General features: G+C 43.1%; 4 protein-coding genes across 7 annotated transcripts; 3 read left to right on the top strand and 1 right to left on the bottom strand.

Moving 5' to 3' along the window:
* The first annotated feature begins 1,080 nt into the window (after nt 1-1,080).
* jph3b (junctophilin 3b) lies at nt 1,081-54,636 on the top strand. The gene is made up of 6 exons (XM_052060855.1): nt 1,081-2,731; nt 25,481-25,967; nt 29,658-30,023; nt 43,627-43,751; nt 44,730-45,709; nt 51,080-54,636. Exons 1-6 carry the CDS (start codon nt 2,350-2,352, stop codon nt 51,158-51,160), a joined length of 2,421 nt encoding a protein of 806 aa, XP_051916815.1. The 5' UTR covers nt 1,081-2,349; the 3' UTR covers nt 51,161-54,636.
* On the top strand, nt 5,565-113,767 carry LOC127597714 (uncharacterized). Its single transcript, XM_052061007.1, has 2 exons — nt 5,565-9,433; nt 113,324-113,767. Exon 1 carries the CDS (start codon nt 8,017-8,019, stop codon nt 9,034-9,036), a length of 1,020 nt encoding a protein of 339 aa, XP_051916967.1. The 5' UTR covers nt 5,565-8,016; the 3' UTR covers nt 9,037-9,433; nt 113,324-113,767.
* On the top strand, nt 63,639-95,336 carry zcchc14 (zinc finger, CCHC domain containing 14). Of its 4 annotated transcripts, XM_052060828.1 has the most exons (14): nt 63,639-63,801; nt 64,291-64,816; nt 73,041-73,242; nt 79,038-79,108; nt 79,199-79,270; nt 79,425-79,492; nt 83,082-83,260; nt 85,846-85,888; nt 85,960-86,440; nt 86,776-86,873; nt 90,807-90,901; nt 91,108-91,260; nt 91,346-92,551; nt 93,844-95,336. In XM_052060828.1, exons 2-14 carry the CDS (start codon nt 64,322-64,324, stop codon nt 93,897-93,899), a joined length of 3,219 nt encoding a protein of 1,072 aa, XP_051916788.1. In that variant the 5' UTR covers nt 63,639-63,801; nt 64,291-64,321; the 3' UTR covers nt 93,900-95,336. The 4 variants fall into 4 exon arrangements, with proteins under 4 accessions (XP_051916788.1, XP_051916790.1, XP_051916789.1 ...); XM_052060830.1 differs by having other exon boundaries at nt 63,641-64,816; nt 91,111-91,260; nt 91,367-92,551; XM_052060829.1 differs by having other exon boundaries at nt 63,641-64,816; nt 91,367-92,551.
* Nucleotides 96,983-109,190, bottom strand: map1lc3b (microtubule-associated protein 1 light chain 3 beta). The gene is made up of 4 exons (XM_052061103.1): nt 108,902-109,190; nt 101,701-101,756; nt 100,084-100,190; nt 96,983-99,103 (listed from the first exon to the last, which is right to left on the bottom strand). The coding sequence occupies exons 1-4, from the start codon at nt 108,939-108,941 to the stop codon at nt 98,926-98,928; spliced, it is 381 nt and encodes a 126-aa protein (XP_051917063.1). The 5' UTR covers nt 108,942-109,190; the 3' UTR covers nt 96,983-98,925.
* Nucleotides 113,768-121,896: the final 8,129 nt, after the last annotated feature.

The raw sequence follows: 121,896 nt of genomic DNA, 5'->3' as shown, positions 1-121,896 counted from the left end.
GTTGTATTGCTCCATGTGTGTTAAAGATTCTATATTCTTGATTGCTTAAAATTACTGTAACATTTACCGGACAGTATAGTCATTCCCGTTAACTGGTGTATGCCATTTTATTAGCATTAAGCTAGCATACTTTTGTTAACCGAAATGACGGTGTTTTTTTGTATTGAAAATACGACTGAAAAAGTGGGGGTCGTCTTATATTCGGGGTCTAAACATTATACACATTCACGACGCTAGGTGGCGCCAGATATCATTAAAGCGAATGCTGAACTTGACTCCCCAGGCCAAAGTGAACCCCTGTCATAAAGATAAAAATAAAAATAGCGGTAGCACGAAGAAGAAAAATAAAAAATATAGGTAAGAAAGAAATGAGAAGAAAATAATAGAAGAGATAACAGAAAATGGAGAAACGTAGCGACCATCTGGAGAAAAGTGGGTCGAAGATTGGCCAGGTTAACCGGCAGCTGAGGAGAAGTTATGACGTAATTTACATTTAAAAAATCAGAAGCCATTCATTTAAGAATTTGATTGCACTTTTACATATTTAAATGTTCAGATATTAAGATTTGAATGAGGCAAAATAACATGCATAATCTTTTGTTTCAGATGTACTGTAATTATTTTCTGAATAAAAATTAATTTGGTGTTCAAAAAGTCTTTTAAAAAAAACTTGAGTCTTGAAAAAGAGGAGGCCGTCTTATAATCGCCCATCTTATATTTGGGCCAATACAGTACGATGGGGATTTTACATGCACACTAGGGGAGCAGTTAGCTGCACTTTGCAGAGCAACTGTTTGCTTGTTTCTGGCTTGGCAGTTTTACATTACGTGCACAAAAAAAAGCTTTGGAATCATGACGGTTTATGGTAGTGCAAAAATCATCGGCATTCTGAGGAAAGGCACAATAGGTAATTTGAGGTGTGATACAGGATGAAAAAACGGGTTGAAAAGCTACAAGTGAGTGAGGATTTGAGTGAGAGCGTGTTTCTCTTTAAAAGATGGAGCGGCCTTCTAAGCAGGAGGAGGAGGGAGTGAGTGGGGTTGGCTGCCTGCATTGGAACAGTCCTCTGTAATGAGCAGATTTTTTAGGGGGGAGAGAGAGAGAGAGAGAGAGAGAGTGAGAGAAGAAATCGTGGGAGCAAGAAAAGCAGGTTATGCGTCAGCCGCTTCTCCATGGGGAAACGTGGAGATGAGCAGGAGATGCCGAAGTGCATCGAGGAGAGCAAAAGCAGATGATATAGATGGATATTATCTCATCAAGCTGAAGGCAACCCACGCAGAGGATAAACCACTTATGGACGCAGTGGATTAAAGACCTGCAGACAGACTGAGGCAAGCCACAGGAGCAACACGGGCGGAGATATTCATTTATTCACTTATTTATCTTCTTTGTGTGTGTGTGTGTGTGTGTGTGTAAGTGTGTATGTGAGACTGCATTACTGCTTGCTGGCACTATATGGGCAGACCAGAAAAAAACAAAACGGCAAAGCACAATTAATTCATATTTGTTCCTGTACCCCCCCCCCCCCCCCTTCTTTCTAAGCATGTGTTTGCTCCCTGGCTCTACGTGTGTGTGAAGCCAAAAGTGAGCCCCAGATCGACTTAGTTGTGTGATGTAATGATGCTACGCTTTATCACCAAGAGCAGAGTTGAAGACAAACATCAATGTCCGAGGAATGAAGTGCTTTTTCGATCGATCCGACAGCAGGTCACCCGCACGTGCAGTTGGGGCCTCGGTCCTGATTGCGGAAGCCTAATCTTGGATGTTTGATGAGCTGCCGTTGGGGAAACTTCTGTGCTCCACACGCCACAGAGGAGGAAGAGAAGGAGGAGGAAGAGGAGGAGGCGGCTGAAAGCAGGAAAGGAGGCGAGTGCTGTGGATGGCGTAGGTCGGCCCGCGGCGGACCGCTGAAGCTTTCTCACGGTTTCATCTCCATCTGAGAGCGGATCATGGCAGCGATGGGACCACCATCCTCCTTTCCCACAGCTCTCAGGAGCCGGCAAGTTGCGAGTCGGTGCTCCGGAAAACCCAGTAGGAGGATGGTGTGAATTATCTGCCAGGAGATCCCTGACGCCCCTGTTCACGGCCACCTTGTTTCTTCTTCCTCAGTGTGGAAAGCTGATTGCATCTGAACACTGCAGGCTGTGTTGCACTGAGTGGGAGTTCTCTCCCTCCCACTCACTCCTCCCTCTTCTTCTCCTCCTCATCGGACCTCCAGCTCAAACCCCAGCTCCATGGACTGATCCCTATAGCACCAACCTGTCCTCGTTTCTTCTCCCTCTCTTTTCTTTTTGTTTTCTTTTTCTTTTTGTCGAGGCTTCGGGGGATTTGCCGAGACCTGTTTCATGCATGTCCACTGGAGGCAGATTCAACTTTGACGATGGGGGGTCATACTGCGGTGGGTGGGAGGAGGGCAAGGCGCACGGACACGGGATATGCACGGGTCCCAAGGGCCAGGGCGAGTACTGTGGCTCGTGGGCCCACGGCTTTGAGCTGTTGGGCGTCTACACTTGGCCCAGCGGGAACACTTACCAGGGCACCTGGGCGCAGGGCAAGAGACACGGCGTGGGCGTCGAGAACAAGGGTCGATGGGTCTACAAGGGGGAATGGACGCACGGCTTTAAGGGACGCTACGGCCTTCGGGAGAGCACCGGGATGAGCGGCAAATACGAGGGAACGTGGAACAATGGGCTGCAAGACGGATACGGCACTGAGACGTACTCTGATGGAGGTAAGATGGGGAGTACTTTGGGACTGGTTGCTTTGAATGTTTAGCGAAACACATTGAGAGAAAGGAATGCCTGTCAAAGGGAAAAATGGGGTCGAGTCACTGAAAGAGGATTGATTGCGGGTGACAGAGAGGTTCGAGATGTATAACGGCGGGAGGTTATCAAGAGGTCTTACTGGGGGACATCCAGTCCTGCTTGCGTCAAGTTGCTTGAGATCGCTCGTCTCTTCCGATAGTAATCGATCCCAATGTTGTTGACACAGAGGCCTTTTACACCATTTATAAAGTTAACAAGTCACAGCTTTGCTTTGATAAGAACTGATAAGAACGAGGGTGGGGTGATTCAAAGGCTATCAAAGCACTGACATGTGGCCTGCAACTTTATACAGCCAAGGTGTTTTCGAGGCTGAAAAAAATTTCCTTCCAGCACGACGCCCCGATGCTTTATGTGAAAATGCTGAACACGTGCATACGTACAAGTACATCACAACCAAAACAAAGACAGACCACAATACTCCTGTCGCATTTGTGTTTCCAGACTTGTTCAGTTGAGTGTACCCTGCCAATGTGTCCAACGGGGTCCCATTGGTTGCAATCAAATTAGATCTTTGTTGTTGTTGTTGTTGTTTTTTTTTTTGTTCATGCACTGGTCCTACTTGGAAAGTGGATTTTGTCCCACCTGACTTTGGGCTGAGTTGGGGTACACACCTCAGACTGTTTGCCACTCGATCAGAGGGCACTTGTAGACAATCACTCCATTAACAATGACGAATCTTCAATGAACTTTATGTTCATGTTTTTGCAATGTGGGAGGACGCCGAACATGCAAACTACCAACAGGAGCGCCCGTGTCACAATCAAGACCTCCAAGACGGTCTTCATGGCGTTTCGGTTGTTACGGGGGCTGGCATGCATATTACATGCAATTTTGCATGTCGCCGTGAACACTTTTGTAGTGTTTGCATAAAAAGCTTTTCAAAAACCTAAAAGAAAAACATACCTTTTTTTTTGTTGTTGTTGCCTAAATACTCTTTTTGTTCATAGTTTCATAGTTTACGCGCTGTGTAATTCAGGACGAAAAAAAATGTTGGGCTTCAAAATAAAAGTCTCAAGAAAGCAACTGTATTCATAAAATAAACCCCACTGAGGCTTCTCACTAAAGGACAGACCATTTTTTGAACATGTTCCCTCCCCTTTTTGGATGACCATTATTATCATTGTTTACATTTTAACCCAGGCAGTAGAATAACAAATGAACAGAATAATGGAGGTGTGCATGCAAAGTTGGTAACATGCCATACGGATGCGAACATGTTAGTGGTACTTTAAAAGAGTTTTGGGGTTTAAGTTTAAGTGAGTCAGCGACTGATACAAAGTGACACATTGTAGTGCACTTTGTTTCATCTACTCTAAACTTCATATTAAAATATGAAAATACTTAAGGGACCAAGTAGGCCAAGGATGGTGTCTTGGACTCAGGCCAGGCGGGCACGCACTTGCGGCAGTGGTGGGCAGGTTCAATCCATCAGTTATGATTCCGTCATTATTTCAGGCCAGCCCAGTCCATTGTCATAGTCTGTTGTCATTGGTTACAGCCAGTCAGCGTAAGGGGAGCGTCCTTATGATCAGACGCAGGCGATGCACCAGTTTTTATGCCGAGCGCACAGATGCATGTCTACCAAAATAGGCCCCTTAAACGCAACACAATTGCGCCTGATCATTTGACGTCATTGGTGTCATCAAATCCCTTTACCTATTCAAAGACACACACACACACACTCACACACGCAAACCCGCTGGCGTGTTTGCAACCAAGGCAAAATCGCTGACAGTAATATGCATGCAGTCTCGTTACATAAGTCTACTATGAAGAGCAGGCTGTTCCAGGACAATAGTGTTCCAGACCACACACAAACACATGCACACTTCATTAGGGGCGGTGCAATAATATCTAGAGACCAGATTAGTTTGAAGGGTTTCATCACGGCAAAGATGGCTTGACATCCAGCCAGACAGATGGGCTGGAGGAGACAATGTAAAGGATAGCCGGATGGACAGCTGTACAGTTGCATGAATCCGTTAGATGAACACATATGACATCAAGATGCCTGGCCGGATGATCGTCGTCATCAGAAGGTCTTTTTAATCAGGACGAGGGACTCGGGAGGTTGAGAAGAATATGAGGAGTGAGCAAAGTCATGCAAAGGGTGAGGATGTTTGAATCACTGGAATGCGCATCAACTTTTCCAGCTCTGGTTTTGTAGACAGCGCATGCGGAAATGCTGGTGTTGTGCAGGCGCGAGCCTCATTGAGCCTCTTTCCTGATTTGGCTGACAATCGTTCTAACTTGTGCCAAAAGCGAGAATTGAAAATAATTGTCTGCCTTTTGGACCAATTATGTAAGGTTTGCCTTTTTTTTGCATGATGTTATTTTATCATGGTTGATGAACGATGGCAATTCATGGCAGTTACTGTAAAGTGGGGCAAGAAAGGCATTTAAAACAGCAAATTGGTTTGGATTTCAAAAGTGAAAGGAATCAAACCGAATTGTTATGCTTTGAAATCAACCGAGGTACGTATCAAATCGTCTTTTATATTGGAGAAGTGCACACATTTACATGAAACGTTTTGGACTCTCCACAAAATGTGACTATGATCAGCCTTCTACGAAAACGATCATGTTATCAAACTAACACTAGGACCACAAAATGTATTACCTGGCGACAGTAATGAGCGGATTAGTGTCCCTGTTGTTGACACTCTTGGTAAACCGACAGTGGAGAGGTCTAGACGATAAGTAGGTTCAGACGTCAGCTCAGGCTCTCTCCTCTTCTTATTGAGCTTGAGCTTTCAACAGTACTTCCGGCTTCCTCCCATATTCATTAAACATGCAGGCTAATTTAATTAAAGACTTTAAATCATCCAGTGTATGTATATGCACTACGCGAGTGTGAATGGTCCTTTGTTTAGATTTGCCCTGCGATTGGCCAGCAAACAATTCAGGCTGTCGAAAATGGAAGGATGAATTGCTGTTATGTGCCCTCTGTTTTACATGCTTGCGTTTTGGGTTTGTGATCATCTCCATGAATTCCGTAGATAGTGGATTATTTCATTTCATAGGGATGTTCTGCAACTCTCAGAAGAAGCATTTTAGTCAGTCTTGTATAGCGGGGATGCAACTGTGGGTTTCAGTGGAACGCTGAACGTGGCCCTCTCATGCACCCATAATGATCCAGCCGCTGTCCACTGTAGTAACCGCTGTCCCTGACAGGGTTAATATCCGTTTCACAGGAAAAAAGTATACTTTCTGATTGTAATGCAATTTGAATAAGAATAAGACTGAAAAGAAAACCTTTACTCGTCTCCCAATGGAGAAATTCCCAATTTACAGCAGCAAAGTTATGAAAGGAAGAAAGTAGAAGAACATAAAGGATCGGAGCTGCTGTAAAGGCAGCCACTCTCGCGGCGCCATCTTGAAGTCTTAACAATATGAATGAATGACGTCACGTGAGTTGCTACGCATTGCCGAGCGGAAAGAAGGAGCAGCAACAGTAAAGTCAACATTTCTCTCGTGTGAAGCTTTCCCACATTTGAAAGTAAAGAACAGAGCGAAACGCGGTGGCAGCGCGTGTGTAGAAATTGGCGACGTGAAGAGGGGGCTGGACGAAACGCTAGCTCGTTAGCACGGAAGCTAACCGCGGACGTTAGCACGGAAGCTAAAAGTAAAAGTAAGCTAAAAGTCGCTACGCAGCTGGAACCCACGACCAGAGACCAACCAACCAAACGCCAGCGAGCGTGAGGGAGCCGGTAAACCCACTTGCCACGTTAGAAACACCCAGCAGCAAGCCTACTGGACACGTCACAAACTAGCATACAACCGGCTAGCAACGAGACCCGACAAAATGCCACCCAAACAGAAGCAAGACACAAAGCAGGAAGAGGATTCCCTGACCTTCACTCAAGTAAATGAATTACTCCAGCAACAAAAAGAACTTTTTACGGCGCTCTTGCAACAACAACAGGAAAATTTCAAAGGATTTGTCAAGATAGACTCAACAAACTCACGACTTGACACTTTTACCATGGAAGTCCAAGAAATAAAAACCAGCATCAACTTTACCCAAAAAGAGGTAGACGACATTAAAAAAAATCTAATCTGTCAAACTGGCCATTCCAAAGACATGCAAACGGAATTCTACAAAGTATGTGACGGCATGCTTGTATTAACGGACAAGGTGGACTACTTGGAAGGACAGTCAAGAAGAAACAACTTAGTAATTGATGGAATTGAGGAAAAACCGGGAGAAACGTGGACTCAAACAGAGGAAAAAGTTCAAAAAATCCTTAAGGAGAAACTGCTGATACAGGGGCAAATTGAGGTGGAGAGAGCTCACCGCACAGGAAGACAAGACCCTGGAAGACCTCGACCAAGGCCAGTTGTGGTGAAATTTCTAAGATACAAGGACAGATCAAGGATCCTACAAAAAACAAAATACTTAAAAGGCTCCAACATCTACGTTAACGAAGACTTTACAGATGCCGTATGACAAAAAAGAAAAGAGCTCCTCCCAAAATTAAAAGCTGCACGTGACAGAGGGGAAACTGCCTACTTAAGACATAACAAACTTATTGTCCACCCCCGCACCAGTACTCCAACACAACAGGCTCGAGTTCAACACCATCAAGCAGCATACTGAGAATTTTTCACCACCCGACAATAAAAACTCTGACCCTACTGAAGCAGGAAATTCACATACCAAAAAACATGGACTTCGAATCCTTTGATGACCCTTCCAACCCTTTGATGACTTCCAACCCTACTGACCACAAGACGTTTGACCCTGAGAACAACTTGGACCCGGACAATAACTTTTTCAAGACTGACCGACCGTGAGGCAGCCAGTGATGACCGGGAGGAAGCCAGCGACGACTGCAGGGAAGCCAGCGACCGTGAGGAAGCCTGGAGACAACCAGCCTGCGACCACCGTGAGGGAGCCAACGACGACCGCAAGGGAGCCAGAGACGACCGAGAGGAAACCAGCGACGACTGCAGGGGAGCCAGTGACCGCGAGGGAGCCGGGAGACGGCGAGCCAGCGCGCGTGAGAGAGCCGGGAGGCAGCCAGCCGGCGAGCGTGAGGGAGTCGGCGATGACCGCAAGGGAGCCAGTGACCACGAGGGACCCAGTGATGACGGCGAGAGAGCGAGCGACGACAGCGAGGGAACCAACGACGGCCGTGAGGGAGCCATCGACGACCGTGTGGGAGCGGGAAATTCACATCCCAAAAACATGAACTTCCAACCCTTTGAAGATATTGACTATAAGCCATTCGATCCCGAGAACAATTTGGACCCAGACAATAACTTCTTCAACAACAAACAAAGGGTAACAAACTCTGACTATTACCTGGATGAACAATTCAACACTAACATAAAATTGGAAAATGCACTTTCGGTAATACACTTAAACAGTAGAAGTCTCTATAAAAACTTCACAAAAATTAAAGAATACCTGACTAAATTCAATAAATTTAAAATAATTGCCATATCAGAAACTTGGCTTGATGAAGATAAAACAACTGAAATGGAAATAGAAGGTTATGAAATGTTTGCAACTAATAGAGAAAACAAAAAAGGAGGGGGGGTTGCAATATATGTAGACAAAGCACTTAAATGCAGTAAAATCGAGAGATTGACAAACACAATAGAATACCTAATGGAATGTCTAACCATTGAAATACACAATAAAAAGGCATCAAATATCATCATAAGTTGCATCTATAGGACACCAGGAACATGTATTGACACATTCAATAAAAAAAAAGATATGCTCAGTTACTACAACGATAAGAAAACACGAATAATATGTGGTGACTTTAACATTGACTTATTAAACCCAAATAGACACAAAAAAACAACTGACCTCATAAATACTATGTACAGCAACAGCTTTTTCCCAGTAATCCTGAAACCTAGCAGAATAACAGTTGACACGGCCACATTAATAGATAACATATTTATAAATAAGATTGATCATAAAATGGAAAGTGGACTTCTCATTAATGACATAAGTGACCACCTGCCTGTTTTTGCAGTTTTTCATAATTATTTCGATAGAAAAGCTAAATCAACAACTCGTATAACAGAAATAAGACTAAGAACCCAACGTTCAATCGATGCCTTTAAGCAAGACCTAGAAAAACAAAACTGGACCGAGGTCTACTCAAACGAAGACCCAAATACAGCGTTTGAAGTATTTCAGTCTACCATAATCTCCTTATATGATAATATATATATACAAAAAGTATAAAGACCCAAGTAAGCCATGGATAACGAAAGGCATAGAAAACGCATGTAAAAAGAAAAACAATTTATATAAATTGTTTTTAAAATTCAGAACTGAAGAAGCAGAAAAAAAATATAAGACCTATAAAAATAAACTAGTAAATATTATAAGAACCAGTAAAAGAGATCATTATCATGCACTATTAGAGCAGAATGAAGGTAACACACAAAAAATATGGAAAATACTTAACCAAGTAATCAGAAATAGTCCTAAAAAAATGGATTATCCAGAGTATTTTATCAAAGGCAAAAATACTATTTTGGAAAAAACTGCAGAAATAGCAACTTAATTTAATGAGTATTTTGTCAACATCGGCAGTAACCTAGCAAAACAAATTCCTGATCCAACAGACCTGTTTGAAGTGGATAGATACGTAGAAAAAAACTCCTCCACGATGTTCCTTACTGCAGTAAAACAAGAAGAAGTATCAAATATTATAAAAACTTTTAAAAATAAAAAGTCAAGTCTAGTCAAGTAGGACTAGATAAGTTTTTTTACTTCATCCTACTCCCTTGAACATAATAACTGTGTTGAATGAAGACTGATTTCTTTCTTTTTACTTTTTTATCTACCTTATTTTCTGTCAAATTATTACTGTATGTGTTTTATGTTCAATAAACAAACAAACAAACAAAACAACAAACATAATAACAAAGTAATACAACACAACACATAAGATGCAGACAGTCATTCAATGATCTTTTTTGCACTTTTCTGCATGCTCTTTGTTGTTTGAAGCAGTTATAGATGAAAGAGGAGAGGATCAACGTGTCCTTTTGCCAGTGGATCAGGAATGTCATTTTGAAAATGTGTACAAGTCTGCTACAAGCTAAGTTTTGAAAGCAAACAAGAAGCTGTAGCGTCTACTGACAAAAAAAGAGATTGGCTCACATCTCCTGTCCCATGTAAATCCACTTCAATTCCAAGCGGCGACTCCCAGTTCCACATCCGCATCGGCTGACGCTCCTTTCTTCTCATTGTCGGCTCCCCAAGCCGTGCATCCATCCAGCCGCAGACTGTTACGAGGCTCTCTCAAATTATGTCTGAGACACAGTTTAACTATGACAGTTTGTTCATTTATGTTGGCAATTTTTTCCTCATCCTAGGTATTTAGGAATTGTCTCCTGTTCAGTAGGGGAAATATTCATGATCAAACTGCGTCTCGGTCAGCTCATCTTGTAAGCAAATTTACTGCTGTTTTTTTTTTGTGGCAGAAATCTACAATCAATTGCACTTGTAGCTATGTAGGCTCACGTCGCAGGGGTCAGTTTCTACGCTCGTTTATGAGATGCTAAAGTATCGTTCCTGACATATTTCATACTTGTGTAGTATCCCCTTGACTGTCCATAGATGGAGCAATCGTTCTCTGTCTGTATCAGCTGGCAGTTCCACTCCCTCCTCCACTACATCTTGATATGAAGCAGCGCTAATGCCTTGTTGCTTTTTACACCTCTCCTACCTTTGTCCTCCTCCCACCTTTCTCTTTCCTCCCGCACCCCACTGCAATTCCACTGAGCTGCTAGATACAGTACGTTGGGTTCCCATAGCAACGCACACCGAATTGCAGCAGGTCAGTGTGTCACGAGAGACTCCATACCTTGCTGCTATTGGCCGCTCGGAGGGCTGTGCAAGGCTCTGATTGGCTGGCTTGGCCTTCCGGGCTAATGGTGTTTACTGAGATGAGGAGCTAAACTGACTGATTACAATCCACACACACACACACACACATGAGGAGGAGGAAGAGAGCAATAGAGAGGCAGATTATTTGTCACTGCTATGTAGCTGAAACAACCAGAGATTACAGTCGTCAGTTGTTGTGTCTGACAGCTTAAATACAGTGACACAGGCAGAGCAAATCACCATTCGCATCTATTCTTAAGACTCAAGAAGCAAAAATAAACAAAGCAAAACAAAATAATAATGCTCCTTGTACCATTAATGCAGATGTGAGTTCCCCAAGATGTTGGAGAAGGAAGGACAGTGCCTGTTGCTGGCCTGTGAGGCAAACGTTCCAGAGTGTCGTCTACCTTTCACTTTTGGCCGCCTGTTCACCACAACCCTGAACAGGATAAGCGGAAATGGGAACTAGAAAATGGATGGATGGGCTGCCAGTTGTTCAACATCGACATGTGACTTAATGTAACTCACTGTGGCACTCAAGGGATTATCCTCTTGCTCGGCCATTGGTCTTCATTGGTGGAAGTGTAAAGAAAATTAATTGAAAACAAATATTTAATAATTGATGAATGAAAAATTGATAATAAAATATTGATACAAAATATAATTTACAAAAAATAATAATAATGGAATCATTATTAAATAAGGCGGCCCGGTAGTCCAGTGGTTAGCACGTCGGCTTCACAGTGCAGAGGTACCGGGTTCGATTCCAGCTCCGGCCTCCCTGTGTGGAGTTTGCATGTTCTCCCCGGGCCTGCGTGGGTTTTCTCCGGGTGCTCCGGTTTCCTCCCACATTCCAAAAACGTGCGTGGCAGGCTGATTGAACAATCTAAATTGTCCCTAGGTGTGGGTGTTCGTCTATGTGTGCCCTGCGATTGGCTGGCAACCGATTCAGGGTGTCCCCCGCCTACTGCCCGGAGACGGCTGGGATGGGCTCCAGCACCCCCCGCGACCCTAGTGAGGATCAAGCGGTACGGAAGTTGTTGAATTATTAAATAATAAATGAATAAAGAATTGATTTCTACAAAGATTTAGGATTGACATGTTTATGAAAGAACATCCTCGATTAAATCCACCCAAATCGCGTTACGCCACCTGCACCACAACTGCCTGCTGGTCTGAATGCCAGCCTACTTTCTCCCCCCGACCAAATTGTCAGGCGCGCCGGGGGGCATGCGATAGGAAATGCCATTGGTCTGCCGCAATGCCCATCGAGGCCAAGTTCCCAAACACGATAAACTCGATTTGTCATGGCACAAAAATGAAGACGCGCCAGTGCGGCTGTGCACCAAAATCGGCCCCCCTTACGATCTCTCAAATGGTCTGGTAATGAATGCTCGGTAAATCTGCATCTCCTTTGACACCGCTGTCAATAAATTGACAAGCGGCACTGCCTCGCTGTGTCTTCATGCCTTTGTCATGCATCGCAACTCTGTGTGGTCGTGCCATCCGTTCGTCTCACTAGTTTCCCCTTTTGGGATCTCCGACTTGTTCAGATAGATTCTAATGATGTCAAGGTTGTTCACAGGCCCTGATATGAATTTGCATGCAAAAACTGACACGGAATGAAAGTTAAAGGGTACGCGACTTAAGCGGAATCCAGCAGAGCATGGAAAAGTTTTTGTGAATGGCTGCCAAACATTTAGGACTTAAAATGTGACAGGAAGGCTGCTGGCTGGCAAAAAGGGAGAATGTTTATAAATCATGTATGCAGTGGAATATTTGGAAAAGCTTTTTCTTTTTTCTTTTTTTATGAGGAAGAAAATGCAGTCAATGCATTTGTTGTTTTAAATCATGCACACCAACCATTTTTTGTGTGAACACAACACAAAGAGATGAAACGATTGTGTTTCAAACAAAGTTGGTTTCTTTTCACAAAGCATATGATGGATTATGTCTGCTGCATGCATTTGAGGTCTTTTGATTGGAGCTAGCAAGTCTTTGTGCAATGATGTTGAAGAACAATTGGTTTTTGCCGTTTGTCTGGAGAACCCCAAAATATGATGCCTTAAACACCAAGTTTTATGGGTGTCCTACTTGCTGAGCAGCAGAAACAACAAACAACTACTTACAGAACCGACGATGCGGACATCTTACTGTCCTACGGCGGACCCTTTCTGTGATTATTTTCAGAAATTGAATAATCTTCAAATGGAAATTTGAAAAACTGAGGGGGGTGGGCAAGCAAAATCCCTTGAACGGATGACGGCACCTCACAGTGATTTAATAATAATAATAATAATAATAATAATAATAATACATTTTATTTATAAGCGCCTTTCAAGACACCCAAGGACACTTTACAATAACAAAAAACACAAAACAATTCGGGTTGAGCAGCGGCAGCCAAAACGTGCCAGCGTTCACTCAACCCGAAGGTCAGAAAGAAACCGGGGAGAAAAAACCCACGCTCGAACTACCCACATTTTGAGGATAATTTGAGTGAGGCAAAAAAACTCCTGCACAAGCATATGACAGTTACAACAGGTCACAAGACATAAACAATGAAGACGGTGAATCAAGGGAATGTATGAGGGAGGGGGTAATGGTGGGGGACTAGCTTCCGTGCATATTTTCATCAGGGGAAGGTCGAGATAGCAGATGTTGTTTTGGTAGCAGGCTGCCCAAGAATTTAAGACAGCCTTGAGTGCGTGGCTTATGTCTCTTTAGGGGCGTCGATCAGCCAAATCCATGATTTCAGTCAGTAATTGAACACGAATTCCGGTTTTCTCCAAGTTGTTGTCCATCCTGACGCTCCAAACCCGCAACAGTTTGAGGTTGAGCACAGTCTGAGTCTGAGTGTTAGACATCCATCCACGTTATGCCATCCTTAGACCGGCAGCCTCGTCCAATAGAGCCGCTCCCGTCGGTTGAATTTTCGATAGATCAGGAAACTGCTCACACCAAACAGCAGCATACCTGTTATCGGAAGGCCGAAAATGTAAATGTCGTCCAAATCCTCAACGGACAGTGTTGACAGGCACACCATTCTCCGCTTCCTCCAAGGATATAGGGTGTACCCAGCAGCAAAAGTCCCCGAGGGGCAAGTAGGCTCCCCACTGCCTGCTCTTCTCATCGAGAAAATGTTGTCGATGGCATCGAGATACCAGCCAACCAATTCCATGTTTGTTTTTAGGAAGGGTGTGGGTGGCGTGGGGGACAGCGCAGAAAGCAAAAGCGTCCGCCTTCGTCGAGAGCCAAGCTAGAATTTATTTTGTAATAAATTTACAGAGGTCTCGCTCTGAACCCACTTTCAGTGTTCAATGACTCGACCGTAGTTGTACTTGGCTCTCTGCAAGCCCGTCTCGCCGACCTGCTGCAAATCGGTCTTGCTGCCTGCGTGGCCTGTTCTAGCTGTCTACCCGTTTGTGTTTACAAATTAGTTTGATGAGATTTTCCCCTCTTTCTACTCTCCTCTGTTCAGGTCAGGGGCCTGATCCTTTTGACAACACGATCAAAGTTATGGCTTGCAATAACTATGTACATTCTTGATCCATCTTTTGTCATTGCACATACTGTGCATTTACATGAGTCTCACACACACCATCCAAGATTGTAGACATTTGAGAGTGCAGTGTGTCTTCATATTGCCAAAGGGTCTTCCTTCCCTGCTGATTCTGCACAAAACAAAACAAACAAAAAAAAAAAACCCATATACTATATCATCATCACAATAATACACACATGCTTCTCTTTTGTAAGGCGAGTTTGGATGTTTGAAATGTGGATTAGTGGAGATGCCTGTCATACGAAAATTCACAAAATCTCTTTTGGATATGTGCCCAGGATTAGTTCTGATGAAGTAAGAATTGGACATACCATTGAGGGAGTTTGCCCAGAAAGCACTCATTGCGGGCTCTTTCCTGGATTATCAGAAAAAGGCGACGGATTAACATCGATTGATCAATGAGCATACATGCAAACATTCCAAATTAAACATTTGGGGAGTGATCGTTTTCCAACAGTCAAAACAATGCTTAACAAATTGCGTGACAAGCGTAATTTCAAAATTGAATAAATGCCCGTTTTTCAACTGCGTCCACCTGTGAAAATATCAAAAGACAGAAAACTCCAACATGTGCACAGTTTGAGCACGCTTTGCGCTAGACTTGCGCTGGGCACAATAATAGGACCCGTAGCGACACAGCACCGACTATTAAACCTGAAAACATCATAAACAGGATAGTGTAGTTATGGCTCAAACCACCCATTCTTCTCATTCATTTCTATTTGTTGCCCCACAAGTCCGACCACCTACGGGACCATCGAGAAGCACGTAGTTGCTCGTGAATTTCACCGCATTGTTGGTGTGGATGACTGCAGCTTGCAGCACATCAGTCAACGCATTGCGCTGCGGGCCTGGAGCGACTGGTTTGATTCCCAGTTGGGTGGAAGGCACTCGAATAAAACGTTATTATTAAGAGTGAAGACATTTCTGGTACAGATTTTTAGAAAGATATGGTGGGCTGGATTTGTCCCCCGAGCCTTGTGTTGAACACCTGTGCTCAGTAGCCTCGACTGACGGATGAGGCCAGTCTTGTTGTTGAGGGTCATTCCGGTTCCCCAAGTCTCCCACAGTGACACTTCTCCCAACATGCAGCTGCTGACATGGTGAAAAACACATGAATCTTTTATTGTGCAACTAGATTTCAAAGTATATTTTCATCTGTCTGTGCTCACTTTCATGATGTGTCCTTCAAAAAAATATGGAGGTGTACATCCGTTGCTCTGCAAAAAGTGTATTTTAAAAAGCCTTGCAACAGAACACCCAAAGCAATTCATGACATGTGCCTCACTTGTGTTCAGCGACAGTGAATGGGTTCATGTTTTTGTGAAGACGACAATTAGAAATTCAGCCGGGGCGTATGCCGCGTGAGCACATCGTTGAGCTTCTGTGTTGTTTCCACAGCTTTGATCTGCCCGCGTTAATGCTCTTCAATGCGGCCGCCTCGTGCTATAACCGCAGCCTGAATTAGAGGCTCATATAATTCAAGAGTCCTTGCTTCCTGTTGGTCCCCTGGCAAAATCTGCAAAATCGTTTTGGCATGTGTGTTGCAACTGTATGCGCAGGGATCTTTACGTAGCTCCATGCAGTCAATAATGAGACATGACAAAAGGCTAATCAGCTTTTGCATATCCGGTCATTGCCAGAGGTCACATTCTCATACAACTATTTGACCATGAAAAACTCTCCACCTCGATCTGTCTGATACTTCCACTCTAGAATTTGGATGTCTGTCAGTCACAGTTAATTGTTAAATCGCTCAGATTGGATTGGAGAAGACTGAAGAAGAACGAACAGCACCAACTCAACACTTGCTGTGCAGAGTCCATGTTTCAGCACCATGGAAAGAGACATGCAGCTTCATGTCCCGACGTGTTTTAGTCACCCAGGCATCGCACTGGAGGTTGGTTTCAGATTCTCCAAAAACTTTTGAGAAAATTTCTCAATATATATTTTCTACCAGGCATGGACTGGTTTTTAGAAAAAATGCTCATGGCACACTTTCAATAATCGTTGTGATTTGGATGAGAATTTGTGGCCCAAAAGAACTAAGACGGCTGCACTGTTATCCCCACAGTCGCAGATACAATTTTCCCCGAAGGAGATTGTTCCGTGTTCACATTTCGACATTTTTCCATTGCGCTATGCAATGCTGTTTTTTTCTCCTCCTTTCTGTATCGCAATTAGATAGCTTGTCCACAAATTACAGTGCAAACAGTAAAAGTGAAATGTTAATCTTGTTAATCTTCCACTTACAGACAAGTGTTTTCAATGTAATACACTGAATTTGTCGTCTTAACTTGAAACACTTGAGCTTACATCAGAACCTCACTCTCTAGCACACTGTTTTATTGACAACATGACTAAATGCAAGGTGACATTCTTATCCGTACACAGTGACATAAAGTCTTGCTGTTCTGATGGCACCGACACAAATATTTATTTTTGAAAGATGTGCTAAGGATTTTAAGGAAGAAAATGGCTCTTGCAGATTATATTTTCTTAATTTGTACCAATTATTTTGAGAAATGCGTCTATTGTTTTGCAAATTTCATTTCTGATATGAGAAACGTGCCAAAGCGACGACAAATGTAATAGGCTAGAAAGCACAAATCGGCACCATTCACTTTCAAATACACGTGTCACTTTTCAAAGCACAGAGATGATTCCCTGCTTCCTAGAAATTCAGTTTTGAGATTGTAATTGTTGGTTCAAAAGGAAGCTCAATTCAGAAGTTAGTCTGGTTGCGGATCACAAAGCCGTGCTGTCTGCTTAACAAATGAGATCTGAGAATAAACTAATCACCAACATGGCGGACCTCAGTGTTCTGTGTTTTAGACAATTATATATATAGTTGTGCTCATAGGTTTACATACCTCATTATGAAAAACAAAAGCTAGTAATCTGGAAAAAAAAAGAGGATGAGGATCGGTCTTATGCTTCTTCAGAGCTTGCAAATGAGCTGATCGTTTGAATCATGTGTGATGGAAAACAGGCAGGAAAGCAGCCCTTGAGGACCGGAGCTGGACTTGCATGCCCTCGAGGTATGGAAATTTATGAGCACTACTGTATATATTAACATTCACCATTAGTTGCCAGACATACTCATACATTTTGACATCCCTAAATTTATGAGCGCATCTAATTGCAATTGACTTTGTAGCCTGCGACTTACTTGATATATCATTTTGTTTTTCATAATACATAAAAGAATTCAGTCAATTATTTGTGCGGGGAATGAAAAAAAAAGACAACATTCAGATGCTACTCAGTTTAGCCTTGGTATTAGCCTTATCTTAGTTCTGAAACTGTCTTGTCAATCATCAATTCAGTGTTCAATGCCAATGAATTATAACTACGCCAGTCAAATTCAAGTTCGGACTTTAGCTGATATTTCAGGTGCAGGGGACTTTCTGCATTGTTGCTGCGCTCAACAATATAATCGTGTATTTCATTTAGTTCTGAGGAATTTGAGATGACAGCTGTGTCATTGCGGTTTAGCCAACCTATTTAATCGGGATATGAAAGGCGACCCCATTTGTTTGCATTACATGTTTTTGTGGTTTGTGTGTGGCAGTCTTATTTTGCTGGCTCATGCATTTATTTGAAGCCAGCCCAGTCTTTGTTGCCTTGACCAAGCTTTGCGGTGGATGTTTCATCAAATGCTAATCCCGTCACACTGTTCCATGGGTTTTTGTATGTACTTTGATCGATCTGTCATATGGTCATGCAGCTGTGTCCTGACATGATTACAAAGGCCACAGCAGATGTGCTAGCCAGATGCCTTTGACAAAGGCACTTTTCGATGTGTATGAGAGAGTTGAGAAGATGCTGGCCAAATGATAAGGGCAGGCTTTCAAAAACTAATATACCCAATAATATAATATAAATACTGCAAATAATATACCCATTTCTCACCGGGGTGACATTCCAGACGAGAGTGCTCTAGAGTGTAACCATATTTATTTAAAGCAAATACCTTTACCCATTCCACATGAACTAAATGCATTTAAAGTTATCAAAATATCACAGCAGGAATGGATCAGGACCCAAAGGCAGGGAGGCAGTAAGTGATTTTCAAAATAACAAAAAGGCAAAAAATGCATTTGGATCATCAAAAATACGAATTCGACAGATGTCCAAAATCCCAAGGTTCAAAGTAACATTACAAACACTAGATCGTGACTCGACTTGGCAAGGACTGAGCCAGCAAACCAACACCAACAGGATGTGAGAAGGAGCTCGAATCAACAAGAACTGAAAAGACGGATTGAACTAGATTCCGACAAACTGCTGAGACAACGAGGAATACATGGACAAGGTAGTTGATTGATTGCGACTTGTGGGTAGACAAGCACGTGTGGACACAATGATGGAAAGTATTGCGACGAAAAGGAAACGTTGACAATTCCCATTGTGGTTTACTGGAACACTGCAACATAAACCAAAACAGAAATGATCATGCAGTCAAAGGGCAAAGTATTTAACCGAAGCACATTATTTCATCGAACAAAAAGCCACAACATTAATTTGAACTCATCATGATAAACACCACAGCCGGCTGGCCTACTGAAATGACCATCGATGCCACTTTGACATACATATGAACATTAAGCACAGCAAAAAGAAAAAAAAACTCACATGCAATATTTTCTTGTTCTGTAAGAACGACAAATAATAAAATGGCACAAAGTGGTACAGAACTGTATTACACTGAAGAGGCATTCCATTTCTTTTGCTGTTGTCATGATCATAATGACTATATGAAGACATAAAAAAACCCAACAACTTAAAAACGTGATATAATGGGGGGAGGGGGGGGTGATGTGAACAATGAATCGTGACATATCGTAGTTTCCTGCACTGTATTTTTTTAAACAACCCTAGTGGCTGCATGTTGTTCTTGTGTGCCTTTATTCTATAACATAAGCAACAATGCTGATAAAAATGGCTTCATTCAGCACTTCAGTGACGCTCAAACTCACTAGGGAAATGGTTGTGTGTGTTTATGACGGAGAGAAGGAGCGTAGCTGCAGCCCTTATTTGGTCATGTAGTTTGGTTTAGTGCATTTGCCACAGAATGATTCACAGACCTGTTACATCACAGCTACGGCAGACGGAATGGATCACTTGTACTCTATGCAACACACTTCCGTTTGAAAAAGAGAGAGAGAGAGAGTTGTGTGTGTATGTGTTTGGTTGAAGGAGAGAGAGAATGATGGAAACACACACACACACACACAATTGCCCTACTTTTCAGCAACATTGAGATATATATGTCCTACCGTGGAGCAGTGAATGTGTTATGCAATATCAGTTGGTATGAAAGAACGGGAAGGCATTGGCTGATGGGAGCAGAGCGTCTCTCAGCTTATCACAGATAATATTCTTTTTATGATTTGGAGACAATATAAAGTGCATAGTAGAGTGCAGAGGCGACGTGCCATCATGGACAGCTGCACTTGGATCCCACCATAACGAGTTGTTTGGCTTTGTTTAGAATATGTATCCACCCATCATTCATTCTCTGAAGCGCTTGTCCTTACAAGGCTTGCGGGAGTGCTGTAGCCTATCCCAGCTGTCTTCGGGCAATAGGTGAGGTACACCCTGAAATAGTTGCCAGCCAGTTTCAGGGCATACATAGACAAACAACCATTCACATTCGCAATCACTCCTACAGAGAATTTTCTGTTATCAAGCTAAGATGTTTGGAATGTGGGAGGAACCAGATTACCCAGAGAAAATCTGCATAGGTACGGGGAGAATTATGAAACTGAATCCAATTTTTATGTGTGATGCAGAGCGGGAGTTTCATTGCAATAAAAACGTGTAAATAATAATACAATAAAGTTCACCTTCCTAGCATGTGTTTGTCGGACTTCCTCTTGCTTACCGGCCCAAGAATAGCCCCGAGTGATGGTCTAGTAGCCAAGACTGGCTTAGGGGCACAGACGTTAGTTTCCAACAATCTCAACAAATGACATTTCGTGGGTGTAAACAGCGCCATACTGCACATCTCTTTGTCATTTGATTGTTTCATATTAATGGCCCAGGAGTGTTTTCATACAAAAAGTTGGTAAATTCTGAAGTTACAAACGCAAGGGATAAATTATTTTGTGCAGCATTATAGGAATATATAAGGGTCAAGGACAAGGGTCACAGGCTTACTGGAGCCTATTCCAGCTGTCATCAGGCAGCAGGCTGCAGGCAGGATACACCCTGAACTGGTTGGGCATTGAAACAGCAATCATACAGACAGCCAATGAAAATGCTACAATAGCACATGGTCTTTTCAGAACAAAAATTACATTACATTACATTATTTGTCGGTCACAAAAGAGAACCAACCTGACACAGCTCTCTAAAAACTAACAATCTCTCTTTTGTATATATATTTTTTTCATTTAACCAAAGTAGCTATTTTGTGGAATGCTCAAGTTGTGTTGTATATCACTCCAACATTAAGAGTATAAAGAAATAATGGCATGATTTTGTTTGGTTGATAACATTTGAATCTTCAACTGGCTATCATGTCACAAAGTTGGTTTGAAGCATGTGTGTGAGTGACGTGTGTGTGTGTGTGTGTGTGTGTGCGTGTGCGTGTGCGTGTGCGTGTGTGTGTGTGTGTGTGTGTGTGTGTGTGTGTGTGTGTGCGTGCGTGCGTGTGTGCGTGTGCGTGTGTTGGTAATGGTTGATAAACTGATATTAAACCCTTAAACCGCACCTTCTATAGCAAGTCATATCGACTGTGTGGCTGAACAATTTATCGTTATCGTAGCTATATCGAGACATGAACATTCAAGATAGCCCAATATTTCAAAATCAACTACAGTATTACATTTTCTCAGCTCAAAACTGCTTTTGCGACTCGTTTTTTGTGCATGCTTTCACTTATTTGAAAAGTCCTCTCGATTTGTTATTCTTTTAAACAAAAGTATAATACATACTTGATGTGCACGGAAGGGACATGTCTTCAATATCAGGTATGAATTTGCCCAAAGGTAGAGGTTTTTACCCTACCATCCAATCGTGGCAATTGATTATGTCTTTGTATTTTCTTCTGTTTGCACTACGCAGTGAAACAGAAATGCCCAAATTGTACGGCTGTATCAGCTTGCTGTTTTCTCCTGTTCTTATTAGGGAATGCTTGTTGCACACTATTTTGAAGCTTCTACTCTGCAACTGGCGCTCCTTCAGGAGTTGGACCGGGTACATTTTTCCAAACGTAGTGGGAGAATGGGAGATTTTGGCAAGATTTATATATTTATTTAGTCATTTGCTGAGCTGCTAACATTTTCGACTGTTGGCCAAGGGAGCAAAATGTGCGTCCACATGAGGGTTCATTCAAGGTTGCAAATGCTCGCAAAGCATTCACCAAATGCTCTCCAACAGTTTTAATGTTTTTTTGTTGGTGTAAGGAAATTTTTGCGACAAGGAAAGTACAGGCAAACCTCGGAAAAATGTCTGCCGACCATGAGGCGAACATTTGCAACCTTGAATGAACCATGACGGGATTGCATGATTTGCCGCCTTCGAAAAGACTAGCACATGTTCGCTGCTCAGTGGCACAGGGGCTTTTAAGGCATGGTCGTATATTCACTCTCATACCCAGGCACTACTCCGAAAATGTGTGTTCAGAGGAATAGAGTATGCTCCGCTCCCATTCATTTCCTGCACATACCTTGAAAGACTAGCACGGTGCTTGAAATCAATGTGCCATTTCAGGTTTGCTGTTGATGTACCGGTAATTGAATTGAATTGGTATTTTGAATCTGAGCCGGAAAATCTTACACAAAAATATCAGCTTCTTTTTTCCACCTGCATCGTCACTGACTTTCTGATAAATGTTTGGAATATTAATACAAGAGGATACCTTATCATTTGCTCAATAAGGGGCTGGGTTTTGTGCATAGAAAACATGGCACACTTGAACAAAAAGGTACTGCTGTTCTAAAATGTTCATTGGCCAAAAATACACGACTTTCAGTTTACGTTCGCCCAAAATACAAAAGCGTCCATGAACTTTCGTGCATTTGAACTCGTTCAGGTACAACACTGCCCATGCATTTCATGTGCTCCTCTAAAGACTGAGGTCTTGGGTCAGGTCTTCATGTCATTTCCTTTGTGTCTGTATACACTGTATGAACAGTATATATTGTTTTCTAAAAGAAAGATACTGAACCATATCTGCAATTCCATATGTACAGCACCTGTGGCTAAAAAAACGAGGCATGTCGAGTGTTTCTGCCACTGAAATGGATGCCTGAAAATTTGCGGTCAGTGTGGCCAATGGGCAGGTTTGTTCGGATTCCCACATATTCACAGTCTCTTCTCTCTTCTTGCCTGCTTCCTGTCTTTGTATTGTCCGTCAATGGAGCCAAGTGCAGCGAATAGCGCGTTGGGCAATCTGCTATTTCCTTGACAATTAGGCCATGTTTTTTGTGATCGAACACAATAATTAACAGTAGATGGCACTTCAAAACTCAATAAGACCACCGTGGATCACATTTTTTTTTCATTGCTGTGAGTTAATGGTGTGCAAGGCCGTTTGAAAATTAAATACAATAATCATACTTAATCAATGATATAACCCTATTAGCATTGTGATGTACTGTTCCTCAGGCCATTCGAACTATAACACTCCATGCAATAACATGAATGATTGATGTAACATAATACAGGAATTAAATTGCCAGGTCCCCTCTGGAAGATCTCTGACTCACCACTCACATTTTCGATTTGTTTGTCCACTACTCACAGGTAGTATGGAAGCAACTCTGCAAGCTGTCAAAATGTAAAAAGAAGTTGATGTAAATTGTTTTGTGTTTTCACCTTTGAATTAGCGCATCATTAATCATCGTAATACCGTATTGGCCCGAATATAAGACGGTGTTTTTTTGCATTGAAATAAGACTGAAAAAGTGGGGGTCATCTGATATTCGGGCTCTATACATTATCCCCATTCACGACGCTAGATGACGCCAGATACAATTGAAGCGAATGCTGAACTTGACTCCCCAGGCCAAAGCGAGCCCCAGTCACGAAGAATAAAAATAAATAATAGCGGTCAGAAAGAAAAGAGAAGAAAATGATAGAAGAGATAACAGAAAATGGAGAAACATAGCGACAATCTGGAGAAAAGTGGGTCGAAGATCGGCCAGGTTAACCAGCAGCTGAGGAGAAGTTATGATGTCATTTACATTTCAAAAACCAGAAGCCATTCATTTACGAAAGTGATTGCACTTTAGTTTACATATTTAAATGTTCAGATATTAAGATTTGAGGCAAAATAACATGCATAATCTTTTGTTTCAGATGTACTGTAATCTATATATATATTGCGCGTCGTCCCGCACGCGGTCTGTCCTTCCGTCTGTCCCTTTTCAAAACGTACCTACTTCACCGCGCCGCTGCGCGCCGCCACTGCGCCGCCACTGCGCCGCTCAGGCAGTGGCTCACTACGATCGCGCGGGCATCTTAGCGAAAAAATGTTGTCTACCCACAAGCATTGCAATGAAATTGTTAGTTATTTAGTAGAGCTAAACATCTCTTTATTTTCGCGATAAGCAATGAAGATGAACAAAAAGTTGAACCAAGCAACAACACTTTTGTGGGCCGAAGGCCCACCTTACCAGCCTTCCGCAGGAACAAGCTGATGAGCCGCCCGGAGGGCGGCGAACCACCACCTTACCAGCCTTCCGCAGGAACTAGCTGATGAGCCGCCCAGAGGGCGGCGAACCAGCTAGTTATTAATAATAATAATAATACATTTTATTTATAAGCGTCTTTCAAGACACCCAAGGACACTTTACAATAACAAAAAACACAAAACAATACGGGTTGAGCAGCGGCAGCCAAAACGCGCCAGCGTTCACTCAACCCGAAGGTCAGAAAGAAACCACAGGGGAGGGAGAGAGGGAGAAAAAAACCCACCCTCGAACTACCCTCATTTTGAAGATAATTTGACTGAGGCAAAAAATCTCCTGCACAAGCATATGACAGTTACAACAGGTACATACAAGACGGTGAATCAAGGGAATGTATGAGGGAGGGGGTAATGGTGGGGGACTAGCTTCCGTGCATATTTTCATCAGGGGAAGGTCGAGATAGCAGATGTTGTTTTGGTAGCAGGCTGCCCAAGAATTTAAGACAGCCTTGAGTGCGTGGCTTATGTCTCTTTAGTGGCGTCGATCAGCCAAATCCATGATTTCAGTCAGTAATTGAACACGAATTCCGGTTTTCTCCAAGTTGTTGTCCATCCTGACGCTCCAAACCCGCAACAGTTTGAGGTTGAGCACAGTCTGAGTCTGAGTGTTAGACATCCATCCACGTTATGCCATCCTTAGACCGGCAGCCTCGTCCAATAGAGCCGCTCCCGTCGGTTGAATTTTCGATAGATCAGGAAACTGCTCACACCAAACAGCAGCATACCTGTTATCGGAAGGCCGAAAATGTAAATGTCGTCCAAATCCTCAACGGACAGTGTTGACAGGCACACCATTCTCCGCTTCCTCCAAGGATATAGGGTGTACCCAGCAGCAAAAGTCCCCGAGGGGCAAGTAGGCTCCCCACTGCATGCTCTTCACATCGAGAAAATGTTGTTGATGGCATCGAGAGACCAGCCAACCAATTCCATGTTTGTTTTTAGGATGAAAATACGACACGAGGCTATGAAAAGTCAGTCAAAAGACAGCACAAGGACTGAGTGGCAAGCAGGCAAGGGTGGGGGTGGCGTGGGGGACAGCACAGAAAGCAAACGCGTCCGCCTTCGCGAGAGCCAAGCAAGAACTGTTTTTAATAAATTTTTTATACAGAAAATAAAAATTTTCTGTATAAAAATTAATTTGGTGTTCAAAAACTCTTTTTTCAAACTTGAGTCTTGAAAACGAGGGGGTCATCTTATAATCAGGGCCGTCTTATATTCGGGCCAATACGGTAATTTTGAACTATAATGTGGCTCAGCTCCCAGCAGTACTTTTTGGAATGGTAAACCATGATATTTCCATCATAGGGTAAGTAGGCCGGAGAGAAAAAAAGAGAGTGTAACATCATACCATTGCAACACAGTCCACACATGCTAATAAGCTCCACAAAGAAGTTCTTCTTTCCATTGATATCCTCAGGCCTCCCACACAATGAGTGAATGGCTTAACAGTCGTTAAAAAACAAGATTTTTTTTTTTTGTACAGATGGTGATGAACACTTTTTTTGTTTGTCTTTCTCCAGGCACATTTCAGGGCCAGTGGGTTGGAGGGATGCGGCACGGCTATGGTGTTCGTCAAAGTGTCCCATACGGTATGGCGGCCGTCATCCGCTCCCCTCTCCGTAACTCCATCAACTCACTTCGCTCCAGCTCGGAACAAAGTAACGGTACAGCCCTGCTTGACCGGAGTGGCGCAGGAGTTGCTGTTCCTCCCCCTCTTCCTGGTACCTTGTCCACCAGCGTCTCCATGTGCAGTACAGGAAGCAGTGGCAGTAGTCCTGCAGTTTCTCGAGGGGGTTTCGTACTGACGGCGCACAGTGAAACTGATCTCCTAAAGGGCAAGCGGAAGAGCGGACTGTTCAGGAGATCCATTCTGTCCGGGCTTAAACTGAGGAAGTCTGAGTCCAGGAGCTCTCTGGCGTCTCAAAGGTCGAAACAGAGTTCGTTCAGGAGTGAAGCTGGGATGAGTACTGTGTCTTCAGCTGCGTCTGACATCAACTCTACTATCAGGTATGAGATGGCATCAAGAAAAGCTAAGAATTGCGATGCGTTCTGGTTGACATAATAGTACCAAGAAAAACTAGTGAGGACAACTGGCTGTTAATCTGGCTTTCAAAAAAAGACATGGGCCTACAATGCATTTTGGTAACTTCATTAAAAACTCAGACTTTCTTCAGTGGATATTGAACATATTTAATTCATAAATAGGTGAACAACAGGCAAAAAAAATCTGAATCATTATAGAAATAAATTGATTGAGCACATTGTAATTATTGTTATTATTATTACTTTTATGATTATTACTGTTAGTATTGGGCATGCCCTGCGATTGACTAGCAACCAGTTCAGGGTGTGCCCCGCCTACTGGCCAGATATTTGTGATCTCCCCCCCTAGTAGAGTTAGACCATTATGGAAAATTATTTAATTTTATTGAATTATTTTGGTTGAGTTTGACATCACACTGATTAAATGATTATTCATTGATTTCAAAACTGAATTTATTCAACAACCAAAATCAACTACTCAAAACTATCATCCAAGCATCATGCCCATTCATCCTGAAATGTTGAACACGCTATTCTTGAATAATCTATTCTTTTTGTGCAGTACAAAATTAACTTGTAAATGTAATACATTCAGCCGGCCCGGTGGGCCAGTGGTTATCGCCTTGACCTCACAGTACAGAGGTTGCGGGTTCGATCCTGGCTCCATCCTTCCTGTGTGGAGTTTGCATGTCCTCCCCGGGCCTGCGTGGGTTTTCTCCGGGTGCTCCGGTTTCCTCCCACATTCCAAAAACATGCGTGGCAGGCTGACTGAACACTCTAAATTGTCCCTAGGTGTGAGTGTGGTTGTTCGTTTCTGTGTGCCCTGCTATTGGCTTGCAACCGATTCAGGGTGTCCCCCGCCTACTGCCCGAAGACAGCTGGGGTAGGCTCCAGCGCCCACCGCGACCCTAGTGAGGATCAAGCGGCTCGGAAGACGGAAGTTTTCTGCTGAAGCAGGATGGAGTAAAGCCCCAGTTGTATAACCAACATAAAGTCTGGTTTATTAGTCTGTCTTTCACTGTTGCTGTTGAAGTCACATGATTGAGAGGTTCGTTATCAGCACAACAAACAAAACGAAGGCAGCATTCAAGTTGACTATACCCGAAAAAGTTGACAAACGTGAAGCTTCATCGCCACATTATGATGTTCAATAATGCACAGATAAATCACTGCACTGTGTGGATACTGAATGTGTAATAGAGCCTGCCATTGCACGCGATTACCGGTAGCTGTACAACATTAACAGAGGTCAACGGTTTACTCAGCCATGCAACGGCATCTTGTTTTTAAAGTTTGCATACTGTATCGATCCGCTTACAAAATTGTTGTAATCCCCCAGTGATTTTTAAGCTTTCATCTGGCATATGTCACAGAGCGTGTCGTCAATATTTATTCAACAATGTCGGGATCTCTGCCAAAAAAATCAGCCTTGGACACCATATATGGGTCGATTACTCCAAACAGTGTAACTCTGTGCCAGTATAGCGGTTGTAGATCATCTGGCAGGTCATCAAAACACTTTTAAAATGCTAATGCTTCCATCCACCCCTTTTTAAATCTGATTATCCTCGCACGCACAGGGAGTCATGCAAACCCCACACAGGAAGGCTGGAGCTGGAATCAAACCCTGAACCTTTGCACTGTGAGGCGAACGTACTAACCAATGCTCACCGTGCCGCACACGAAAACCTGTCAAACTAATTGATGATCACTGTTAACAGCTGTGTGTAGCGTGCGCAACCTCCCAAGATGGCTGCAATAGAAAAAAAAACGACCTACCGTGCTCAACGACCTAATAATGAAACAGATTTTTCAAGGATTGGGAAGAATTTGCGCTTTTGAGTAGTGCTATCTTACCCGTGCATACGTGTTTCCACAGCTTTTGTGTATTATTTGAAGTAATATCACTCTCAAAGTTGATGCTAATTTCCTCGTTAGCATATGAATGGGATCCTCCATTGACTGAAGCATAGCGATGTTTTAAAAACAAAGCAAGTTTTGTTTTTAAATATACAATGTGGTTAATTCTTTTTGTGAGTTTAGTTTTTCAAAACCTAACTCGGTGTTATTAAACAGCTTAAAGCACGCTAAGGGATGGCAACATCACATACGCTACACACTACAACCCCTGTACTGTAACACGGTGTAATCGGGGTACTTTCACAACGCCGAGAACCTGCGCCATGATGTTCTGCACATTCATCGTTTTTCTTCAATTATATTAATGTTTTGAAGCTTGAGACGAGCCACAATTGAAATCCCAATTTAAATTTTGATTCATGGTCCAGCCGTACTCTCAAGTCAACTTGACATCATTCACACATGGAGGTCTGCCTGCAGTTCCATACAAACTGTAAACCAACTTTGCGTGCCTTGACCTGCCGAAGAGCAGATCAATTTCTCCTTGGGAAAAATGTGGTTGTCCGTGTTCCGCTATATCGAGACTGTCAGCGTGCGATTGGTGGCTGCATTTAAAGAGGACATACATTTAGATCTTCAAGACTTGCATGTGGAAAATTCTGCACTTGTTGAAATCCTCAGCCTCAAATTCCAGGCATTCAGGATTGAGTGGTTTATTTTTAAAGGCACTAAGCAGACTGACAAACACTGCATGCTAAACGCTACTGTCAGCAGCTCTTAACCTGTTTGTGGGCTGAGTGGTTGACAAATGCTTCTGGCCACTTGTTATCGGCAAAGCTAATAGAGGCAGAAACAGATGCACACATGCATTCCCTTATGCTTTTTGTTAGTTGTTTGTAATGAAGGGATGCTGTGACAATTTTCTTGTGTTAGTTGCTGATTAATGTTGCAAAGGGATGGAACATTTCTGGAATTTGCATATTTTCCGTTTGCCTGGATGGGTTTTCTCCAGGGTACTCTGGTTTCCTTCCACTTTCCAAAGACATGCCTGGCAGGCTAATGGAACATTCTAACCTGTCCCTTGGTGTGATTGTGAGCGCGAATGGTTGTTTATCTATGTGTGCCCTGCGATTGGCTGGTATACCCCGCTTACTGCCCAAAGAAAGCTGGGATAGGCTCCAGTACGCCCGCACCCCTTGTGAGGGTAAACGGATAAGAAAATGAATGGCCTGGAATGATGCATACATTTACAAATGTTCAATACCACTTTTTTTCAGATTTGGGGTGGCAGCTGTGCATATCTCTTCTCTTTGTTGTCACTGGTAGTCAACAACAGAAAAAAGCAAAACAAAAATGCTAAATACACTTTGGTCTTAATCCTAATGGATGTCTTGCCATAAAGCGTTCATTTGACCGGGTAAATACAAGTTTTGGGTAACTTTAGAGCCATATTTTCCCTTTTTTTGTTCTTTTTTTTTGTAGGAATCTAAATTGTTCAACATTGGAGGCTACACAGTACATTTACTCCAAGTTTGTGATCCGTGATATTGACAATTAGTCGTTAATTCATTTAAAATTTGTTTAGAAATTTTAAAATTTGACACACTCTACTCAACCCACGAAATAGCCTTGAAAATCACAGATAATAGTCAAAACAAACAGCCTGTGTATTCTTCTATGTACTGTATATATATTGCATGTTATTCTGTATGGTCTTGAAACAGTGTTTTCCTCGAAAACTGAACTTCATGATTAAATTCAACAACATCATCCTAACTAAGGTCATCTTTCTAGTCTCGGAGATGCAGATGCAGAGTTGGCAGCAGCTGATGATGATGTGGACGCCACAGCAACAGAGACCTATTGTGGGGAGTGGAAAAATGACAAGAGGACAGGATTCGGAGTTAGCCGACGGTCCGACGGGCTACAGTATGAGGGGGAGTGGCTCAGCAACAAACGCCACGGCTATGGCTGCACCGCATTTCCTGACGGAACTAAGGAAGAGGGGAAGTACAAGCAGAACATCCTGGTGAGTGGCAAGAGGAAGAACCTGATCCCGCTCCGGGCCAGTAAGATCAGAGAGAAGGTGGACCGAGCCGTGGAGGGAGCACAGAAGGCAGCAGACATCGCACGCCAAAAAGCTGAGATTGCTCTTTCCAGGTAGTTGATTGTGCAAAATAACACGTGATGCTCATTTTCAGCACATCCTCTGCGCAGTTCTCAGGTTGAGGGCTCAAATACGAGCTCAGGCCATCCCGTGTTGAAATTGCATTTTATCCACATGTGGGTTTTCTCTGGCTACTCCAGCTTCCACCCACAATTCAAAAAGATGCTGGGATTCATTCACGATTCGAAATTGTCTGTCAGTGTGAATTTGAGTTTGAATGCTTGTTTGTCTACATCTGCCATGTGAGTGGCTGTGGGCCACGGTCTTACTTCCATCTTGCCCCAAGCTTGGATAGCCTCCAGCTCGCTCATGAATCTCATGAGTAAGCATGTTCAATACCATTTTTTTTTTCAGTCCAATATCAGTGCGGGTAGTCACTCGTTGAGTACTCATTGATACTGAGTGCTAGTGCTTTTTGGACATGAAATTTCATTTGACATCAGGATAACACATTGAGAACAAATCCTTTCTTTCTGACGCAGATGAAGATTTGTTGATGTGTCAAACTGCCACAGTATAGCGCCAACTACAGACGAGGAGGATTTTCAGATTCTCTTTGCCTTCAGTATCGGCGGATGGTATCAGCATCCTTCAGGAGCACAAGATACCTCAAAATAAAGCTTATTTTGGGCCAGTACTGATATCTGGTATTGCTACTCAGCCATGTTTGGATTGTTACATGAAGCATTACATGGCTGTAAAAAAGAAAAAAAAAACGTGACAAAATTAGAAGTACTGACATTTGTTTCTGACACTATGACAAAAACATTTAGTAATGTGTCCGTGTGTATTTTAAATGGTCACTCAGCCCTACATTCCACCTCAATCACTTAGTCCAGTGGTTCTTAGCCTTGTTAGTGGGATCAACCCCAACCAGTTCATATGCACGTTCACCGAACCCTTCTTTAATGAAAAATAAAAATATGATTTTTTTTTACAAATTCAAGACAAAAGACACATTTATTAAAAAAAGAAAAAAAGTTAATAAAATTACATGGCATATGAATTCGCATATCCACACATTCGGAACTAAATATTTTAAATTATTTCATAAAACCAAACAAAAAAAAAAACAAAAAAATAAAAACAAAACTGGTTCTGACTTTACTGGCAACCAGTTCAGGGTGTACCGCGCCTACTGCCCGAAGACAGTTGGGATAGGCAATGGCACGCCCACGACCCTCGTGGAGGGAAGCGGATTAAAAAAATGGATGGACGGATGTTGCGACTATGTAGTGGCGAAATTTATTTCAAAGGGAAATTTTAGCTTTTGAGTCCCTTCACCAAAGTTATAAACATCCAAACTAATTTTAAAGGGGAAGCAAACTAAAATACAGTAATTACAATAATTAGTTCACATGTTCTATGCGGCCCCACTGATTGAAACCTGGGATATTGCTTTGTAGAATATGAACTAATCAACCAGTTTTTATCCATCTCAGGGCATTTGCCACTTTCTGTCGAGATCGCGCAGGGCTCAGGTAATGACCAATAACAAATGTCACATGACCAAACTCACAAAACAGGTGAGCTGTGATTAGTCGTTAGCTTAGCCTTGTGATGTCATTCTCAGTTGACAGCAAGTAGCGAAATGGCCCCTGACATGGATAAAAACTGACTCCCAGAGACGCTGAGCGTCCGATGGACGGGACAAAACCAGCATTTATCCAATGACTTGGCTCATTCCAATGCATTGGGACAACTATCAAGACGCCCAGCGTCCGCGCTGTAGACACTCAGGGTCCACGCAGTTTAAAGCACAGTGAAGCTGCCGGAATGAATGAGAAGAGAGTCGCGTCATAACCAATAATAAGAAGCTCATTCATTCATTCATTCATTCATTCATCTTCCGAGCCGCTTGATCCTCACTAGGGTCGCGGGGGTTGCTGGAGCCTATCCCAGCTGTCTTCGGGCAGTAGGCGGGGGACACCCTGAATCGGTTGCCAGCCAATCGCAGGGCACACAGAAACGAACAACCATTCACACTCACACCTAGGGACAATTTAGAGTGTTCAATCAGAAGCTGATTCGGAAAAAATCTGAGCGCGTTGAAGAGCATATTTAGTCAATGACACACAATTGTACGTACACACATGTATTTCATCACTTATTTTTGGACATTTTAGGGGCAGCTGAGCTTCCCTTGCAGTCTTAGAGCAATTGTCTGTCTAAAATGCACACCGGAGAGAAGCACTTGTTTTTAACACCGGGAGAAGTGAATATCGGGTGTGAAACTTCACAGCCGTGTTTCAGCACAGTTTATAGACAACAGTGACCTGGAAAAATACTGTCCTAAACGCTAATTCTCCCTGTGTGTCATTTTGTACTGTGTACAGGGTTTGATCCATCCTCATCTTGTTGGTTGTGCTTGCCCGCCTTACTGATGGATCAGTGTGACCGAATTGTTTATTATTTTATCTCTGCCCGATTAAGAGCAGGATTACACTTAACGTGGAAGTAGGATTAGGGAGGTTATAGTACACGTCTTAAGACTGCGATGACTCACTTGAAGGGCAATGACACTCGGGTTCATGGCTGTGAGCTCATCTGGTTTATAGAGCAAACAGCTCAATTGGGCAGAACGCTGTTGGGATCACACTGTGGCCGGAAGTCGTTGTTGGAGAGATGCTCGTTTGCTTCCTGACTATTGATGAGGTGTCACAGAGCAAGGTATCAACTCTCCCCAACTTCAGCTCAAGGCCACAAAAAAAGGGCCACAACATCCTATTTCAACTGGCTTGCATGCTTCCATGTGAGTAGTCTAGTGTCACTTATGAAAGCACGATATACAAGCAGTAGTTGATTGAATCCTCCTTCAGTATAAAAAAAGCGAACACTTGAGTCAGAAACTCAATTGGTTAAGTTGGCACAGGGATAACAGACAGTTAAGGAATAAGCTGTTTGTGTCAGGGAGAGGACGAGCCCTTCTCTCACACAAACATCAACACTTAGCCGCACAAGAGACACCCAATCCTCTGGAAAAATTACACTGGTAATCGACGACAATAAAATAATTTCCATCCATATCAATGTGCCACAAGCAATAAGTATAATAATAATAATAATAATAATAATAATAATACATTTTATTTATAAGCGCCTATCTAGGAATCATCATTGGCAAATACAGGGTACCAGGCAAGACATTCAAAATAGGATAAGTCAAGCATATGCAATATTTGACAGATCATGCCTCTGAAAAATCATGTATACATTCTGGACAAACGCAATTTTTTTCACGGACTATATAAACTTCTGTGAGGAGAACACCGTACCCACCAGAACTCTGCGGTGTTTTTCCAACAACAAACCATGGATTAATCCTGACATAAAGACCCTGCTGAAGGAGAAGAAGAGAGCTTTTCGGTCGAGAAACAGAGAGGAACTGAAGGCCGTGCAGATTCGGCTGAGAAGAAAGTTCAGGGAGGGGAAGAAGATATACAGGATGAAATTGGAGGACCAGTTACAGGCCAGCAATGTCACTGGTGTCTGGAGGGGCCTGAAAACCATCTCAGGCCATGACAGCCCAAAGACAGTGATCGAGAAGGACAAGGACTGGGCAGATGGACTGAACCATTTTTTCAACCGTTTCGACCAGTCGTCTGTCCCTTCCCCCAACCACAAACTGCAACCTCTCTCACTGAGGACTTCTTCTCCTCCTCCTCCTCTTTCGACCAGCTCTCATCAACCCATTATGTCACCTGGTTCCTGCCTGTCCGTCACAACTGAGCAGGTAAAGAACCAACTGAGGAAGATGAATGTGAGGAAGGCAGCAGGTCCGGACAAGATCAGTTCCCGGCTCCTCAGGACCTGCTCTGACCAGCTGTGTAACATTGTCCAGCACATCTTCAACCTGAGCCTGAAGCTGGGCAGAGCTCCACAGCTGTGGAAAACTTCGTGCCTGGTCCCAGTGCCCAAGACCCCCCACCCTAAGGAGCTGAACAGCTACAGACCGGTGGCGCTGACGTCTCACCTGATGAAGACGCTGGAGAGACTCATCCTCGCCCACCTTCGACCGTTGGTGAGCCCGTCACTGGACCCGCTGCAGTTTGCCTATCAGCCTGGCATCGGCGTGGAAGACGCCACTCAGTGCTGTCACACTTGGAGAAGGCTGGGAACACTGTGAGAATCATGTTCTTTGATTTCTCCAGTGCCTTCAACACCATCCAGCCCAATTTGCTGGGAGGCAAACTGCAGAACGCCGGAGTGGACCACCATCTCACAGCATGGATCATAGACTACCTCACAAATCGGCCGCAGTACGTGAGATTGCAGAGCTGTGAGTCGGACCGGCTTCTCTGCAGCACTGGAGCGCCGCAGGGGACTGTTCTGGCTCCATTCCTGTTCATCCTCTACACCTCGGACTTCAGACACGACACTCCAAACTGCCACCTTCAGAAGTTCTCCGATGACTCTGCGATTGTTGGCCTCATTACAGAAGGGGACGATCGGGAGTACAGGGGACTGACAAAGGACTTTGTGGACTGGTGCCAGCAGAATCTCCTCCAGATCAACCCTAGGAAAACTAAGGAGTTGGTTGTGGATTTCTGCAGGAAAAAGTCCTCACCAGCACCGATGAACATCCAGGGTATGGACATAGAGAGGGTGACCTCCTACAAGTACCTTGGTGTTCTTCTGAACGACAAACTGGACTGGTCTACAAACACGGACACCCTGATTAGGAAAGGACAGAGCTGGAAACTGAGGTCTTTTTGGGGTTCAGGGGTCACTCCTTAAGATGTTCTATAACTCGGTGGTGGCCTCGGCCATCCATTATGGCATTGTCTGCTGGTCAGGCAGCAACTCAGCCCGGGACAGAAAGAGACTGGAGCGACTGGTCAGGAAGGCCAGTTCTGTCCTGGGTTGCTCCCTTGACACTCTGGAGGAGGTGGGCAACAGAAGGATGCTAACTAAGCTAAAAGCTATGATGGCCAGTCCCTCCCACCCCCTCCAGCCCGCCCTGACAGCACTTGGTAGCTCCTTCAGCCAGAGACTGTTACACCCGCGCTGCAAGAAGGAGAGATACCGACGCTCGTTCCTACCGACTGCTGTCAGGCTAATGAATAAAAAATAACAATCATAATAATAATAATAATTAAATGATGTGAAGGAAAATTGTAAATAGTACTGCGATTTATCCATTTGTGTTCATATTGTATTTAATTGAAAGATGTTTGTTTTTTCTCTTTCTCCTTTCTTCTTTCTACATACATTCTTGCTGCTGGAGGCTGTAAATTTCCCCAGTGTGGGACGAATAAAGGATATCTTATCTTATCTTATCTTAATGTCTTACAAGAACTTTCTCAAGATTACCCAGCAAAACAACATGCATACAAAATTACAGAAATGCAGGTGGGCCCGTACCGGAAAGGTGCTCAGAATCGAAATGACAGCAATACCTTTAAGTTGCATCGTATTGGACCCCAGAGGGCAAATGAAAAAGAGGGAGGATCAACATGGCGTAAGACCATGAAAAAAGCTGGGGAATCATAGAGAAGATGTCCAAGGACAGGCAGAGAAGTGGAGAGAAGTATTTGTTGCTGCCCTATGCGCCAACTAGTACAATGGGAATGACCGACTCAGTGACTGACAGTCAAAATATAAAATTAGACATCTATGGAGACAGGTTAAAAAAAAAAACACCAACAATACCCCCCCCACTCCCCCCCCCCCAAAAAAACACAACATAACATCGAACTCACTGGAGGACAAATGAGAAAACTAATTCAACAACTACAGGCTGAGACACAAACTGCACAGACACGTGGAAGTAATCATGAAGAAGAATCCAGCATCTTTCTTCTGCCATAGCTGCACCTATAAACCAACTATTGAGGAATGGAAAGCAGGGTGCAGCAAGGAGACTCCACACTACCATTTTCACCAAGGCAATTGGAAAACAAAACACAAACTCAAACAGTTTTCCTGGTATGGAAGCTTTGCAAGTGTTTTTTTTTATGTCACTACTTCCACCGAGGAATTGAGGAAAAGCATCGGAATGAAAGCAGCCATTGATAGTGAGTCGGTCATACAAAGGTGGAGATGATACTGGTAATATATTTCTGAAGATGGGATTCAGAGGAACCAATCAAAATTCTAACAAAGTGTTACACACGGATACAATGTTCAATAACTGTTCGTGCACATGTTAAAGGGAGGCCTACATCATTGAGTTACACTTAAATTGACTAATTGACTTGTCACTTGCTCCATCATCCTTGGTTCAGTGTCACAATGAAGTACATATGCGACAACACAGGGGAAAAGTCCATCCGCTGCTCCAGGAAAGACTAAAATCACTTTAGCGTTCCCTATAATCACACTTGTTTACTATGCCGATGCTTCCGTGTGTGCATACGCAAGAGAAGACATGAGCTCAATTAGGAAAGAACCAATCCGACTGACTCTGTTAAGGGCACTCACCACCACATACTCAGCACCCTCACTTCTAATAAGACAAAGAAAAAGAAGGACAGCATCTCACATCATTTTCTCAGATGTTATTATGTGTTGGGTTTTTTTTTCCTATAATTGCTATAACCAGTAAAGGTATACACTCGGACATTTAAAGGATTCCTTTTCTGTGAACTTCAAATGGAGCAAAAACAACCCACCTAGACCACCTCATGGAGGGCTTGTTTGCATGATATCTCGTAAACTTTGGAAATATTTTTCCATTCGTTTGTGTAATTAAAAACATTTATCTACAGATGGGCGGCCCGGTAGTCCAGTGGTTAGCACGTCGGCTTCACAGTGCAGTACCGGGTTCGATTCCAGCTGCGGCCTCCCTGTGTGGAGTTTGCATGTTCTCCCCGGCCCTGCGTGGGTTTTCTCCGGGTGCTCCGGTTTCCTCCCACATTCCAAAAGTATGCATGGCAGGCTGATTGAACACTCTAAATTGTCCCTAGGTGTGAGTGTGAGCGTGGATGGTTGTTCGTCCATGTGTGCCCTGCGATTGGCTGGCAACCGATTCAGGGTGTCCCCCGCCTACTGCCCGGAGACGGCTGGGATGGGCTGCAGCACCCCCCGCGACCCTAGTGAGGATCAAGCGGTACGGAAGATAACTACAGATGATGACAAAACAATCTCAGCTCACTGTGACATGCAAAATCAATTTAAAACACTACAGCGCAGGGGCTGGCAATGTTATTTTATAAACAAACGCTATAGGAGTACATGAATACCAGCGGCTTGATTTTGAATACCTTCCACTGGCTCTAAACATGAGTTTAGAATTTGACAAATGCAATTAACACGTTGAGTGTTTGCAGCGAAGCAGTGAATACAAACCAATACAATGCTGTGGTTTGGTTTTGTTGCTTTATTTTGTGACTTGTAGTAGTTACTTGTTCAACGATTAATATTGCGTTGTCAAAGAGAGCAAGCCCATCAGCACTTAAGACTGGGTCAATAATTTGTAAAAATAACACCCACACATATGGACTGACAAATACTATAGATTTGTGGGGGGAGGACAAAACAAATCGTGTCACAGGAGATGCCAGCAACATATAAGCTCGCTGTCATAATGGGTTTCACTAAGGCACTATTAGTCAAACTTACGTTGATGCTACAAATGGGACATTTCACTGATTTCCTCTTTTTTTGGGGGGTGGTATTGTATGTATTTTTTTAATGTATTTTCAAATACAGCATGTAGAAGGTACAGTGGAACTAGTGCTTTTGTTATAGTAAGGCCACCAATATATATCCACTACAGGTAAGGTACTTGCATAACACAAAGAGGCATATAAATCAGCATCGTCTCTCGGTCTCTCTCTCTCTGTCCGTCTGTGTCCCAGAGCAGACCAGCAGGGAATTTCCTGGTTTCACATCAGGAAATACCCGTAATTATACCCTAATAACACCCAGAGAGGTGAAACACACTTATGAGAAAATTAGATGACCACAGCACACAGAGAAACCGGTTGGTTCAAATATCGCTTATGGCTATTTAGTATGTTTACGTAGAGGCTAAAAAAAAATGTGTGTGGCGTTAAAGATGATCATGAGTGTTCATGTGTGTGTGTGTGTGTGTGTTATTCCCCAGCCAATTTTATATTCTACATGTAACTGATAGAAAGGTTGGCATGAGGCTATCTGTGAGGAGTCAGTAACAAACTCCTCATTTCCTGTCATCGTTCTCTCATTGTGACATAAATCATGTATTGTACAAGTTCTTTCTCTCTCTCTCTCTCTCTCTCTCTCTCTCTCTCTCTCTCTCTCTCTCACACACACACACACACACACACACTTTGTTGCTCTCTCCTTGTTTGAACTCCCTCTTGTGGTGGAAAAAAATGAAATCTGCTCAGTGTGTACTTAGGGCGGGCGCCCGGGTCTCCTCAGGTCACAACTTGTATCACTTGTTTCCTGACTGCTTCTGTCAGTCCAATTATCAGTCATAGCCGTAAATACAATAATGAAGAGAGTCTGTCCAATAGTCGTAAAACAGATACTATGCTTGCTCTCCCCTATCTCCTTTTACGGAAACTCTTGAGTCCTTTGAGCGTGTCTGTAATTAAGCAGTTTCACAATTAATGGTCATGATTCACTGAAGTTGAATAAGGAAGACCGGTTTCCCTCTTATCAAAGACACCTCTGTGTCTTTCCTTTGCTACCTACTTTCCTCTCATACTTCTTATCATGGCTCTAACTCTTGTTTCTCCACTCATATGAAGGGATCACGTGAAATAATTATGCTTCCTTTGAGCATGCGCTTAGGTTCTATACAAGACTTTGCTTTATTGCTGCAATAACAGGTTGTGATGGGTGAAAAGATGCATCATACAGAAGTGATGAGAATGACAGTTTCTCTTGTCAAACAAATCTGCCCTTGCTCATAGTTTCGGCTGAAGAAACCACCTAAACTCGAAAGCGATTTTTCTCTTTACAATAAATAAATAAATAAATACATTTGTCAAAACAAACAAAAACAACCAAATTTTAAACTTATTTTCTAAAGGAGACAAAGTGAATGCCATTGCATTATGACAAAAACGTATTTTGTCATAATGCAATCATCTTCCGAACCGCTTCACCCTCACTAGGGTCGCGGGGGGTGCTGGAGCCTATCCCAGCAGTCTTCGGGCAGTAGGCGGGGGACACTCTGAAGGGCACACAGACACGAACAACCATCCACGCCCACACGCACACCTAGGGACAATTTAGAGTGTTCAGTCAACCTTCCATGCATGGTTTTGGAATGTGGGAGGAAATCGGAGTACCCAGAGAAAACCCACGCAGGCCCGGGGAGAACATGCAAACTCCTACAGAGGGGGGCCAGAGCTGGAATTAAACCTGGTACCTCTGCACTGTGAAGTCAACGTGCTAACCACCGGACTACCGGGCCCCCCAGAAATGAAACATGTTTTTGTCAAAAGCATTGTCCATATTTCAGTGTCCCCACCACATAGCATAAAGTGTCCTTTCTAAAGTGGTGTGTGCCTGGAGTTGCATGGTTGGCAGAGAGCGTGAATCAGTGTAAGAGAAACAAAGAGGCAGAGAGGTGAAAATCAATGTCCATCGACATGTAACACTGCATCAAGACGGCTGCTGAGCCCTGAGAGCAAAAGGAGGGTAGAGAGACGGTGGGCTGAGGTATGGGAAGAGATGTCTGCATCCATTTCCTTTTGTGCCCTTCCCCATAGGAAGAAGTGGTTTTGTTAAATACGTATACAGTACTATCGTACAAAGCAATAAATAGGGGAAATGTGCAGGAACAAAAATAACATGCCTGATATTCGTTGTCTCTGTGGTATGCCATGTTTGACACTTACTGCCCATTGCCCGCATGTGATTTTAAATGTTAAAGGAGCAAATGTTGACAAAGAACCACCCCTTTGTTTTCTTTTCAGTAAATAACTACTATAAATGATTGCAATGGCGTGGCGTCAGGGCCTTAAAGCCTTCTCTGCAGAGGGCAAAACTATTAGAAGCACAACCTACATTTGCAATTTAAATGAAGTGCAAATCATTTATTTCCCACATAGTGGTTATGTGTCGCTTCCAGTCGTTTTGGGGTTAAGTTTTATTTTGTCCAATCAGATTCCAGCTTTGACGCGTTGCCATGCGCCTATTACTGCATCCAACACCTTCAGAACCTCAAATGCAAATGATGACCACACACACACACACACACACACACGCACGCACCATTTAAATCGCTGTTCTTTGAGCCAATCAGATTCTAGATTCACCTCTGGAAAGCCGTCCCACAGGCCTTGTGGCGAATGATTTTGTCCGTGCTCTCATTTCTCACTTCTGATTGATTCAACTCTGTGTGCAACCAAAGCTTCATTTATGAGACGATATCGGACCATGATTAGAAATTCACTTTCAAGTTGCACTTTTAAAGAAAGCTGGACTTTGAGGTTAGTTCAACCAACACTGCTTTTCTAAGTGGCTTTTTTGGATGCAGGGGTGGGGGGGGGGGTTAAAAGTAGTTATGAATGAGTGGAGCAGTTGGCATACACAGACAGGCAGGAGGCTCTGCATTCGTATTCCTGGTGACTATGATGTTCTTTATGTTACATTTTTATCTTGATTAAAACGAATTGTGAAGTATGATATTGTACTGTAGAGTTTTGGAGCTGTTGAGGTGATGAATTGGAAGATAAAGGTAACTTAGATTTTTGTTCAAATACCTGAAATGCTCTTCTTTAATGCCACACATCGGCCTCGATGCGATGAGACTGCCTGGAAAGATCATCATCCGTGTATCTGCAATGTTGTTTTTTGTAACGGTTTATGAACCCTTTCATGCACCCTGTAACCTGATAACGTGATAAGATGTCCACTGTAGGAACCGCTGTCCCTGAAAGGGTTAAAACCATCTGCAGTCTGAGCATAGTCATAGTTATTTTTTTAAAGACATTATTTCATGACATTATAGCGTTTTTAAGGGGTCGATTTGGACTCTAAATACCCACTGAAGGCTCAGGTCGAAAACCCACCACCTGCCACTTGATTACAGTAAATAGATAAACAAATGACAGTTTGTATGACCTTTACGGTCCGTCAGTCTTTACAAGTATTTGTTTCCAGATGATTGGTTGACACACTTCAACCTCACAATAGAGATTGCCCACATTCAAATCATGCCTCAGGCCCTCCTTTGTGGAGTTTTAATTTTAATTGACGATTCTAAATTGTCCATTGGTGTGGAGTAGGAGGTGTTGGCTGACCGTGATGCCAGTCCTAGGTCAGAAATACACCGCCCGTTCAGGAAAATGTAAATTTTCCTGATAGCCATCCTGCCCTTGACCCCACCCCTCACCCAATGCCAGCTGGGATAGACTCCAGCTCACCAGCAACCCGCATAAGGACAAACATCATAGATAATGAATGGATGGCTGTTTGAGAATGACTTAGAATAGAAGATGGGTCAACTCTCCTACTCGTGTCACACACATGCCACTCATAGACGCATCGCTGTGTATCTCCTCCACCTCAGCGTCCATTCGTGGGCAGATTGTTGTTTGAGTCATTCTCGATCATTGCCAACCCACCTGCTTTGCCAACCAGTTGCCTGCCTCTCTAGCACCATTAACTTGCCTCTCTCTTGCGGCAACAATGGAGCCGCCTGTCTCAGAAACATCTGCGTGATGGCCGTTTGAGGCCGAGTCATCACTGTTATCTGATGGCCGACAATTACGCAGTAAGGCACTCGGCCGCAAGCACCCATTTCCTGGTTTTGGACAAGCCGTTTGCCAACTGTCACCAAACACATCAAAAGAAAATGGAGATGGGCATTTAAAAAAAGGGTTGCCGGTCCGTCTTTTGATTTGAACCCTCCTTTCATCAAATTTTTTTTCTGGTATGGCAGTGAACCCTCATCATACAATGATGTCCAAAGTGACACACTTTACTTTATTCGGCTGCGTCTATTCATTCATATGTGTGACGTACTACCTATGTTTTGGATATCGACACGATGCAGACAAAAGTTAATTTCAACCTACTTCGGCGAAATCGGATCAGGACAAAAATTGCCTTGGAATGGTTCAAATGCCCCACTGCTCATCCAACTGCGCGTACTGCATTGAAAACTCAATGGGTGGACCTGTTAATTAAGTACAACACCCCATTCCTTAGCTTTGCTGGTATAGAGAGGGGTTTTAAACACCGATGGACAATTTGGAATGTACAATCAGCCTGCCACGCATGTTTTTGGAATGTGGGAGGAAACCGGAGGACCCGGAGGAAACCCACGCAAGCACGGGGAGAACATGAAAATTCCGCACAGGAAGGCTGAAGCTAGAATTGAACCTCTGCACTGTGAAGTCGACGCGCTAACCACTCAACTACCGAGCCACCCGCTCTCGTTAATATTTAGAAATTTTAAGTGAAGCATCTACAAAACATAACCTACAAAAAATACAATCTCTAAATGCTGAGTGGACCTCGGCCAATGGTCCAGCGAGTTGATGAGCGCTTGAGCTGGATAATGTCGCTGTCGAGATGGCTGAGAAATGTGTGTGCTTCTCACTCTGTGAACTTTATTGACAAATTTTCAATTTTCTGGGAGCACCGACATTTCTTCAAGCAAGACAGGATTTGCCTTGACAAGCAGGGGATCAAATGACTGACTTCTAACATTTTGTATTGTATGCATCACACAAATACACAATGACTGATAAACACCACCCTGGAATATGTCCAAATGTAAAACAGTCTCAAAGTAATGCTCACTCTGCACCCAGTTATCCTCGTGCCAATAGATGCCTCAACTTCATCCAACCCTGGATTTACCTCCGACTTTGACTCACTCCACAGAGAGAATCAAAGGCATCAAACCTCTTGTCAATATTGGAATCCAACTCACACCACTTCCATCCCCCAAACGTAAAAGGCAACAACTCCGACCCGCCGAGACTCCCGATATAACATCAAGTCACACCAGAAGTAAACAAACACAAAACCAACTCAAAAAGACAAATCATGAAAAATTATGGAACACAAAAAAAGTTATATGTTCACATATGGATATATATTCTAATGGCAAACGGAGAAAATGAGTTACTCGGAATGCTTCAGAATTAAAAGGGCTCTTGCTGATGCTTTTTGCACCCCTCTTGAACATGTTATGAAAATCATTTGGGTAGGTTTTGTCACGATTTGGTTTGGGGACCAACAGGTGGCACTGTAGAGCTCCCCTGGCAGCTGCACACCTGTTGGCCATAGGTAATCAGGCCTATAAAAGGACTCTTGCCCGCACACTCAGTGTCGGGTCATTGTTGCTTTTGCTACTGGCATGTTTGTTTGAGTCATGCTTTGGTTGCTGTTTTTGTTTGCTACTTTGGACTTTGTTTGTTTAGGATTTAGTTTTCTGTGTTTTATCAATACACATCTTCAAATACACCCTGCTCCCCTCTCCTGCCTGCTTTTTGGGGTCCACCACCACCATGCAACGTGACAGGTTTGGGGTAATGTTGTTCAATTATTAAATGGCAATACCCCTCACCTTTACAGTATGCTTTTGTGCTTGACAGAGGGGCCTCTATTTTCATCATCAACTCACTACAAAACATAGCTGCACTATCTCATGTCTGTATTGATTGATATTTTTTTCAAATTTTCTTTTCTGTGTGTCAGGACTGCTCATGCACAGGGTAAAGCAGAGGCAGCTGTTGGAACGGCCCAGAAAGCTCAAGAGGAGAGTCGTATGGCCAGAGTCACTGCCAAGCAGTTCTCCCCTTCTTTCCAGTACCCAGGAAATGGTGGGTGAACACACACTCACAGAATTTATTGATATTACCTGCTACACACATCTGCCCATGTTTACACCTGCCCATGGTTAATTTTATACATGAACATGTCTGAGGCAAAACGAATTAAAACAGTTAAATAATCTTGATGCAGAGTGATACATGAAGCTAACACGTCTGCCTCAAAGGTCTGGATTTGAATCTTAACTTGGACCATTCTGTATGGAGTTTGCATCTTCTGCCTGTGCTTATGCAGGTTCTTTCTGGTACTTCGCTTTCCACCATATTAAGCAGGATTCATTACAGACTGAGGGCTTTAATTTATCTAATTGATCTATCTATTTGAATTTGATCGAGATGCAGGCAGAAAGATTCAGAGCTCTGCAGATAAGTGCCAATCCTATGTTATTCATGAATATGAATACAGCATGCATGGAATATATAAATCAATTCATTAAACTCATTATTATTATTATACTGTCATCATCAATGAAAAAAGAGCCCACCTCCTCAACCGTAAAGCTCTTGTGGGATAGTGTGTGTGTGTGTGTGTGGGGGGGGGGGGGGGGGGCACATACGAACAGAAACGATCGGGGTGGAAGGTAGTCTTTGAAGTGCCAACTTCACAGTGGTGATTTGTGATCGCCCTGGTCAACTTTACATAAATTTCATGAATTTTAATGAAATGAATCTTGGTTAGTCCACAGCCTGACACATTTAAAATATATTCATACGTTTTGACTGATGCAATGTCATAAATTTTAACTGAAAGAGTCTTTCTTAGTCCACAGCCCGACACATTTAAAATATATTTATGCTAATTCATAGGAATGTAAATAAATCAATTATTGTTGTATGATTTAAATGAAAGTAACTGGATGAAAACATTTGAAAATAAATTATGATATGATTCATTTTTCAGAGCGCAAACAAACAGACCACAAAGCTAAATTTCCATCCCGTCTCATTTTTTTTTTTTTTTTTTTGCAGGCATGGAAGTGCAACGTCCCAAGTGTCAAGTGTCCAGCGAAGTGGAGGGTGAGGTCTTGTCCAGTAGTGCCGGAACCGCAGACAGCCCGGACCTCTATGTGAGGAGCACAGGCTCGGAAGACCCCTCCAATGCCACGCCAGATCTTAGTCCCCCTTCTTCATCACCTCCCCACAGTCCCCCTGCCTTAATTCGGCCAGCCAAACGCAGCAAAAGTGCTCGCTTTCACCGGCAGACTGCAGTCGACCACGGAGATAGGGGGAAAGAAGGGGGAGAGCGGGGTGAGAAAGAAGGGCCTGGAGGGCAGACAGAAATTCAGGTCTTGATCGAGGGAGGCAGCAGGGAGAGTGAAGGTGGAGGAGGAAAAGTAGAGTACATGCGGGCAAAAAATTGGATTGAGGAAAAGAGGAAAGGGCTCTTCCACAAAGGGGGAGGAGGACTTAGCGGACAAGGCACGAGCAGGACCAATGGACACAAACACAGCTCCACCAATCACAAGTCTCGGGACCATAGTTCATCTAATCATAAACAAACGAGGAGAGACAGATGGACAGAGACATCCACTTCTGCCTCTTGGACCTCCGGGCACAGGGGGGCGGACAGCAGGGGAGGACGGCTTCTCGAACAGGACGAAGAGAAATTTAGCAATTATGAAATGGAGATGAAGCCTTTACAGCCCAGAGACTCCACTACACACAAGCCCTATGGGCATGCGGAGGAGAAGCACGTGCACAGTCATTCTCACGGGGAGGGGCGCTCACACACATTGCAACGACAGAGACATAGGAACCGAGACGGGAGAGAAGGAAGAGAGGGCAAAGAGGGCAGAGAAGGCAAAGACCAGCTGGAGAGCGTCCGACTGGGTGACAAGATGGATTCTCGGCCTATACGACGGGACCTCACCCTCTCCCCGCCTCTGAAGTCCTCGCCCATTGCACCGGAGCAACAGGATTATGGACTCATACAGCGCAAAGGCCACTCAGTAAGCTCCTTGCACTGCACAAAAACACACAGACAAACAGAATTCTAATAGCTGGTGGCAGAAAGTGCACCAAATAATAGCATAGCGGCACCTCGAAGAACATACAGAAACAGTTTTGTCATGCTCCAGTTTATTTATTTAGAATTCACAGACAAGCATGCACAGTTGTTTCTGCCATAGTGCATCCTATGGAAACTCATTTTGCTGCTGAGATTGTCACTCCATGGCCAACGTTTCTATCCTCCGTGAGACTACAAACAGAGCAAAGATGGCTGTATTTATGGCACTCGTTCCCAATGCTTGTCTTTGCTCCTATACAGCTACGTGCCACTTTGCATACAATTTCGGCACTTTTCTCACACAGGCTGACTTGGACAATTTTATTGGTCCACTGTGATCTGTTTGGTAATTTTACTGGTCAGATCAGGGCTTTAGTCAAGTCCACCTTTATCGAGTCTTGGTTCAAGTTATAAAAGTCCAGGTCCCAAGGGGTGGAATCCAAGTCCAAGTCCAAATGAGATCAAGTGTAAATCTAAAGACAGAAAAAGGATATTTTCACAACCACAAAACTAGCATTTTTCATGATGTTCAACAACCTTCTTGGCTTGGAACCCTTTGCCTTATCAACCGTGTGTGCAGTTAAACACCCCCAAAATATTTTTGACCTCGGAGGAGAGATGAAGAGTAGATTGGGCACTGGCAACTAGCGAACTGCGCCAAGCAGTCAGAGGCGGGGACTAGACGGATAGATGTTTTTGTTTGACCAATTATCAATTATACTTCATCTATCACTCCTAGTTGTGTGTAAATTAATTGAACTATGTTGATCATTTTATTTATGGTTTACAGCCTGTGATTTTTTATTTGCTGGAGCAAATGTCAGTTCCAATATTTATGTAAAAAATAGCTCAATGATCTTAATGAATGAAAGGTTGTGATCTCCCACCATAGAGTCAAAATATTTAACAAAATAGTTGTTACGTTAAATAACCTCATTACCAGTTACCATTTGCCAATTTCCCCCTCAAAGTGTCAACATCATTATTAAGTAAATGAATACCCAATATGGTAAAGAACCACATTACCGGTACTTTTAAATGCAAGTAAATTGTGATATGTAATACACTATATATTAAATCATTTTATCAATATAGTCCTACATGTTCTCAAGGCACATGTAGGACTATATTGATAAAATGATTGGCTCCCATATTGGTTGGTGTAATTAAACAAAGTCATCCCTCATATAGGGATAATCCGTAGTCACAAGTTTCTCGCTTGGGAATTATTTTGAAGAAGCTTGTGTTGTGTATGACCAAACAGATGATTTTGTGGCTTCTTATGGTGTAATCTTTCCTGTCTTGACTCAAAAGCACAACCTGAACCATGCAAATCCACCATGTTAATCCACCAACAGCATTCAGAATATTACAGTAAAATGGGAAATATGCTGGGAAATACTGACCATGAGCAAAAACCCCACCAACGCTGTCATTGTGTGTGCATACAGCTTCGCACTTCTTTATCACGCTGGTTCACTTCAATATCATTAGTTTACAGCAGACTGGCCCTCAGTGATGGTATGTAGTAGTTCAGTGGTTGTTGGCTTCCGCAGCATGAACACACACACGCACGGAGAGACTCCCACTGGTCCTCTCTGCACCTTAGTAACAACAGATTGGCAAAGTAGGGCTTCTTCTCAGATGCCCCGCTATTGGTTAACTAGCGCTCTGTTGCTTGGGAACAGCTTATGCCTTGCTTCCACAGCGGCCAATCAGTGGGTGGGTGTCAGTAACAGTGGTGGTGGTGGAGTGGAGTAGGTTGACATGGGATGTGTGTTTGCAGCTGCGGCGAACTAAGCGGGTTTGTGTCAGACAGGTTCACAGCATACTGTTATCGTCACACTGATAAAGAGATAAATAGATGCAGAATGCTGAAACACGCTGGCTCCTCTCATACTCTTTGTGCAATGACTAAAATAAGTCAAGTTCCCCTATAAAGGACTTCACAATTATATCCAGTATATGATCTTCACTCAACTTCAAAAAGTGACAACCTTCAAAGTGCACAGTTAAAGCCTTTTGGTCACTCATTTACACGCTTTGCATAACAGATTGGCACCAGAAATAACGTATATACATTTTTAATCTGATGATTACAGTGATCCCTCGCAATTTCGCGGTTCGTTTATCGCGGGTTCAGTGAATCGTGGATTTTTTCAAACATTAAAAAAAAAAAAAAAAATTGTACATATGTTGCTCTATGTGACCTGTTGTTGTTTTGCAGTTTCTTGCGGACTTAAAAAATATATATTTTTTTTACCCGTTTATGTTAATTGGACGCTACTTTGCGGATTTTCGTTTATCGCGGGTGGTTTTGTCCCCATTAACCGCGATAAACGAGGGATTACTGTATATATTCAGCATATTTCAGTATCGAACACCACTTAATGTAAATAATTGCAGGCAAGGGTGGCACGGTGGTTAGCATGTCCGCCTCATGGTGCAGAAGTGCACGGTTTGATTCCGGCTCCGTCCTTCCTGTGTAGAGTTCGCATGTTCTCACCGTGCCGTGAAAATGATTCAAATTGACACACACCATATCTAAAAAAAAATAGATGTTACAAATAGATCAGTTCACACCATGTTTTAAGTGTCAGCAACCGTCAATAAAATGACAAATAAGCAAGCTCCTGAATGGATGATATTTGATGTGAGGCCGTCAACATGATATGATTCCTTGTAACAATGACACTTGGGCATTCTGAATATGTTATGTATTATAATTGCCACTCGTTGTGCTTCTGAGTAGCACAGTTATCTTTCAGGTCTTAGAAAAAGCAGTCTATCAGATTGGTTCTATCCACCTGTGGCTTGATTATGTGCCACAGATCTGGGATAAGCCTATTATAGGGTTCATCAGCACAAAACTCATTATCACGTTCATTTGCAACAATGTTTCATTAATCCTGCTTCGGATCGGTACTTGCAGCGCATTCGGCATGACTTTCACGTTGGACTTTGACTTTCTTGCTTTCTTCACCCTAAGCTCCATCAGACTCTTCTGGGATTTGGTCTCCAGGTACTAGTCAAAGTTGCATGACTCAGCACACAGCTGGTCTCATTGGAATCATCATCACTGACTTTGCTCATTGCGAGACGACCTGACTGTGGGGGTTGGGTGGTAATGTCAGTGCTTGCTGAGAATTGAAGTCACGGTTACTATATTTACTCCAGGGTGATTACAACAAAGCTGAAAACTTGTAGTTTGTAGCGGTACTTTGGTTTAAAATAGATATACTGTATATTTTGTGCCGCCAGTGAAGACTATATCTATGTATTGATATAATACAGTATGAGTTGGTGATACATCACTTGAGATGATTTTTGTAGCTTTTCCTGATATCCGATGGGCTTCAAATGCCACAAAAGATCCAAAACAAGTTCAAGGGATCTGGGAGGCCATTCCACAGGACTACGCCTACTGTAGTGCTTCTTTCCGCCGCTAATACTGATGCGAGGCGCTGTGAGAGCTCGCCCACAATCCACCCGGAATCCGGCTTCCTCTGCCCAGTTGTTAAATATCTCTCGTTATTTTTAAGTACAAACCAATACAGGTTACTCATACAAGCCTTAAACATAGTTATATAAACCTTAAACATACTTATATGAGCCTTAAACATACATTCCATACAAAATATAGCACTGAAGCAACTTGGGAACGAATTCACCTTACGAACGATCGTTCGGAACGTATCTCGTTGGTAAGCTGGGGAGCACTTATGCAGGTAAATTAACAGATTCATTTCGTATTCATATTATTCAATAATGTGTTTTTGTCATTAACCTCATTCTTTGTTTTCTGCCAAATGCAATTGCAACCATGAAACTGCATCATCTGCCTGCCCGCCCTATGATTTCAATTTTCTGTTCTGCATTCAATTACATTTTTGGGAAACGGAGCAATGGTGGAAAGTTTGACAAGGATCTGGTGCTCCTATCTTAGTGTCTAGTCCGGTATTAGCCAAACAGCTCAGAGGCAATGTGGTTGTGGCTGCATTAAAATTAATTTTAATGCCAAGACGAAACGGATGTGATGCCACATCATTGACTGGGGCTTCCCATGCACTCACCAATTGCCAACAGTCATATATATTTGAGCCACATAGGTACTCATATTCAGAATCCAATATTCTATCTAGCGTGGCTGACTCATTTGAAAGAAGAGTTGCATCTTTTGACTTTTAATACTGTTGAGCTCTGTCGAACTGTCACACAGAATCACTAACCCAAATCACCGCACACACATAGACACACTCACACACCAATGTAGTCCTAGTCATCTGGCAGCATTTTTGACTGATAGATTCCTGCAGGTTTTCATGGATGATGTTGCAATGATACGGCTCTCATTTCAAACACCACATGTCACCCCTCTGTCCATGTCCCTTGTCTGGCGCTGTTACATTCTATTTCTTTGAAGTTTTGTGGGATGTGGTTTGTCAGACTAAGCCATTCGACTCCCCTGATGACGCTGTTTTTTTCTCATGTCTTTAAGGAGGTTCTCCCAAGTATCAGTAAATCTTTCTTGGCCATCAACAGCAGTCTTCAGGTGTTCTGCTTATCTGCTTGAGTCCTGTAGCAGTTCGATGGGTGCAAAGTACATTTAAAAGGAACTGCAATCAGACCTCCATGGGCGGATGAGGAAATTTTGGCTAAGGAGAGCGCAGATCTGTGAAATGACTGTGGCTGTGACATGGAGACCAACTTTTACCTCAATCATTTATGGCCGTGTGTGACCACGCCTCCTCCAGCCCCACCCTTCATAGATGCACCATGGCTTTTAAAATATACGTATATGATAGATGAAAGGAGTAAAAATGTGCTCAATTAAGTGATTTCTACGATTATGTCATTCAGAATCTGTCTACGTGTGCCCTGATCAAATTCACCAAAATCGCGTTCGACTGCCTGCGCCAGAACTTAGAGAACGGTTCCAGCAGGAGGAAAGTTTCAACAAATTCTGCCACCAAAATATCATATGCGGTGGGGCCATGTCTAAGGACTTACCCTCTGACCAAATGTCCGAAAATAGAGCCCTGTGTGTTATTGAAGTCATTCAGACATTTAAGCGCCAAGTAGTGAGGGTTTCTAAGACACAGCTCAAATGATTGTTCTACTGACGTGTGTAATTTGATTGATGCATATGAAATTGTGCCCTGGAGATAGTTTTGATTATTCTCCTCCTCCTTTCAGTTGATTAATGACTTCATTTTTAGTAGTAAGTAGGTTACATACATCTGTATTTTTGTGTTTTTTTTTTTTTGTGTCCTTATTTACGATTAACCCCTTTTATTTGTTTCCCTTGCAGGCCTACAGCGCTATCCTGGTTGCCATGGTGATTCTTCTCAACATCGGAGTGGCTATTTTGTTTATCCACTTTTTTATTTAAGAATAGCATTGTTTTCGGAATGAGCCTAGACATGCTCCAACTATAAACTTCTATAGTTATGAAGAGGGATCTGCTGTCAAATTTGTGTTCCTTGGAAACTGACTGCAAGCACCTGAAAAGAACGTGGAGGGCTATAATCCATTTTGGCCCCCAAATATTTGGGTTGAAGGTGGCTAATTTGCGTGTGTGTTCCAATCTGAATCCAGCTACCGTGAAGGCAACACTGCAGTGCAGAGTCCAACGGCGTAGATGTAAGAAGGGGACAACGGCCTTGCTAAAGGGGCTGCATAATTCAGTCTGAAAACTGGACTAAAGTGAGCTTGAGTCGTTCACATATTGACTGAAATTGGTCTGATTGTCAGGCCACGGCGTTATAGCAAGTAATGCCTGCTTCCACTGTCTGGAGACAAAATCTATACCTTTTTCATCTTCAAATCATAGTTTACAACTGATTTGTCATCTTTCTTTATGAACACTTTCTCTCATGTATAATATGTTGATAGACATATTTCTTTTGTAAGCCCTTCACTTCACTCTAGATGACTCCAACTTGTTGCTTCTTCCGTCTGCCCAAACGTTCTTACTGATGTATTTCTTTCATCTCTGTCAGGAAAGACAAATGCGGGGACTGAATTACAGCACCACCCAGATACAGTCTTGGAGGCTGCCTGTCTGTGTCACCTCTCACACACACTCTCGGCTTGTTTCCCATCCCACTCTTTCAGTCGGCGTCATCTGTGTGAGAGTAAAGTGCATGACTATGGTGTGCCTCCACAAAGCCATTGTATGTTTGCAATGAGCAGAGAGAGAACGTCTCATAAGGACATGTTCTCGACTCATCCGCATCCTGCAAACCAATGCTTTCAGGCAGTGAAGCGCTCTCTTGTCTTTCCCTCCTACTCTTTTCCACGCCAGTCATTGAACTGTACTTCCTCTGAGTTGGTGGTAGTTCAGGACAGACCCTCATTGGCACAGCCTAAAGCCTGCTGTACAACTGGCAGAGGCTTTTTAGAGACAATATTCAAGTCTATACCACTATCAATGATTTAACAAGTGTCGGTCACCACACAGCAATATACACAATAACCCAACTTCTGAATGAAACTAATATGCACTGGAACCTTAAAAGACAAATTTAATTTGACCTTCTTTCAAATCTTGAATGCACATTGCGAACTGCTCAATTTTTTGGTACTCTTTGCACAACTTGCTGATCTCCAGCAAGAAGCTGAATGGCAAAATTCACGAACGGTTATTTGATCGAAGAATCTAACCATACGTTTCCTGGAGACCCCAAAAAACTTGGCTTCCTTTTGAAGGTATGAGTATTCCGCTGACTCCAACATTACAATAACGCACTATAGGAGGGCCATGGCTGTGGCTGTCTCCCAACCTCAAGATTCAGACCGCAGTGGGCCTCATTCAAAATAAATCAGTGAACTGGTCTGCATGCCGTTTTCCTCTGCTGTGGCTTGATTGGCACAGGTGATTTGGTGATATCGAACTTTATATCTGTTTTATGTTCACATAGACTATATTTAGTTTTTTTTTTTTTTTACCATGTGCAGAACACTTTAAATGTAGATTGGGGTCTGGGGAACGCTAAGATTACGTCCACATGACTGAAATCTCCTGTGACTGTGTACTGCCTCTGGGTATATATTGACTTGTCAGCTAATGGCTTTATCTAGTAGGCTAAGGGCCAAGTTAGCGTTTGCATCTGCTATACACACTGCTGTGATCAGAACTGCTGGTGAAAACGTATGAAATCGGAAAAGGGTCAGCATTTATAGTAAATGTTAATTATCCAGGGAGCTGTTACTATCTACACACATAGACAGCAGGTTTCAACAGAAATACAGAGAGACTGGAAGAGGCATAAAAGTGGCCGTCCATGGAAATGTAGTGTCGATAAATGGCTCCATAATCTGTCGTGAATTTTGCCTTTCGGGTCTTTGTTATGGAACAGCGGGGTATGCAAAAAGCAATGAAACAATGAGCAGTTGGACAGGTCCTTTCAAATGTTGAGAGAAGGTCAAATTAAGTCATGGTGCCTCTTGGGTTCATCCTGAAATTCCATCTGAAAGTCCAATGTCACGTAACTTTTTGTGAGTGGTGTATCTCTCACAAGTGGGTCTGAAGAAAGCAGCAAAAAAAAATTAAGGTATACCAGCAAGATGTCTGCTAAAGTACGTCAACAAATGTCTGACTTTTCTAGAAGGTACTATATTGGCATAGTAATCAAATAAGTGGTCGTTAAGAATTCTATCGACTGAGTGGAACTGAAGATTGATGAATCGCTTGTTGAACAAAAGTAGAATTCCATGTACCTCTACATCGTGGCTGCAAGCGGTGAAAGTGCCGCCCCTTTAGCAAAGTAGTTTGTGAGTTCAAGAACAGCTGTGGAAAATTGAGCTATATACTGTACACAAGGAGTAAGGCATTTCCATTGGGCAGCATTATCCTGCATAGCACGGCATCAGCACTAAAACACAAGTTCCAGTCAAATCAATGGTCTTAGTGAATTGAAAAGCAATTAAAAAAAAAAAGACTCAAGTATTTGCTCATTTCTCTTAATTCCCGTCAAGGTTTTATGGGGTCAAATATTAATTAATGCTTGTGTACTACTTTGTAATTCCATAGTTTTATTTGATTTGTTCAGTGACTGTGCAGGAAATCTATTGCATTAAAAAAAACAACGCATATGACGTCTGAGTTAAAATGCATCTTCTTTACATATTACACAGTGTTATCGGGCTGAACAGGTCTTGATAATATTCCAAGCAGGCTGGATTAAACCACTATAAATTTCAATATGTTTGCACATAACCGTAATGTGGTTAAATTGTTGTACAAAGCAACGATGACCAGATTCAACGGTTGTATTTTTAATGTTTCACCAGAATCATAAGATTCAGTGACAGACCAAAGTTCATTAGTGTACTCTAATAGCAATCAATCACTTTCCTGACTGAGTGCAGCAAATTTGTTTCTAAAATCCCTCTGGCAGATCAGCACCTGTACTTGTTTGCAAGTTGGCTTTTAATGAAAGTTCATGGCAATGTCTGAACAATCGTGTGTGCATCCTCCATTCATGTGATGGGATAAGATGTCTTTGTCACTTGCTACCCGCAACTCTTTCAGGGGATAATGAGCTGCTGCTGTTTTTTCTGAATTACATCATCTCAGTTGTTTTCTCATTTCTGTCATTTCCCCCATCCTTCATGTGTTAAAACCATGAGGTAGATCACATTAATTTCATTCAGTTGGGTCGTATACTAATCTAATAAAGGTTCTGTCGTCATCAGCTCGGTGGCGATGCCCCTGTTACACTGCAGCATGTTGCAGCATGCCAAGCTAACTCTATAGTTTCAATCGTTCTGTCTTCCTTTCCTTCCCCTGTTTTCTTTATTTCTGGGAATTACTCTGTTTTGGTTTTGTTTCATGTGGAGAAATTAAAGTGTTTAAAATAAAAACGACTATTGGCACTTGTGATTTCGCCCTGAGTGTTAATGCAGCATCCGTGCAGGAGAAACACAGGGACGTGCCTAATTTGGAGGTAGGTTACCATAACAACCGATGCTATCATTCTTCCTGATGGAGATGTGGGTTCACCCCAAGAGCTAGGCAATGTGCATGACTGGAAAGACCAGAAAAAAACAGAAGAGGAAATTTTTAATTAGCAGATTAAACAACAAGTACGGGCAGCCCGGTAGTCCAGTGGTTAGCACGTCGGCTTCACACGGGTTCGATTCCAGCTCCGGCCTCCCTGTGTGGAGTTTGCATGTTCTCCCCGGGCCTGCGTGGGTTTTCTCCGAGTGCTCCGGTTTCCTCCCACATTCCAAAAAACATGCATGGCAGGCTGATGGATCACTCTAAATTGTCCCTAGGTGTGAGTGTGAATGGTTGTTCGTTTCTGTGTGCCCTGCGATTGGCTGGCAACCGATTCAGGGTGTCCCCCGCCTACTGCCCGAAGACAGCTGGAATAGGCTCCAGCACCCCCCGCGACCCTAGTGAGGATCAAGCGGCTCGGAAGATGAATGAATGAATGAATGTGTCATGTTCCTGTCCTTGGCCTGGCCAGCAGGTGGCAGACTAAGCAGACTTTCCGGCTGCACACCTGCTGCCAATCTTTCAATCAAGGAAATGTGTATTTAAGAACCAACAATCTGTCTGCTGGTTGTCGGCATATTGTTATGCCTTGATGCTTCCTTGCCCATAGACTATTTTTTTGCTATAGATCTTGTCGTATTTCGCTCTTGAACTCTCGGTACCAATGCCATGGTTTTGTAAGTATTGGCTTTTATTTTCTGAATTGGCTTTCTCTTGCGTGTATTTTGGATACATTGTTTTTGTTTGTCTTCGCGATCCTTATTTTCCTCCCTTGCCTTTTGTGCGAGCGCTTTTTGTTGTTTGTGCTTTGTTTCTACTTTGTCGGTGCGATTTTTGTACATTAAATATTTTTGCTTCGGAGACCTTGTCTGGCGTCTACACTTTTGGGTTCCAAAACTTGATTCGGTTAGACCGAATCGTGACAGAATGAACAAGTACGACAAAACTTGATCTGGCAATTTAACTGTCTTCCTGGGTGTCATTTTCATCAAACCGAATGGCCAAGTAGTGGTGCGTCAAGCGTAACGATTTGCTTCCATCTGCTGGTGTCAAAGTCAAATTACAGCACCACGACCTAACAATAAGGAGAAACAACATATAGTATGTACTGTACTTCCTTGGTCAAGGGCCATCTTTGTTTCTTTAAAACAAAGGTACCCAGGTCATTCATAGATATGATACAAAAAAAATTTGAATGTTATGATCCATATGGTGACGCTAAATATGGAAAATAGTTAAGTTTACAACATTTTGTTGAACAATGTATCTATCTCGTTGGAAGAAAGTGGCCTTCTTTGCTCCGCGTGTTCGTTGATTTCGGATGATGAGGATGTTGGTTATCACAACATATTAAGAATCTAGACGTAGTTGTGCGAGTTGAAACTTTAAAATGAGTTATTCATAGTTATGGTTTGAAAACGGGTGAACCCATAAATGTTGCCGTGCCTCCAAAAGGGCCACAAGAGAACCCGAACTGGTGATGAAGTAGTGGACAATGAAATAGGATGACACGTTAATCGTGCAAGTGAAGAGCAGCCACCTCACAGCTGAATAATAATTATTATTCATGTCACATGTGTCGCACAACATGCCCACAACTCTGTTCCTGTAATCGTTTTAGCATTGTAGAAGAGGAAAGCAGTGAATCACATGATATATTGGACTTGACATCATCAAACATCCTGTATGTTCAACACCGCTTATTCTGAACACGAAGGGGGGCTGGGGGTGGGGGTTGTTTACTGAAGCCTATCCCAGCTGACTTCGGGCAGAAGGCGAGCTACACCCTCGACTGGTCGCAAGTCAGTCGTAGAGCATACATCATCAGTTTCCAAAAGAATGGAGAGGGCAAAAGTATGTCCTTCTAATTTTCACATTTTTATAAAATAGTTAGCCTGATTGAATATCTCCCTCCACCTCATGCGGCCCTGTTCTGCATATCATCACAATAAGACAATTCTCATTTAAAAAAAGCTCTTAACTTTTTTACAAAAGTACTGTAAATTATTTTGACGTCTTGGCCAGCAGTAACAGTTGCCTAAAAAGGCAGCTTCTACTCCTGAGAGAAAGCTAAAAGGTAATATTCATCTGGAAAAGTTCTGCCTCACAGAATGAAGTGAAGGAAATCAATTGATTTATGATCACCATAGAAGACTGTGACCTCTTTGCTACCTAAAGGCTAGCAAAGAGCTGTAAGAAGTGTGTGCACGTAATTTTTTAAAATATCCTTTTATTTTTTTATGCTTATTTAACAGGAACAATATGTTGCGGCTCCGAAAAAGTAGAGCTGTGGTTTTGGTTTTTAGAACGTGTAGTTTGTTAATGCTTTTCACAATCTCAACCAATACAGGCGCGTCCGTCTCCGTGCCTTCTCTTCTGGCGTTCGACTCGAGACGTTCAAGGACCGGCTCCGAAAAACATAACGATAACTTCAATGACACGAAGAAAATCAAATAATCCACCAGAACAGAAAATCAAATGAGGAAATTATAAAATAAATTCTATGGGGGGTTTGTAAATACTTAACAAAGGAATAAATAACATTTAACAAGACAGTCCAGTGTCCTACAAATACAGAAGACGACGTTTTTCAGTGCCTAAACAGTGTAAGTGTAGCAGGTTAGTGTATATGCCGTGTCCATGCAAAAATTATCTTTACATCTATTCGGTTTGTCTCTCTCCACAGACATCAGCAAATGTAAAGAAGAACCGCCAATGCAGAACTGAGTTTTTCCACATTAATTCATGGGAAAACATACCTTATGTCCACTATGAATGATGATAGATTAAGCAATCTTGGTGTACTTCGCATTGAGTCTAGGGGGTCAAAAGCATTGAATCTTGAATCACTTCAGACGGTTTGCCAGAAATCACCAAAATTGCAGAATACACTTGCTGCAATAGTAGGGGCAGCTTAAGACTGTTCCACAAGATCTGCACCTATATGAATCTTTTATCAGCACTTAATTCAGTACTGCTGTGATTATTGTACTGTTTTTAATAGTCACTGTAATGTTATGTCTGCAAAGGTTTAAAAGTTTGAAAATAAAAAGTCAAATGCGATTTCGAATCTTTGTCTTTTTTTGCCCTAGGGTGAATGTGCCCCTCTGTCAAAACCTCTGGCCCCAGCCAGGCCTAGAACCTCGAACTGCCACTGTGCACAATTTGTGCTCATTTGGTGAAGTGTAGTTTTTTATGTCAGTCAGTCGGTGAAGGCCCTCGTTATCAAGGAATGCGGCCCCCAGGACAGGGCGACGGCTCCTTGTGCTTGTGTCTCTGACTGTGGAGGCCCAGTCTTCCCCGAAAACCCCGCCCGCAGGATTGACAGAAGTGGGTTGGGGGGCCGGCCGGTTGCAGGGCCCTCTCCTTCCTCCGTGCTCGCCGGTCCTCCTCCGCAGCGACGCGTCGAGTCTCGAAAACCCGGACCCCGGCCCGCACAGCCCCACGCCAGGCCAGGTCAGCCCACTGTGCCGGGGGAATCCGGCACCGCTGAAGATGACCCTTTAGCTGGTCTTTGAATCGTCTTTTCGGGGGACCGCGGGGACGGGTGCCCTCCAGCAACTCTGCGTAGAGGAGCTGCTTCGGGAGACGGTCGTCGCTCATCCGCTGCACGTGGCCGGCCCACCGCAGTTGGGCCAAGGTGATCATGGCCTCGATACTCGTGAGGCCAGCCCGGGTGAGGATCTCATTATTAGTCAATCTCTCCTCCCAGGAAACGTTGAGGAGAGATCGGAGTCGTCCTTGGTGGAACCTCTCGAGCCTCTTGATGGTGCTCCCATAGAGGGTCCAACATTTGGCGCCATAGAGAAGGGTCGGGAGGACGACAGACTTATACACAACGATCTTCGTGTTGGTGGAAATGGTGTGATTCCTGAAGACCCGACGACTGAGGCGTCCAAAGGCTGTGTGGGCTGCTTGGATACGGTGAGTGAGGTCCTCCGTGAGGCCGGCGTCCTGCTGGATAATGCTACCCAGGTAAGGGAATGCCGAGACCTGCTCGATGGGTTCGTCGTCTATGGTGATTTGGGGTGGATGATGGTTCAGGTGGAGGGTCTTTGTCTTTTTGGTGTTGACGGAGAGGCCAAAGGTCCTGTACGCCGTGGCGAAGCCGTCGGCGATGAGCTGGAGGAGTTGGAGACTGCAGCATTGTCATCAGCGTACTGGAGTTCGCTGACGGTCGTGACCATGGTCCCCCGCTTCCTCCTCAAACGGCTGAGGTTGAAGAGCGACCCTTCAGTTTGGTAGCGTGGACTGATTCCGTGCTCCTGGACAGGGGTGACGTGGTGGATGAGCGCAGCGATGTAGAGGCAGAACAACGTCGGCGCCACCGTGCAGCCCTGTTTGACACCGGTCCGAACCGGGAATGGGGGAGTCATTTCGCCCTGAGTCAGGACGCAACCCTTCATGCCATTGTGAAACATCCGGATGAGGGATATGAATTTGGGGGGGCAGCCTTGGCGTTCCAGCACTTTCCAGAGTGCTCTTCGGGGCACAGAATCAAACGCTTTGGCCAGATCATAAAAGATGGCGTAGAACAACCTCCGCTGCTCCCGGCACTTCTCCAGGAGCTGCCTGGCGCAGAACACCATGTCCGCGGTTCCCCTGCCTGGATGGAAGCCTGCCTGGGACTCCGGAAGAACCCGCTCAGCGAGACAGGTGAGTCGGTCGGCCAGTATACGACAGATGAGTTTTCCAGCAGTTGACAGCAGGGAAATTCCACGATAGTTTCCACAGTCGAGTTTGTCACCCTTCTTGAATATCGTGACGATGACGGAGTCCTTTAGTTCTCCAGGCACTGTCTCCTCGACCCAGCATTGAAAGATGAAGGTGTGGAGGCGGGTGAGGAGATGTGTACCGCCAGCTTGTAAAAGTTCTACGGGGATGTCGTCAACTCCAGCAGCTTTGTTCTTCTTAATCCTCCTTAGGGCTCCGGAGATCTCCCGGAGAGTCGGCAGCTCCGTCACCCGGTGTTGCACGGAGAGCTGGGGGACAGGATCGAGGAAGCCGTCTGCTGCGCATGTCGGACGGTTCAGGAGCTCCATGAAATGCTCCTTCCAACGCTGGTGAGTATCCTCCTTTTCCTGCAGGATTGTGCCATCCTTTGCCTTCACAGCCATTGGAGGACTGTGAGCCGGACCGATGTTCTTCCTCGTTGCTCCGAAGAATGATCTGGTATCGTGACGGTCAGCGAAACTCTGCATTTGGTGGGCAAAGTTGACCCACCATTGATATTGGATCCTCCGGATCTCTCTCTGCGCTTCACTCTTGGCCGCCCGGTAGACTTCTTCAAGTCTCTTGGAGGAAACACAGTTCTGCCAGGCAGTGCGAGCCTCTCTCTTTCTTGAAATCAGTGGCTCAATTTCTTCCAGGTTTTCGGCAAATCAATCGGGATTTCTCCTCTTCTGGATACCGAGGACCTCTTCTGCAGATTTGGTGAGCGCAGTTTTCAAGTGCTCCCAGTCTGAGTGGACAGTGGCAGGAAGGGTCCGAGGTTGAGTGTCCAGTTTGTCCGCGAGGGACGTCTGGTACTGTTCGAGGACTTCGGGATTCCTCAGCAACCCAACATTGAAACGTATCCTCTTGGGGATCTTCTTCCTTCTTTTCGCAGGCGCGATCTTCAGCCCAAGTCTTGAGGCTACCAGCCTGTGATCGGACCATCCGTCATCCATGGAGCGGATTGCCCTCGTGACCATGACGTCCGCTCAGTCGCAGATGCGGGTAAGGACGTAATCGATCAGGTGCCAGTGGCCGGATCTTGGATGTTGCCAGGTGGTCTTGTGCTTGTTGGCCATCCGAAACAGTGTGTTGGTTATTACCATCTCCGTCTCTGCGCAGAGACCAAGGAGTAGTTCTCCATTTTCGTTGCAGTTGCCAACGCCTTCCTTCCCCAGAATCCCTCCCCAAAGCTGATGGTCCCGGGCCACCCGCGCGTTGAAATCCCCCAGAAACAAGAGCTTATCCCGGGGGTTGACGCGGAGGATCAGGCCACGCAGCGCGGCATAGAAGGACTCCTTCGCCTCCTCCGAGGCGTCCAGGGTAGGTGCATAGGCGCTGATGATCACAAGGGATTGGGATTGACACAGAGGTAGAGTGATGGACATGAGTCTCTCAGAAGTTCTTACGGGGATGATGTTGTGATTCCTAACCAGACGTCACTTAACGCAGAGCCCTACACCGTGAATTCTTCTCTCCTCCACAGCTCGTCCGCTCCAGAAGGTGTACCCGTGCCGAGGCTCCTCGATCTGCCCGGCACCAGGGAGACGGGTCTCGGAGAGGGCCACAAGGTCCAGGCCGAGCTTCTGAATCTCAAGGGCGATGAGGGTAGTCCTGCGCTCTGGTCTATTTGCTCTTGCATTGTCCATCAGGGTTCGTACATTCCAAGCGCCAATTTCCAGGAAAGCAGTCCGGTTATTGTATTTGTATTTGTTTCGCCCGCATGAAGGATGAATCTGCTGGAGGCGGGTCTCCAGCCGATCGGTGGCGGTGATGGGCGTGTTTAGGCCGCCTTTTATTGGCCCTTTCTCGGATTGAGGGGCGCAGCGCTACGACTAAAGAGTCCTGCTCTGCCACCGTGGTCGCTGCCTCTCCCCTGCACCATCACCAGTTCGCAAGGGGAGCGACCATCGTGCCACGGCCGCCGACGTGTGGTTGTGGAACTAGGGATGTGGGCCCTCATCTGAGCCTGTCCCCGACGCCCGCGCCATCGCCTCCGGACTTCTTGAGGTTAAGGGGGAAACGAGTTGAGGGGGCAGGAGGAGGAGGGGGGAGAATCGCCATCCTGGGGGCTATGTAGCGTGAGGGAGGGGTACGGGTCGCAACCCTGCCCCTGCACTTCGACCCCGTGGCCAGGGTCCACGGCAGCATGGTGGCCGACGGTGGTGATCCAGGGGGTCTGCAGCACCCGAGGTTGGACCGTGGGCGCACCGGGCCCGGTATTTTATTTTGAAGGGTGGGCATTCCTTCATAACCCATGGGGATGGTCGGCTTGGGGATCGGGTCCGCCGCCTTGCTAGGCGCTTGACGCCAGGACTGCGGTGGATTTGTATACCGCCGGACGCGGTCCCGCGGGATTTTGCTGACCCGAAGGTCATTACCACTTCGCACCAACTCTCCAGTGATGGAAAGTCCCGTCAATTCGGCGTGGAGGCTCCCTTACGGACTTCACTGCGATCCACTAGGAATTGGCTACGGTTTGATCCGCACCTTTGAGCCTAGGGATCGCAGATCTTTTGCGAAGTTGTCAGTGCAATACTATAAAAATATATTCTTTATTCACATAAGTCATTTGAAAAAATACACTCTAAAAAGTAAGCTTTAAGTAAACACTATAAAAAGTAAAATTGTCACACAGTCACATTATTACCATGCGTGAGTGATAACAGGACGCACATTCAATCAAGAGTAAGGGGAGAGCTATTGCTCAGACTCCAAAACTCAGGCACTGCATACAGACGCTCGCAACCAGACTGACTTGTAGTGATGTGTCGTTCGCGAACGAGCCGGCTCCCAGACCCGGCTCTTTGAAGTGAACGGTGGGAGCCGGGTCCCACCTCATTGGGAGCCGGAAGGGGAGGGTTACACACACACACATACACGCGCACACGCACATGCACACGCGCGCACACACACACGCACACACACACAGATCACATCAGAAATGTCCACCCATTAGTACAATTTGAAGAGAAAAGACAAGCAAGGGAACCAGCTATTAATGAAGGTGCTAGTGTGTCTGCGACTGTTGCTGCTGCTGCTATGTCACAACTGCCTAGATGTACAACCCAGAGCTCTATGAGCCACTTTATGCAAAAAGCTCTAAAACCAGCAAAACAGAACACAATTGACGAGGAACTGGGTAAAGTGATTGCAAGGGATTTTCATCCATTTGTGTTGGCTGCATCTGTCCCCTCAGAGAGAATCTTCTCCAAAACAGGGCAAATATTAACAGAGAGGAGAAACAGGATCAACCCCTCAAAGCTGAGGCACTTGGTTTTTCTTAATACCAATGTTCACTAAAGACAAATTAAAACTTTTACCTGGATGCTGCTTTTTTCTTTTTGTTTTACAAATTTTAAGTTATAATTTGTTGTGTGGTATTCAAAGCTTACTTATCCAGTCATCCATTTTCCGAACCGCTTGATCCTCACTAGGGTCGCGGGGAAGCTTACTTATATTTTACTGTAAATAGTTAAAAGCTTATAAATATACACATTCAGAGATTGGAACTTTTTGATGACCTTGTTTTGAGATGGGACTTGGTACTTTGTTTTTATTTTTGTAGCACTCCATGTTGAGTATGTTCAGAAGAATAGAAATAAAGCCATATAAATAATAAATATTTGATATAATGTCTATTTTTGCATTAGTACTTCATTTTACACATAATATTACGTTATTTTTGGTATTAAATTAATTTAAGCAACAAAAAAACTGAGGAGCCATATGGGAGCCGAAAGAGCCGGCTCTCGAAAAGGAGTCGGAATTCCCATCACTACTTGAGCCAACATTTAAGATGAATTAGTCATGTTGTCATATTGCCAATCACTAGGCCCGCCCCTAACAGCAAACCCCAGTGTTACAGGAATACTGTGTACTGTGCAGTATTTGCTCCGGACATAGGATACAACATTTTTGCGCTTGAAAATTAATCATGATTGAATAAATAAAGCAAGCTCAAACAACCATAGTTAAGGCAAAAACAAGTAATTGAATGCATATTTTACTTTTCACGTAAAGTATTTGATTGTTCAATGTATGAGCGTACGGAAAGCTGATCTTTTCCGTCGAGCACTGGGCCAATCAAAAAAGCGTCCATTATTTCAGAATAGCCAATCAAACTGGAGATTTTGACAAAGTAGGCGTTTCTTGCATCCAAGTTGGATAGCTATGCCCAGCTGTTATTGTCTTTAATATTCATTGAGCCGCGATAAGATGAAGAAAACGACAAGTTACACACCAGGAATTCAGAAAGTGGAGCCGTTCTTTGTTGTCATTCGATAAAGTACTTTTTTGCGTTGTTGTTTCACAAGGTAACGTTGCTTTCTCAACTTTTCGCAACAGCAGATATGCAAGTTACAATATTGCCTTTTTCAACGTTCACTTCGGTAGACTTGGAGTCACTTTTGCTCAGATGGCTGTTGGATGATAGTGACTTCTTAAATGGCAGCAGAAGGCGGTGACTGTTTAGAACACCAGCTTGGTCGTCCGTGCTGTTTGTTTCTTCGGCTGTCAGTGGATCTGCGGTCCGATCGGCGGAGGAGGAACAGGCGGAGGTTGTCCTGAATACAAAATAGATTACTTGCAGTGGAACGACAAGGAGATTTTTTTATACTAAAGACGGTATCACCCCTTCCCTTTAGTTGTGCAGAGAAACAATAGGAGTGCGACACGAGAAAGAACCGCATTACTTGTGTCACAGTGCCTCTCTGATTTTGTGGGTGCGCGCACCGTTTTGCTTTTAATAGACTTGCTCTCAACTGAAAAGACGTTCCCAGTTCTTTTGTTTTTTGTTTTTTAAGCGTCAGACCCACTTTTAGTGGATGATTGAGTATGGTGGAGAGTCGAACCCATGTCCAGAGGGAAGGAGTGTACCGCTGGTTCTCTTCCCTCACCTCTGCCCAGAGAGTCGAGTTCCTGTGTGGCCTGCTGGACCTCTGCGTCCCCATCGAGCTTCGCTTCCTCGGCTCCTGCCTGGAGGACTTGGCGCGTAAGGACTACCATTCGTTGCGGGATGCTGAGATCAAAGCTAACAACCCCACCGATTTATCCGGACTCACCAACATCACAGACGAGGTGGTGCGGAGTAAGCTGCTGGTGTCCCTTGCTCTGCTCGGGTCGGACAACCGGGAGGCGGCGGGGGTCCTGTACCAAACGTTGACGCATATAGACACGGTGATTAACAATTATGGCTTGGCCTTAAACGACCGGAGGGCCGAGGATCAGTTTCTGTTGCTTTTCACCATGGCATCCAACCACCCAGCTTTCAGCTTCCACCAGAAACGGGTTCTGAGGCAGCATCTCGGCCAGATACAGGACGTCCTGCAGGTGAGAGCCAACGTGTACATCTGTGGGCCACATGTCTCTCTGGAGTGACCATATTGTCCAAGTAACAAAGCTACAATACACAACTGGAATGCATTAGATGTGACAGAAACACATGACCGTTTCTGACCGTTACTTACTTGTAAAAGTAAGTACAAAAGCTGCCTTGAAAAAAAAAGTTAGCTCAAATCGAGGATAATTTGTGTCTCAACTCAAAAGTTCAAGTTCATCAAGTCAATATTAAGATAATGTTCTAGTTACTTCAATATTGTTATAGAAATTGTGAAAGTTGATTTCATTTTTCGTCAGCAGTTGTATCAACATTTTAAAGTTAAAATAAACAATTATTGTACATATCCATCCATCCATCATCCAAACCGCTTATCCTCATGAGGGTTGCTGGCATGCTAGCATGCTGGAACCTATCCCAGATCACTTCGGTTAAAAGGCAGATTACACCCTGAACTGGTCGATTATCGGAACTTGAAAATGTACCATATCAAACTAGCTCACATATCTGCGATGTTGTAACTTATAGTTGAAAGTCCAATTAACTAATATTAAGTTTTTAACTTGTCATTTGTAGTCAACAGGTTTTAACTCAAAATGGCAAATGGGCTTTCACTTGTGTAGGTTTCGTCTTGAACAACTTAACACCCAAATAATTGAAAAGGAAGAAATCAAACAAACAAACAAAAAATGACCAGATTCAAGAGCCATGACAAGATTGCATATGAGTAAATGTGACCAATTTTTGAAGAAAAAAAACAAACTGATGACTTAACTGAGACTGCTGGTGTTTAGTTTGAATAAGATATAGTCCAAATATAAACAAGAGCAATATGAAACAATCGGAAAATACTTCTACTGGGTCCCAAATTGTTTCAAAACCTGATAGAGAAAAAATAAATTGCTTTACCCATACCAACATCCATCCGTCCATTCATCTTCTGATCCGCTTCTCCTCACAAGTGTTGCGGGGTGTGCCTGAGCCTATCCCAGCTGTCTTCGGGCAGTAGGCGGGGGACACCCTGAACCGGTTGCCAGCCAAATGCAGGGCACGCAGAGACGAACGATCATCCGCTCTCACACTCCCACCTCGGGACAATTTGGAGTGTTCAATCAGCCTGCCGTGCATGTTTTTTGAATGTGGGAGGAAACCGGAGTACCCGGAGAAAACCCACGGAGACAACAGGCAACTCCACACACAATTTCAGATTATCACCAGTAATGAGTAATGTTGAGATTTTGCATTTTTTAAATATTCCCCTTTGTACTGTAACTTGCACAATTATTGATCAAACTATTATTGTTAACTTCTGATTTCAAAACGAGTAACCCATCAATTTGTTGTGTCCAGGTATGTTGAATAATATGATGAGACGATGATACAATATTTAGTTTCACTGTCATACTGATTTGCACGCCGGTCTGAAAGTGCAGATTCTGGCTCCGGTATGGAGTTTGCATGCTCGCCCCGTGCCGTACTGAAATTGATTTGATGATTTGAAACCTTTGTGCGTGACAGATGTGCAAAAAGAAACAAATAAAAATCAGGAGGGGGGCAAATACTTTTTCACAGCACAGTAGGCTCCAGCTTAACCACGACCCTACACTGTAGAAAATGGATGGATTGATGGATAGATAGATTAGGACTGCATACTGTTTACACTGTATTTGATTTTACCATACTTTGTCCACCACACGTGAAAGCATTCCAATATGAGAAACACAGATAATATCAGGCATGCCAATATCACGGCACTCAATAAGACAAACTAAACCAGTGAAGGGTTCAGCTTCTTAGAGGAAACAAACGGTAACAACCCAAAGTCCTTAGAGTTTATGAAACCAGTCAGAGGAATCGTATTACACAGTATCATGCAAGGCTCACATGGTGCCTTGAATGCCAAATTACAGGTTTGTTAAAGGCAATGACAGCCCACCTGTTAGCACAGCAGACCTCAGGCATGTGTAGGTGAAAGCTGCTCCTTTGACTGAGAGCACTAAGGTTTTTGTGCAAAAGCAGAGTTGAAGTGGAAAGCGTTCCTCATAAGTTGATTTTGATTTTGATAGATGAAATTCATGCATCCATTCATTTTTTGAACTCCCACTTGTCTACATTAGCGGAATTTTGGTGAGAGGTGGTATACACCTGGTACTCGTCGCCAGCCAATCGCAGGGCGCGTGTCGATAAAGAAGCAGCCACACTCACGTTCACACCAATGGACAACGTACAGTGTTCGAGTAAGATAACATGCATGATTTTGAAATGCGGGAAAATGCACGAAGATAACATGCAAAATCCATCTAGGAAGACTGGAGTTTGCATGAGAACTGCAAAGCAGACATGCTTACGACTAGTCCACCATGCTGCCTGCAGCCAAAATTAATCATGCTAAAATGTATGAATTAGATACGTTACTATAGTTGAAGATCTGCGGTCGAACAATCAGGCGACAAGCAAATTACATTGATCTTATTATTGCCTTTTACAAGCACTTTTGTTTTTTCTTGTTTTATCCTGGTTCCTCGTACCATCAATCTCATTTGTATTTTCCATTGGTCTTGCACCTTTAATCAATAAACATTTTTGACCCAAATTTTTATCCTATTCTACATTTTTAAGCTCCACTCCCATCTGGATTACTCTGGATCTTAACAGTTAATACTTTGTAGAATGACCTTTTTTTGTATTTTGCACATCTCAATTTGCCCATTCTTCCTTTGCAAAACAGCCCCAGCTAGGGTCGATTAGATGGAGAGCATTTGTGAACAGCAGTTTTCAAATCCTGAATTCTGAAATTCTCAAATTCAGAATTCTGTCCCAGTCTCAAGTGTTTTGCAGACTCCAACAGATGTTCTTCCATACTAGCCCTGTTTTATCATCAATCCATCTTCCCATCAAGTCTATCCTCCCTGTCCCTGCTATTAAAAAGGAGCCCCAGACCATGATGCTGTCACCACCATGTTCGCCAGTGGGAATGGTGTGTTCAGAATGATGTGCAGGGTTACTTCTACGCAAAACATAATGTTTTGCAATTTGGGTCTCATCTGACGAGAGCACCTTCTTCACTGGTTGTTGTGTCTCCCAGGAGATGTGGTAAACTTCAAACAGGATTTTTTTTGTATTGTCTTTGACAAATGGCTTTCTTCTTGCCACTCTTCCATAAAGGCTAGAATTGTGCAGTGTGTGTGACTGACTAATTGTTGTCCTATGGACACATGTCCCCACATTAGCAGTGGATCTCTGCATCTCTGATCAGTGCTCTCCTTGTGTTAGCTGAAAGTTTAGAGGGTCTTGAGTTTGGAGTGGTCTGGTACAGACCCATCGCTAGAGCCCAGCCTTAAGTGGGCACATGAAATGCATGGCTGGGCCTGATTATTATCAATAGCCCACAGACAGCACTTATTTTGCTTCATATATTTGGATACATTCACTTAGCACTCCTCGTCAGTAGTCAACATGTATTTACGATACATAAACAAAGACGCCTTATTGAGTACGTCGACACTGCTGTCGTATTGGATAGGTAAAAGTGAAGCTATTTTTGAAGATGTCTCATTCGCTTGCCCCCAATTTTATATACACCACTCACAAAAAGTTAAGGATATTTGGCTTCTAGGTTTTACGGAAAATGTAAACAGTTCACGCTCCAGTGCTATTATATCATGAAAGGACATTTAAGTAGAAGGATGTACTGGTGATTCCTCAAACAATTAATTGAAACAAAAGTGAACAACAGAGGTGGGAACACCACAACAAAAAATGTCAATGTCTCAGTACCTCGTCAGGTGCCCTTGAGCATCAATTACAGCTTGACAACAACGTCTGTTCACAAGTTGACTTATTGACTGCTGAGGCATCCTACTCTTCTTGAAGGACAGCCCTCATGTCTTTCATGTTCTGCGGTGCAGAGTTTCGAGCTTCTACATGGGTACTGAGCTGATCCCACAGCTTTTCAATAGGATTCATGTCTGGAGAAAGTGGAGGCCAGCTCATTTGAGTTACCCCAGTCTCCAACAGCTGTTCCCTGGTGATGCAACCTCAATGAGCTGGAGCGTTATCGTCCATGTTGATGGAATTAGGCCCGTGTTGTTTATGTAGGGGCACAATCACTAGACTAATAATGTTATTCAGGTAGTCTGGGCTTGTCAAACGGTTCTGTTCCGACTGGACAAACCTGCCCACAGTGTAACACAACAGCACCACCAAAAGCTAATCTGGTGACAGCAGTGGTTAATGCGTAGCGCTATCCTTGACGTCTCCAACATCGTTGGTGGCCATCATTTGTGCTCAATTTGAATTGACTTTAATCAGAGAACACCACTGAGGCCCACTCAACCCTTGTCCCTTGCGGGTCATCCATCACGCAGGCCATGCTGATGTAAATGGTTTTGAATGGTCTGACACGACACTTGGGTGCCCCTTCCCTCCCTTAAACGTGCCTGGAGTTGAGAGGCATTCATCTCTTTCTCAGGGCATTGTTCACAATGTAGCGGTCATCAGCATGGGATATGGCAAAAGGACATCCACTTCGACATCTTTTTGTGACTCTTCCAGTCTTTCGGTATCTCCAAGGTCAGTGGCCACTTCCATCACAATGGCAAGGTTCTGTTGATCCATCGTTAGGTTTCGTATTGATCTCATGATGTCAAAATGTGAACAGCATGATGAGGACGACTGTTTAAACACCAGCTCTAATTGAACCAGGACCGTTGCTGGTCGATTCAAGGGTTAAACCTCTGTTGGGAATTTTGCAAATAAGCTGCTCGTTAGAGAACAGCAACTTGTGCAAAAAATACTGAAACATTGAACAGTTGCACATGTGCATTCAAAAGTTTAGAAAAGGTTGCATTAGGTTCACCTGGAAAGGTTTGAATGCAGTTTAGGCCCATCCTAAAAATTCACCTGAAAGCCAAATATCCGTAACTTTTGTGAGTAGTGTATTTGTTTGAAGCCCGAGATGTGGCAAAAGGTCAAAATGTTCAAGTGGGCTGAACACATTCGCCAGCCACTGTAGCCACTGGCTGTCAACAGAACACTCAATGGCCTGGGTTTGCCCGATAGGGTTGATTGTCATAACACATTAGTCATTTGGTTTCACAGTTATATTAATTGCTTCCGAATACAACTGGAGTGCAGGTATGCCTGCTGCAGGTTTACCTGGTGCTACACAGCACTGCCCCTGCTTTCAATATGCACATAAAGGAGAGCAGCTTGGCCTGTATGACACTTCAAGACACTTCCATTATAAAATATTGTTTAACAGTTCTCTGAGGCAGCACTTGACATAGTGGTTCAGATAGAAAGCTGGAAATACGTCTCTGCTCATTCAATGTTGCAAAAGGCAGCAGAGGACTGAGTAAATAGTAGACAAGTTTTGTTTCATTCAGTTCATGTTTATCTTGGATATTTCAGGTGAGCTATAGAGGAGCGGGCGTTGAGGTTCAAGGAGCAGGCCCAGGTGGTGATCAAGTGGCTCTGTTTTACACTCAGCTGCAGCGCCCCTTTATCCAGCACACTGTGTCCTTACCTGGCCCGACCTCGTTGTTTTCCTCTGGCTGCTCACTTCCTGACGCAAGTGCAGCCTCCTTGCCTGTGTGTGCCGCTCAACTCTGTCATTCGCCCTGCACCTGCTGGCAGGAAGTAGGAAGTAGAGCAACCGTTAGCTTGATTAATACTCACGTAGGTTTAATGACTGTTTAAATGCTCTATTGTCTCGAGGTGTGATTGTTAGTGTGAATGGTTGTTTGTCTATGTGCGCCCTGCGATTGGCTGGCAACCGGTTCAGGGTGTACCCCTGAAGTCAGCTGGGATTGGCTCAGATGTTGAAATTCATCTGACGCTTGATCATCTCTCATACTCTGGCATGTGACCCCAATATAGTTGACCTAATCCTAATCTATACACATACACTAGACCACTGGTGTCAAAGTCAAGGCCCGGGGGCCAGATCTGGCCCATCACATCATTTTATGTGGCCCACAAAAGCAAATCAAGCATGTCAAGTTCCACGATGCTTGCTAAAGTCTGAATCAAAATGCCAAATTGTCATATGTAATCCACAATAACAGTTATTAGTCTTGACTTCCGATTTTAAAACTAGTTATTCATCAATTTATTGTGCACTCTGTATGTAATATGTGGAGGGAATTAAACATTTATTTGGTTTCCCCAAATTCATAACGGCCCTCCAAGTGAAACCGTAACAACAACGTGGCCCGCGACAAAAATGAGTCTGACACCCCTGCACTAGACAATGCCATCTGTGAGGGGGTTGTTCCAGTCTTGCAGGTATAAAAATCAACTTTACATTGCTTTTAAGTTGCCAGTTTTACATAATTGGTATTGACAACAAAGATAAGCATAGAGTAATTCAAGATTTCCCTGCTCGCCTTTTTATTCTGAAATACACGTTATTTGCTGTTTTCAAACTACTAGATAGTTTTGAATGTTGCCCCACTTCACTCCCCCCTCGTCCCCAGTGAGTCTTTGTCCAAAGCCAATCCCCTCACTAACATGAACGTGCACAAGATGTGCCCTGTACAAGAATACGAATGGTAAACAAGCCATTCTTCGCCACGTCTGTTACTTTGCGGGCATGACTTATTCATGATGGAGTGTTTTGTTGTTCCCCTTGCTTTTATTTCTTCTTCTTCTTCTTCTTCTTCTTAAGAGCTGTCCATTTCCTTCTTTTTCACTTTTGTCACTAACCCGAGGTAAATACTCCAGCCAAGGAAACTGTTGGGTGTCCCACGAGGCTACAGCGTGTGCCTGCGTGTGCACGGCAAATGATTGACAACGCCCTTCGGTCACGCCTACTGTCTCGGATAGGGTATTATTGTCAAGGCGTGGTGTCTTTTAAAAATAACAACTACAAGTAAAAAAAATAAAAATAGAGAGACATACAGAGGAGCCTGAGAGGGATGATTGTTCCATATTTTAATAATATTCAACTGTCATATCATCCAGACAGTCTTAACATAGGTGAAAGAGAAGTGTTGTTGTTGTTTAACGGCAAACTACCCTTTAAAGTGGGTGTTTTTTAACGTGTTTTCTTTGCATTGTTTGGGTAGAAGCAGGTGTGTATACGTCACCTGTCGGTGTATTTTGATGAGGTTGAGCCAACAGTGAAGGGGTACATCTGATCTGTCTCTTTACACTGCAGTTGCTTTAACAAATATCTGATCTAATGTGCTTTGGATTTTTCATCCACATTTGGAAGAGACCAGTTTCAGATGTGGGATTTCATTCCGTAGATTTAAATTCAAGATTTAAATCGCGGACATTTTGTTCCCCCTGATGTCTCTATCTTTCCCAAACCTAAGAGCAGCAGGCAAAATGTTTAAACATGAGCAAGCAGCGAAGGGAAAGTACCCTGGCTCAGAGTAGATCATTTGTATTTAGTGTTTTGTTGCCCTTGGCTCCGACTTAGTGCAGCTCAGCACATTTCTCGTTGCTGAAATCAAGCCTTTGTGGTTTGCTTGTGTGTGTGTGTGTGTGTGTGTGTCTCAAGTGAATCCCCAGGAAGTTAGAAATGCTGTCTCTCCCTCTGGATCTCTTAGCGTAGCCTGAGAGTAAACCATTCTAATGGTTGTTAGTGCTTTTTCTCGACTGCAGTTTGACATAGCCACGGTATTGAACCTAAAGGAATCTTTCGCAGCACAAGCTATGAATCAATCAACAAATAGGATGGGGTATCGAAGACACAATTTATTCACATTAAAGCAAAACCTCACTAAACTAAGCGTTTGAATATGTTGTCTGTGTCTATAATAACAAACGTGTTTTCCGGTGTTTGTGGTATAAGAAGTAAGAGAGAAAGCCCAACTCATGTGATGTGTGCGACACTGTCCCAATAGCACGTTTCATGCAGGTTTTTGCTCAATATGAACCACACACAACACATGGTAGTAGTTTTGTACGGTTTGAACATGAATACATGACAAACAAAATATCTCCACAAAACAGGATTGTCATAATGGAGTTTGCTTTTTTCATGCTTAATTAAAGGTTCTTGTCACGGCAATATGCCACAATATTTGCTGTTGCCCATCATAGATCACAAATTCTTGTTTGTTTGTTTGTTTGTTTTTGGTAATAATTGCGATTTATATACAGTATATAGGATAACATTGCAGACGTTACGGCTAATTTGAGCGAACTTGTGTTATCAATTGGTCTACTGCAGTCCAAACGTCTCTCTTTTTCAATGCTCTCTAGAACCAAACCAGAGCGGCTAGTACAGCCCCTGCACTTGGATCAGAGGTAAAAATTGGGAGAGGAGCTCAAGTGGCCAGCCAGGAACCCAATGCTCCACACCTCGACGTCGTACCTCCTCCTCACCTTGCTCCTCCTCCAACTGCTGTGCAGGGCCATGATGCTGCGTCACCACCTACTAGTCACCAGGGGAAAAGAGGAACAGGTGAGTCTCTGGAAGAGTGTCGTATCCTACCGAGGTCCATAGTTTGATGTGATTGACGGCCTGCCGCCTCCTTGCATGCTCTGTCATATTCTAAAAAGAGCCTTTCACTGTCATCGTCAGCTTGAACTAATGATGAACGACTGAACCTCCAACCAGTGCATGTGAGTCTGAAACATGTATCTCATGCTGTGCACCCAGTAAAACCCCGTTGGGGCAAGATGCAACATGGCAGTCCCACAGAACATAACTGAGCTTCGAGAATGCAGCTTCAGGCATTGCAGTGTAATATGTCACTCAGGGATTCATTTCACTCATGGTTGCAACTTCAGGTGGTCCACAATACAACTTTATTCACTGACTGTATTATATTCTACTAGGTTATATATTATATCAAATCGCTGTTAACATTCATTTCATACTGTATATTACACAAAAAAGTCAAGTCAACAGTATTTATAGAGCACTTTCAAACAGCCATTGCTGCATACAAAGTGCTGTACATGGAGCAATTTAACATGCACAATAAACAGTAAGACAAAGATAAAGATAAAAGGCGGTAGAAAGCACCAAACAGTAACAGAAAAAATATTGGGAGGTATCGGTTGGGGGAGGGGTGGCTTGTTTGCGGAAAGAAAATCCCAGGAAAGACTTGTATGCAAAATTTTAAAAATCCCGAAAAAAAAGAACATGCAAATCCAAGCTGCGACCATGCAGTAGTTGGCTGTAGTTTTAAGTTGTAATACCATTCACCACTAAATGACACAATTGACGTAGTTGCACTTACACTGCGTCTTTACTGCCCCTATGCTGCAACTTGAGTAAGCATGATAATTTGTTTGCGTATTTGGAATGATATGGAGGACAAACGTAGTATCAATACTACTAACATCTTGAGTGACTTGATTTTTTTTGGCGGGGTGGGGGGGTGGGTCACGAGTTGTTTTGCTGTTCGGCAGTTTTGTGCCGTACCTGAATGGTCATTTTCAGGTAAGAGAACACTTATCATTAAAAATAAGTAAATACTATGTGCTAATATTGTTGTTTGCTCCAAACCCTTTGTTGTTGGGCTAGAAATGTATTATGAAAAATGAAATATGTTGAACCTATGTATGTATTTAAAATGGCATTTTTGTCATGTGACTGTTTAGGAAACATGTGATCCTAAGCGGCCCCCCAAGTAGCACTGATGAAAAATTGTGCCCCCCCCCCCCCCTCTAGCCTTTAAGTTGTCCATCGCTGACTTAGATGCTGTTGGGGGCCACAATTCTATATTGGTGCTCTTTAAAAAATGAAAAAAACAAACAAATCTGCAAATTGTTGATATTATGGTTGTATGCAAGGGCCCAAAGTAGTAGAAGAAAAAATTCTATTTCTCTCGATCCCCTCGCCCCTCATTTCGGATTGAGTTAAGTCAAGTTGATGGGGGGTGGGGGGGGGGGTTGTGTGTGTGTGTGTTTTTTTTCTTTTTTTGAGGGGCCAACCAGCATGTGGGCACAGGCTGCCAATTGCCCATCTACAGTATCTTCTGTAGACCAATCTTTCTGGCTCCCTGCCTCTGTGTGAAACACAATACTCAACAATCTCACATTACCTCATGGTCGCATTGCATAGCTGTCATCAGCATAAAACGGACAACAAGGACACAGACACTCGACAGTCGTTTTGAGCACATTGAAACATGATTGCAGAGATTTAGAGGCACATGATACAGATATGTAAAATGAAGGTTATATGCCAAACCCTACTATTTCTATGTATGAGTACCGGGGCTTGCGTGCCATGCTCGGCAATCTCTTGACTGTGTATTTTTTGAACATATACATTGACAAATTATTTCAAGCACAGGATTCAGAAAACATCTTAATGACATCTCATTCTTGGAAATATAATATTGTACCAACTGTTTTGGCAAATTTTGTAGCATGCAGCAAACTGTGCTGTATTTATTTACCGATACACAACAGGCATACATCATGACATGAGCTGGTCTGTGTGTGTATGTTCGTGTCTGCCAAGATTCCTATGAATAGCAGGCAGAGTGTTTGTCCTTCACATGTTCGACCTATCAAACCCACTAGAAGCTGTGCATCAAGGGCCTGTCCTTTTGCTCTTTATGCACACCTATCCCGACGTTACACAACACGAACGTAGCCCTAGTTTAAGCCAACAGGCGTGTCGCAAACATAGTGTCTCGGAGATGATTTTGAAGTGTGTTCAGGCGTCGTAACCTATGTAGTGTGACATACTAAATGATAAGTCGTGAAGTGTTTGGGATGCTTCACAAGAGCGACGAAAGTCTGGCATGTCAGAATGTTTGTTCGTCTTGCCGTATAGTGTGACATGGCCTACCTTGTTGAGGAATAGGAAGGCAATGCCCTCCTACTTATGACGAGAGAGTGGGCATGGCACACACAATCACAATGTGGTGTACAGGTATAGTATTTAAAAAGTGACATGAACAAAAGGGGAATTATTGGAAAGTATACGTAGCCTTTCTACTTGTGTTGCTGTTGCTCAATGCAAAGCTAATAGCTGATTAGCACATGTGGTGTCAATACACAAATTGGTTACCTCAAGTTCTATTTGGAGAATAGACAGTCCATACCGTCCTCTTACCACCATCCAACATAGTCCCTTTTTTTTGCCTTTTCTGAGCCGAAAACAAACGCACATGCACATAATGCCTCATACGGCATGGTTTTGACAGCTGCCTGTCCCCCTTCCCCGAATGACCTGCACTGATGGACTGCACACAATGCTTGGTGCGGTTTATAGTCAAACGTATACTTTTTGGAAGTGAACTATATTCTGCAAACACATCTACGCATGTGCCGATCAGTATGTCCATTGGAGTGAAGTGGCGAGGGCGGCACCGAAAGCACAAACCTAGAAATTGAGCATTTGTGCTTTTATTAGAACTACAAAATAATTGTGTCAAGAGCAGCTCATTCAATGCAGGTTTTGCGACACTATTTTAATAAACTTTGGAACACGTCGGCGAATGTATGCAGAAACCCGGCATGTGCTCTCTATGTTTTGACAAACCAAATGCTGGCAGTGGCACTATCTATCTAAATAAAAGACGAAGGATCAGGTATGATCAGCATTCACAATGGGAACATTTTTGCTAGTATCCTATATTTTGTGTGGATCTGCAGTGGTTTGTATTCAGACCTGTTGCGAATTGTGCCAAGTGTGTTTGGAAGCATATGAAATGAACCAAGCTCCGTTGAAAGCAGACTAAACAGTGTAGGTACACCCTGTAGGTACATCTCTGTCTCTAGCAGATCCCAGTCTTTTCTGTTCATGACCTAATTTCTCAATGCAGCTGCTTGTCCTTGCATGTCCGATATGATTTCACACTGCTTTATGGAGTCGAATGTGAGTCCTTTTATATGTAGAGGTTATTTTGCTATCACACCCATCTATGAAAACAACCCTGCCAGTTTCATCCCCTATGTAATGGCATGGAACAATTCGAAAAAGCCCAAACCTGCCTCTACACCTGAGGCATGCATCCAAATAAAGAAGCAGACTGATGGAAGAGTTATTGAAGTTAGTTAGTGGAAGTTATTTGTACTCATCAAAGCAACAATTTCTTTACTCGATAAGCCCCAGTACTCATACATAGAAATGGTAGGGTTTGGTATATAACCGTAATTTTATAAATCTGTTATCATATCATGTGCCTCTAAATCTGGGCAATCATGTTTCAATGTGCTCAAAACGACTGTTGAGTGTCTGTGTTGTTGTCTGTTTTATGTTGATGACAGCAATGCACACGTGACCATGAGGTAATCTGAGATCGTCGAGTATTGTGTTTTTTTACAAATTATACAGACATCAATCACATTGTTCAAGTCAAGTCATGGTTAAAATGTAGAAGGGCTGATTTAAAATAGTGCCCTCTACTTTCTTGGTTGTTACAAGCCTTTTAGAGTGCCTATTTTTCTATTTTCTGCATGCGCACAAAACTGAATGGCGTATGCTATCATGAACACATGTAGCACTGTGAGAAGTGGGGTTTGTTTTGTTTCTCAATGATACCTTGTAAAGGGAATTTGACATATAAAAGCGCCAAATGGAAGTAACTGTTCGTACTATTGAATGCTGACCAGTTATTTTGCGGATAAGCAAAGTTGCACTAGTCAGTACTCTGTATAGCTGCTCAAAATGCTGATTGCGCTGGCCTTCACCACCTCCCAAAAAGATAAAATGATAGCGCTTGACGCAGAGAGGGAGAAGACTCCCTTGAAAGATTGGTGAAAGGTGTCCCATGTTTTTTTTCTCCTTATTTTTTTTCTTAAATAAATCTCATCATATTTTTTATAAATACTTCCGTTGTCTTGGTTTCCTTGGACAAGACAACCTTACACGGGATATAATATTGGATATTGCCTTTAAAATATTCGGATACAAATAGTTGGGTGTGTGAAATGCCTGTCAATGCATTAACTAAGTGTGAAATTCTGTGAGTGAGGCGTTCTGCACTTCCACTCCACTGGTTGAAAACAAAAACTGTGAATAAGTTCTCATGATCACCATTCCTACACAGAAATTATCAGTCAGTGACTTGACAGTGAGGCTGGCAGAGAGAACCAAAAGACAACTTCTTTGATATGGCAGAGAAAGCACTAAAGAGAGAAGGTAAACGGCGCTACAGTGTTAATATAGATTAGAGGTGTGTCTACCTCCCGAGTTGGGCGAGTTGTTTAAAAGTGTCACAGAGGATGAAGATTTCATTGGATTTAGTGATTTGGAGTGAAACTAATAGTCTAGTAAACTTGTTAGCATGTTCTTTATGCCAGAGTTATCTGAATAACTCTTAATATGTTAAATCGTTACTGACATTACCAGGCATGTCAGTCATGTAACTTTAGTATACCGTACACTTATTCAGCCTGTTGTTCTCTCTTTTTATTTTATATTGCCTTTCAAGATGACATGTATGTTTTTGGTGTTGGATTTTATCAAACGGATTTCCCCCCAAAATGCGATTTATACTCCAATGCGACTTAATACGGTAATTTGACATCTTGGTGATGAAAAACTGCCTCCACCATTGACAATCCCGCATAATCTCTGTCAATATTCGCTTTTAAGTGTGTGTGCGTGCGCGCGTGTGTGTGTGTAGAGCGAAACGGTTAAATTAGTCCCGCTTTGTAAAGATATGCAGGGGCCAGGGAAGTGTTTGTATTTGCCAATGTGTCCATCTGTCACAAAGAAAAGTTGAAGCACTACAGCTGTGCGGTAAAATGCTGTTATTGAATTTAAGCAAAGTGAGCCCCCACTTTTTTTTTGTTTTGGACATTCTGGGGTTTGCTTCTGCCAATAGAAGCAGACAGCCCACTGCCGCGAACACTCAGCGCTAAGCAAGGCACAAGAGGACGGCTGGCCAAAATCCACAGGAACAAGCAGGCGACATCCAGCCCACATTGAACATCTACTGATATCAACATGTCAACAGTGTTCAATCCAGGTCCCAAAAATCAAAAAATCTGCCAGTTTGGTTTAGTCACAAGTGCTTCTACTCAATTGGCAATTTTACCTCTGTTAGCTAATGATGCTTAGTGCAAGCCACAGATATGTTGTTGAGACACCTGGGCACTATTTTAATCATGATGAAAAAAAATGCATAGTGTGTCTGTAGGGCTGAAGAGGAACAGGCCAGAAAATGTGCAACCTTTATTTCTATCATGTGAGATTGGTGCTAAATTAACAGAATGCTGTAATGTTTTCTTGCTTTCAAAGCACTCCAAGCATGATGAAATTGTGTGTGTTAACTGTTTTTATAGTTTCAATTGAGAGAGTTGCATTGCGAGGAGCGACGAATGAGTTTGAAGACAAAAGCGATTATATGTTTGAGGTGGGTAAAAACACACGAGTTAACACTTATGCCGAAACTTTGTTTAAAAATCACACCTAATACAAATGATTCTTGTTATTCCTAATCCAGGCCATCTGGACTGATGGCTTTGTTTCATCAGTGGTCCGAAGTCAACAGGAGGTGAGCGAGCTACTTTCACAGGTGAGGAGCACCCTGTTAATGTTTCACAACTCAACTTGTTGCTGCATTGGTGCGACAGTCTTTTCAAATGGATTTAAAGTATTGATGGATGACAATAACATCCCAGCAATGTTATGATGCCATACTTTTTTTCCTTATCTTAATTTTCTCTCAGTTGTCACAGGCATTCCCCGATGAGCGAATGGAGAAGATCTTGCCTCAGTGTAGTGAGTCAGATGCCAGGTTAGTTTCATGTATTTTTTTCTGTCCTATGGAGGATGCTAGCTAACTTCTGGACTGGACATTGAATTATGGATTTCTGATTACAAAAAACTAAGTAGATGCATCTCATACCTTGGAATATCCTACTTTAACAACATCAGAGAAATGGAATAATGTGCTTAAGTTATATCAAATCAGGAATAACACAGTGAAACTCAATATCCAGCCTTGGTGGGTGACATCTTCCAAACCAAATTGAAGACATTTCTGAAATACTCGGTACAGATTTGTCTGTTGAAATTTTCTCAACCATTCTTGATGAGCTAATAAGGGGCCGCTAGCACCGAGAGTCATGACTGTCCTGAACAAATGTCACTGTCCATCCATCTATCCATTTTTTTAATGGCTTTATCCCCACGAGGGCCGTAGTCTTCGGGCAGTAGGCGGGGTACACCCTGGACTGTTTTTCAGCCAATCGCAGGGCACACAGAGACAAGCAACCATTTGCGCTCACAATCACACCTACGGACAATTTAGAGTGTTCCATTAACCTTCCGGGCATGTTTTGGAGATGTGGGAGGAAACCAGAGTACCCGAAGAAAACCCACATAGGCGCGGGGAAAACATGCAAACTCCACAAAGGAAGACTGGGGCCGGATTAAAACCCACGACCTATGTACTGTGAGGCGGACATGCTAACCAGTCGCCCACGGTTTCATCTCACAGTTAGTCATTAAGTCATTAAGTTTAATTTGTTTTTAACTTGCATTAAACCTTTTGTACTTTTTTTTATTGCAATTGTTGAGTGTCTGAACTTTAAGGGTTTGCACGTCAACACTGCTGCCATCAACATTTGGTGACGGACTGTAAGGAATGAGCCAGACAAACGGCAAAAAACACTTTTGCACTTACGGTATTACACAATGGCAGCCACTCATGATTTGACAAGACAAAAATAATAATAACCATTTCACACATCTGTTCTTCATAAGGCTTCTTCAGTCACTCACAGAGCTGACACAACCACCCTATCAAAATAACCCCATGCAAAACCTAAACTGAAAAGCGGACCTACTTATACCGTATGTCTATTTAAAAACGAATATAACTCCATTGGTCAAGCTTTAATTAGAAGAGGTCAAAAATAGTGTCCTGACTGTCACTAACAGCCCGACATGGGAAAGATAGTGTCGGGCAAAACGGAGAGTACCTGATCACAGTCTATAGCCGAATGGTATACGACTGGAAGCCCCGCCTGGTGAACTTCAATTCGAGCCCGGGTGTTGGCACTAAACAGCCAAGCAAAGGTATTTTAATTTTTCTTTCTCTCTCAACTCTACATCTACTCAACGCGTATCTGCTCTATAACAATACCAACAACAATAACCAGCACCAACACAGTAACAGCCCTTTGCGCCACCGTTGTTGTTTGGTGTAGTGAAGCCCTCTCTTTTCATGTCTTCATGTCTGTAAACCAAAGTTCAGAATTTAGATTTTCTTAAAGCATCATTTTGGTCCTCAACCATATGTCACATTGAACCTGACTAGAGCTCAGAGATCAGTGTGTGCCAAATTGATGTCTGGTACTCTGCCCCTGGCTTTGGAAACTGCACGCTTCCCCTGCATCCTAGAGGATTGCTTATCACTTAAATGATATTGAAAATGAAAGGCATGTTTCTTTTTTGGGTTTATTGTCCTCTGCCCTTATATCATGATTTGAGGAGGCAATTATTCTGTCAACTGTCTGATGTGGTCCAATATTTGCAATGTCAGAGGAAGAAAGACTCGAGTATCTGTTTAAAAAAGAAGCCATTTTGGGTATAAAAGGAACTTGCCCGAATTGCTCTGTTATTCACAAGCAAAGATCGGGCGAGGTTTTGAGTGAGAAAATGTTCCTCAACGTACAATTGCATGGAATTTTGGGATTTGGGAATAAAGGATATCTTATCTTATTTCATCATCTACGGTCCATAATATCATCAAAAGATTCAGAGAATCTCGAGAAATCATTGTGTGTTAGCTGCAAAGCCAAAAACCAACAAACAAATTTTAAAAAACCAATGTCAGTAAATACAGTAATGAAAAGCAAAAGCCATTTATCAAAAGAACCCAGAAATACTGCCGGCTTCCCTAGGCCAAAGCTCATCTAAGATGGACTGCCGCAAAGTGGAACTTTGGCATCTGTGAAGGCACCATCAAAGCTGAAAGGTACTTACAGGTTTTGGAGAAACATATCACCGTCCTGTGAAAAACCCATACGTCCATTCATTTATTTACTTATATATATGTGTGTGTGTGTGTGTGTGTGTGTTTGTATTAATGGTATATCCAAAATGCAGAAAATCCATTTACATAAATATTTAATGGGAAAATCAACACTTTTGACGAAGCAGTCTATTTTTTTCAATACAGTGAAACTCCTCTACAACGAAATCATGTTTTCAGCGAGACCTTTTTTACAACAGGGGGTTTTCACTGTCGCAAATTTTATCTCAGATGTAAACACACACACACACACGCATGTGTACACGCACACACAAATGTATGTGTACTCTTTATTTTTATTCGAACAGTGCATAAGTATGATCATAAACTTAATTGACACTGCATAGTCGGTGTAGAAAGAAAAAAAGTGAAAGAAATTGCAAAATTTACGATCAGCATTCACTTTCACTTACATCGATTTCTTGGATAACTAACAATAACAAATACTTCCTGTTGCTGTTTCCGAACGAAGCAGTAGAGGTCGCTGTTGGATTAGACTTCATTGTAGTGAATCTCGTCGCGAGGCAAGAGCAGAGAAAAAGAGTTCCTATAACGCAACAGGGTTGGGTTTTTTCGTTGTATGGGGTCAGGAAAGTGGAAATGGTGTTAATGCATGAAGATTTTTTCACACTAGGGGGTATTATCTCCCATGTAGTTTTCATTGCAGAGGAGTTTCACTGTCAATTAATCTCTGTAACGTAGATAGATTTGATTTGATTAAATTGGTTGGTTAAGGTCAGGTGCCATTTGAGCAGGGTAGCGGCAAAGACCTTGGAGGTCTGATACCCAGCTACAGAAGGTAGCACTCTATGGCAGGGGAATCCAACGTTTTTTGACCAAAGATCTACTTTTGACTGTCTGTCTGTAGTTCACGGATGGATGGATGGTTGAATAGATTCATTCAGTTATCAAGATTAGCGTATGTTGAAAAATTGTTTTGTGATGGGAGTCATTGGGACCAAAATGGTCAATGAACTTCTAAGAGGAGGAGAGTGAAGTCAAGAAAAGTGTTTTACAAGCTATGCGGCCAAAATGAAAACTGTTCAACAAAATCCTGGGGATGGACAACTATTTACCCTCACATTCACATTTCAAATTTTCAAATGTAGAGTCACTTCCCAGTTAGCCAAACAAACTTTAGTTTTAGACAGTGGAGTGCACCAGAGCAGAGAGAACATATAAAGTCTCCACCAAAAGACGTGGCAAAATGCAAACCCAGAACCTAACCAGTCTCCCACCTGTAACCTATGTCGATTCGGTGTTTATACAAGTGAATATTTGCCCTTGTATTGTGTCTATGTACGTGTTCTTCATGTGACTGTCTGCTCTCTCCGCCTGCACCCAGATGCCTGACAGCATTGCCCAGCCATGTGCTCCAGCACCGCAGCGTCCAACTCTTCTTCACCTCCAGAAGGCCTCTCACACCCAGCTATCTGCCTCCTCTCGCTTCCTCCCTCCACAAAATGCCTTCGTCACCTCTCACGGCTCCTGTCATTCCAACCTGCGCATTCACTTCCAACTATAGTGAGTATTTTCTTTCTTAGTGGGACCGATTCCCATTTAGCCACAATCACAGACACTTAAGTCTCTGGAAAGGATGCAAAACATGTGGCATCTATTTTTAGATGTAGCGACAGTGATACCAGAAGGAATATTTCCTGTCTGTTGATGCGGTCTGCGATTGGCTGGTGACCAAGTTCAGGGTGAACCCTGCCACTCGTCCTAAAACGTCTTGGATAGGCTCCAGTACATCCGCGAAACTAGTGAGGAAAACTGGTTTGGGGAATGAATGAATGAATGGTTTATGCAGTGTTTGTGATGATTGAGATGAGTGCAGGATGAAAAGGAAAAGCTCACGTCCGTTCATAGCATTGAGGAGGTGGTGGTGATACAGCAGGGAGAATTTTTGGTTTGTATTTTGAAGGTGTTAGAGGGAGAGGACAGCTTCTATTTTAGTCTGGTGTGGGAATTTATTGTGGTATGTTTGTGTTGGGAAGCTGAGTGTGGTGACCTTGTGTGTGTGTGTGTGTGTGTGTGTGTGTGAGAGAGAGTGCTTGTGCCTGATTCTATGAATGTGACTTCATTTCGGTGTATTTTTAACCTCCAGTGCGGTGTGTGTGTGTGCGTGTGTGTGTGCGTGTGCGTGTGTGTGTGTGTGAGTGTGTGCGCATAGTGTGTAAGAGAGAGAGACAGAGCGCGAGTTAAAGTACAGAGAGTGGAGTGTCACTGCCAGTAATCGACGTGTATTTTCAGTGTATTGTCCTTCCCTAGCCTGCGTAGTATTTTCAGTTCCAATTTTCGTCAGATCTTTTGTTCTGTCAGAGGAAGACCGCGAAACTTGATGATATCCAATCCAAGGTGTAGAATCTAGTTCTGCGTTTTTCAATCTTTTTCGGGCCAAGGCACATTTCTTTCAGTGAAAAAAATTCCGCCGCACACCACTACCTGAAAATGTGAAAAAAGCTTATTTAAACAAAAAATCTTATTTTAACAATTAATGTATTATATTGTTTCTATAAGCATTTTTTAAAACATTGAAAATTAACGCAATATTATAACACGTTGAATAGGAATCAAACCAACATCAATCCAATATTTGGTGCATTCGTTTTAATGGCAAGTAAAATATAGTCAATTACAACTTTAACTTGCTCAGGGTTGGATTTTTTTCTGTGTGACAGGTTCTTTTTCTCCTGGTCGTTTGCGCTCTCCCGCAGTATTGTACCAATCCCTTTTCCCATCTTGAGTCTTTGTATAATTCAAACATGATTCAAATGACTTTTCTGCTGAATGTGCCGCTTGAGATCGTCCAGCTTCCATTTAGTCCGTATTTTTCCATCGGAAAATTTGCTTACAGCGTAAGCTTTGCTGCATGTTTTGCAAAGCAGAAAATATCTCACCCAGTTTGACTGCTTGTTCTTCAATTTGCACACACTCCAACAGCCATTCCAACTTAAAAGAACCGCAGTTCATTCTTATTTTGGTTTGGGGAGTCAAAGTATCACGTTCCCTGCCCGGTCGTTTCGCCATGATAAAGGATGAGCATAGCGTCACTTATCGCCACCGCATTGTTATTGTTATGGAGCAGGGAACATGCGCAAGTACTGTCAATGCCGTGATTGGCTGCACAGTGTCAGGGGGAAATTTATTTGACAAGAACCGAGACCAAGAACAGTGGGGCTTGCCCCCAAAATCCCAGTTTCATAATTGTGGGAGAGTATACACCGCTTCACTCCAACCGTTCAGCAATGAAGAGCTTGCGCCATTCCGTTTTTCAAAGTTCCCCCCCACACAACAAACAGCACAACAAACATTAAGCTACCGTCTTTTAATGTGCGTTGTTATGCCGGTACTTTGACAGCCAAGTGTTTTTGAGGTAATACTCTCAGTAAGAACCTTATCTGGTAACAACGACCAGAACTAAAAACCCAATCCTTGTCCTTCCTAATAATAATAATAATAAACATTTTTATTTGTGGGCGCCTTTCTAGAAACTCAAGGACACCTTACAACAAGCAGTTAAAATCACAAATACAATGTTAAAAACAACATCACATAAGATAAGGAAAAAATACAACAAAAATAAATAAATAAAAATAATGGCTTTATAGTGTTGGTAAATGACTTGTTAGCGACGTTACACAAACATTCAACACCACCAATTGTTCCTCTATTTGTGTCAGGCAGCAGCGTGAGCTCCAGCTCGCTTCCTGTTTGGCTGTCTTCCTGTTTCATGTCACAGTCACGGAGTCCGTGGTTCTGCCGAAATTCGGCGTTGTCCGCACACTAACGGGTTGGCGATTGCAACTTTTGCTCAGGTTGAAGATTTACAATAGCGGGCCTTGACCGTTTTCCGAGGAGATCGGGGGGGACAATTAACACATTCCTCTTCACAGGATAATCCATCCCTCCGTTTTGTATACCTCATGTTCATTCCTCAATTTCAGTGCTCAACATCTCCAGAATGTCTCTGTGTATTACATGACATCCTCTCAGTCAGCCAAATCCAATATAAAATGAAACAATAACCGGAATGCAAAGTAATTTCTTTGTTTACATAGGCAATAAACAACAGTGTGTTCATATTTCCATTGTCATCTGTCACTCAGCAAGCTCAGCCGGCTGTATGATGCAGTACAGAGGAGCCAGCAGGTAAGATTTCGTCATGGCTCATCAGTGCGATGTGCAGCGTTTCTGCCCTCTGATGGCGTTTCCTCTTTCAGGGCGATGTACCGAGTGGCCAGTGTCCAGCCTGTCAGCACTCACAATTCTGCCCTGACCTGCTCCTCCCCTCAGCTCTCGTCTCTCCCTCCCTCACATCCTTCTCCGCAACACTTCCCCCAACTGTCCTCCCTGCCTCCCACCATGCCAGCTTTGCCCACACCTAGCTTCCGTGCTGGCAGAGGCGATGCTTCCTCCCAGCCGCACCCCCAGAGCAAACCGTGTCCTTTACTTCATCCGCACACGTATTCTGAACCTCAGCAGTTCTCATTTCACCCACAACAGTTACAAACCCAACCTCAACATTCACTCCATTCTCAGTCTCTTTCATACTCGCTCTCTCAGTCCCGTTCCCAGTCGCACGCGCAGCCTTCATCACAGTCCCAGGCGAACACGCCAGAGCAGAATGGCATCTTGGACTGGCTGCGCAAGCTTCGCCTACATAAATATTACCCGGTGTTCAAACAGCTGACGATGGAAGAGGTGGGTGCGGTCTCCAACGCGACTTGCATTTACTGAAGCCCGTATCCCGCTGGACGGCGAAGGTGGCGAATGTTGATGGTTCATCGGGGTTCATTCACGGTTGCAAACGGTCGCAAAAACGTTTGTTTAAACGTGTTCAAACATGTCTTTGTGACAAGAAAAACTGTTTGCAACCATTCTAACTGCTGGTGAACATGCGGCGTACCTTAGCGACCTTGATGATGAAAAATCAGCATTTGGGCCGTGTGCATCCACCAGCCCTCGCCACACAGTGAGATACGGGCTTATAAAATAAGCAGCATGTGAGTGATTGGAGGTTTCTCTTTTCAATACAGTTTTTAGCACTGACAGAAGATGACTTAAACAAGTACGACTTAACCCAGGGAGCAAAGAAGAAACTCAAGACGCAGCTGGAGTTACAGAAGTCAGCAGAGTAAGTTGCAGTTGTCATTCAGCCAGTTTTCTTCTGGGGTTTCTTTCTTGTCACTGCAGCTGACTTGGTCTAACTCAGGGGTGCCCATTAGGTCGATCCTGATCTACCGGTAGATCTAAGACAGGTCCTGAGTAGATCTGAGGAGTGTCGAGGAGAAAAAAAACACACAACCATTTGTGTGTCTTTGTACTTGTTAATATCTTTTTTTGTGATAATCATCTTATCAGTCTCATTTTCACCCCAAAAATATTTAAAAATAAAATAAAGCAGGTAAATCTTGAATTTATTTTTGAAGTTGTTAGCTCTCAGCAGTCTGCAATTGCAGCTTGTGAACTTTTATCGTCATTCTCATTCAGAGTTTGCTTCATGCCCAATTCACCGAGGGCACGGGCAAAGAATAGGAATCTAGGAGGGCCTAGGGAAGCACTTTAAAACGGTACGTGTGAGCTGCGATAGTTAACAGGCTGCAAAAGTGCGTCGCATGCCTCAGTTTCAGGCTGTTTCTTATCATTGCATGTGTGCTTGCATCTGCGTGTGCGTGTGCGTGTGCGCGTGTACGTGTGCGTATGCGTGCTTGTGCGTGTGCGTGCGCGTGTCGCTAAGGGTACATCCCGGGAGGTTAGTTGATCGAAAAGTAGATCTTCGATCCAAAAGGTTTGAGCACCCCTGGGCTAACTGGTCTGGTCTGGTCTGTTCCAAACAATGTCAAGTAATTGTCACATTGCATGGTGGTGGTGGACCCCAAAAAGCAGGCAGGAGAGAGGAGCAGGGTGTGCTTGACGAATTAAAACAGAGAAAACTAAATCCTAAACAAACAAAGTCCAAAGTATCAAACATAAACACATGACTGAAGATAAAACATAACAATGACCAAAACATGACTGAACAAACAAAAATGACAGCAGCAAAGAAACCGCAACAAACAAACATGACAGTAGCCAAGACCAAACAATGGCCCGACAATGAGTGCTCGGGCTGGGAGTCCTTTTAAAGCCACTAATTACCGAACGACCAACAGGTGTGCAGCTGCAGGGAGAAGCCCCACAGTGCCGCCTGTTGGTCACAAACCGAAACATGACAGTAATGTACTTCCATTACTAGCAAGGCATACCTTGCTTGAGTAGAACGCTTGAGTGCTCACTTGAGACCTTAGGTGAAGCAGTATGCACATTACATGGGATATAGATATTACATTTTTTTAAATATATTTTTGTTCTGCTGAATCAACGTTTGCCTCCCTTTAAGCTTGAGAAGCCATGATTTTTACCTCTTCATGCATCCATTGAGCAAATCACTATTTTATTTTATTTTTTTACAATTATGACATTGTTTCTGTTTGAATGCAAACAAGATACTCTATACTAATGCTTTATAGGAGTGGTTCTTAACCTGGGTTCGGTGAATTGGTCTCAGGGGCTCGACGGAGCCTCTGCCATGGAGGTTAAGACACACATAACTCAACATGTCAATTAGTTATGACATGCCTGCTTGGCCATCACTGGTTGGTTCATTTTGTGCACAATTTAAAAATTTTATACTTATGTCTTGAAATTTGATTTTGTTTTTTTCTGGTTTTAATGCGTCTTTTTATGTCTTGAATGTGTACAAAAAAAGAAATCATATTTTTATTTTTCACAAATTAAGGTTTCAGGGGTGTCCCAGTGGTCCAGTTGTAAGCGCGTCCACCTCACAGTGCAGCTCCGGCTCCCCTGTGTGGAGTTTGCATGTTCTCCCCGGGCCTGCGTGGGTTTTCTCCGGATACTCCGGTTTCCACCCACATTCCAAAAACATGCACAGCTGGCTGATTGAACACTCTAAATTGTCCCTCGGTGTGAGTGTGTGCGCAGATGGTTGTTCGTCTCTGTATGCCCTGCGATTGGCTGGCAACTGGTTTAGGGTCTCCCCCGCCTACTGCCCGAAGACCGCTGGGATAGGCTCCAGCACCCCCCGCGACCCTTGTGAGGATAAAGTGGATCGGAAAATGAATGAATGAATGAAGGTTTCGGTGAAAGTGCATATGAACTGGTTGGGTTCGGTACCTCTAACAATGTTAAGAGCCACTGCTTTACAGTATTATATGCCAAACACCCAGCTGAAGCGACCTGTTGAGCTCTGAGCACACTGGGACAAGTAGCCCTTCCCCAGCAAGTGATGATGTGGAATCAACCTGCATCAGAGCACCTTGCTTTATTTTGCCCATTAGCAATTCACCAACTGCTCGGCTTCTGCTAGCTCAGCAGTGGATGGCAAAAACAGACCGTACAAGACGTCATGGTTTATGAACTGTGAGAAGGCTCCAGCGATAAGGTTTACTTGTACGAGATAATCAAGGGACAGAAATGCGAGAACAATGACACATGGCAACAAAATGTGTCTCTGTGCATAACTTGCCATTCAGACAAGCATGGTCATACATAAATTGAAGTACGTACAAGGAAGCACGAAGAGCTCTGCTCTTATCATCTGATCATAATTTAAACTGTTTCCATTTGGTTGGCATTTGTGTGTGTGTGTGTGTGTGTGTGTGTGTGCGTGTGTGTGTGTGTGTGTGTGTGCGCGCGCGCGCGTGCGTGTGTGCGCGTGCGTAACCACAAGGCAAACAAAATGGAAAGTTACTGCAGTGCTTTTCCATACAGCAGATCTGCAGATGGAGAAGCCCCGGCTTGGGAGCAGCCCAACTTGTTGTGTGCATTGATGACTCTCTCTAGTGGTAGTTTTTGGGCAATCGCAGCTAGGCATTAGCTCATACAGTAGGACAGGGGTCCCCAACCTTTTTTGCCCCATGGACCGGTTTACGTCAGACAATATTTTCACGGAGTGGCATTTAAGGTGTGGCGGATAAATACTACAAAATAATATGGTAAGAGCTGCATGAACACTGCGGTGTTTTCGAGAGATAATAATAAACACGAGGAGCGTCGAATCTGGCCGCAACACTCTGATCGCTATGGTAATGTTTAATGCCTTCAAAATACGATACAACGCAAATTAAAAAAAAAAATGTCAACTCACCACAACGCTGAATCAGTGCGAGTCCGAGCTTGATTTTCTGCAACTGGGCCGTCCCATCTCGGGGTAATTTATGTCGAGTCTTCTTTGTAATTTTGTTTTAGTCGCCGTTGCTGCACAAAACCCTCGCCTCACACAGGTAGCATGTCGGAAATAGCAACAGTGCTGTTGTGGCGATCTCAGAGTATTCAGCCATAACTTGAATCCAGAACACCGGCAGAGTTGTTGTCTCTAACGTACTTTTAAGGCCGCCGTTATTTGCGATCTCCAGCAGTTTATTTTACTCATTTAGCTAGCTCCGGCGTTTTGTTTTTAGCCGTAATCAATCACGTGATGGAGAAGCGTGGTTTGACATGCCTCAAGAGTGACAGACGGATGTAAAATATCTTTTGTATTACAAAATAAATACAATGGAATTAAAGTTCTTATTGTGCGGCCCGGTACCAAATGCCCCGCGGACCGGCGGTTGGGGACCCCTGCAGTAGTACATTCTGATCATATCACCGTGAGCAAAAAATATTGTGGTCTGTTGAAATGTGTCACAGTGTTCAAATATCGTGCGCTGCTTATAAGGCATTTCAAAGAAGAAAAGCCGAGCGCATTCCCGGTCACAGACAGTATTAGCGGTGATTGAAACCCTGACTTTTTGAACCCATGGAACACTACCGGCCTCATGACTATTTGCAGGCCCTTTTCGCCACAAATGAGGTTGTTTGTTTAAGAGTGGGAACTAGACGATTCATTTTCTGCTTTATGCTCATGTTGAAAGAAAGGTCGAAGGAGCCCTATATGTGTTGGGCAATTGGAAAAGTGTACGCTTGCGATTTGATGATTCGATTTTTGATGCTTCGGTCTTGGAAAAGATCTGAGAGCTGCAAGTAATTTGTTTCGTTTTCTGATTTATTTGTATTTTACCTTGACCAGCAGGGAGATGAAGATGGAGAAACGGACCAGTAGCGGTATCGCGAGAGTGATGCCTTCCAGTCACGTGGGAACTTCCACCCACGCCACCACTGCAGGTAACGCAACGGCTTTGTCCAACATATGGCTTGTACCTGAAAAGGCAGGTTACGTATAAAGAAGAAAAGAAAAATGAACACGTAACTGGAACATTTCGGAGCAGCAATTGTTTTTGTTTTTCATTCACTGTCTGCTCCTGGTGGGCAGATCAGTGTCTTAGTCATCATTTGTGTCAGCAAAAATAGCCGTCCCAAATGTGTTGTAGTAGAGTTGCGTGTGGAGGTGGACAGTGTGCCGCACCATCATCCCGTCCTGACAGACAGCAGCTCGTCCTCAGGCTACTCCAGCTCTTCGTGTTCTCCACGAACGCCCCACTGCTGTGACGCCACTCTGGACAGGGGCAGAGATATTTACAGGCGTAAGTTGCCTCACTTCGTGGTCACCAGAAAGACGGACACATCTGTGTGAAGAGACATTTTGTTCACGGTCATCATTTTGTACAGCCGTCTGTGTGTCTGTTTCAGGTCAAGAAAAGGAGCGCTCGTGCATTTTTATCCTGAACTCCAGCTGCCCCGCAGGCCCCAGCCGGCCCACGGCTCAGGTCCTTCCCGTCCAAACGGATATCGCCGCTCCCGCTGTTTCGTCCTGCTCCTCCCACCTCCCCTTCACTCTCTCCCATTACCACCCGCAAGGCAGCTACCCGCACTCAAACCAGGCGCGTGTCCTGTCCTCCCCACGAAAGCCAAGGCCGCACCCGCTATGCGCAGAGGACAGGACGAAAGTGGTGGCTTCTGGCCTGCCCGGTACTAGTGCAGGCTTTAGTCCCGGTCCGGGTGCAGGGATGGGCATGAGGCTGGAGACCTTGCTCCCCAGGCTCAAACTTAAGGTGGACGCCCCCTCCTCCCTCCATGATTCCGAAGGCTGTCTTGGTCTTCCGGGGGCTGCGGTGGGTCTGATGGTTGAGACCAGTTGCGCTCTGACCTCCACCTCAAACAGCCACCACCACGTGTCCCAACCTCCTCTCCACTTTCACCTCTCATCCTCCTCATCCTCATCACCATCCATATACTACTCATACCCACCCGCATCCTCCTTCTACACTTTTGCCACCTTCTGCCCCTCCACAAAGTCCCTCTCTCAGTCTTCTAGCTCCAGTGGCGGAAGTGTCTTTGTCTCCATGGCAACCGCAAGCACCGTCCCTATTGCCGCAGTTTCCGGCAACATGTACTACCGTCAGCAATCCAGCGCGGGCCTCCCCTCCGCTTCCTCTGGCACTTCATTGGATCCAAGTCAAGGCCACACCCATTCCATGTGCGTTTGCAGCTCGTGCGGATGTCGGGGCAACTGCGGCTCCTACGGCGCCTTGTCCACATACGCGCCTGCGTCCGCCTACCTGCAGCCGTTCTCGGCCAGCTCTGTCTTTACTCTGGGCTCTCTACTCCATCTTAGCCCCCTCGTGGCCTCATCCAGCGCCACAGGTACCGGTGCCACGCCCTATTCCTACACATTGATGGCACCACCACCCCTGTACTGCCAGAGCTCTGGGTCACAGGACCAGCAAAAAGGTTTTAGCTTCTACCAGCCCCATGGCGTTGTGGGAAACGGGATCCAGAAGCGCATCGCGGGGAACATTTCCTGTTACAACTGCGGCGGCCACGGGCACAGAGCGGAAGGCTGCAAACAACCGCCCATGGAGTCATCGCAGCAAGGTGAGTCAAGGAATGAACAATGACTGCCGCTGCAGGAACCGCATGATGCCATCAGACACATTTGGAAAACAGCAGAGTGGGCAAAAACACAGTACTCGTGTTGAGAAAGGGAAACGTTAACGCGCTCAAGTACAGTAATCCCTCGTTTATCGGGGTTAATAGGGACCAAAAACACCCGCGATAAATGAAAATCTGCGAAGTAGCGAAACCCCTCCCCCCCATATAGGTACGTGTACATAATATTTATATGGCCAAATTTAATGGTATACATGCATGTAGAAGTACATTTTGAAGTAATTAAGATGACTTAAAGCTGTATACTAATAGATTCAAACATGTATAAGGTTAGGTTAGTTTATGAATAACAACATTGGATTGGATTGGATAAACTTTATTGTCAAATGTACTGTATGTGTATGCGAAATGTCTTCCCTCTTAACATAAAACAAGAGGAGCCGCTGCGGGTGTCCGCACCGCTGTCAAAAAAAATGACAAAATAATAAAAAACAAGGGGCGGCCCGGTAGTCCAGTGGTTAGCACGTCGGCTTCACAGTGCATAGGTACTGGGTTCGATTCCAGCTCCGGCCTCCCTGTGTGGAGTTTGCAGGTTCTCCCCGGGCCTGCGTGGGTTTTCTCCGGGTGCTCCGGTTTCCTCCCACATTCCAAAAACATGCATGGCAGGCTGATTGGACGCTCTAAATTGTCCCTCTGTGTGAGTGTGGGAGTGGATGGTTGTTCGTCTCTGTGTGCCCTGTGATTGGCTAGCAACCGATTCAGGGTGTCCACCGCCTACTGCCCGGAGACAGCTGGGATAGGCTCCAGCACCCCCCGCGACCCTAGTGAGGATCAAGCGGTTCGGAAGATGAATGAATGAAGTGAATGAATAAAAAACAACACATGAGACACAGACAATCGTGCACTCTTAACCACTTTCCTGCATACACTAAAATACAATACGATAAAATACAGTAAACATTAAAAAAACATTTTATTTTGTTCAGGTTTTTTTTTTTTTTTAAGTCCGCAAACGGTCCGCGAGAAGCTGCGAAAGTCAGCAAAACAACAGCGAGTTGCATAGACCAACATATACAGTACTGTACTATAATCTATATGATTTTTTTTTAATGAATATGTTTGAAAAATCCGAGATGCACTGTACGAACTGCGAAATGGTGAGGGATCACTGTACAAGTAAACAAGTCAAACCATTCACGCTCGCAAAGTGTACATGGAAAATGGATAGAAGGACTTTGATGGATGTGATTCAGTTGATTGTGTGTGTGATTTCACAGGCAACTTTCGACTGAAGTACACTCCCCACTCCGACAATAAGGACTCTGGGGACTGAGGAATCCCAGATATATTTACTCCAGCCACCGTTCATCCTTCTTCACCGCGACCACAGTTTGTGCAACTGAAGCTGAAGGCAAAGCGTCTGGCTCAGGAATGCGCAAGTCCCGCTACTCAAGAGTCCCTGGCCAGCCTGTTTTATAAGTCTCGTTCTTCCAACCCCTGATTCAAATGATCAGCTCATCTTTGGGTCAGGGCTCTTGAGGACCATACTTGGTCAACCCTGGTCCAGCTAGCTAGTCTTTTAGCCGAGCTCTTGGCAGAGCAGTTGTCAGTGAACAAGTGACGGTGTCCGCATGTCACAAGAAATTAAAAACTCTCAAAAGCTGAAGAAGAGGAAACCCTCAGGTCATTTATATCGGTATGGCCGGGGAGCATTTCAGGACAGATGCTGACACATATTTATAGACCACCTAACTGTCTCAAGTCCTACTTGGTCCTCAAGTTTGGCCATCTTTCAAAAATGATCATTTCTATACTTTTGGGATTGTCATGTTTTCATTTTAAGTTGTTTGCTTATCTTCTTGTCTTTATTTGAGTTTTTAATTTTTGAGAGGTTCAAATGACCGATAAGTTGTTCTTGTTATTATTATTCTACAGAACTATGAATAGATTTGATAACATGGGTTCGAGGGGAAGTTACATTTTAAAATTCAATTGTGTGGTGTTGGTCTTAACAGAACAAGTCTGGAGCACAGAGCACGTTTCTGCAAGTTTGTGTGGGGCAGCTTGTCTCTGGAACAAAGCAAAATGTACATATTTTCTGTATTACGGTTTATACTGCATTGTACGAGACAGGTGAAAATGATATTTTTCTTTTTTTGAGGTTGCCTTTATACGATCATAGCGTGAAACCTGTTTGTATCTCCTCTTCATTCAGTCCTTCCCTCAAGGAAGACCAAGAAGCGGCAATTTTGTCAGGTCTACTTTTAAGATTGTTTTATTGTTGATGCAGGTGAATGACACAACGCAACTGTGTGAAATTTACCCAAGAGAAAGCTCAGGATTGTTTCCTATTCAGTGAAACCTAGTTGACTGTCAAGTGTCTGGGCAGGACCTGGAAAATTATTAACATGAGGACGGCTTGTCCTACTCACTATCTGGACCCCTGGAGGGTGTGGCACTTGTATGTGCCATCTTTATTTAAAATGATTATTGCTGAACTTTTGTTTGTTTGTTTTTTTAAATATGTTGTGATCATTGTGAGTGGGAAAGGGGTTTTGCAAATTGTAAAAAGCATGCATGCTCACGTTTGAATGTCTTTTTTTATTTGTTTAGTTGTTGTCTTAAAGTCAGCTGGACGTTTCCAGCATCAAAGGACAATCCGGTCAAATCATTCACAGCATGCATGCTGCTTCGTCCTGGTCAGAAGCATTTTCAATGCCGGTATTTCAATAAGAACAACAATAAAATTGACAATTGTCGGTCAGGTTCAGTTTTTGTGTTCCTTCCATTGACTTTTAGATAATTCTTGGGAAAAATCCATTTGTGCAGTACAGTAATTTTTTTTCTATTTGGGATGTCCATGCATTACATGATTTATTTTACATTTAGAAGACAAAACAAGCAACAACAAAAAACCCCATGCAAATAAGTGTTTGAATATCTTCTATATATATATTGCGCGTCGTCCCGCACGCGGTCTGTCCTTCCGTCTGTCCCTTTTCAAAACGTACCTACTTCACCGCGCCGCTGCGCGCCGCCACTGCGCGCCGCCACTGCGCCGCTCAGGCAGTGGCTCACTACGATCGCGCGGGCATCTTAGCGAAAAAATGTTGTCTACCCACAAGCATTGCAATGAAATTGTTAGTTATTTAGTAGAGCTCAACATCTCTTTATTTTCACGATAAGCAATGAAGATGAACAAAAAGTTGAACCAAGCAACAACACTTTTGTGGGCCGAAGGCCCACCTTACCAGCCTTCCGCAGGAACTAGCTGATGAGCCGCCCGGAGGGCGGCGAACCAGCTAGTTGTAACATAATTACAAAAATGGCCCAAGAGTTGTGTCACATTTTCCTTTGAAAATACTCAAAACTCTCTCAAGCAGCTAATGCCCAAAATAATTTGAGATAAAAGCAAAATCTGAGGAAAAAAATGTATTAAAATTACAATGAATATGCTTTCTTGTAAACGCATTGGCATCCTAATGCATTGAATATAAATCTACACTGCCCTCCATAATTACTGGCATCCCTTTTGTCTTGAATAACAGCAAAATTAAAAATATTAAAAAGGGGGGTAATCTCACCTGTAACTCAAATGCATTTACAAATCAAATTTCAATGAAGTTTGGACATTGTGTTAAACATAAATAAAAAATAGAATACAATGATTTGCAAATAATGTTAAACTTGTATTGAATGGACACTAGAAATACAAGACATTTAATGTTCAAATTGATATTAAATTTATTGTTTTTAGCAAATGCGGTAAAAAAAAAGGAAAAAAGTGAGAAGCACCTGTTTGGAACATTCCACAGGTGGACAGGCTAACTGAGAATAGGTCGGTGCTCTGATCGGGTTGAAAAAAAGCTGACCTGAATTGCGCAGTCAATCACAAGCAACGATGGAGCAAGTTTCGCCGCTTTGTGAACTGCACAAGAAAATAGTTGTTTTTTTTCTTGCTGCCATAAAATTCTTAGTTAACAATAAATTTGATCAGTTTGAACATTCGTCGTCTTCACAGTGCAGAGGTATCGGTAGCTCGGTGTGAGTGTGGGCGTGGACGGTTGTTCGTGTCGGTGTGCCTTGCGATTGGCTGCCGACCGGTTCAGGGTGTCCCCCGCATGCTGCCCGAAGACTGCTGGGATAGGGTCCAGCACCCCCCGCGACCGTCGTGAGGATGAAGCGGAAGATGAATGAATAAATGGACATCAAACTTCTCGTCTTTGTACAGTAGTTGTGTTCAATTAAGTAGAGGAAATACATTGTTGGATGTAGACTGAATATAATCATTTTGTATCTGTGTTGATTTAAATGAGGCAGCTAAGAATTGGTGAACAGAATAATTTGGGGGGATGGTCCACTCGCCATCGCAGTTGGGTATATGGACAAAAAGAATCAGACAAACATCACTTCAAATCTTGTCTCAAACTTTTATTAACAAAAGATCAACATGAACACAGAAATGGCTATTGCTCAGTGTGAATGCGTGTGAGATACGAAGGGGCTGGAAGACACACAAGCCGATGCTCACCCCTCTGCAACAAACACAGTGGCTTCGACTTGTCCAATAGCACAAACTGAAAACATTTGAGGAGAAAGACTTGTAAGACAAAAAAAAAGTTCAAAATGATAAAATACTGCGACATAAAAAGCAGTTGTACCTCAACATTTAAAAAAAAGCACTAAGGTCCATGTGCAGAGGATGTGCAACCCACAGGGCAGCCAGGGTGAAACCTTCCAACTGACAATAGTGTGTTGAATCGCAACAGCAGCGCCGTGAAATCAACCCGGTGGAGCAGAGCCAACTCACAGATGCAGCTATAGCCACAAAGGGACCTGTGTCACTCTTCGTTTCCCCTGCTAAAACTAATGACTGAAAGAACGAAATGCACTCATCCCTCAAGTTTCTCGACCAGACTTATTGTAGTGTGCAAAAGTCAACTTGTTAACTGCTCTGAATAGAACCGCTCATATTCTTTCGACATTGTGTTCAACGCAGTTCTCGAATTTTACATGAATGTTGAAATACTTGAAGCCGTACTGCATGGCAGGTAAACAAAAGTGGGAGGTCTATCGCACTTACCACACTTCTATCCATAGCAAAGACAGCATAGAAAGTGGATATAGCCTCTTGCGGAGTCCTCACTATGCCATTACTGTGACTGACCAGTTGCCAATGACAAAGTAGACACCTGCTAAAGAATCCTTTGCTTGATGGTAAATATGCCTCTGAATCTGACATTATTTACAAAATAAATCCACTGCTTGAATGTGAATTTAATTTCAAAAATGTCTATGGCCCCACGTGTCGAAACACGGGATTCTGCTTCGTATTACATTTGTGGAATTTGAATTAAGCATCAAAATCCACCCGTTTTTATCCACCTCAGACGACGGCCATTTTGCCACTTGCTGTTGACTTAAACGACATCGCATTTGCTCAGGTTTAACGACCAACCGGGGCTCACCTGTTTTCAGGTGACAGTCACGAGCTGAGCCACGGTTGGTTGTTACCTGAGCCCTGGGCACAGCGATGTGGTTTTCAGTCGACGGTGAGTGGCAGAATAGCAGCCCCGAGATGGATAAAAGTGAGCGGATTTTGCTGCTCCATTCATATTCCATAAATTCGCTATTAATGTGATTATCGTGTCTCGACTAGCACTGCCGCTTGAGAACATATTATTGAAGAGAAAATGTTTGTGCTGACTTCCCCTTTCAATAGTTGTATGCAATCCGGCATCTTTTTGCCACCAGTCGAGTCGTCCCTTCATGCTGCTTTAAGGCCCGCCTGCATCGGGCCCAGAGGCAACATCCAGTTCTTTCCCGGCATCTACTCAAGGCAATGCCTCAATGATTGTTTGTTGATTCTCCACGTAACTTGCACTCATCTCTATAAAGCTTCAAATCAACATTAGCTTTGTTCTCTTGCTACTGTAAATTAGATATATTTGAAAAAAGCAGTGAAGCCGCACCACTTTTTTGCAAAACCGCTAGTTGAAATGGACAGAAAGGTAAACAGGAGCCACAACACAGAAATAAATGCTACGTTGCCATGACAGCAGGCAGATTGAGATAAAGGGGACCCATAAAAGACTCGGGCTCTAACCGTGGTGCACCTTGTGTGGCACACAAACAAATTCTTCTCTCTTTGCAGTCAGATCCCACGAAACACTAGAGCTTATACCTGATGATTACATTTGATGGATCCTGTTTTAGTTGGTACAGTCACGACTAACGTGGTGAGAAGCATCATTACTTGAAAGAACATGGAAAGGAGAAAGAAAAAAAACAAACAAACCACAATCTACAATTGTCCAATCGCTGGCCAAGAGGAATAAGAGAGAAGTGAGGAAAGCCGATCACTGGGGAGTCGGGCCGGCGCCGAAGGTCTCCTGGGAGGCATACACCATATAGAGGAAGCCATCTTGGTCCCGCTCCCGCTCGTACACCTCCGAGATGGCGGCCGACACGGACACCATGCTGTGGCCGTTGACCAGCAGGAAGAAAGCCTGGTTGGAATTCAGCTGCAGGCGCCTCCTGATGGTCATGGCAAGATAATAATCAAATTGTCATTTCTTTTCTCTCAATATTGCAATTAAATATGCAATTTGGGGGGGGGGGATTCTCTTCCCATGTTTTTTTTTTTGACAAACACAAGCAACCGTATTTTCCACACTATAAGGCGCACCAAAAGCAATCCATTTTCTCAAAAGCCGACAGTGCGCCTTATAATCCCATGCGCCTTATATATGGACCAATATTCTGATTTCTTGGATGTAGTATTTTAAACGTTCTATAAATCGCTTTGTACCAGCTGCAGCGGCTGTGAAGGTTCCGTATAAATAAAACTGGAAACTTGCCTTTCGCGTAGCTCCATCTAGTTTATCCATAATGTAATCGCAGCCACTATTGTAGCTTCTATTCCATGCACCTTATAATGTGGTGCGCACTATATATGAAAACTGTTTTAAAATAGGCCATTCATTGAAGGTGCGCCTTCTACCCCAAAGGGCCTTACGGTGCGGAAAAAACGGTACTCGTCTGCACATACACTCAGCAAATAAATGTGTGGGTCCTTTAGGTTAGGCTGCCACGAAAATAAAGGCAAATGAACATGAATTATGATAAAAGAGTCCATTTCTCGACTTCAATTAGTTAGAAAAGTTACAAGAACTTTCTCTTGCAGTCTTTGAACAGTTAACTACCACAACTTTGTAATATTCTGCCAAAAAAGTGTGACATTGACATCGGCCATAATTTAAATAATGCAAACGAATCTGTCACTTGACCACTTCAAGTTTTCATGTTTCATGAAACAATGATAAATGTGGACTGCACTTCTTCAGCACTGCACCAAAATATAACTATTTATAAAAAAATTAAAGGCTACTGAGTGAACAAAGCAGTGCCCTCTCCCCCAAATAGCAGCCTTTGCAGTTTAAAAATGCAATTGTTAATCTGAACCCACTGTGAATTAAAATCAGAAAAGACAACCCGAAAAAAAAAAAACATCAAACCTGATAATCTTAATGAGTTCACTCATGTTGACGTGATCGGGCACTAAGAACTTTGTCTTGTCCAGGATGGGGAGCTGCTTTTCTCCTTTGTACCTCTCGATGATCACCTATGGGGCACACACACACACAGTGCTCGATGCAGTTTCATTCACGGACTATCACATGAAATAAATGCTGCCATCTGTTAAGCTCTGAACAAGAGCCCCGCTCATTGGCGATCTTGTGATTAATCCCCAGTAAATGGCGGTCCCAACGTATGAGACTTCTACATGGAAAAAAAGTCAGATCACGGCTGCAATGACAACACGCTTAGCCCAAAACGTAACCCTGGTTAGTGTTGTGGAAGAGGCAGGTTTCGAAAATCTCATGAAGATTTTTGACCCAAAGTATGATTTGCCAGGTTGCACCTTGGGGGCAGAAAAAGAGCTGCCTGGTTTGTACATTTTAGTCGAGGAAAAGGGTGGCCCGCTTGTTGCCATTTTATGCATCAATGGGTAGAATTTGAGAAAACAGAATATGATATCGTATATTCTAAAAATATTCAGACATTAGTTTTAGGCCATACTGTTCATAAACATTTTCTCCATTGGAATGAATTGAAATGCCATTAATCTGTTCCAGCCCCTAAAAAACAAACTAACATTTTCCCCCCCCACTTTCCTCGACGGGCAGCAAATTTTACTTATACATCAAATATTGTCTTGCAACACAATGCAAACAAAATGACCAAACAGCTTGTAACTTGAAAACTTGTAAATTGTGGCCCTTGAAAAAAATCCAAGGACTCTACGATTGTACTATAGTAGTTCGAGCAAGTGGGCGAGTGAAGGGTCATTTTGAAGAAACAGTCGTGTGGCGTTCTATACAAGCACGCTCACCACACCACAAACAGCCTCTATTGAGTTGTATGTCAGCATCTTTAATAAAACCAGAAACCATCTAAAAACCCTTTGTTTTCAAGTATACTAAGTCCAGTATGTACATAAAATATGTAGCGACTACAATAAATCAACAACCTCTAACACAATCAAAATTCTGTGTGTATATAGGAGAAGTTGGGGTTATGAGGTTCCTGATGCACGGGATTTCGAGGGCCAATGTGTCTCAGTCAGAAAATTCGGAACGCTGCCATGCGAATAAGATACGGGCCCCGCAGACACGTAACACCCCCGACTGACCCTTGCCGCGCACTGAATCCCTGCTGAATTACCACAGGCCTGCCGCGGCTCCAGTGGCAGGAAGAGGCTGCGCACCGCGCATTTGGTCCTTCTTCTGCACGGCAAACTAGGCATCAAAATTTAGCAGACATTTTAGAATATGAGCGATTCTGGGTGAGATGTTAGTCCTGGTTCCACCCAAGTCTCAATGCCCAACCCGACTCATTTGTCATGTCAAAGCCAAAGTGTGTGATCAGCTGCAAAGAGTTTTGTTCGAATAGAACTCTTAACTCACTCAGTACCAGCCAATTCTGGACCAAGACTGAGAAGACGTTTCGTCTTTGGGAGTGAATGAGTTAATCATCCTAAGTGCTCACTCGTGCTGTTTATGTGACTTAATTTCTGACATGAATTTGAACATGTTGGTTCGCTCAAAGCACACAAGTGAAGAAACCCTCACAGGTATCTTGTTAGGATGCTGCTCCCTTATCAGCCGGACATCTTCTACTCGCTGATCTGCAGGGGACACAAAAGCGCGCAGTGTCAGTAGGCAGGAATGAGCAGACACATTACACACTGCTTAAAATCAAAATGAGATTTAAAAAAAAAACTGTAGAGAGTTGAGACAATTATTCGAGATTCCGTGTGTGCCAGGCCAAAATGCTTATACCTGAACATCACCTTTTGCAATATGGATTGGATAGAGAAATCTATGGAGAAAATTTGTATCATGTTTAAAGTTTCCGTTAATTTGGGCATGTCTGGACATACTCAGCGCAGAGGTGTCGGCAGTTTGGGCGGAGGGCCTTTTCTTGAGTAATCACGTCAAAGCAAGAGGGGCGAAGGCTAGATTCAATCACAGAGTGGGAATAAACAAATTGCGAACAAAGAGTTGGTGAATACCAAAAGACATTTTGGGAACAGCTGTCGCGCCCAGGTGGACATTTGTCATCAGCAAAGTCAGTGACTTGTGTATTCGGGTAAATCAGATCACTACCGAGGGGCAGGACCGGGGGGTGCGGTATGCAAATCTCGGCGGCAGTGTCTTTCTTATATTTTGCAATAAAAGTTCGAACCGGCGGATAGGGAGCCGAGTGTGTGATCATCGGAGCAACTAAACCGCCGTTCGCTCTCAAAGATCCGCTCCCGCCGATATTGAAGACAATTTTCCTGTGTGCCGTGTCATTTCTTTAACTTGTACGAGAAAATCTCTTGAGAGAATTTAAGCATGCGATGTAAATTATAGCAATGTTTCCCCTGCCAAAAAAAATCCATTTGTTGCCAAACCCAACCCTTAATTTACGACTGTTTTACCACGTAACGTATTTTCCACACTATAAGGCGCACCTAAAAGCAGGACATTTTCTCAAAAGCCGACAGTGCCCCTTGTAATCCGGTGCGCCTTATATAGCGATCAATATTGTAATTTCTTAGATGTAGTATTTTAAACTTTCTGTAAAGCGCTTTGTTACAGCTGCAGTGTCTGTGAAAGCCCCATATAAATAAAGCTGTATTGTATTGCATTCCCTTTAGCGTAGTTCCATCTAGTTCAGAGGTGTCCAAAGTCGGTCCTCAAGGGCTGCTGTCCTGCCTGTTTTCCAGCTCTACCAGGAGCAAGAAGAGCTAAGATCGGTCCAAAAAAAAATCCAGCCCGACCCGACCCGGCCCGAGGGTATTTAAGCCGGCCCGATCACATAACTTGATTTGCAAACCCGAGCCCGAAGCAAACCCAAGATTTCATATTTTATTTGTGAAGACTGGGGAGGGGGCGGGTGATTTCTGATAACAAAGCCTGTCTTTTGTAACAAAATATAAGTTAAACAAGACTGTATAAACATTTACATTTATTTTATTTTTCTGTATCTGAAGAGGTTACATTAACCGACAATTTTCCATGGACAGGGAAAATTTAAGGCCGTCCGTCATTTTGACGGGTTGAAAATTGGGCCATAACCCGTAGCAGCAGTATTTCCTTAAGAATCTAGCGCGGCACTATAAGAGAGAAGCAGAGACAAAGACAAACAATGACGGGTGGATACTAAACAGAGACTGGAAGTAGTTCCTTAAATTGTCATTGCAAGAGTTTAGTACAGTACGTGTTGTGATGAGGCGACGTCTGTTTTATTTTGCGAAACACGGTCTCTCATGGCCAAAACTATTCACGGCCTCAAAACTAAAAAAAAAAAAAGTCAGCGAGAGAGAAAACCGACCCGATGACATTTTCACCCAACCGATTTCGGGCCCAGATTTTACCTCTGGGAGCAACACACCTGATTTAAATAATCAAATTGTTCTAATGCTGCTTCTGAGCTGGCTGATGAGCTGATCATCTGAATCAGGTGCACTGGAAAACAGTCCGCCATGATCGAGTCGAAGTCAAGTTTGAATAACAAAGGTCTGAGTCCAAGTCCACACGATCTCAATCAAAGTCAATAACCTAAGTACAGTTGAGATCAAGAGTAAAGCTTTTAAGACAGGAAAATAATATTTTGAAGACCGCAAAATTTGAGAAATTTCATTATGCTCAACAGTCTTCTTAGATGGAAGTCGCCGGGAAGACTATTTGTGGGCGATGTGCCCCATCGGACGCACAAAATGCTCTGCCAAGCGATGGTCCCTGACGTGGAGCATGATCATCTTCATCAGATGAACTCGTAACTCGGCGTGAGCTATGCAGGGCGCGTGCAGCACGCCATGTTTGCGCAGGCTGATGTTCGTTTCACGGGTGCTGCTTTCAATTACGTGACCGAAGCGTCATCTTCTCCTTCACACAAACACCATCTCCTTTGTTGTTGTGTTTTGAGGACGCGTTTATACCGAAAAAAAACCCCAATCTTTTTTAGTTGTTTCCTTTTCTCCATCGTTGCTAATGTTCCAATCCACTATCCACATACGCCCCTCCTCCACTCTACGCCCTTTCTACTACTTCTGCGGCGTAATCCTGGTGGATTTCTGCACCACTGCCACCCGATGGCCATTTTTTTGCTATTTAACATTGCCGTCAAGCCAAATCCTTTGGTGAGAAGTTGCATCGGGCTCTCTTGCACCCACCCCGATGAAAAACCGTGATTGACGTATTAATACGTCATGGGGAGGGAGTGGCTATACACTAATTGTCATATTTATACGTCAAAGGGTGTAAATGAGTTAAAAGAAAATTGGACAGTTAATTAGTCGTCCCCAGTGAGGCCAGTGGTTAACTTCAGGTCACCTGGCCATCGGGCCACCGTCAAGGTCGAACCCTATATAATATTAATCAAGGTATAGCACGGGTATCGAGCAAAAACTAAGCCCTAGAGGACATTGCATTTAATGAATTGCATTAAATGAATTGCTTTCAAGATCAAAATCTACTATGAATATTTTATCCATAATCAAGCTGTGCCACAGCATTTATTATATGTGAAGGCAGAAATTAATACTCATTTTCCAAAGAATTGAACTTGTATAGCTCATGCGTGGCATTATGTGTCCATACAGGAAAACAAAATCACTCCAAAAACATCTTAACACAATCTTAATTGATTTAATCTTAGCAGTGCCGAAATTCAACACAGTTGAACACAGAACATTGTTAATATAAGATAACCTTTATTTGTCCCACACTGGGGAAATTTGCATTTTTTTGCAATGCAATTTTTTTTCCATTTTTTATATTTTTTTATTCATTCATCCATTTTCCCAACCGCTTAATCCTCACTAGGGTCGCGGGGGCCGCTGGAGCCTATCCCAGCCATCTTCGGGCAGTAGGCGGGGGACACCCTGAACCGATTGCCAGCCAATCGCAGGGATTTTATTATTCATTAATTTATATTTTATATTTCATTAACTTTTTGCACAATTTGCAAAATGTTAAGGCCCTTGGTCCCGCAGTTTTGTGAACTTTGAACCTCCAACAATAAAATACAATACAATAACTACAAAAATATGATACAATACTCCAAACACTAATCCTATCTATCTGCCTTGTTGTTTGAAGCAGCGGCAATGCCATTTTTTGGGGGGCCGAATGACAACAAACATACTGATCACCTCAGAATCCTCAGCAGTGTCTAACAGAGTTCTGGTTCGAGAGGTGTGTATTTATTGGCACATTCAGAGTCTAGACTTCTGGTGATTTGAAGGCATCCACAGTTATGACAGTGAAATTGTCGTGTTCAAATCAAATTTTCACACTGAAACTGTGTTTATCTTACTGCGAAATGTGGGACAACATCCTGTGATAACAGCTTAATTAGGTTAAGTTCAGTGCGCAGGAATAGGGAAGCTCTGTGGTATGGTGTTTTGTCTCTCGTAACACATCTGAGTCATCACTTTTCAGTGGCCATTAAAGACGACAAGAAGGAAGCACTGGATCGGAGAGCTGGCACGTGCTTGTCTGAAGAAAGGTGGGGTGTGGTTGCATGACATTTCTTGTCTTCATAATAGTGTAAATTGTGATACTTCTCACTCCACACTTTAAAGCAAGGAACCACATTTGCTAACACAGTTCAGCAGAAATGGACACATTTCAGGTGTTTTGTCCCGACCAAAAGGGGCCGTTTTTGTCATCCGCTGTCTGTGGCCCATGGGCTTTGTACAAACCAAATTCCACTGAAGTTCGTGTTGTGTCAAACGTAAATAAAAACAGCAGGGATGTCACAATCATGCTTTTTTTTTTTTACACCCGAGTCAGAGTCTTTAGGTTTATGTATCTGCCAATATCAAGTTCCAATCCAATACTTTGGCAATACATTAAGGGTTGTGGATGAGTTTTTCTTCTCAAATTAATATAGATATATACATACATCATTGTGTGCATGTAATATCTATGTCCAATGGTACCTCTACTTACGAAATTAATATGTTCTGGAAGAAATTTCTAAACTAGAACATTTTGTAAGTAGAGATGCATTTTCCATGTACAGTAAATGCCCTAATCCGTTCCAGGCCCCCCAAAATTCAGCGATAAATGTTTTCTACAGCATCAAAAAAAATCAAAATACAGTATGTTACAATTAAGATTATTGCACAATAAATGAGAGTTGTGTGTAATGTAAAAACAAAGACTAGAGTAAAGAATAAAAATTATGGTCATTTAACTTTTAACTTTGTCTTCATGGGTTTATTTTTGCCCTCTTTAGTTCATGTTCTCTCTCAGAAGTGTTTTTTTGCCAGGCGTTTTGTAAAGAACTGATGCAAGGAGCTTTTATCAGCTTTTAACAACTCTTTCAAAATGTCCAAGGCAAACATCAGCATACTGAGCGATCGTCTGACTAGTGAACACTTTTCCTGGGTGATGCACATTTACGTAAAACTACTCAGGGCCCGAGGAACGAATGAGGAGGACACTGCATAGACGAAATATCTATCTATCTACAAACAGACATATACAGTTGAAGTCCCTCTTAGGCAATGGATGATGATGCTCGGTAATAGCCAATGCCAGAGCAGCTCTAAGTATGTTGCGTTCAGGAAACTCTGAGCTGCAAGTAGCAGTCCAGACTGTATTTTTACCTGTCGTATCTTGAAATTTCTTTTGTAACAAGAGGCAATATTTTCCTGTTGAGGCATTTCGTAACTTGAAAATTTCAAATGAAGAGACGTTCATAAGTAGAGGTACCACTGTATATTATATGGACCATTTCACCACATCAATGCCAATTGCTTCACAGTTCAATATTTTTTATTTTATGCACTAAATCTGATGATACTGATTCACATATTGAACATTTCAGCGTGCATTTGGTTCATCTGAGAACTTGTTTTATCATGTCATTTATATTTTTGTACTGAAACTCTTATTTGTTTTTGAGCATAAAGCTAGCAAGCTAGCAAATAAGGTTATAAAGCCATGACATTTACACTAACTGAATGTTAACTTTAAACACATTACATATAAATGTGCAGATACATTTTTCACACTTGGTGACTTACTTTGCTTGTAATGCATTTATTATGTCCACCAAATAATAAATGGTTTCTCAGTGTGGGTTTTTGTGTTTTAAAGAAGGCCATCTGCGCCAAACTTCTATTACTTTACGATTCATTTTCTGATGTAATTGAGCTAAGGAATTGATCGTCAATAAGGAACCGATTCTACGACCTAATGTAAAATTAAACCAAAAGATTCCCTTTTTTTTAAGTCCAACATCAACAGTTTGAACAATCAAACTAATATGCTATGAAAACCGTACCAGTGGCATTTGATTTTGCTTCATTTCCATCTAACGTGTCCGCCAGTAGGGCCTTTTTAATGCTGATTGAAGTTGTTTGTGCCGCACTAATTATTATTATAATTTTTTTTTAATCTGTTTTGCCTTGTTTTCATCGATAAGGAAAGGGAGCACAATCGAAGGTATCACCTGTGATATGCAGGGAATAGGGGCAGAGTCCTCCCACAAAGCTAGTTATTGTAAACCTCTAGGTTTACGATTGCTGATGGATACCAGAAGATAGTCGTGAAGCACTACATTTGTGCAAATTACACTCCTCACCTCATTTGCAGATTGTCCCTCAAGTTTTGTATTATTTTCACTACAAGATGGCGCCACGAGAGTGGCTGCCTTTCCAGCAGCTCCTATATTTTGTTCTTCTACTTCCTTTCATAACTTTGGTGCTGTGAATTGGAATTTTCCATTGTGAGACTAATAAAGGTTTTCTTATCTTATCTGAAGTTCCTCTAAGTCACTGAAACACAGTTCCTTAATACCAAGATAACAAAGGGATACTTACCGCAAATATGTGCAGGTTCACTGTGCCAGAATTAAAGTGTAATTTGAAATTTTGACAACAATAAATAGCATTGCAGTGTGAGTGCGAATGGTTGTTTGTTTCTGTGTGCCCTGCAATTGGCTGGCAACCGATTCAGGGTCTCCCCCGCCTACTGCCCGAAGACAGCTGGGATAGGCTCCAGCACCACCCGCGACCCTAGTGAGGATCAAGCGGCTCGGAAGATGAATGAATGAATGAATACAAGTGCTGGAGCAGAAATAGAAGCTGGAGATAGTTGTGAAGGTGTAATAAACAGCTTTGAGAAAGTGGTACACGGGACGACCACGTTGTTGACTATGGTGCCCATGTTGCTGCTCGAATCGCCTCACGTGCTTTCCTTGCCTAAACGAGGACAAATAAACGTGACTCTCAACCGGAAGTCGGTTGTATTACCATCAAAGCGATTTAAGTGAACAGTACTGTCAAGTTCGAACAACACACTTGCGAAACCTATACTGCAGGATCCATGGCGTGCAAATAAAAACGGGAACTTTGAGCAAGTGTTGCATGTATTTTTGTCGGACACTTCTTGCTCCTCCTGAAAGCGTCCCATCCCCCAATCCTGCAGCTCAACTCCTGTGCCCTCTTTCGACACCACTTGTTTTCTTTCCACCGCCTCACAAAAACAGACAGGGTAGAAAACCACCACGGTCAGACACGGAATTACATACAGAAGCCTTTTTGTGTTTTACACAACAAGTAACAAGACAGTGAGGCCCTCCAGTCAACAAACCTCCATCTGCCCCTACTTGTGTTTGGCGCAGTTTGACTCTGAAGTGTCCGAAATAAAAGCTCAACTTGCAGCATTTTGCTTTTCTTACACACCAGACAGGGCAACAAATATACACAACATACAGAAAAAGTGGTACTGTGGAAAAAGATGTGGGGGAGGGGGGGGAAATACCTACCGAATGTTCTTCTTTGTTTGAAGGATTTTTCTGAAGGCATAATGCGTCAAAGTCGTCGTCCCAGTCGGCAACGGAGGTAAATGGCGGTGTTAGCACACAAAAGGGCCGCTGTTGACGACACGGTCCGTGACAAGCGACGCGTGGAGATATGCTGTAATGGCAGTGAGGAGCTGTTGACGTTACCCGATGCGTTTCGACGTGGTCGCTCCCTACCTCTGTGTTTTTATCATGACGAGCACACCAAAGCAAGCAAAACAAACCCGTCAGCTGACTCGTGACGTCACGCAACACTCTCCGTTTCCAACATCTCAACTTCTCCTATATGGAGCAATACAACAGTGCTGTATGGCACGCGCGTTTATTTTCTTTGATTGGTAATATAACAGTTAATGTCAAATCAGCTGTTCGTCACCTTGACCCACTTTCTCCTTTAAATGCTCATTCTAATGCTACGAAAAAAATTGGAGGGCCCAGGGTTTTTTTTTGTTTGTTTTGTTTTGTGTGTTATCTTTTAAAGCATTTGGCCTACTTTACCAGTAAATAAACATTGTTCATTCGTAATTTTTTTTATTATGACAGCAGTGCATTATTTGCGTTCAGAAATATGTGTTGATGTGCAGACTTAGTCACCACTTGAAGTCCCCAGCTATCTTTTCCATTCATTTGTGCTAAGGTACCTGTATTCGGCTCCAGTAAATTCTTCCATCTATCCATTTTCAAAACTTACAGTGAATTTACACTATCCCAGCTGAATTCAGGCCGAAGGCAGACAAACTCTGAACTTGTCTCTAGTCAGTCACAGGGCACATATAGTGTACTGGACAAGCAAATATTCACACCCACATCATCCACACTGTCACTGAGTGGGAAGCCCTTGGAGACTTTTTGTGATTAAGGGCTATATAAATAAATGTGACCTGACTTGACATAATGGAGTAGTATGGCATCAATTGAAACAGTTAAAAGCTTGAAAACAAGTATGAAAAAAATCAAGGTTTACCATATTTGAGATGTTTTACTGAAGGTCAAAATGGATTTCTATTTTAGCTTCATATTTTTATATCTGGGCGGCCTGGTAGTCCAGTGGTTAGCACGTCGGCTTCACAGTGCAGAGGTACCGGGTTCGATTCCAGCTCCGGCCTCCCTGTGTGGAGTTTGCATGTTCTCCCCGGGCCTGCGTGGGTTTTCTCCGGGTGCTGCGGTTTCCTCCCACATTCCAAAAACATGCGTGGCAGGCTGATTGAACACTCTAAATTGTCCCTAGGTGTGAGTGTGAGTGCGAATGGTTGTTCGTTTCTGTGTGCCCTGCAATTGGCTGGCAACCGATTCAGGGTGTCCCCCGCCTACTGCCTGAAGACAGCTGGGATAGGCTCCAGCACCCCCCGCGACCCTAGTGAGGATCAAGCGGCTCGGAAGATGAATTTTTATATCTGATTCTCGAGAAGTAGTACATCATCAATCATGAGCCTCACTGCATATCAATGATAACAGTGTGTTCTTATCAATATCAGAGAAATGAAAGAAAATGACAACAAAGAATAACTTCACATTTTTTAGTCTCTCGAGCTTTCTTTTCCACACACGCACACACACACACCACACACACATTAAAAATAAAAAAAATCCTCGTCTCACCCCTCGGGTGGTGTCTGTCCCTCATTCGGCTCGGGTGGTCTACCAGAGGCCAGGAAGCTTGAGGGTTCTGCGCAGTATCCTTGCTGTTCCCAGCACTGCACATTTCTGGATTGAGATGTCCGATGTTGTTCCCGGGATCTGTTGCAACCACTCATCTAGTTTGGGGGTCACTGCCCCGAGTGCTCCGACCACCACAGGCACGACTGTCACCTTTACCTTCCAGGCTCTCTCCAGCTTCTCTCTGAGCCCTTGGTATTTCTCGAGTTTCTCGTGTTCCTTCTTTTTGATGTTTCCATCACTTGGGACCGCTACATCCACGACAATGGCTTTCCTCTGCCCTTTATCTATGATCACGATATCTGGTTGGTTCGCCATTACCAACTTGTCAGTCTGGATCTGGAAGTCCCACAGGATCTTCGCTCTGTCATTCTCCACCAACTTCGGAGGAGTTTCCCATTTTGACCTTGGGGTTTCCAGTCCATACTCCGCACAGATGTTTCGGTAGACTATGTCAGCCACCTGGTTATGGCGTTCCATGTAGTCTTTCTGTGTTGTAGGGGAGTGGCCTTCTCTCCTCCGCGTGTTCGTTGATTTCCAATGATGAGGATGTTGGTTGTCCAAATACAGGCTGGAGTCAATGAACAGTACCTTCAAAGGGTTTATTTGCAGAATATTCTGGACACCAATGATTTACAGACAATGGCTGCTGGCTCACGAGTGTGTAGGAGGAAGGGATTCACAACGTATTTATTACATCGGAAGGGTGGTTAAAGAGACTATGGTGTGAGCTCGACACTTTGGGTCTTGTCTGGTGTGGTATATCTGGGCCTCGATGGCTCTGGTGCTCAAGGCCTGCTCATGAGCAGCCAGGATGAGTGCCTCTGTGCTGTCCTTCAGGCCAGCCCTCTCTAGCCACTGATAGGACTTCTTGAGATCGGCCACTTCCGTTATGGTCCGGTGGTACATCCCGTGTAGGGGCTTGTCCTCCCACGATGGTCCCTCTTCCAGCGCCTCATCTTCTGTTCCCCATTGTCTGAGACATTCTCTGAGTACGTCATCCGTTGGAGCCTTCTCCTTGATGTATTCATGGAGCTTGGATGTTTCATCCTGGACAGTGGCTCTCACACTCACTACTCCCCGGCCTCAGATGCCACATTTGATGGACACTTAGATAAGTGGCTTGCCATTGGCTTCAAGTGTGGTTTTTTACATCCTCATCGAGGATATATATATATATATATATATATATATATATATATATATATATATATATATATATATATATACACCAACTACGGGAACCAACGACGGCCGTGAGGGAGCCATCGACGACCGTGTGGGAACGGGAAATTCACATCCCAAAAACATGAACTTCCAACCCTTTGAAGATATTGACTATAAGCCATTCGATCCCGAGAACAATTTGGACCCAGACAATAACTTCTTCAACAACAAACAAAGGGTAACAAACTCTGACTATTACCTGGATGAACAATTCAACACTAATATAAAATTGGAAAATGCACTTTCGGTAATACACTTAAACAGTAGAAGTCTCTATAAAAACTTCACAAAAATTAAAGAATACCTGACTAAATTCAATAAATTTAAAGTAATTACCATATCAGAAACTTGGCTTGATGAAGATAAAACAACTGAAATGGAAATAGAAGGTTATGAAATGTTTGCAACTAATAGAGAAAACAAAAAAGGAGGGGGGGTTGCAATATATGTAGACAAAGCACTTAAATGCAGTAAAATCGAGAGATTGACAAACACAATAGAAAACCTAATGGAATGTCTAACCATTGAAATACACAATAAAAAGGCATCAAATATCATCATAAGTTGCATCTATAGGACACCAGGAACATGTATTGACATTGTATAAAAAACTAACAGATATGCTCAGTTACTACAACGATAAGAAAACACGAGTAATATGTGGTGACTTTAACATTGACTTATTAAACCCAAATAGACACAAAAAAACAACTGACTTCATAAATACTATGTACAGCAACAGCTTTTTCCCAGTAATCCTGAAACCTAGCAGAATAACAGTTGACACGGCCACATTAATAGATGACATATTTATAAATAAGATTGATCATAAAATGGAAAGTGGACTTCTCATTAATGACATAAGTGACCACCTGCCTGTTTTTGCAGTTTTTCATAATTATTTCGATAGAAAAGCTAAATCAACAACTCGTATAACAGAAATAACACTAAGAACCCAACGTTCAATCGATGCCTTTAAGCAAGACCTAGAAAAACAAAACTGGACCGAGGTCTACTCAAACGAAGACCCAAATACAGCGTTTGAAGTATTTCAGTCTACCATAATCTCCTTATATGATAATATATATATACAAAAAGTATAAAGACCCAAGTAAGCCATGGATAACGAAAGGCATAGAAAACGCATGTAAAAAGAAAAACAATTTATATAAATTGTTTTTAAAATTCAGAACTGAAGAAGCAGAAAAAAATATAAGACCTATAAAAATAAACTAGTAAATATTATAAGAACCAGTAAAAGAGATCATTATCATGCACTATTAGAGCAGAATGAAGGTAACACACAAGAAATATGGAAAATACTTAACCAAGTAATCAGAAATAGTCCTAAAATAATGGATTATCCAGAGTATTTTATCAAAGGCAAAAATACTATTTTGGAAAAAACTGCAGAAATAGCAACTGAATTTAATGAGTATTTTGTCAACATCGGCAGTAACCTAGCAAAATAAATTCCTGATCCAACAAACCTGTTTGAAATAGATAGATACGTAGAAAAAAACTCCTCCACGATGTTCCTTACTGCTGTAAAACAAGAAGTATCAAATATTATAAAAACTTAAAAAAATAAAAAGTCAACTGATTGCTTTAATATTGATATGACAATAATCAAGCAGATTATAGAATATGTAGTGCGACCTTTCACACACATATGCAACCTGTCATTCAAAGCTGGTATCTTTCCATCAAAAATGAAAATTGCTAAAGTTATTCCAATTTATAAAAGTGGAGAAAGACATTTGTTTACGAATTACAGACCAATATCACTACTACCACAATTTTCAAAAATATTAGGAAAACTATTTTCTTGCAGACTTGATAGCTTTATACAAAAGCATGCGCTGTTAAGTGAGAATCAATATGGCTTCAGGGAAAAACGGACCACCTCAATGGCAGTTACGGAGTTTGTGGAAGCAATAGCCACTAATATAGACAACAAAGAATTTACCGGTACTGTTGGGGTTTTCCTAGATCTAAAAAAAGCTTTTGACACAATAGATCACAGTATATTATTGAAAAAACTAGAAAGATATGGCATTAGAGGTGTAGCTTATAAATGGATAAAAAGTTATTTAGAAAACAGATATCAGTACGTGCAACTCAACAATAAAAAAACGAATCAACTGAAAATCACTCACGGAGTACCTCAGGGGTCAGTGCTTGGTCCAAAACTATTCATCTTATATATACATGATATCTGCAAGGTCTCAAAACTATTTAAATGTGTCCCATTTGCTGATGATACAACTTTCTACTGTTCTGGAATAAATCTGAAACAGCTCCTGACAACCGTACAAAACGAATTAAACAAATTAAAAAACTGGTTCGACAGAAATAAATTGTCACTTAACCTGAAAAAATCGAAGTCAATTGTTTTTGGTACAAGACTAATCAAACACCAAGCTAAAATTATGGTAAACTCAATTGAAATAGAAAGAGCGTATGAAACCAAGGTTCTCGGATTAGTAATAGACTCAAAACTATGTTGGAAACCACATATCGATAACGTAAAAAGAAAAATAGCCAAGACCGTAGGGATCCTCTACAAAACCAAGGAAGTGTTAAATAAGAGATCCTTGTACACATTATACACTTCATTATTATTACCATACATGACCTACTGTGTGGAAATATGGGGAAATGCCTGCAAAACAAACACACTCCCTATTCTCAAACTACAAAAAAAGCAATTCGAATTATTAATAGATCAAAATATACGGAACCCACAAATCCACTATTTATCAAATTAAATACGATGAAATTTTATGACCTGGTTGACTTTAAAATGGCCCAATTAATGTACAAAGCACACAATAACCTGCTCTGCCAAAACATTCAGAAGTTTTTTGAAATTCGAGAAAGCAACTATGAATTAAGAGGTACCAACTTATTCAAAAAACTCAAAACAAGAACAAACATCAAGCAAAGAAGTGTATCTAGCAAAGGTGTTAATCTGTGGAATAATCTCGAAACGGACCTAAAAATGAGTAAATCGCTTGCTGATTTCAAAAACAAATTCAAAAAAATGGTACAAACAACCTACATCAATCAGAGTTAAAATGATAAATTCTAAACATTAAATATAATGATAAATCAGAACTAAGTTGATAAATAGAGAAAGGTATTGCAATATCCATCATGAATACAAGAGAAAATTGACACAAGAGTGCCAGGGTGAGGATGTATATAATCCCGATACAAACCAAAAGTTGTGAAAATATCATGGTTAAGGGTAAAGTATGAGCCTTAATGGAGACTTCTTCTTACTTTTTCTGTTCTGATTGATATTAAAATGATTTAGTAGATATAAACACATAACGGGGCAGGACTAGATAAGTTTTTTTACTTCATCCTACTCCCTTGAACATAATAACTGTGTTGAATGAATGAATATACATACATACATACATCAGTGGATGCTGTTAATATTTGTGTGTGTGTGTGTGTGTACAGAGAGATAAGATGGAGAGCGAGAGAGAGTTAGAGAGAGAGAGAGAGAGAGAGAGAGAGAGAGAGAGAAAGAAAGAGATTTTTTTACGCATGATATATCTTACTGTAACCACAATTATTTTTTTTCACTGTCTGGGGCTCGACAAAGATCTCCCTCCTATGCCGTATGGCCTTGTCAAACTACCGTACATAACTTTTTTGTCGTTCACGACAGTCGCGCTGTCAGACTACCAGATAAATATCGTTGTGTGTCTCGGACCAGTTGAGATGTCACACAAGTTGGAGGAAACTGTCTTCCTATTGATCAACGACATTGTACATCTCACACTATGCGGCAAGACAAATAAAAATTCTGACATGCCAGCTCATGTCGGCTTAAAATTGGGCGAGATTTGTTTCATATGATATCGGAGAAGCCAGCAGCAGCCACAGCAGTAACCCTAGTCACACGCAAATGGTACAATTAATGTTACACTCTTGTAAAGTACGCTTCTGGAAGGTGCTTAAACTCCTGTACCATGTACAGTACCACCTTTAATTTTAAGCACCTGCCCTTCCAAAGGCCCTACACATAAAAACACACACTTTCTGTTTTCGTTTTTGAGACAAAAATAATTAAAATATCTTAAATATTAAGTATTTTTTGAATAATATGACATATATTTTGTTTTTTAAAAAGCCAACATATGACGGATTGCAGTAAAAAATAAAATATTTAAAAAAAATATCAAAAGAAGAAATTGCAGTTCACATTTTTTCCAGCTGGGGGAGAACTTTGATCATCTGTTGCACTTGATTTGCCTGACAGGAGGCCTCAGATCCTCATTGCGGTAAGACATTTTATTTCAAGCCCCAATTTTTTGTTTTTGTTTTCAGCTTTAAGGTGCTGCAAGAGGTGCTTTGCTTAAAAAAAAAAATCAGTTCCCCCATTTACCCAGATCATTTCATCGGGCACATTATTGACAGCAGTTTTGTACCAGAAGCCGGTTCCTTCTCTCATATAACAACATGTTGGTTTTTTTCTCCCTGAAAATACATGTGTACAATAGATTTTTCTAAGGCCTCCATGGGATATCATCCAAATTAATTTCCACTTGACATCTTCAAGTAATGAGCAGTCAAGTATGCTGCAGTCGGCGTGTGTTTTACATTGTCAAGTGTTACAGAATTGTATTCCTTTTAAGGATAAAGTGTACTGATTAGATTGTATGACCAGTGTAAAAATTAGCGGGGTAACGAGGAGGTTCGAATTAGGTAGGACGAAAACATCGGGCTGACAGAACTGACAGACGGACATGCCCACCAGGTTTTTCAGTATGGAGAAGTACCAGTGCGTGTATGTGTGCACACATGCTTTTAAGGTTGGTCTGGGAGTTGCCCTCGCTCAACTGTCTTACCTTTTGTCAAATATTTGCCATCAATATTTAGGCCTGCGCTTTCTATCCCTTTCCCCTTGTCCTCCTGCCGTCACCCTGATCTCATTAGTTGGGGGCAGCGCTGTGATTTCACAGCACTCACCGGGAGACTCACAGAAAGCACCTGTTGTCAGAATCGGCAGCAGAGAAGGCTGAAGTGTGACTCGCACTCATATGGATTGTTGACACTTTTCTAGTGTTATCTGTTGCAGGGAGCAACAATGTGTATTTGGTGGCATCAGCAAAATTATGAAAGGGAGAAAGTAGAAGACAAAAGTATGTAAATAAATCTAAATATAAAATATAAATATAAGCATACTGAATTAAAAATGGGTGAGTGGGGGTGAGTCCATTTTCATTAATTTAATTACGTCTGCCTTTAATTTTTTGCTGTGAACTTAGTCAACTGGATTTGGCATTTTCGACCACATCATGAGCCTACCTAAGTTCGACGGAGACTCTGCCATGGTGGGTAAGACATGTGACTCAACATGTTAGTTATGACACACCCGCTTGGCCATCATTGGCTGCAGATGATCACATAACATTGCTTGACCAATCAGTGCGGTGGACAATTTAGTTTGCCTAGTTGTCAATGTGTGACTGTTGTGATAGTACGTTGTACAATTAGAAAAGAAAAAGTAAACTTACCGCTTGAAATTTTATTGACTTTTATTCTGGTTTTAATAAATGCGTTTTTCTAATATCTTGAATTAGTAAAAAATATATATATATTTTTCACTCATGAAGGGTTCGTTGAATGTGTATATTTAGTGGTTGGGTTTGGTACCTCCAAAAAGGTTCAGAACCACTGCTCTAAATCAACGGTGCCCATTACATCGATCACGATCGACCGGTAGCTCACGGACTGGTCCCAAGTTGATCGTGAGGGGTCCAGAGGAAAAAAAACCCAAAACATTTTTGTGTCTCTGTTGTTAGTAATATACTTTTTGTGTTAATGCACACTGCACCCCAATCATTCAATCCGTTTCACGTTCACAAAAATGTATTTAAAGAATAAAATAACCAACGGTGGCACGTGACCTGCGTAACCGGAACTTGTTAGCGCTCAGCGGTCTGCAATTGCAGCATGCGATCAGAGCTGTTGTGATATACAGTAGCTTTTATTATTATTATTATCAGTCAAAATTTGTTTCATGTACAATTCACCGATGGCACTTGCAAAGGATGGCATTCTGGAGGGTCGAGAGAAGCATTTTAAAACAGTATGCATGAGCTACAATAGTTAACGGGCTGCACAAGTGCATCGCATGTTACCGCGTCAGGTCTCCCACTAAGGTAGGCAGGAAATCCTTTTCACAAACGCATAAACTATCGCATCTACTTTATATTTCTGTTTTGTTCATCTTAGGGGCCATTATGGCTGTTGTTAATGATGTTAATGTTAATGAGTCGATCGCGGGAGGTTCTCCGATCGAAAAGGAGATCGTAGGTCAAAAAGGTTTGGGCACCCCTGGTCTAAATCCTTGGTGTCAAACTCTCCTGCATATTTTCCAAATCTCCCTGTTGCGTCACACCTGATTCAAATGAATAGGTTTGATATCAGGCTTCCGCAGAGTTGCTGAATATCTGATTGTCCCAATGTGTGAGTGTGAGTGTGGATGGTTGTTCGTCTGTGTGTGCCCTGCAATTGGCTGGCAAGCAGTTCAGGGTGTACCCCGCCTACTGCCCGAAGACAGCTAGGATAGGTTCCAGCGCAGCCGCGACCCTCGCGAGGATAAGCGGATTAGAAAATGGATGGATGGATGGATGGATACTTTGTAAACACTTCCATCACGAACCTGTCCTGTTTGCGTGATTTTTTTCAGTCTCCAGCTGGAGAGGAGGCATTCACTCCTGAGCCTCACCTGACACTAATCATCCTCATTAGCTAGTTACCTTTAAAAGCCATGCCATGCCGACAACTGGCTGTCATATTATTAAGACTTGCTCGCCTTTTCACCATGTCCGTTCATAGTATTTTTCAAACAAGTATTTTCTTGTTGTCCATTCCTGGTTTGTATTTTCGTACATTGGATTCTTTTGCCGTTTCTTGTTCTTTTGTCCTTTGAGTAGAAAGCAATTCACGTTTTTCTCATTCCTTTCTTTTTCATTTCCGGTTTGTTCTCACCTCCTGGTTCTTTGTTACCACAGTCCTTTGTTATACTTTGTTGGTCTTCGGTTTGTTTGTATGTAAATATATTTTTGTCAAAACCTCTTATCTGTGTCTGTGATTGTAGAATCCCAATTCTGTTGGGATTTTTTTCTGGAAACCTGAAGAATAATCCGACCATGGATTCCTTAGACGCACACACAATTAGGAACGCTTTGGGCAGCCAAGGACGATTGGTGGAAGCGCAGTAGTCCTTTGGTCTTCCTTCCCAGACTTTCTCGGGTGTTTCACCATTAGGTCTGGGGCAAGGTAGCCGGAGGGCAATTATTGGACCGTGCACAGGGTAGTCACTCAGTTGCTGACGAGCCCGCAGCATTTATAAACCATTTTTCTCAGTGGACTTAGTACCTCATTCAAGGACGAGCTAGCAGTCCACGATGATGAAGCCTATCTTAAGGAACGCATTAGTCTTGCCATTCGTTTGGACAATCAACTAAGGGAGAGACGCTGGGAACGTGGAGCAGAGTGATACCAACCCAACCCGGAGCCCCGTCCATTTCCAGCTGTAGCTGTCCACGGTGAGGAGCCAATGCAGCTCGGAGGTGGCCGATTGAACGGCAAGAAGAGATGGCAGCGATTCCAGTTTGGTGCCTGTTTCTACCGCAGTAAATAGGGTCGCAGAGTAGTAACATGCCTGACAAGACCTTCACACACATCACGCCAGTCCATGCAGCTTGGTAACTAAGTCAGACACACCCACCGCCGGCACCGACCATCAGACTTCAGGTGTTTTATCGATCCCATCGTGGTCAAAATATTTGGTTTGGATTAGGCCAGGCCGTGCACCCCCGCGCGCACATTCGATTGTGTCTCCCGCTACTGTGGCTGCTACTGGAGCGGATGTGTAGAGGCTGGCTGGGGCTGTTCGGCCACACCGCGGTCTTGCTCTGACGGAGTGAGAAATGCAACGCCATAGATGCGTGGGGCTTCCCACCTCAGTCGCCATCAGCGGGGTGTCTCGCCTCACTGATTAGATGGAGAAGCGACTCATTGGTCTGAAGGGCCATGCGCCCGAATGTCAGTGCTATGCCTTGGTTCTTCAAATGGTAACCTGTCAAATGCTTGGCCCTTCTTTTTCTCCATGTGTACTCGTGGTGTCACAAAAAGGTTGGGAACCACTGTTGTTGGACACAGGTGTCAAACTCAAGCCTGATCAGGACCATCACATTATTTTCCACGGCAAGCCAAAGCAAATCATGCTTTAGCTTCCAGGACCCTTGTAAAAACATGTACCGACATTTTCAATTGTCATGTGTAATAAATAACGTCGAGACTTCTTACAGTAATTTGAAAAAAATGACTACCTCTGATATCAAAATTAAGAATCTATCAGTTTGTTGTGTATGACATAATGGCATGACAAAATTATTAAACATTTACGTATTTGGTTTCACTGTCATAAAGGTGGCCCATGACAAAAATTAGTGTAGACCCACAAATAATCGCCAGAGACAAATATCAAAACCTCTTTGAATAAAAACTGCAATTTCCACAAGGGGGTGCATTATTAAATCATTTCTATTTTACAAGTGTGTACGTTTTATTTATAAGGTGTGAATACTCTCATGGGAATGCCTACATGAAGGTCTTTATTGTTTTGTGTTACTATGATGCGCTGCTGCGTCGTATCTGAGAAAGGAAGAAATAACAGAAGGGAAGCAAACGTAGCTGCCATCTATAGACTAATAAAATTGTGGTCATCAAGGGACTTGTCTGCTTCATATAGAAAGCCAGGTTGGGGATGGGGGGCAAAAGGTTTGTTTGCCTGTGTGTGTGTGCGGGGGGGGTGTAATAAAATCCACCCTGGTAATTCTGCTGTGACCTTTATTTCAGTCGCTACCTTGAATCCGTATCATTAGCTGCTCTTGCCTCAGCATGCACTATGCGGCTTTCGGCAAACTTAAAGCAAACGCTTGCCTTGCAGTGTGGCTCTCACGTGTCCCCCCCCCCCCCCCCCCCCCACACCCCTCAGTCTTTCAGACCTTGACATGGGAAGCATGTAAAAATAGCACCTATAAAGGTAACACCGTCAACCCTCCCACCCCTGCCAATCTGCTGTTCACCAAACACCGATGCGGTCAACCAGCAAATTTATTGTCAGTTTGTAATGCTCCGCTGAAGCAGAGCCATGCCTTCCAACAAGCTCCTTATGTTAAACGGAACAAGTACTTCACAACTGTTCAAAAATGTAATATCCATGACCACCCGTGTCAGGTAATGCCATGTTAATGTGCAGCAATTTAAAAGGCTAACGTAAAGCAATAGGTTCAAGGTCCAGAAGTGAGAAGCTTCCAAAGGGTCTTTGCCATGTTTTGTACTTTAATTGCTGTTGGATAAAAGGCTAAAATGAAAGCTCACACTGCACAACAAATTGTATGGGTCATATTTATTTGAAGGTTACCACAGCCTTGTGCTCGGAGAAGGGGGATGCAGAAGAAACATTCAGGATTGTGGCCTTTTCTGGATTACATTGCTTGTGCTGTTGCCAAGACGACCACAATTAGAAAAGACTAGGTTACTAGGCAACCATAGCAACCAACCAAGGTGAAAGCGAAGACGCTGGCTTTACCCGTTTCTTAGGAGTAGGGCTCGTACAATGGGATTGAATTAGGTGCTTCACTTGGATGATATATTACATTTAATGTAAGCATTTGTTTGCTATTCTGCTAAACTGTATGCGGAATGGCTTAGACATACTCGTTCAAAATCAAACGGTGCTCAAAGGCTGATTGCGGGAAAACAGCACGAGAGTAAAAACCACACAATAGACGTAGACAATACAGTTTTCCCCGCTAATCTTTCTTCGTGGACTAAACAGCAGATGATGCGTCCTGTTTGTGGGCCTGCTGTGTGAGCTTTCTGTAATTAGATGATTATCACAGCATGTTGGCAAACATCAGTTTACGCAAACAAATATAATGACACCGACATAACGTTGCCCTCGCTAGTCGCAGGAAATAAAATCTTGGGTCTCACATCTTGACCAGATTGTGATAATATAGCCATCAGATCTGGCA

Source organism: Hippocampus zosterae, chromosome 3 (genome assembly GCF_025434085.1).
Source record: "Hippocampus zosterae strain Florida chromosome 3, ASM2543408v3, whole genome shotgun sequence".
Lineage (NCBI taxonomy): Eukaryota > Metazoa > Chordata > Actinopteri > Syngnathiformes > Syngnathidae > Hippocampus > Hippocampus zosterae.
Note: the sequence above shows the minus strand (reverse complement) of the source record. Positions and strands in the feature narration are given on the sequence as shown.

Coding starts and splice junctions, on each gene's coding strand:
- LOC127597714 (XM_052061007.1), top strand. CDS start 8,017: ATGAACTTCCAACCCTTTGAAGATATTGACTATAAGCCATTCGATCCC.
- jph3b (XM_052060855.1), top strand. CDS start 2,350: ATGTCCACTGGAGGCAGATTCAACTTTGACGATGGGGGGTCATACTGC. Junction 25,968..29,657: donor GACATCAACTCTACTATCAG/GTATGAGATGGC, acceptor TCATCTTTCTAG/TCTCGGAGATGCAGATGCAG. Junction 30,024..43,626: donor GCTGAGATTGCTCTTTCCAG/GTAGTTGATTGT, acceptor TCTGTGTGTCAG/GACTGCTCATGCACAGGGTA.
- zcchc14 (XM_052060828.1), top strand. CDS start 64,322: ATGGTGGAGAGTCGAACCCATGTCCAGAGGGAAGGAGTGTACCGCTGG. Junction 86,874..90,806: donor GAGTTACAGAAGTCAGCAGA/GTAAGTTGCAGT, acceptor TACCTTGACCAG/CAGGGAGATGAAGATGGAGA. Junction 91,261..91,345: donor GGGCAGAGATATTTACAGGC/GTAAGTTGCCTC, acceptor CATTTTGTACAG/CCGTCTGTGTGTCTGTTTCA.
- map1lc3b (XM_052061103.1), bottom strand. CDS start 108,941: ATGCCTTCAGAAAAATCCTTCAAACAAAGAAGAACATTCG. Junction 100,191..101,700: donor AGCATCCTAACAAGATACCT/GTGAGGGTTTCT, acceptor TGTGCCCCATAG/GTGATCATCGAGAGGTACAA. Junction 99,104..100,083: donor GAACTCATTAAGATTATCAG/GTTTGATGTTTT, acceptor CATGACCATCAG/GAGGCGCCTGCAGCTGAATT.